Raw genomic sequence first — 144,179 nt, forward strand, 5'->3', positions numbered from 1 at the left:
TCACTGCTTTTCCTTAATTAACTGAGAGTGTAAATAAGCTGCCTAAAGTGACACGGGATGCCTGCTTTCTGTCCCAAAGAGCATAAGAAACTTCTGGCCCAATACATAAAGTTTCTTAAAAAGCCTTGTAAATTAGAGTACTGGTGCCATAGGCATTTAGTGTTACAGGCTGTTATATTTAAAACACGTAGTTTTAAGGCAGTAGCTTCCTGCTGTGAGAATGGGAGTCCTCTGGGTGAGCAATTTCAAGCTTACAGGAGAACTGAATCAGTTCTGGCAAGTTCAGCCTCAGAAAACAGTTACTCAAGCCTCTTCAACTCTCTATTTTGAGTGGATCTAGGCCTTAATGAGCATTTTCTTGTGGTGGTGTTTGAGCAATGTTGTTGTTGTTATAGAAACTTGTAGATATTTATTGCTGGTTTTGACATATTTGCAGTTTCCCAGTTACGGGATTGCTTGTTGCAGCTGCATACGGCAGTGTGTGTAAATTCTCGGTTACTAATAGCTCAAATTATCAGAAACCCCCACTTGTCATAATTTTCTAGTTTTTCCCACAGCTGTTGATGGCTTAAGTGAAAAGTGTGAACACTGAAAATCAGTTCTAAAGCTTTACGTGCCGAAGTCTGTCCAGTGCATAAAGGCTATGTGCTTTATCGCAGAAGCCCTGGAGCACAGCTGCCACCTCCTGCTAACCCAGCAGTCCCTGGGGACCCTGGCTGACTGATGGGAACCTTAGGAGACCATCAGTCACCTCTGAAGTCTCCTGGCCAGCTTCCCCGATTCTCCCAACCTTCCAGTTATTACAGGACCTCTCTCGTTCCTTGGGTAGTCAAGGTTTTACCACAGCATTTGTTTCTTGACCTTTGAACCTTACCTGTGGAGAGCCAAATTCTCCTCCCACCTACACTCCCTAAAGTCAAAGCTGTCCTGGATTTGAAATGGAAAGAACATCTGCAGAATATCTCCATTTGGTTTTTGGTGATGACAATACAGAAAAGGGAAAGATCAGGTAAGAATGTTCAGGAATTAATCAAAAGCATAAGATGTCTTCTTCATAGTTATTCAAAGGCTTAAGGCCATTCCTGAGCAATTTATCCACAATCATTTAGGTGATTACATTTTTGGCCCCCTCTGGTTGTCTTTCATCTATGTAGTTAATGGCATGGTACTGATTAAAGGAGTCTATCCTGTCATATATTACTCCTTGATGAGCTTATCTTCATGAAATAGAAACTTTTTCTAGAGAAAGCAACAACCATAAGAAAACGCTGTAGCACTGATGGTTTTGGTTTGTTCCCCTGGGCATGATGAATACTGAAATTGTTCATTGCCACTGCATGTGCTGTGTGGAAAAAAGAATGCAAAAGGAATTTTGACTGTGACCCTGGGAACGAAGCCACAAGTCATGTGCTCTTGAACATGTAAAGTGAGGACATTCTTGAAGAATAATCAAATCCATTAATGTTCATACAGCAATAGCTCTAATCAGAATTAGAGTCCTGAAAGGGCAAGGCCTCAGGCTCTGAGACAGAAAAACATCCCAAGTATTTGAGATTCAGGAGGAGATCTTGAAAGCTGCAATAATTTCTCTGGCATTTTGAAGGTGGGAATATGCCTCTGACTGTAACTTATTCTTCAGACAAAGGCTATCTTCATCAGTATTTACCAGCACTACAATAAGGCAGCTTACAACAGCACAAAGGACCAGTTCTCACGTACAAATTGCTTAAGATAAATCCAGATGGAGGGGGCGTCGGTGTAGCCTTGCAAAAGGCAGCTGTATCCCTTACCAATAGCAAGAGGCTTCGGGATTCACAGGCTCTTAAAAAGCTGTGGCTAACACTGTTGTTTTGCTTTCTTTTTATGAGCATAACAATGTGGCAGATGATGTTGCTGAAGAATCATGGCTAATTCCTTTTTTCATTAAGTCCTACCTAACTGAGGCAAGACCAGTCGTTTCAGGATAAACCAGGAGCAAACATAAGCTGTTCTGAGTGAAGCTTTGAAGGGTACTTTAGTCATCCTTTCACAGCAATCCAACCAGTACGATATTTCGCTAACATCCATTGAAGGAAATAGCTTAAAGTTTTCTTCCTTATCCTTCCTATAAGGAATAAATGGGTGTGGAAAACCCAGACTTCTGCCCTGGTTGAAGGGGGAAGACTCACCATGCCCCATACTTAATACTCCAGTTTCAGAGATACAGTACTGTTGTTTATCTCCTCCAGTGTCCCAGAAGAGATTGGTGGGTGGTCTACCCATTTACAGACCCATCAGCCATGTCCTTGCACAGCTCTCCAATCTTTTTTAGCTTCACTCAGCACCCTTTCGCCCTCCTCCTACAAATCATGTGCAAAAGGAGGCTACCACAAGACACTGAGCCAGTAGAACTACCATGGTAACATTCATTTTTCCTCTTATAAGGGAAATCTCTGCAAGCAAAGAGTGCTCTTTACATATTCACAGTTTTCTAGAGGAATAACAGTTTACATAATTGGATACCTCAATAGTTTTTATAAATGTTGACAGAAAGATTCTTCCCTTTACAGTAATATATATAATGGAGCACTTCTGGATTCAGCTACAGAAAAATGGATGGGTGCCGACACCCATTTTTCATTATTTGTCTTCATTCCAAAATGTGTCTGTGGCTGAGCCTGGCCCTATAGGATTGACTGAACAAATATGATACTGGCCATTACTCGGCAGTTAGGGTAGACCAGGACAAATCACATGAAGAATCTTGCCATTTCACTACAATTAAAACTTATTGGAACCAGAACCAGTGCTGTATTAATGAATCCAAATCTTTACTATTGTGGTGTTGGAACAGACAACTTCCAGAAGAGGAAATGGGAAGGCAGCCATCAACCTCAAGAAGACAGGAGAAGAAATCAGTTTTCTGGAGAATCCTAATGAGGACACTGAAACAGTGCTCTATCACTAGAAGATCTGCCAACAGACAAAAAAAAAAAAAGTGAGGGCAAGACAAAAGGAGAAGGAAGTTTCAGAAGCCTTTCCACCAGATCCCAAACATCATTTATTTTCTTGAACTAAGTGCAAGAGATGACTTTTTGCACAGGAACACTAAATTTTCCCTCCCCCACAAATGCATAGCATGAACCCCTGTTTAGCAACACTTCTTATTAATGCTCTTTTATGGATACTTTGCAAAGGGACAGGGAGACATGAATGACACACGTTGCAGCCATGAACAGCATCTGTGTTACAAATCGCTAGAAGTCTAAAAATCGGATAGCTATGAACAACCTAACTGCTGAATTATGTAACTATTTAAAGCCATTCGTAAATCAATTACTGATCATTTATTAAATCCTAAGGTATGTTTACATTACATACAAGCTGTATAGTTCCTATGGCTCAGCAGCCAAAAGTATTCATCTTAAAATTAGGGGGTAGGGAAGAAGAGGTAGAGAATCACTCCACGAAGTACCCACAACGTATGACATTAGCAAACAGCCGCTTTAATATTTGCGTGGCAGTAGCTTTCTTAGCTAGAAAATGGCACATCCCAAAGCAGAGGAAAAGAGACAACAGGTAATCCATACGGTCTGTTGGAAAATCATAAGACCCATGTGCTGGCAGGCTGTCAAGGGGAGAGAAGGGAGGAAGGGGAAAGGGCAAATTCTTGAGATGGAAAAAGGAAAACCCCATAACCTCCCATGGAAAGCTTCCCCTCAGGAACAAACAGCCGGTTGTATGTCCCAAAACTTAGTATGGGGTGAGAGGCTGTGTCTTAGGTAACAGGTCCCAGGCATGCTAGGATTTAGAGATAATCACCAACAGCTTGAGTTGCACCTGGATGAGAACAAGAAACTAGTGCAGAAACATGAGCACAAGCATTATCCTGTCTCAGAAGCCCACCTCGCAGATGGGAGTGCTCCGTAATAGCTGTCAATTCCTTGAAGATTGGCTTTAATTAGAGCCTAACCTTGCCATGAGAGGGATGGAGGGCCGTTACACACTCAGCAGGAGTGATCCCAGACTCCTGCCTAGCTGTAGACAAGGAAAGGCACTATTGCTTACTGCTGCTACTCCAGATTGCAAGGGCAGTGACAGACTTTAAAGAAAGCCAAGACTGCAAAACTTCATTATGGTGAGAAGAACGCTTACAACATAAGGCTAAGAATTCCTACAATCAGCCTGAGCTGGTCTATCCTAATGCCTTTCTGGCAAATCATAGGCATTTAAATTCTTTCCTCATTCATGGTCACAGAATTTTATCATGCAGTATAAAGACTACAGTAATGCCAGAGCCACTGGTGGTCACTTAGGTTATATCTGTACTAAAAAATTCAGGAGTACTTTCTGTTCCCAGTTCTGCACCCTAATTTTATCCCAGCTACCTCAGGGCAGGCTCATCCATGCACCAATCCTGCCTTCCACATCCTGGTTTCAATGCATGGGAGCCTTGTGCAAAGCCCATAAATGAGACATAACACCCTCCAGCAGGCTCCCTCTCCAAATAACAGCCATGGTAGCACCAGGAAGCATCCCCTAGCTTGCCTCAGCCTGTCAGTATGGACACAGCTGGTGGTGCTGCCCTATTCCACTAGTACTTCTCCAGAGCCAGAAGTTGTTCTGTTTTTATAGGGTATGTGAAGTGATTTCCCAATCTGCATTTTTGAAGCCCATGGAACACACAGTAAGGTTTAGGAATAAAACCACAGCTAAACACCAAATGCTCAAACTATCTACACTTCAGCTCGGAACATACTAACCTGCACCCTGCCCTGTGCCCTCCAAGATGATAAGTCAGCTTCTACTTCCAGAGGATCACAGCTCTACACATTCTTTCAAATGTCTTTCCAAGCAAAAAAGCATCACTGCTGCTTCACCCATGTTGAATCAGAGACAGTTGACACTCAGCTAGATCCTTATCTGGTCACAAAGTAATGGCCAAATTCAACTCGGGCACATAAAATTGATTTAGTATAACTGCGAGACCATAATTTTGTTCAGGGAAAATAAGAAGAATGGAGAATTTCTCTTATGAAAAGAAGATAAAGATCAAAATGTTAGTTTAATGAGATTGCAGTTTAAAGTCTTCCTCATAAGCCCACATGAAAAAAAATAACCCTACAAAGCCCCTCAGAAAAACAAATGGAACAAATGGAACTCTTTGCCTACTTCTCACATGTACAGATTGTGTGTAAACAAAAGTAGAGCTCCAGGTACCTTATAGATACAAACAGCAAACCTTGGGTGAAAGAACAATAAAATGAGGAGGGAATTAGTGACTCACTGTGAGTCTGATCCAGAACTGATTCACTAACATGGAAACTGCCCCCCAGGTATCATTAGTGGGGCTGGAACTGGATCTTCCTCATCTACAAAGACCAATTGGTCCTTTTACTAGCCGTTCACATTAAGATGGTGCAGTGAGATAGCTGAGCCCTAGACATATGTTTATCTCTGCTCCGGGGATGATTGTCTCCAGCAGAAGGATGAAGCAGACAGCTGTGGGGATAAGTTCTTAAACTTCTGCAGACAAATTAGTCTGCGCTTTCACCCTGAATTACTCCAGCCTATTTAGAAGACATACCCACTTTGGTTTCTCTCAGAAACGCACCATTTATTTTTTCTTCCTACTGTCTTCCAGTGGAAAGCAACTTATTTTATATTAAGGATGTACAGAGTTGCTCTGTGCGCATGGAAAATGCGTTGGAACCCAGCAGCTTCAGAGGAATGCAGGAGGAAGAAGATATTCTTTGCACTTAGTCTATCACAATGTAAATATCCTGAAGAAAACACGCATATCCAAAACCAAATTAAAGCATAAGCACATTTCAGAGAAAATGGAGAAACAGACAAAAATCGGCATACTCAGAGACAGATGCTTTGAGCACTCTGTTGAGGTTTTACCACAGCATTTGTCTGACAGTTACCCTGCAAATCAAAATTTATCCAGAGTTTTTGTGATTCCTTTCTCTACACTGTAATTGCATCCTAGAGATCACAAGACCCATGGCTGCATCAGCAGCAAACATTTGAGCTAATTAGGGAACACACTGGTAAAATGAAAGTTTTCTTGCATTATTCCACCCAAACATTTCAGAACACAAACCTTTTACAATGGTAACAAGTGATGGCTCAGCCATGTGTTTTCCATTCAGAATGTGTCCTCACTCTGTAGTCAAAACTATTAAGGAAAAAATAATACAACAGTTTCAATTTAAAACGTATCATTTTAAATGCATGCACTGATCGAGTTTCATTTTTTTATCCTTTCAAACTGTTGCAACTTTTCTGAGTCCCACACTAAGGAGCAAAGTACAGAAGGCGGCTTTGCTGTATATCGCTGCCACCTAGTGGACCTGTCTCTGAGACTGGGACTCCAACATTGCCATAAACTGAAATGGTAAAGCTCTGGTTGTACCCTTTATTTAATTTTTAGCGGAATGTTAAAGATTTTTTCAGCTCACAGTTTCTTCTGTACTGTATAGCTCTTCAAAGTTAAGAAGAAATTTCAGTTAATAGAGTGGTATATGTGTGATCATATCAGAGTAATCAGGTTATTTATTTACTTTGCATAACTACTATACCTATAAATTACCCATAGGAGAATGGGGTTGGTGGTAGTTGGGTGGTTGTGGGTTTTTTTGAGAGGATTTTTCTTCTGTGAAGGCCAAGTTATGTGCATTAGAAAATTAGTGCTGTTATTAAAACATAATTAACAATCACAGACTTATTAATTGCCTATGGCATTTGCATTAAATGAGCTTCAACAGCTTGTATGAAAGCAGTCATTACAGTCACTGCTGTTTCTTTCAGTTGCTTCTGATAAGCTTTCCATGAGGACTTGATTACGAAGACCTCCTGACAATGATGGCGTTTTAAGAAATATAAGGGCAAGAGGTGCCACAATGTTATTAAGAGTGGATATGTCTGAAGTGCAGAGAAGAGGTCACATTTGCTCAATGAAATGCCATAGTGGCATCGCTAGCCTGCTTTGAGTACCCACGTTAAGTCAGACCTCTGTGTCCCAGAACCGACAGTGTAGGTCTGAATAAACAAGGATTTGAGAGAGACCAGGATTTCAGAGGCAGCTATACAAGTAAACGGTAGATCCTGGGAGAAGGGGTAGAATCTGAGAAGCGGGCTGATAACATATAAGAGCAATAAATGTAATAGCCATAGCCTAATACCACAGCCCAGACTGTATCTTCAGTTCTTTTATGCTCTAGACTTCTGGGAAGTATTACACAGTCCCGTATACGGCTGAAAGTAATTTACAAGCCCATGGCAAGGGCCAAAATCAAGTAAACCTATATCAGGCAGAATGCTTCTAACAGGGAACCTCATAAAGGTATATTGGGGGGTGGAAGCCATTCAGCATATTACAAAGCCCATTCTCTGAGGAGGTCATTGAAGTCAAATAAATTTCATAGGTCTTTCCTATGCAATAATTTAGGAGCAGTTAATATGCCCCAGAATACCAATAACAGCTAGATGCAGAGGCCATTTATTAACATTTTATCAATAGGATCTTTATGAGATGCAGGCTCCTTCTTCAAGATCCACCCCATGCCAACAACTCAGAACATCAATACTGTGCAGAAACCCACCTCAGTGCAGCCATCCATTTCAGACAGCTGACTGAGCAATATGAAGTTAGCAAATGTCTTTGGGAGATACTCAACCTTCTGCCTCCATCTCAAGCCAAAACTAACTCCAGACTTGCTGGGAGAAGGAAAAGGCTGCCTTCCCCCAGCCACGAGAGGTTTTCATATGAAGTATGATAGCATCATGTTTCTTCTGAATAGTAACTCGGTTCAGCTTAATGCTCATTTCTACCTTGCCTGGGGTTCACCATTTCAGTAAAACAACGATGGTTTTTGTTCTACATACCCTGACCCAACAGAGCTTTCTGATGCTTCACTACACAGGATGCAAGCGGATCAAAAATTAGTTTAACAAAACACATAATCAGTTAATTGACTATACCCCCTGTAAGTAATATGGATTTTACTACTATTTCAACTGGGGTGGCTTTTCAACGAACTTGAGATAATATTATTTGAGTACACAAGAGAAAAATATTGCCACACAACTGAATACACAAAAGTCAAGCTCACTTGTTGAAAAATCTCCACTCGCAGCAGTGGAGCGTGAACGTCTAAAGGCCTCATACCATCAGCTGATGAGTGCTCCATTGTTCCAGGCTTAGAAAGGTCCAGGAGATTTCCTTTAAGGTCCATCTACATAACAAATATTCAGAGCAGCCATATTGGGGAGTGCTGCCAATCCCACCGCTTCAATAACCAGCTGAGAAAAATGGCATTCAGAAAGCACATAAATCATAATGGAAAATTCTGTTTAAAAAGTCAATAATGTGATTGATCCAGCTGGACAGAACGTTTGAGAAAATCAAACAAGATTTAGCCTGGAGATCTAAACTGCCACTCTTTTACACTAATCATTTATGGTTTCTCAGTTTTCATTTATAAGTGTTAAAACAGTTTTCTCAGTGTTCAGAAATTCTGCTTATAAATACACTAGGTTTTAAGTAATACTTTTCAGTTAAATGCAGCACTCTGCTTATAAAAACATCACCTCCACCCTATCCCCCCAGCGACTGCCAGTGAGCTGCTACATCTTGTTTCCTCCAAGCTACAATCATCCTCCACCCCTGCCTACCACACATTAGGAGCCAGATACAGATATCAAATATGGGGCATAATGGGCATTAAAGGAAGACCTCCCAGCTGCCGCCTGACAGTTTCATTGCATAACGGTGGCCTTTGCATGTCTTGGTCACAACACTGAAAAAAAAGCAGAACTATACGACTCCGGACTGCTGATAAAAAAAATGGAAAGAAAAAGTCCTATGATATATTTGGGGGGCAGGGTGGGGTCTTCACTTATTTGCATATATGGATGGCCTTATTAGGATTGCATTGATGCTTCCTAAAGGCATATTATTTTATTTCTTACTAGTCATTCTTGCCTTCCTTCTTGCTGAAAAGTGATAGTTCCCTTTGAAAGCAGAGATTTATACTGCAGTCTCTTCATTTAAACCTTATGTAAAGAAATAAAATCTTTATGTCCACACATATTTGAGCTCCTACCTTCATGCATTTATGGCGTGTTACATTTCCCAGCTTTCCCATATTTAATGTTTTACAGCCTGTTCTCCAGATTCAGGTAGTAAAAGGCTTGAAGGCCAGAAAGCAGGCAGCAGCTCACTATTTTAATTAGAAATGGACCAACACAGAAACCTCCAAACTGTTTAGTTGTACAGAGGTACTAGCAAAACCTCTTGCTAGAATAAGAGCAATCTGATCTATGACTTCTACCAAAATATTTTAGTTTAGACAGTTTAAAATCCTTTAAATTAATCCTTGTTGGGCCATGTGTTGTCTCATCAGTATTTAGAAATAGCACCATAGGAAGAAAAAAAAGAACGAGAAGGATCCATATGCTAAAGAGAAAAAGGTCAGGATAAGGAGAAATAACTATTCCTGCATTTTAAGAACACTTCACTCCCGCTCCCTCAGATCTGCATCTCCCAGCCAAGACGTGTGACATTTTCTGCGGGTGGCAGCACCGTTGAATTGGTATTTTAGCTTCCATCTGACAAGCATTTGACCATGCGTTTGGAAGAAGAAGTTGTTCATAAGAAGCAGTTGTCAAAAAGAAGTTATTAACAATATTTCACACTTTGTGAAGTCTGATCACTGCTTTACGTCCTTCTCCCTTTCACTCTCCATGTGCTCCACTCTCCCCTCCCTTCACACTGTATTTCCTAAGAGGCAAAACTGAAGATAGGAAAATATCGTCAGCTGGAGACCTCAAGACAACCACCCTATACTTTTCCCCTCCTCCAAAGGAGGACTAAATGTCACTCTGCCATACACTTCAGATGTTTGTCTAACCCAGAAGTGCCAGCTGGTCCCAGAACAACCTGCAAGGTCTATCACACAGCCACCTGAGGGCAAACCATGCAGGTACTTCCTGTGCCTTCTGGCAGGGATATCCTCCAACGGGTACATACATGGCTCACCAAATGACTGCCCCGCAGGTCCCCCAGCACAGCACAGTGTGCATATTGAAGAAAAACTGGGAAAGTGGGCACCACAACCTAGGTCTTGTCCATTAGTTAATAGCTCAGAAAGTGGGTAGGCAGGGGCTGACAGAAGCTGTATGAATTATTTTGGCAAGCTTCATCTGGCTTACAGCCTGCAGGCTACTCCTTAAAATACTTTGCTGAAGTTTTCCTTTAGTCGTTCCATGTAGATCACGCTTTCCAAACCTCTTATACCTATTGCTATTCTTGCAGTTCTCTCTTACTCTTTATTTTCCTTTTTTTAAAATCTTTTTTTTTTTAAATCATATCGTTAAAACAAGGTGCCCCAAAACATGGATGCAACAGTACTGCTGATGCCTCAAGTGCTCAGTCAACCATAGCAATTACTGTTCACAAGTTATTCTTTCAAATATTTCTGAGAACAAGGTTCCTCCTCTGCAGCAGCATGACACTACTGACAACTGCTCAGTCTGCAATCCCCTCTGCTTCCTAGATCTTCCTCTGTGCTACTGCTCACCAAAACATTACACATGCTTATGCAGCAGGTTTATGCATTAAACTACATTGCTGATGTAAATTCCTCAAGTTCATATGGAAAGCCAAGCATAAAGCTGGGATGAAATCTCAAATAGTCAAGATTCCAGGTGTGACTAGTAACAGTGGCTGTGTCTAAGCAGCAGCTCAGCTGTTCTTCACAGCGCACACTGCAGTCCTGAGCTTTTGCTATCCTGGGCTGTGGGACTGGTAGAGAGCAGGATACTTCATTCCCTAACCCTTCATCCAAGGCTCCTTTGTAATGGAAATCAGGGGACACAGACCACTGGGAAAAAGAGTCCCGATGTGCAATTATGATATAGGCCTGCTGTCCTCCAGGAAGATGGGTGTTCCGTGGCCCCCATCTTGGACATTACCAGCCAGGGTCCCATTAATGCTATCAGTAGAATCATCCAGGAAATAACAATAACAATAATGAAATAACACAGACTACAGTGCAGAGAACCCAAGCAGTGCTACATGTTCGCTTCCACGTTGTGCTTCATGATACGGTATTTGCGGACACACGAGGTTAAATAAAAAGCAATACAGTCAAAAACACCACCAAGATTACAATAACAACTGAGAAAGTTTCATTCTTCCACTCCAATTCCTACCTCCTCAGCTCACCCAGAATTTCCCTTGCCAGTATGAAACCAGCAGAGAGCAGGTGTTTCACAGCAATAACAGAAAGGCCTGCTCAAAAACCAAGACCAACCTAACGCAGAGTGGTGGAAAGGATGTGCTGCTGCAGGCACAAGCCCCCTTCATGGGCATAACATAACTTCTTGGGCTAGGGTACAGATCTATGAAAGTCAGATAACTCCCTAATGGGGGGGGGGGGGGGGGGGAGGAGGATAGAGATAGAGATGGTAAAGATGAATTGTTGATCTGAACTCTGCTACATGAACTCTATGCCTACACATGCATCTCCCAAAATCTTAAAACAAAACAAAAACACAAAAAACCCTATATTTAATTAGCCTTTGCCTAAAACAAGCTCTGCTCTCTCCCCAGTGTTTTGTACCATCCAAATATAATTACTTGCCCCAAGAACTAAGTCTAAGCTCTCAAGTCATTCTCCCTGATGACTCTTCAATCACACTGATTAGTCCTACATAAAATAGCAACAGCATAAACAAGTATCACAGGTGGAGCTACAGAACTAGAAAAGAACAGAAAATAGGCACAATAAAATGAAAAGATTATGACCAAATAAATCCTAATCTGACATCTTGTGCCTCTCTAATCTTTTAGCACAGACTGAAGGTACGAAGGTAAAATACTAAGAACCACCCACAGTTCAATATCTTGAAGGCTGACTGAAGTCTTTGTTCGGGTAACTCTTGGCCAGAACACCATTCCGTGCTCTCCGAGCCTAGCCTCTGATAGACAGATTAAATCTTATTTCCAAACAGTTATTTTAGGAGGATAGAGGGGTTTATCCTGTATGGACTTACTCTGATATAAATCCTTGCCTCTGATTGCAGTAAAAACTCTTTGTGACAACTTCTGACCAAGCAAAACTTCTGAAAGAAGTCTTTCAGAATTACAAGCCTCCTACCCCATACCCTGCTTCAACAAGTGTGAGTGGAAGAGAGCAGAATTGCTTCTGGTACAGGCAAACTGGCTTTGAGTACTCCATGTATTTTGGCTTTGGGTTTCTTTGCAAAATTCAAAAAAAAAAGTAAGTTTTCATGTAAATGCTTATATGTTTGGAGGCAAACAACTTCCCACAGCTTGAGGCAGGTCAGCTGTAGATTGGAGCAGGCTGACAGAGCATGTAAGAGGGCTACAACTAAGAAGTTTCCTCTAACTGAAACTCACATTGACTCCTGTACCATGAGTATTACAGAGATGCAAAAAGCCATTGAATCCAACAGACATGCTGCCTAGAAAGCACAGTGTTCTGGCATCCTTCACTAAAAGCAGTAAGCAAGTTGTGCTTTAGCGCTCCTTCCTCTGAAGAGGGAAGCACAGCACACATCCCCGCCTGTCAGGCAAGAAGTGAAACCCTTCTCTTTGAAAGCATGGATGCTCCAGGGAGCCTGATGGAAAATCTCTCCATCAAACCAGTCCCTGTGAGTTTCCAAGGAGTCCCAAACCTCAGTGGTCTGTCAGAAATGATGCCTAGTTATTGCTAAGCTTTTTAGAAGGATGCAGAGAGCCAGCTTTACGTCTTTGGCAACAATCAATGAACCACAGCAAAAGCTTGCCTTTTTTTATGGAGTATTTATATTAATATTGCCGCTGCTGTTTCTCTTCCAAAAGTTCAATTTGCAATGGTGTCTCAATCTCAGCTTAAAAAAAACCAACACAAAGAACATGTAAATCCATATCATGTGATGCACTAACTCATCACATGAAACCTCTCTCCACATGACAAGCTGTCTGAGACATACTGCTATACACAATAAAAACTGTGGGAAACTGGGATCCAGAGAAGTGCTTATGTAGTTTACAAAGCTGGAAACTCGGTCCTTTCAGCTGAGGTTTTACTCAGACTAATGTACCCGCAACTCAACACACAGACTTATGCATATTCCCCTGTATAAATTTCTACAACTAAGCTGCAATTACCATCTGTAACTACGTATGTTGGAACAAGCAAAGCAGATTTTTCACAGAGTACAGCTACTCTGTGCAGAGTCAAACTAGATTCTTGTAATCAAGAAATGCCAGACCTGCAAAGCCAGAAAGGAAAATGGTCTTCACAAGCTATTAGTTCACAAATTTATGTGAAATTAAGAATGGCAAATTTGTGCTCAGCTCACAGATATAGACTTTAGTAAACACTGCTTCAGCGGCACCTGCGTACGCAGGTGCCACTATTGCACACACACACACAAAGTGCCAGCCCTATGTATAACAATCAGACCACTGTTCGGCACACTGCAAGCCATCCGCAGGTACGAGAAGGCTGTACATTGTTAGGTCTAATATAACAACAGCAGAAGTTGCCAGGAAATTTGAGTTACAAGTACATTTTGACCAAAAAAGCAAAAAAAGAGGAAATATTCATTTCTAAGAGAAAACAGGCTTTCTGTTCTCCTGTATCTTTTACCAGCAAGTGTTGGATTTAGCAGCAAACATATTTACGTTCACACCCCACACTATTAAGAACGTTACCAAAACCTTTTCAGTCGTAGTATCGTATGACTGCCCTAAAACCTCCTGCCTATCCCATTATGTGCTACAGGAATCCACAAAGCTACAGTCTAAAGGTAGCGGTCCAAAAGCTGCTCTCACTGATTTCTGAATTTCCTCATAGCAGCTATACTGACAAAAGCAAAAACAGTGTGGCCCCACAATTCAAAAGGAGAACTCAAGCCTCTCTCGCCGAGTTTGTCACTGAAGTCCCCATAGAACAGCAGCTATCCTGGAATGGGAAATGTAGAATTCATATACAGAGGATGGTGAGATCACCGACATCAGTGTCTCCCGCTGAAATCGATGTTTTTCTTTGATTCTTCAAGAAAAGCAGGCCTTCCAACCATTACATTCATCCATTACATCAATCGGAAAAAACCTTTTAGAATTTCATATGAGACAATAAAACAGAAGTCCTTTAAAATTTAATATGAACTAATCCTTAGGAAAAGATAATCCATTAGAATTCTAAAACAATCGCCGTAAAAATCTGTAGAATTAAAAACTGAGCATCTGTTCTATACAACTTAATTGTCATACAGAATTGGAGAAGCAGCATATCTTTTCTTGTTCATTTTTATAGCTTGGTTCATAATTCATCTAGAAAGGTTATCATTTTCTATTAAACACCACAGCACTTTTTCATACAGGAGTCTTATTCTTTTCTCTCTGCTAATGTCTTATTTGAGGAGGGGAACGTAGTCTGCAGCCAAGTCTCCATTATTTGCTTTGGACACTCAGTTTTGCAGCTGAGCCCATAAGGTTTCTCCATATAATTATAAAGCATGTCTGAATATTTCAGTGGTGGGTGGACAATTACATATGTCAAAACTTTCCTTCCAGATAATAACAAAACTGCATGGATAGCAAAACTGTTATATGAACCTTCAAATTAAACACCCAACATCATATCAATTCTTCATCTGAAATACCCTGTTGGGCAGCACACATGGAAATTACCTTATGTGAAAGAAAGAGTTATTCAGCAGGGCATGTATTAACATTATCTGGCATAAAAATCTTGTTTTGGCATAGGTTTTAAGGTCAAGAAAGAATAAACAATGGCACAAGAAAACCTCCCAGCTGAATATGTTAATGTTAGTTAAAGAAAGGAAAAGGTGAAAAATCCCTCCAAGAACTTTTGTTCTTCAGATAACATAATTACCTGAACAAAATTCAAGTTCAGCCGTTAATTTAAAAGCATTATCTCAAGGATCATTAAAAAAGCGTCTTCCTGACTCAGTGTAATTTTCACTTCAATCACCTCCTGTGCCTACATTAGCTTTGAACCCTGTTTCCTGCTTTCTGTGGTTATATTACAATGCTACATACACTTACTTTCTGTCCATTTTTCCATAGTGACAGTAGTTCCCTCTGCTCCACGTAGAACAAAATTGACAATCACTGCCAAAAGTATATTTCAAAAATCCACTTGCACATAAGCAACAGGAAAACGTACTGACACCTCCCAAACTAAAGGTTCCTAACAAATTTAGATGGTTGTGGGGTAGGATGTCCGACGCCCTCCACAATAGCTTCCAGACAGCTCTTCCAAAATGTAATCTTTCTATTAAAGCTATAATAATTCTGTAAACATAAAGCAGTTTATGATCATTTCTGTATGTATCAAGATGGGTTTGGCATTGCAGTTTGCAAAAGAGAATTTCCTGTTTACAAGTTCATAATCTTTCCTAAATTCAAATGTATACTTGAGCAAAACCCCTGCACACGACTCCTCATCTTATTTCAAGTGAGAAAGTATTTTGATGAGCATTTTTGCTTTAAGTTAACTGTAATATTGTAACAGCTTGACCCCTTCATTTCTTAAAAGACTAGTAAGAAATAAAAGTATTGACAAATGAATAACAAAATTTGGCTATTACGACATAATATGCGGATATAAACAGCTTTCTAGATCTGAGAAGTCCCATTTAGTTCAATGAGGCAACTCTACTGCACAGTTGGCCGTGAGTGAATGCAGCAAACCCAAAGCCTTTTTTGTCATGTTTTCTCAACAGCTGCTAAGAATCATGCACATGAGTCTGACTTTTTGTTATATTTATAATAATCCGTACATTATTTTAGACAAAAGGCTCATGGAATTATGTGGAGACATTAATTTACCTTGTTTTCCTGTTTCTAACATATCCAAAACCCAGTCTTTTTTTCCTACTGGTATTTACCCACATGGTCATGGAAGAACATGCATTAGTTATGTTCTCACTACATAATCATGCAAGTCCAAAGTTAAAACGTGTAATATTCATGAACCCAAGTATTTATTTCTGTAAAGGAAAGGTGCCAAAGTCATAAGGAAAGAAATTAAGGTGAAAGGAACAAATATGCTATGAGTACGATTGTGTCACCCACTTACCACTTAAAACACTGACCTGGAGCTGTTCTTGAGAGCCACAGGAGAATGCTGTCCCGACATTATCGATTTCCAGGCTTCCAGGTTAAGATTGCCCAAATTCCTAGGTTTTTTGCCTGAAACCAGTCTAACTCTGCTGGCTTCAGCTTAATTATTTCTGACTTATAGCAGAATAAAGGATTTATTATCAGGTTTACAATAACATATAAGATGTAAACTAGCCACAAGACAATCACATACCCTTGGTCACTGGTGACCTCTTTTAGTATCATGCCGGAATCTAACGCTGCTGCATACATTATTCAGGTCCAAAGTCAGCATATTTAGAAAGGTGCTATATTTTCTTACAAGGATATTATATCACTTGAAACAGCTACCAGGTATGGAGCCTGTTATTTTGCCAGTTATGAATTTGTAGTCTTAGAAACCTATTTCATAAAACTGTTAAAAATTACAGTAACATTGGCCAAATGATGATAAGCTTGGTTTAATATTTATATTTTAAAGACTATAACAGCTCAGCCTAGAGGTGTTCCAGAAAACAGCCACAGGGCTAAAGGCTCAAATGAGTCATTTTTCTGTAATACAGAAGGGGTTTGGGGCATACTTTCAATAGTGCTTCTTATAACGGTCCTTTACTCAGAAAATTAAATAATTTTTGTATTTGCAAACTAATCACTTCGCTGAATAAGTAATTTTATATAAAATATAGCCAGTTGTGTGGGTACTAGGATAGAAGTAACAGCCACAAACCTGTTGCGACATGGCTGCATGAAAAGCAGTAAAGCTAGTCAAGGCATGGTAGGGCAGTAACTCAGATCTATTAGGACTGGGCTGACTTGTCTCACTTCTTCATATAAATAGACTTATGACTTTAAACCTAAGGTTTGTGGTCCCCTTGAATCTAAAATACTCAGTTACAAAACAGCTATTGCCAGTAGGCTTGAACTTGCTCCACAGGATCCATAACTCCACTAAGAAATACTTAAAGTCTGAAAATTGAAAACTGATGAAAAACCCCGTAATGATTGGGCTCTGGGTAGGACTAGTTGCTCGATACTTAGGGAGCAAAATCCCTCATCATTTAAATTAGGTATTTAACAACGATGAAGCCCCATTAGATCATCCACATCTCATTCTTATGTACCTTTAGACAGGATGCGCTGAGAGGAATCTGCTGTGGGAAGCACAGTTCAAATCCCATATGGAGGCAAGTAGAGCCACAGCCTGAGAATGGTAGGCAGAGCAATCCAATTTAATATCTTTTAAAATGCACACATGTTTGGCAATCAGATTGCACATTAACATTTTCAGGTGCAATTTCTTTTGCTTTGCAAATACCTTGGTAACTACAGTAAAATCTCCTGAGCATTTGGAATACGGCACATCTGAGCACAGGAAGCAGAGCTGTGAGAACCCATCTTCCTGACTGAGCTAATCCTGTGGTAACGTGCTCAGAGGCACAGAGGACGAAGCAACAAGGGGAACCTTGGCTGATGCTCTCTGCCAGTTTAATTGCAATGATGTAAATTGAGGATGTTCACCATTTCTATGCAAGATACGGTGCCTTCATTCCAGATGCTTGTGGAATGATCAGAAAGGATACTTTCTGCAGGTGTTCTTTTTCGCTTGACAAGCGTTCATTTTGCGAGGGGCTGGAGTAGTTAAAGATGCCATTCCTAACAAATGTTTGCTACTGTCAATCAAGCTGTTCTTTTTCCGAGATGCAGTAGCTGACTTACATGAGCGCTCTTAGCCCATTTCACTGCAGGGTACCACAGCCTGCATTAAACATCATCATCTGAGCAGTGGCAAGTCTTTTACACAACTACAGTCAGTGTCTGACAACAGCCAGAGTATTAACAAGGTCAAACAGGTCAAAACCTAGCTTACATGAAATCAATCAGGATTTAGAAAATAGAAATTAAGCCGTCACACCTCAAAAAGTTGTTCTAATAGATATACTATATTTATAAATATATAAATTCACTTATCTATTCGAGGGGATAAAGCTCCTTGCAAAACGTGGATATAACAACTGCTTTGCTTTAGGCTCTAAGTTGTGCTGTCATGGAAGAATCTAATTGTCAGAGCACTCACCATGTGGGAGACCCGAGTCATTCTCTTTTACGTCTGCCACCACCCATGTGAGTGATCTAACCACCAGACTCCAGAAAGGGCATTCTTCAGCCTTTTCATTGAATCACTGCCATGTTTTCCTGTAAAATATGAGACTCACTGGTCCAGAAAAAAATGCATACAAGAGACCATGTTTCTAAAGTCTAATAGTTATGTCACTTACTAAGAAAGGGACAGCCTGGGTTCTATTTCCAAGGCTTTGCCTGTATTTCACATCATCACATAAAATACATAAACACTACCTAATTCCTTCCACTACTTTTCCTTTAAAAGAAAAGCATGATCTTTGCTCAGTTCTTTGAGACAAAAGGTATTTTCAGAAACACTCAATGGATGTGCACCCACTCAAGTCACCAGGCTTCCTCCTGGGTGAGGCGCCTAAATCTCAGAGGGTGATTAGAACTGGACAGAATCTTCTGTACTTTTGGCTTCAGCACCTTTCTACTAACTCTCTTGAAGCACCTCCTCACTCAACATGTTCCCCTTCTGAGACACCTCCTTCACGGCATGCCTTCCCCTAGGACACCAAGGCGCTCAGCATCTGGATTCTGGCTTCCCCTTTGGGGCCACACGCTCAAAGGTTACAATCCTCACCTCTATAGCAGATCTCTGCTACCTAACAAAAAATCTCTTCTGCACTCTCCAGAAAACAAAACAAACATGCACATTTTTGAGCAGCCAGGCTCTGGAAGCCTACTTTCCTCTACACTTGCATATTCAGTCTTTTTCCCCTGCTTTTTGCTCCCTACAGCTTCCTTCCTCTTCCAGTCAGAGCTGCCAGCTACCTTACCAGATGGGCAAGCAGCAGTTGCTCATCATTGTAGCAGTGCTGACCAGCCAGGCAGCAAGGTGTACTTCTGTTATGACTGCTTCCACCAAGGGAAGGCAGGAAAGTCTGCCGTGTCTTGATGGAAGCACTCGTTTGGAGCCCTCATCATCACCAGCTACTGTTTTTCACCATACATCCAGAAATTTAAGACCTCTGAACCATTAACTCTTACCAAATTTAGCTGAATTAACCAGCAGATTCAGAAGTTATTGAAAAGTAATACATAAATCCACATATGGACAAAGATTTTAACTTTTAGAGAACCAGTCTTAATATTAAATGAGCAGGTTAGGCTGGGGTGGAGGAAGAGACGAATATGAGCTAAGCAAATATCTTGATGTTTCTAAAGACTAGATTCACCCACCATTTACACTATAACCCTCTTGAACACACGCTCAAGAAACCATCAACTCCACAGCCAGGTCTCTGCAGAGACAGAGACTGACTATGTTAGCAAACCAAACAGGGCCAGGGAATGAACCCAAGTCCTGACACATCACCGAGGCTGCTAAAATCTCAGCAGCGCTACGTGACACCACTTTGGTCTGAGGACCCGAGCACTCTGCAAGACTTTCCCAGTGGTACTTTGGATGCAGACACTCTCTTCTGTGAGGGTGACTAGCGGTACTGATGCAAGCCAGGCTGGGCCAGTTGGCTTCAGGTCCAGAAAACAATCCCCGAGGCTTTATATTTACTATACAGAAGTAGCCAGAGAAACCGAGACGACATCATATGTTAATGTTGGCCCAGCTTCTAGTTCACGCAGCGTGGATGGATAAGTCACAGGGAGAGCACAGCTCCGTCCACCACTGGAGCCCTTTGGCTCTTCCCAGGCAAGCTGCTCTGAGCCTGCATTACCGTGCGGACAGACAGCATTCCAGTTCCAGGAACTCAGTGTTCCCAGATCCGGAGCTGATGTGCTCACAGTAAAACATGCATTCAAAATATCCCTCTTAGACAATGATCTAATGTTTTTCCATAACACAGGGGCTGCTAAATCCATTCTTTTTTTTCATTCCTTCTGTGAAAAAGTGGGATTCAAAAAATTGTAAGACAACATTAATAGGGCCCCATAAACAGCAATTTCTTTTGCATACGGGAGTTGAAGTTCAATCAGTGCTCAGTGACTACAGTCATGAACAGGAGGAAAGGAGTAGTAACAGGAGTTAGTCAGAGATCCTTAGCCCTGGGCTTGAACCTTTTTCCTCCACCTTTCACAAACTGCACAGAGTTGGTGAAACAATAGACACAGAAGCACACGTGCACCCAAATATTTCCATCAATATCATTACACACACATTTATATGTATTAATGTGTTTACACTATAGGTGCACTTGTATCTACCCAATTTCTTAAACATAAGCTGAGTATAAATATGTCAGTACATATATGAGTATTTATTTAAGTTTGTTTAGACATATGCTCATATACACATACACAACACAGATAAAATATGTTAAATACTGGTTGGGGAGCCATTCATGACATACACCCTGAAATATTTCGGCAAAGGTGCCCTTAAGGATGAAACTGGAATAGTGATCTGCTAAGAAATGTACCTACCAGTGTTGGCCTGACGTTGTGTTTCCCTGTACTACACACATGTATGTAGCCACACAAAATCTCCCACAAAAGCCAACACAAGCTTTAGGCAAACTTTGATACAGAAGCACCCCTTTGTTAGCATTTCAGCAAAAATAAAGCATGTTTTGGGTCATGTCCATGAGTGACAGAATAACCATTCTAGCTAGTATAACAATTTCTATTCTAATTCCTCCTGGACTTTTACAAAAAAAAAAAAACCTTTCACAGACTAAGAAGTAGAACATAGGGTCAAGTAATCACCTTCTCCAGCACTAAATCATGCATTCAGAAATGAAAAGAATGCACCTTATTTCAAGACCTTCGAGCTTTACTCAACAGTATCCATTTTTTAAAGCTGACCTTTTCTTTAGGCTTCAAGCTCCTAATCCCAATATACTTCATATTTTATACTGACGAATTCAAGAGCATATTGGTTTTCTGGAAGTCTCCATCTCTAAACTCCATCTCACCTGATACCAAGTTGAATTGGAAACACTTCCCCCTCCCCCTTCTTGATCACACACAGTTTTGTACTTTGTAGCACACTTGCCATAAAGACACTGAAACAGATCCCCTTCCTTTCAAGTGAACGCCTAGCTTTAAAATTTGTGTCCACTCACTCACTCCTGCTATAAGGTCTATTCTCCTCTCCTCATACACCCTGGGCTACAGCTGTCACACACGAAGCAGCATTGGTATTAAAAGTCTTATCGTTAACGTCAGCAACAGCATTAACCATTAATGTTAAGACCAATACCTCTGGCTTCATTACTACCCAGCCCACCGTGCTGCAATTTAATTAGCATGATTTTTAACTCTCAGTTACATACAGTTCCACTGACTGTTAGCCTAAAAGGCAATACCTTTCCACATATCCTCTTATTTAATTACCATTGACTGAGAACGTCAGGTAGAGAACTATTCCTACAATCACTTTCCCACAAAATGCAGCCCAGACACTTGATCAACAAACTTTTCAGTGGTGACAATTTCTGTGAGACAGATGAGATCTACTGTTTTCTGTAACTCTGTGTTTACAGACTTTTGAAATACACCCTAACTGCCTCTTTCCAGTCTCTACAATAAGGCAATAAGCTAAATAGCAAAGTTCCTTAGGAAATTAAGTACTTCAAAAGTATGGCACTGTGATCATGCATATGCAACTTGCTGAAAACTAATAAACAGGGCTATATTCCTGTGTAAAAATAAATAAATAAATGGGCATAAAACAAAACCTCACAACCATTTTGAAATAAAACTGATGACAGCTGAGTCTACCGTATTTCATTTCCCAAGAAGCAGAGCATTCTTAGTTGAGACTTTTTATCAGAAAACTGTAAAGCCAGGCGAGAAGCAGCTGGGTATTTCAAAAAGGGAAGGAGAGAGCTTATAAATTAACCAGTTGGCACAGTCCTAACTATAGTATCACAAACAGTGCTGATATAATATTATTGCTGTAGGTTAATGTGATCCTTTATACAGCCTCTTTTTCTTCCACAGTAGCCCATTTTCAAGAAGTAAAATGGCTTCATTTGAATTGCAAATTCCGACACATATATAGTTTTATTCTTTTGGAGCAGGATGAGTGACAGTGGTATATTAGAGTTAACAAACCTTACCCACTTTTAAATACATTTCTGGTATTGAAAGCTAATAGAGCTGAAAACTGAATGGGTAAAAGGTCTGCTCTGGCATTCATTCCTTTATTGGAGCCTTGAAAGGACCGTATGGAGGGAACCCGATAGAAATTTCGTCTCACTGCTAAACAGAACTCAGTCCAAGGTAGAAAAATAAAAGATTAGGTCTGCCGTCTTTTATAACGTTTCATTCCTGGGGCCACTGCTTTCAAAGCTGAACTTAGGGGCTGCGCAGCCTGTTTGATTCAACTGGTCCCTCAGTTTAATGGACTACAGGCCTCACAAAATTGCTGAACTAAACCTTTTGAAAGATTCTGTGCCTTCTGTACACAAATCCATTAGTGTGGGTGGCAGTGACATAAGATTAAAAAAAAAAAACCTGCAGGAAAATGTGCAGTGTGGGGTAGATAATAGCCTTCTTCCAACAGTCCTGCACTTGCAAAGCCATTTTTACGTCTCCGATGGAACCTTACCCTACATACTGGTATAAACAATTACTGGTTTTCTTAGAATCTTTCTTTTCCTTTTCCTCCCCTACCTATATTGAAACACAGTTTATAGACGGAATTTGAACTGGAAATGTAGGAAGTGGTAGGGTTGCATGCTAGAGCAGAGAATCTTACTATCCTTTGCATATAAAAGATTTCGATAGGGTGTGGTGGACCAGTAGTTGGGCCAGTCAATCAAGTATTACACGGACAAGTATTACATGGACAACAAACCTGAGGCATACAGTAGACATGGAGGCATAGAACAGACAACACAAAAGTGACAGAGTGATGTCAGGCTGACTTGATTGGCTAATCTTTACCTAAATTTTTTCTTACTTTTTTTATTAAAGAAAACACTAAATCATAAGGGGATATGCAAGCACATATTTGTAAGAGGGAGGAATCAAATGTGTGGCATGTTCAAGAGGACAAATGGGACCTAGATAACAGCTGTGCTGAGATGCTCTGTAAGAGGAAAGTCTTTGCAATATATTTCCTGTGCCAAGCAGGAATTAAAGGCAGAAGTGTCCGCTATCACCCTCAACGTGCTTCCAAAATTTAAGGAAAAAGTTAGCGGTAGGACAATTGTACAAGTTGTACAAATATTCCCAGTTTACATTCTTCTATAATCAAGCTACTCGTCTGCTGAAAGTAGCAAGAAACAAAGCACTCCATACCATGGGCACACACAGTCTAATGTGGTGCATCCCAAAAGATGTTTCATGTTTTCCCAGTTAATCTTCCATTCAGCCATTGTACATACTTTGAAGTGCTCTGAAAAAAGAAAGCTTCAGATACGCCCTTCAGGCTGCAGCAGCTGCAACGCTGATGAGTGAGACAAAAGGGACCACTCTACAGCCATGAGACAGCAGAGACCTGCACCCATTTGAGCCTGATAACTCATTCTGCCGTTTGAGCTCCAGTGTTTAACAGACAATAGATTTACAATAAAAAGTGGGAGAAGCCATGCAATGAGAGACCTATAAAAAGAACAAATTGCATACAGGAGTATACATTAATTCAAGTATACCTTGACATCAGCTTAACTGAAGAGTGACTCCTCCCATGAAGTTCTGATATTCAATTCAATAGACTTCAGGTCTTGATCATAAACAAGGAAATCTTTTATATTAATTCTTTTTTCTGTAAGACCAACACTTGTAAAATTGTTTGAATTTAACCTTTTACAGTCCATATGAACTAGCATTTTTAATGCTCTCGTCTACTCCCAGCATGTGCACGCTAGATACATATAAGCCAAATACCTTCCTTGCCAAAGTAGGTCAGAAGACAGCCTTACTGCATTTAACAGGGTAAATATATTGTGTTATTACCTGGCCCATTCTACATTTATTCTACCAGCTGCTGTAATAATCACTGTCTTGGGAGCACATCTTCCTACACGAAGACCAAGAATGCTTTGTGAATGAATTTCCAAGGTAAGGTGAAGGTATATATTGAGTCATGGGTGGACACTTACGATTTCTTTACCATAGGCCTTCTAGCCTGAAGTAGAACAGTGGCTTTGTTGACTTCATCAACCTTAGAAGCGTGAGGAAAGCCAAGAAAAATATTTTATTTGCTACTGCAAATGCCGCAGAGACAATAGGTTTTTCATACGTAATTTCTTCTATGTATTGTCTCCATTTTGTAGTTTGTGGTTTTCCAAGAGATGACTGACAGATGTAGCAAGTACTTTTAGCTGCCAAAGCAAATGTCGGTCACTCCACTCATTAACCAGTCTTTGACTAAACAGATCCAGGATGCTAATGCAAGGTGCAATTCCACTCTACATAATGCATTGTAGGTTTTGCAACATCTGAAATAAAGACAGTCTGAGTGTACAAATCACTTTTTAAAAAATTGATTTTGAATATGTCTTCTTGGCAGCAGACATTGCAGAAGTTAGAGGCAGAAAAGGTCTTTCAAGAAATCTACTTCTTTTCTAATGTAAATCATTCCATCCTACACACTTGCCTCTAATATACTGTTGTCTCCAATTTATGTTTATGGAACAATTTGGATAATCTTCACAGAAAGATCTGTAATCTATATATTGGATCACATTTTTCCTCATAGTCTCCCTGACCTTTCCCATTTTCATTATTCAACTCTTTTAAAAAATATCCTAAACACAAATGCTTTCATTTCACTAGTTAGTATTTAAGATTGAACATAGATTGACATGGTTAAGCAAACAAGCATTATGGGGCCACACATACAAAGCTAGTCCTTTTGAATTACATAGGTCTAGCTGGGAAGAAACTAAAAGTAAAGCCAAAAACATGTGGAAACAGAAAGCACAAAATTTATCATGTTCCTCACTAAAATTGACATGTGGGTGGAAGTAGAGAGCAAGAAACCTCCAAGCCACATCTGATCCCAAAACCTGATGAGAACAACCACCTTTGAGTTTTCCTAGAGCTATGGAGAAAGAGGCTGTTATCTCTCTTCATGAAACTGGTAACTGCAAAAAAGAAAATATATTCATTTTGCATCAGCGGTGATTGTGCAATGGGTCTGGATTTTGATGGTCAAGGACTGGGAAAAAGAAGGAAAGCAGCTAACAAAGGAAAACCAAAATATTTTCATATATTCATTTATTTACCTACTAGGGCCGTGTAAAAGGAGTAAATACAACCTTCCAATTGATCTGATTACTTTCCACTTATCCAATTTGCCCCCCTTTTGCCTCCTAAGTAAGCAAAAGCAATTTGTCATGGTTACATGAAAAAAAGGAGCTATTTTTCACTGTTGATCAGACAGGTTTTATACAATCCGATTGTAATTCAGGTTATTCCATTACTACTGAAGGATATAGATAGTGGAACAATAGTAACAGAACCAGCTGATATAATGGAAGGATTTCCACACAGGAAAGATTTCTATCAACAAGCAAAACACCCAGCTCACTACTCACATTCATCTTATTACCTGCCAACAAAATTGCAGTGAAATCTGGAGAAATCAGGTTTTGAAGGCATGCTGTCAACATTGCTTCCATTCAAGCCAGAACCCTGGGAATCCTTTTTCTGTCATGTTTCATAAAAACAAATATTGAGGGAAATCAGAGATTTTTAACAAGTCTGCCTCAAAGCACTAAAAAATTGCATCTCATTTTGGCTACTCTAATTCCTAGGCTGACAAGTGTATCTGGTGAATTAATGCTGGATATGTGAACAACACCCTAGGTCTTTTCTATTGCTTCAGTGATGCAAAGCTTAATTAAATGGCTAAACTAGGCATATGGCTACTTTGCATCATTGTAGGAGCAGGAAACATCTGACATGCGCATTGCTTCTAAAAATTTCAAAGCATTGTAATTGTTGGAAGTTAGTTTTCCTAGATGCCGGTAGCAAATGGTTTGGGTTTTAGAAACGTGGAGAATATGACAGGTTTTTCATTATTTCTTGTAAATATCAATAGCTACAAGCAGAAGAATGAATATATACAGTGACTATTTTTTTTATTGTAGACCCATCAATAAGTCAGACTCAAACAACAGAAATATACTGAGCGAAAACCAACTATTTTAGATCAGTACCCGAGGCAGTTCACAACTCCAGCAGTTATCACTTTTTGAAATTAAATTCCAACTTTGAAAACTGATAGCAACCATTGTAAATAATGCTGCAATATCACCAAATATAAAAACAAATTAACAAAGCCTGAAAGCTTCAGAACAATACTTTTAAAGGTTGAACATCGTTCATCTGCATGATGAAGAACAAACTTTGTTTTTCAGTGCTGAAATTTTCAGAAAGTAATCACCAAGAGGCTAACCACCAACCCAGAGCAGTTCTTTAAGAAACTATGGCTGATCCTTCTAATCACTTGAAGTTGTAATCTAAAGGATCATGACCTTCTCTAATATATTAATTATTTAAATTTATTCACCAAACAGGTTTTATACAAGACACTTGGTCTACTGGCAATTTACAATCAAATCTCAACGAATATTAACTACTCAGAACTCAAGCTCTTTTGAACACTGAATTTGTATGCTTCACTTCTGTTATTTCTCTGAAGAGAGGTAATACTTAAAATCACATCTTCCATTCTGATTCACTTGCCTACAAACTTGAAATTCATGTTTATTGCTATTTTGGTGCAGTCATTTTAAATTATCCTTATCAGTGAATGTTCCAGCCCTCATGTTTGCTAAGAAAGTAACAGGAATCGAAAACAAAGGAGAATATGAAGAAGGAGCCTAAAATTTGAATGCCTATGTATCAAAAGTTGTCTAGTCACAGGAAGTATCATTTTTAACGTTTTGGAAACAACAGGCATATCCAGAGAGCTGGAAAGACACATTAATTCATCTAGGTGTTAAGTTCATGAGAAGGAGCCTGGATTCCACATTTTTAACATGGACTATAAAATTCAATCCAACATCCATCCCTTCCTTATTAACTTTTATTATTTTAATAACAAAAATCATACTGTTGCCATTTAGCTACCTACATTAGTGCTTCCGTGGAGCTTTCTATAGGCATAGGAAGGCAATGAGAAAAAGTCACTTGGGCTTTATACCACACAGTGCTAGTTTCTGCGAATTAGTATGATTACACAACTTGAACTATGCATAAGCTCACTCAGACAATGAAAAGGCTGTCAGTGGAATCACAGAGTGCTCTACTGTCATAGTTGACTATTTTGTGTTTTTCACTATATTTCATCTATCTTGGCACAAGTGATGGATCAAAGCTGATGTATATTCCAAAGCAGAGCAGAAGAGCCAAATACAAGTGCTTGGCCAAATTTGTCCATTCCCAAAGGATTTCATTCATCTCAGTACACATTTTTCCTAAATCTGTGTTATTTTTATAAGGCACGGAATACTTTTTTCCCCCCATTAATAATGTCATTTGAAAACTGAAATAACCGATTTCCTCTTCCCTCACAAAGCTTTATAAACCTAGGTCTTCCTTCAAGTACTACTATTACGAACATATCCAACTCAACTGTTTGGGTTACTGGTCCTTAAACACATTTTCTTAAACAAACAAATTACTGAGTCTGTCTACTTACCTTAACAACCTGTACTAATGAGCCCATGGCATAAGATAAACCGGATTACTACCTCAGCCACCAACTTTCTACATTCTGCAGCTGTCATTCTTACAGTATGGCAGGCATTACAGAAATATTTGGGAAGGGCTGAGCTAAGCATTTTAAGGAAAAAAAATATATATTTCAAAGAAAAATAGAGGAGATGGCAAATTATTTCTTTTAAACCTTTGAAATTAAATCAGTCAATATAAAGAAACAACAAATGGTGGTACATAAAATAATGGCAATAGGCATTCTCTGTTTAATCAACTAACTGTTAATTCCAGGGAATTCAACTCCCTCTAATACAGCGCTATTAGCAAGTAAAGCAGCCTGATAGAAGAAGATTCCTAGAATAAATAGTTGGTGCTAAGATCTCATATATTAAAAACACAAGCCCGTAATGTTTTTCAGGCAAGGACCACAGACAAGAAATCTACAGATTTCAGCATGGTTAGTACTTCAGCATTTATCTGTAATTATTTGCTTTCTATGACATTAGAACAAGAAATTAAAAGAACCATGGAAGCAGCATCCCTCTGCAGACGCTACGAAGTTTGTATCCCCTTTCAACATCACTGTACATTGCAACCACTAATTAAAAAACTTTTTTTTTTCTTTCAGAATTACACAGCAACTATTTGGCTTTAGCTAACTCTTGTCTGCCTTATAAGTGGTTGCTGCCATGTCCTCTCAGTAGGAAGTGATCCATGTGAGATGAAGGCTCCAATTCACATTTTTAAAATAACATTTCTCCCATTTAATGTGAAGTGATTCTCAATCATTTCATGTAGATGAAGGAGGAAGTTGAAACCTATTCCAGCTTTTTATTCTCTTTCCTATAATTAACATTTAACTATCCCAGCTGACATGCCTTACACGTAAAATTCAGAACAGTCTGACATGAACGAACAAGCCTACCTTATAAGAGAGTTGTATGTAATATGTAAGAAAAATAGTGCTAGCTTCCTCCCTGGAAAAGCAGAATCTGTACTACAGAGTAAGGAAAATTTTATTTCAGTGGAAATGAAAAGAAATAAATTTTATGTGGGAAAAGAGGAGATTTGTTCCTAAATTTACAGAGTACAGTATGACCAGTATAAGGCCACCCTGCACTGAAAAATAATAAAAACTTCAAGAATTAACATGTCTAGTTAGAACTATCTACATCTAAACATCTTAGAAAGGTGCCAGTGTGAAGCAGGATTTGGAATCAGAAAGAGCGTTGTAAGCATCAAGTGCAGTAACGCACCCAGGCAAAGGAGTAGAAATTCACCTGCAGCAGAAAAAAGTGGGGAAAAAGTTAAGGTGAAAACAAAACTAGGAGCCATAGAAGCAATTCCCCAAGGACACAACACAACCGAACATTCACAAGAGGCGTAAGAAGTAATTCACACCGTCACAAGAAGTACAGCCTGTTCTGTTCTTCGTCAGCTCTCACTGCCAAGACAGAGACACCATGGCCACCCACTCAGGGCTCTGCCCGTTTTACTGCAGCCCCTCCATCATCAGTAGTCCAGCTGTGACAAACGACGCTTGCCTGACATTCTGGGTAACGTACAGGCCAGGGACTCACTCAGGTGGTGCAAGTACGCACGCATCCAGCCATTCCCTGGAGGTACCGGCAGCAGCTGTTGGCTGGCGCACAGAGGTGAGCCGCCGCACCGCGCTCGGCATCGCTTTGCCGGGGCACCACTCCCTCCCTTGCTGTCCCGGGAGGAGCAGCTCCAGCTTTTAACTCGGATGCCTGAATTAGAAGCGATAAGGGTGGGCGCGTTATAGAAGCGAACAGTGTATTTGCCAAAAATACGCTCTGGAGTCAAGGGTAACTGTTCACAACTGTGAGCTGAACCAAGCTAACAGCCTCAGATTTGAAAATTATTAATTAAAAAAGGCAAACTCTTTCATTTCCACATTTCTAAAATGAAATATTATTTTATAATAAAATGACATTTTCTTCAAAATTGTAGCCAAGAATCCCTTTTTATGTAACTCCCAAACCAAAACTATAATCATAAAACAAATATTTAATTTTATTTTAAACTATGTATCTTTTCTCTCTTCTGCTGGGGGAAAAAAAAAAAAAAAAGAAATTATTTTTCCCTGTGTTTTTTATTTAGTTAAAAAAATTAAAAAAACAAAAACAAAACACCAGCCTTACATCGCTAACCACCTACTAACGAAAGGCATACAGTGTCTACTTCTAGGCACGTACTAGCCTTTTGACTTTCCAGCTGAAACACTTGGTCCTACAAATACGTACTGCGGTAATGGACACAACATATTTAAGACCTGCAAGTGGGTAGCAAGCACAGCAGAGGGCTACAGATTGCCTCCCAGACCAATTAAAGTGCAGCCTGACTTTTCACCGCTGCAGGTAATCTAGCAATTGAAATCAGAGAGATGTGTAGAAAACTAACTTTCCACAGGTGACTGCAGGAGGCAAAATCTAAGTTTAGGACACAGGAAAAATGACTAAAAAATGTTATCAATGTTTAAAAACTACTAGCCTCAGGATATTATCACATGCCAAAAGGTTAATGAGAAGCTTTAAGCAACCAGGGCATGAAAAAATGCTTTATGTTTGCCAGTGCTATCTCACTTTATCCCGCATTTAACGTGCTACAACTCATGAAAAATAAATACAACTCATGAAAAACAAATGCTGTTTTAAGTAATTAATTAATCTTATAGGTACAAACATACCTACTACACACATATAAGTACACACACACACGCGCTCATTGACCAGAAATTCCATATACTTCCTCAGAAAACATGCTTCATAGTTTTCTCATTTTTAACAAAATCAAGTTTTCATGTATTTATGCATGTGGTATTATCATGCTCTCCTCAGATTCTGAGTGGACTGAAGTGCTCAAAAACCTCGTAGAAAAATATTTGCAAGGATTGAGAAATAACCTCAGGAAGTCAGACTGACACTCTTGGAATGCAAAGATCAAGGGTTTATTTTCACTATTTTTATTATAAACAAAGAACCCACTACAATTGCAGTGGCATCACTGGGGGAGGTAGAGAGAGGAGATGAGGAACAGTTGGAAAGCTGGAAAAAATACAGATGATTATTTGAAAGCCCTAAGTATATTCCTCCTGTACTCCTCACATCACTATGGCAATTAATATACCCCAGGCTTTTCACCAAAAGCTTCATTTCTATCTGAATTAAGTAATAACATTACAAATTTTGAAGGCTGTTTAACATACCTCTATGTGAATTAAAATGTGAATTTCTAAACATTTCCATAAAAAAAAGCAACAAACCCAAAGACAAAACAAAACAAACCCACACAAATACAAAAAAAAAAAAAAACCCAAGAAAAAAATAAAGTAAGAGGAAGAACTAAAATAAGCTCTGTTTCCTGACCATACAAACCATCAGGAATTGTTTCATCTTAAACATTAAAAGCCGCAGCCATTGCTAGCATGTAGAGATGAGACATTGACACCTCTGCATGAGAGCTCATGCAAACTGTTTCTTGTTTATATGCCTATTTAGGAGTTCACAGCAGTCACCAAGATTATTTCACTTGATTTGATTCCTTCCCTTTTCTCTATGGCTCATTTACCAAGTCCCATACAAGGCTATTCACGTCCCTTGAGAAGAGCCAAAGTTAGCATTTGTACTTACAAAAGCTGCAGCCAGATAACACAAAGTGGAGCCCTTGCCACCACAAAGCCAGTTCTTTCGCAGCATTTCACCAATGGTCTCACCGAGGCCATCTTCTAAGGCAAAGGGGTAAAACAATTTTCCACGCTGCTTCCATGTTACTGCTTTTCCCACCTCTCTCAATCTATCAAAGACAAAATGGGGAATAGGGACAACTTGCCAGGGACAAACGGTGGTAAGGTCAGTGTCTCTGGTTCACAGAGCAGTCACTGTATCCTGGGTTTCGTGATACAGCCTTTCTTTTGCAAATAATAAAAAGAGTGAGAGTGCCTGAAGAAAGAAAGTACGGCTGGGTAAAACCAAACTATATTCCTAGCAATCTGTTGAAACACATGGGTTTTCTTCTCATGGACAAGAGCATGTGAAAATCATGTATGACTGACAATGATGAGCCACTGGTTTTGTTTTTCAGTTTTTGCTCAGTCAAGAGGCAAAGCGGCTCTCATCGTACTCCACAGCAAACGTGTAAAAGCAGTTTCCTTGGTTTCTACACAAAATAAAATAAAATACAATCAGCTCCAGATAGTTGTTCTCTGCTAAGTGAAAACTAAAACTTTCACTTTATTTTGTGTGACTTCCGGTAAGTTACTGTCAAACCATATATTTACTGCGGCTTTGTACAGGGTAGAGATTAACTGATATATGAATGAGCTATCCATTTCTGCTCCAAAACCTGTTGTTGTGGAAAAAGCCAATAAAGAATGGTTCAGTTAATGTAAAATATTCGCAGTTGTTTTGTATTAGGTTTTGTCATCGATCCTGCGATAATGCATTTGTACATTGCGGAACATATAACCAACACTGCTGAAGAACCACAGCAGAATTACATTTTGACACATGCCCACAGTTCACAGAACTAAGCAGGTGCTAGGGAACATTAGGAAAAGGATAGTTAAAAAAAAAAATTAAGTGTTTTATGAAAAAACAGATAGCCCACACAACAATGGCTTTCTTGTGTCCCTTCCCAGCTGCGAGCCAACCTTTTGGATGAATAAGCCCTACCAGAGAGAGGCTGGGCTAGGAGGCTGAGCTGCCCATGCTCACAGGGCTACCCTTGCCCCCCTGCTCTGCTTGTCTTTTCAAATGCTGGGGGAATGAGCCACTTGCTGAAGAGGACATTGCCTCTACCTGAGCCGCCGTCCCTTTCCTCAGCTCCTGCCTTGCCTTCCCCTGCAGAGCTGCCCCACTCCTGCCAGTCTTCTCCTGCTGGATTAACGTCCAGATCTTCCCGAGTATTCAGATGACCATGCTTGCTACTCTGAAATAATACAGACTCCTTAGCGGACTTATTATGGCACTGTATTTTCTGCAAAATCTGTGGAGACCAATAGTAATTTTTATCTTCCTGTTTTCAGGAAAAAACATTATTTATTCTACTGATAAAGCAAGGGCTTTTCTAAAAAGGTCAAGGAGAATATAACAGCTAGTTAATGGGGATTTACTATGACGGCAAGCTAAAGAGGATATGCTGCAGCAATCAAAATCAAACATTTCAGCCAGCAGTGCTTGAAAGTTTACAAATATTTTATTAGCTACAAAACCTGTCACTTACTGTGCCCCAAACACAATGGAAACACTGGAAAGCATTTATTCCAATGCAACCTTTTTTATTGGAGTTACAGAACAGACTAATTTTTCCAGTTAAATATTATAAGGAAAATATTATATCAGGGTTAGATTTTTAAATAAAAATCGTATTCCCTACATCATAGTAATACTGCCTCTTTTATTCTACCTTAAATATTAGAACTCGTAACTGTTCTAACTGAGAACTCTAACTAACCCTCCTGAGTGAGTGTTAAAACAGTTCAGTATTACTGTCTTAACTTCATGTGTAAAATATGAAATGAACTGGAATTGTCACACCGAACACTAAGCAACCTTCCAGAAAGCTGCCTAGCCTTTAATTTAACCTCTGTGCCAATCAGATCTCTGCACTCATATCACATACTAAAACAGGCAGTATATGCCATACTTACTAAAGAAAATTAAGGACCTACAACTACAACTAATAAAATATTCTTTCGCATTTTTTTTGGACGCAACCAAAGAACAGAGGCTTCTGGAACATCATCCAACGATAAATGGTAGGAATAGATATTTGAACCTGGTATGATTCATTTGCACATGTGATCTGGGAATGAAATCAAGTATTGATTGAAATCAACTCCCAGAACAAGTATTCTGGAACGAAATTAAAGACAGAGTCAATCTGAAGAACTTAAAAATAAGAGCAGGAAACAATAAATGGTATTTAATCTAGACAAAGGCAAGTAAATATAGTAGTGGAGAACCCAGAAATATTTTCTCAGAGACAGGAAAGGCAGGTAAAAGTCAGTAGCATTTAAAAAGAACTATAGCTAAGGACAAGGATATTGTTTTTCATGTGCCTCATCAGAACCAAACCAATCGGGCCTCCTACAGAATTACTGGACATTCAGTGGGCTGTTGTATTTAGGTCCTAATGTGCTCTGCTCTTAGCTTTCCTCCTTTCATTTGAGTGGCTTCCAGCACCATCTCCTTCTCCAGCCCCTCTGGCAGAGGTGCCCCCCCGTCTTGTTTAGAAGCAGGACTTCACAGATCAGGTTTCCTGGATTGAGGATGGGTTCTCCAAAAACTCCCACTAACTTATAAACACTTGGAACCTGAATTAGATGTTAGAATGAAGCTGACCGCGGAGCCATTCTGGAAGTTCAGCACTTCTTTCTGGTTTTCCCTTCCCTGCTACAAGCTACAAGGTTCAACCCCTTCCCTTGTACTGATAACTAGAGCCCAACATACATCTGGGGAGTTGACTCAACTTTCTAACAGGCAGAATACTAACCTGGGGGTGGGGGGAACAAACAATCCACAGAATAGTTGCCCATCGGTAAATTGAACGAATTTAAGGCGATGATCCAAATAGTGCCAGAGGCAGTACAAAATAAGTAGCAAAAATACGTGGGGAGGACTAAAGTGTCACACAGAACCTTCTCCTTTTACCACATCAAGGACTTAAACTGACTTGGCAATAGGACATAACTTCACCCCAAAGAGCTTTCTGATTTACTATTTAGCTCTCTAAGGACATAAGAGGTACAGGCTTGTAAGGGGTTTTAATGCAATACAATGACCTTTAATTTAAATAACACTAAACAGATTTTGGGAAGGTCAGGAGATAATTATGTGTCATTCTTGCCTGTTCTCCCTCATCACTCTGAGACCCATGTTAAACCAGAGTTTAAGGGAATGTACATTCCCCTTAAACGCAAGCCTCTCCTTTTCCGCCCTTCTGTCTCTTTTCTTATATACAGACCTGGCTAATTCTTCAGTCAAGTCAGTCCTGTATGTTTGCAGAGTAGAGATTTTTCCCCTCCTCCATCCTTTGCCTCTTCAAATTCCTGCTGGTCTCTCTCACCCCATTGCCAGGCTGACTTTCCAGATCTGCCCCTTCCTTACCAGTGTAGTAAGAGAGGTAGCCTTGTTTGTTCTACAGCTTCTTCCAAATATTGGGTTATATGGCTTATATACTCCTGTCGGCCCAGCTGACTCACTACACTTCTCCAAACTGCCACAGGGTCCCTTATTATTGATATCTCTATACTATCATTATATGGATGTTAGTCCAGACAACTACGGACAAGTCCCAGATGGTCACTGGCGATATCTGTGACCACTGACCTGAAAAATCACTGAACAAGGAAGCTGAACAAGGGGTTTTTGCTAAGCCCTACATAGCTCTTATTTGTATCTGGATGCTTTACTAGTGAAAGAAAAGTCAACATTATTACAGAGAATCAACCAAAAGTATTGACTCAATGAAGAGGTTGGTGTACAAAGACTGAACCACAAATGCAGAACTGTGTGCAGGTAGTCTGTACCTGAAAGTTGCCAACACATTGGTAGAAAGTTCTGAAACTTTCGGTCCACCCCTTTACTCCTGTCAGAAAGCAGTTGGATGGATGCTCCCATTTCATCCAAATTCAACAGCAAAGGAAAAATGATGGTCTGATTTCTTTTTAGAGACTAGCAAGACATCTCTCAATCAAGAATCCAAAGGCAATTTTTTGAAATATTGTGTTGGGTATAGAACAGGGTCTCAGGGAAATTCTCCTAGCTGGAACCCAGAAATGAAAGCAGAGAGATGTCTGAAGCAGACTTTATGGGATTAAATATTGTTACACATTATTTCTCTTGTTTATATTTCGTTGTCCCCATCAGCAGAATTTAGCAGAGAACTGTGTTCCTCCCTCCCCTTTCCCTAGTCTTGAAAACTTTGATCTGTTGCAGACATTTCTTACAACAACGTAACAAGATTGTTTCATTTTATACTTGACATTTTCTTCCATCTTTAGATACCATAGTAAATTCTTAAAGGCAAAATAGTACTCTACCGTAAATTATGGCAATGCTGAATTTAGTAAGGTGCTTGCTGGGAACTGCAACTTTGTAAATTCAGGCTGCAGCAGTGTAAGTTCTCTTGAAAATAGGTCTCTTCTGGCTGAACAATCATAAGCACTGAATTCTAGCATTTTCTGTTTAATCGGTTCTTTCTGTTACTCCTGAAATGAAAATTAGCTTCGTATTTTCTTTTTAAGCAAGAAGGAAATTATGCAAATAAAAACCATAAATAAAGTATGGGGTATATAAAACACTAAATATGCAGGGAAAGAATGAAAGGGTGATGAAAATTAATTAAGATGAAGACTTGGGGGGCAAACCAACGACGTAAGTTGTCCTACTGATTTCATTTCTGCAAAAGAGGAGTCTGGGGCATCCCATTAAACTACGCATATTCTATTCAGAGCATTTTGCTGGACTGCAACCTGATGTCAAGCTTCACCTGTTCCATAAGTGCCAGCTTCTGCCTCACTGTCTAAGTCCATTGTGCTCTGCTTTCTAGATCATAACTTCATGAACTACTTTTGGGTATTCTCCAGTAGATGTATTGCATTACAATCTGGTTTGTGATCCTCCCTTTCCCATTCAGTGCCACTGTGAGAACGGAAAGCCCACTGTCATCTTGTCCACTCCTCTCAGATGAGACTTACTCCTCCAGGAGACTTGGAAAAAACTCTGTTCAGCCATGGCTTTGCAACTCTTCCAAATATATGCTGAATGATTTTGGCTCTTTGCACAAAGTATGTTATCACAGTTAGCACATTGCACTAGAAGGACTGACTTCTATTTTTACTTTTCAAATTAACTTCTAATAGCTTTTCAGGAAAAAGTGAGGGCCAATTTTTTTAAATATTATCTCTAATATTGGATGCCTATATATAGATGCATGAAGCCAGACTTTCTGAAGCAACCGGAACACATTTAAGCACCTAAATAAAGGTCAGATTCCCAGAAACGATCTGCAGCTGGAAGCTCTCACCACACTCAACACACTAAGCTCTTGAGAGCCTAGTGATATATTTAGGCACCTAAACAAGAGCAGAGTTCTTCTAAAACTCTTGTCCCAATTGTGAATACTAACATCTCCTGAGTATCTACTCACTGGAGACTGGTTTCTGAAAAGTTGACCACCTACAACCCATTGACTGTGAATCCCTATCTTCTCTGAAAACCAAAGCCTTAGTTGCCTGGTCAGAGATCTGAAACAGAAAATTCATTTTTGCACTTTTTAATTTGAAAATATTCATCTCTGCTGCAGCAGCACAGGATTTAATTTAACATTTTTTAAGCACCCAGTGCTCCAAGGTAGAGATTACAAAGGATGCACAAAAACTTACTAATAACGCGCTCTAAAAATCAGCCATATTTTCAGGGCTGCAGAAGGGTACATTTAAGTTAAACCAGTTTTGTTAGAGGAAATACTACTATATTCTTGGAAAAAGAGTGAAGAGGAGGGCCTTCTACTGGGAATTTTCAGCTGGGTGTGATTATGAGTCCTTTTATACATACAATAAGTATTTCATGACTTTGAAACCATCTATTTTTTCAATTAAGACACTAATAAAAAAATAAGCAATGGATCACACAGGGTTGATCTTGAAAAGCATGAACATCAACCTCAGTTCCGTGTTGACACTTTATAGCTTATTTTCCAAATACTTTAGTTCCCACCCTCATAGAATTAACATTTTCTTCAATTGTCACTGCACCATAATGATGACAGTACAAAACACGGATTTCTTCATCACTCATGTAACATGAAGTTGTCCTCAACTTAGCTTGTGCTAAAATAACCCTAAAACTGAGAAGAATGTTTCACATCCACGCTACTCATTTCATACCCTAGCCCTGCAATGACTACTGTGAGAGTTCTGTATACTGGATTTTGAAAGCATAGTAGTGGTACAGTTTTAAATATATAATTTAAATTTTTAAGTTTAATAAAAAGGAAAAGCCTTAAGAGTTTCACACGGGAATGCACTATTTCAATCTCCTCACAGCATTCTGCAGCCCAAATTATTTTTTTGCCCACCCTCAGGAGAGGAAAAATAATAGAGCTTACAATAAAAATCTAACATACTAGTGAATCTTACACTACAATTTTTTAACTAAAGCAACTCAAAGCACTTAAAAAGAGCTGATGAATCTGTCTCTGAAATAACCTCAGTGCAAGATAGGAATATTACACTAGCTGTAAATTGAACTATATCATTTAAAATGCAGTAGGATATCCGGACTTGGAGACAGGCATTAGAACATTTTCTCACTACAATACCTTTGACGAAGAAAGAATAAAAAACGCAGGAAATTTTTAAGCAAGCCTCCTATAACTCTCTCAATATTCCAACCTACAAACTAAATTCCCTATGATTAATTTTTTTAATGTAGATTTTGAAGTCTGTCTTCATACTTCTGAATATGTTCATAATCCTGGCTATGCATGCCAAAACTCCTGAAATAAACACATTTTATGTACTTGAGTAATTTTTCTTTGTACATAGCTATGGTATTTCAGCCTGAGGAGTCTGCTGGGATAACTGTTTGTCAAGCATATACAGATTTTTTCCTTTGTGATGATGGGCAGTTTTCTTGGGGGCAGGTTTTGGGGCTTTTTTTGGGGAGGGAGGGAGGGAACAAATCAGATTGCTGATTTCAGGAATACTAAAAGGAACGTGCATCTGCATAAGAATGTCAACATTTTAATTTAGTCTCCCATTGCAAAATGTATATCCCTGTGATACCAAACTAATGAACAGACATATTTCAGCACAGTATAGTGGGCGACTGCATTTAGTGTAGCTGTAAATTTAAGCAGCACAACTGACATGAAGACATATACTCATTGGGTTTTAAACCACCAACGGACCATGCCTTTTAATGTCTTGCAGAGCAGCAGAGAATGCACAACCTGAAGAGAAGGGTGCCTCCCTGTGGCTAATGAATTCCAGAGAGACCAGGCAAACTACTGACCCTTCCTTCCAGTTTCTTTTTCCAGCAGCCACAGCACCGTCTCATGGGCAAAGGGATTATGAAACGTGAACCCAAACTAAGACCCTCCGTTTCCAGAACTGTTTGAGAACATAATTAAATATTTCCAGTACCATCATATGGACTCAAGCAGCTGTAGCATCAAACATTCCCCTGAACAAGCTCTCTTTCTCTTTATGCTGTGACAGGAAACTTCTAGAATAAAAACACCAAAAAAATCCCCAAAACATAAAAACCCAACAACCACCAAAGAACCCTCAATTTTTATCTAACTCTGGGACTGCAAATTTAAAAAGCTAAATAGAATGTAAACTTTAATTTGTTTTAATTAAATAGGATTACACCAAGCTTCACTCTTCGGGTCACCCTAACATAGATACAGGCGCATTTTTATAAAGTCAAAGATTTCACAACACAGAAAAAAGCTATTTTGTGCTGAGCTCCAGTTAACATCTATTCTTTCTTGTTGCTCCCTTTCCATTCTCTGCTTTTTGTTCTTCTAATCAGTTCCTCCTCTTCTGCTGAGTCCTACTCTTATAAGCCCTCCATAGTGCTTTTACTCTAAGTTCCATTTTCCTTCTTTTTCCACATCTCCTGAAGCATGCTACTTTTAAAAGTCTAAAGCTATCATGCAGTAATAGTTACCCTTCTTTCATTATTTTGTTAAAATCTAAGCAAGCCAGCCATATCTCTAGAAATAAATATATTGATTTTATCTGAATGGACTGTAACAGTAAATTCAATTATGTTACTCAAAATGAATCATTGCATACATGCCGTTCAAATGTTTTCAGATTTTCTTCTTATTTCAAAAATAAATATTCCTAAGAAAGACAATTCATTTTTTAAGAAAATTTTTTAGGCCTCTTTAGCTTGTTTTTCCAACCCCTTCCTTTCTTCAATGGTAGAGTGGAAAAATGAAAGAAGGGAAAGAAATGAAAGAAAATATCAGACACCAGCTGAACCAAAAGTTATGGGCAGTTCAGGCAGTTACAATAGTTTGGACAAAACATACCCTTTTTATTGGATTACTTATTATTCAGGTGGCTTATTATTTTTATAATTATTCATCAGCAACTCTATTTCAAGGTAACACCAAAACTGAATGTCTTTTTGGAATCTGTTTCTAGCTCAACCTGTCAAATATTTTCAAACACAACCCAAAAGACTCAGGCTTTAGAGAACAACCAACCCAGGACCACTGCACTGCCTAATGCTTTATAAGCCACAGCTTCACCCACCAGACATCACTGCAGCTGCTTCACTAAGTACCTTTTCCTATGGCAATACAGCACACTTGGATCCAAAGAGTGCATCTCGGCTTTTGGTCACTTAATGCTACACCACTTATTCGGATGGCCTAAGATTATATACTTCCTTTGAGGTTAATCTTCATTTTCTAAAAATTCTGTTCATTCAACAATTAGTACACACTCATGTGCTCTTGTTCATTTTGTGCAGGTCTTGATCTCTTATACTTTTCCAAAATATTTAGCTACCACTTTTTCAACACACTGAATAATAGAAGAATCAAAGATGAGGAATTTATCTTAGTTCCTATGAATTGACCACGAGAAAATTTTTCAGTTCTAGATGCGTGTTTCCTCTCTCAAGCTTTGTCTACTGTTATTATAAAATCAGGGCATGCCTCAAACTCTAATAGTGGTTTTTTTTGGACTACAGTTCTAAATAAATCATCTATTCATACGAAGTAGTAATATAAATATAAAATTTAAAATAATTTCTTCATTCTATCAAATCTAGATGTCAACAACAGTAGGGGTTTTCAAATCTTACAGGTTTTTACTCTCTTTACAGTAAGTTATCTTTGTGAATCCCTCATTGAGAAGAGAGTTGAGACTAAAATGCCTTAGCAAAACAGAATGAGAACAACAGAAGTTAAAGGAGGAAAAGATTTGCATTGAGTCATATAGTCTACCCCTGCAGATGTAGGATCGTTCCCTACAGAGCATTTTTAGTTAAAATGGAAAACTACAACTTTCCAATTGAGTCCAAAAGGGAAATGTTCAAGGGTTCTTACAGAGGAGATTGAGCTGCTTTGGTTTCCAACGGACATCACTTTACATTCCAGGGAGGGTTATAAATAAAAACAAACGGCATTTCAAATGTTGGAGAAAAAATACTGCAGGCCCATCAGGTGAAGCAGCTGCATTTGGGTGAGAAAGAGAGGAACGCTGAGCCAGCAGGGTAGATTTTAAGCTGCTGATGGGTAAATAGGTAGCCCTGCACTGAAACCCCTTACTGCTACCTCTGCCATGGAAAGGAGGATGGGAGCACGGCTCCAACCCAAGGCAGGCAGCGATGGCTGGGCAGGAGGACATTTTTCTCGCTAGCAAGGGGGTTCAAGACTACTTCTTTTTCCATTCGTAAAAGTCAAAATCTAGAAAATGCTGATGAATGAAAACGTCACTGCAAACAGAAGCATTGGTTTAGGTTAATACAAATTTTCATCAGCTCATTTTGAAAACCAGTGCTTCCAGTTTGAACTGGTATCTCCATTATCATAGGTTTGCAGGTCCAAAAGAAAAAAATAATTTCAACCCCCCATTATTGATTATTTTGATTCAGAAACAGATATAAGCATACTTTAAAACGCTTATTATACTTATTAATATACTTAATAAAATATACTTATATAAAGTATACTTACATACTAATACAATTCATAAAATGCATATTACTCATTAAAAATACTTATTACTTACAAGTATTTATAAAAATACTTATATATACTTAAAACTAACCTTTCTATGTAAACAGTTTAGATTTCAGTGAACTGCATTTCCCAGGGACAAAAATAAACTTTCCTTTCCAAGTCCTCTGAGCAGTTCTAGGGCGCATCTCTGTCAGCTCCCTGCTCTGTGCACGGGGGTGACTGGGGAAGTACTCTAATTCCCAGTTGGCACTGTACCTATATTGCCAGCATAGGCAACACACGAGCAAAGGCAGATTCACAAGCTGTACACACACTGAGCTGAGCACGGGCTCAGAGGCGGTCATTGCGAGCTCTCCAAAACATGCAGGGATGCGGCTGCTCCGAGAGTTATTTCCCTCAGGCATAGCCCAATAACCTTCATAGGGAAGGCCTGCTGGGAAGCAACCATAATGTTTACAGCAAGAGAGCAATACAGACCTAGCCTTAGATGTTAAATCAATTGTGTTCTGGTGGTGTACCCCCTAAATTTCTTTAACTCCTGTTATTCTCAGGGATTTAATTAGCCTTGAGGGAGGCAACAGCCAGTTTCTGAAAGAATTCTTCCTTCTGGGTGCTGAGCAAAAGGACAGGAAATATCCAGTAATGGTGTTGAAATAGGATAGAGATAACGTAAAAGGATAATAGAATGCAGAGAGATTAGGAATAAAAGATTAGGAATAAAGGTAGCATTGTGTTAATTGAAGGGTTTTTGTTATTTATTCTCACTGTGGTAAAGCCCAAAGTTCCTAGTGAGAGTCAGAGCTCTGCTCTATTAGGTGCTTTACAAACACAGAGAGGACCTGGACACAACTGTACAATTTTTCGGTTCAGTGAAAAATATTATCAAGGTCTGGCACTTCTCCATCATGGTCGAAATTTGCGTACTGTGTAATACTTCAACCTCGGAAAAGAATACTACTTCTTTTTTTAAATCAGAATTAAAAGCACTAGAATTTTAATTAGCTTAAGGGCCAATGAGTTGATGTATACCCAAATAAAAGTTGAACTCATAGGAAATAATCCTAAATAGTACTGTTTCCAGTGCTATCTAAAACCTTATTGCATATACTTGACTTCGCGTAAGTCTCTTCTCCCACTAGGTTAATCACTTGCTATTATTCTCTGGTGTTTATCCTACATATTCCCTTTATCATTCTTAATTGTATCAGATAACAATTAATATATTGTACATGATTGTACAATGGATTTAATGTATAAAATCACATATCATTGGAGTTTAATTATATAGCAAAAATGGTTTGTACTTCTAATTTCAGCATATGTATATAAAACGTCTCCCTAAGGACTTGAGTACCTATCATAATACCAGTTCTTCCCTTTGTGTAAAATGAGCACTTAAAATATTACAATAAAGGAAGAAAACAGCCATAGCTTAGAAAGGATAGTTTTGCAACTGAAGTGCAAAATTTGGATTTAAGAGATGTAGGATCACTGCCTCGTGGCAGAGAACTGCAGTGGCTTTTCCTGCACATTACTCTAACAGGAAATTAGATTGCAAGTTAAACAAATAATTCACTACAATAGTAAAATAAACTTTCAATATTTAATGAAAGTAATAAATAATAGATTGTAGCTGTCAACCTAAAACCGCACCAGTTTGAAAGGCAGAATAATACTTACTCAAACACTTTCAACTGTGCACACAGGCTAAGTGAAGGCTTTGGGGTTGTAAAATACACACAAAAAATAACCTCAGATTTTTGTTCCTCTATTCTAGAGTTCACTGTAGGCAGATGAAACCTATCATTGTTATCATTATGTTCTGAACTGGTCTAATTTGAAAATAATTTTGAAGTCAAGGTCTTATGATAGTTTATGACCTCCTTTTCTCCTTGTCTGAAATATTCTTGGATTGACTTAAAAGAGAAATACACATATGGTCTACTGGATTAAACAGGGAGGTAGGAAGGCCAAATTATTACCAAAATAATTTATATTTCCTTTTGCATTGGCTGATTATTACACAAGCATAAGCAAATGAGACTCTTCAAAATCTATAGTCAGCTATACTTTGGATTAAAGAACAGACTATGAAACCAGGGAATAGTAAGTATGACCAAAAACTGTGGATGAGGGGATGGAGATTAGAAAGATCCTCACATGCAACTGCAGTGCAATTCTTCCTACAGCACCTACTTCACCCTGTAAATTTGAAATCTGTACTCACATTATCAATAAAAACAGATCTTTTTCTTTAGCCTCTCTTAAAATAGACAGCAGCGAAGATAACTACCCAGCAGTCATTATGCTGTACTCCTGTACTTGAAGGCAACACTTCATTAAAGAGAAGTAGTGCTGTCCGTTTGATGACGAACTGATACCTAAATAAAAGATTTCTTCCTCAAATTTACGGGGAAATTCCTGTTCCCTAGAATGGCCTATGATATACCCAAGAAGCAGAACCATTTTAAAAGGTGCTTGTTCTGCAATAATCCTAGCAAAGCTGATCTTTCAAAAACAACCTATGGAAAATAAAGACATTACATATGACTTTAAAAAAAAAAAAAAATCCCCACAAAACTGGAGGGACTTTCTATTCTTCTGCATTCTTCAATCACCTCCAAGAAATGAAGACTATGATGAAGATTACAAACTAGTTCCTTATAGACAGGTCATTCTATAATTACCTACTAAAGGACTTCCTGCACTTTCACCTTGTAATAGCCAGTTTTGACTGGCTGGAGACAAGGAGCTAGTTTGATGCAATATTTCAGCTTCTGTGTTTCGAGGAATATTTGAAAGTTCATCCTAAGTAATCACCCTCATAAATGTAAAGAAAAGCAACTGAAATTGGTTCAGGGAAGGGTTTTCTTTCCTTAGTGGAAAGAAAACTTCTTCAGGAAGTGCTTTTGTCAATCCCAGTAAGACTTTGACAGTAACACATAACCTCCATACTTGACCCAGCAAGTCTGAACTGCATTTAATTGGTCTGTCCACAAAGCTATGAAAAATTTCTCTTTGTGTACTGTAAAATAAAATGTATATATTTCATACAGCTGGGAAACAATACTATTCAAGGCTGCTGGCAGCACAACAGAGCACTTTCCTTGTTAAACTCTCTGAAACCATCCCTTTTTTTCCAGCCCTGCTTTTAGGTGCACTGAAGAAGCCAAAAACATAAAAGTCAACAAGAGGAGAGCATAGTCACTGGAAAACTCAAAAGATATAAATCTTAGTAGAAGCACAACTTTTAGTGGAAATCCTGAGAACCTTTCAGATTTGTTGGGTTGGTTTGTGGAGCTGGCGAAGGACTTATCAGAAAAACCACTGACCAGCCTCCCGGAGATGAAATCCTCATGTATGTCCTGTCATTTTTTTTCTTGACTTACAGATCTTCCTCAGTACCGAGCTACTCCCCATAAATCCACATGACTAACAGCACATGGACTTTTACGAGATAAATCTCAGTACTACTACAAACCCAGTTTATTTTTAAAAAACTAAGCTTTTTAATATACGATGAAATAAACATTCAAAGATGAGGAATTTACACAGGAAAAGACAGAAGCTTTCTAATCTGTAACTCATGTGTCTGCCAGTGTGAGTACTCGTGACAGTTTTAACATGCTCTCAAAATACAGCCATTTTTATTGTTGGAAAATAGAACAGGTTAAGGCGTATCTACATTACAGAATAAGTCGGCCAACAAATCTATGCCAGGAGACTCCCTCGTTGAGAGACAACTTGCTGGAATAGCCACACCAATCACACAAAGATATAAACAAAGGTAACAACAGGACTTGTTTCACCACTGACATGTAGCTACCCAAGACATTTTGCTGGCAACTAGGTCTTAGTAACAAAGAGGGGGGAGGACACGATCTTCCCAGTTTCCAGTTAATATACCTAAAACTAGCATAATTTATAGCACAGGCTGAGCCGGAGCTGTATGAAAACAGAGTCACTGAGAACTTAGGAAAACTTTGTCTGGTTAAAAGGAGGAAAAGGGTTATTTAAAGGATGTGCATATTGATGATGAAAGTAGACTTTTCATTGATGCCATACCAATCCAACAATAAAACGTCTGATGTTGTAAACACCACCACCTTATAGGAGTGGAAACAACAGCACTGACGTCTTGGCAGGACTTCGCCAACTGACATCTATAGGTATGGACCTATACTCCCACAGCCTCCCAATAAAACAAGCTTACGTCACAGATGATGTCAACCAGGAGCAGCATGGCTTGCCCACCGCAGCTCCTCTGCAGCATGTGCAGTGCTACAATTTTCAGGGCTGCTATACTACCACATCTATGAACTGCATTCTGGTCAGGCAGCCCCCTGTAGCCTTACCTTCCTCTTCAGACTTTTTTGTTCTTCTTTTCATTAGGGATACATCGAATAACAGGAGTCAAAATCAAAGATGATGGGAAGGGGACATCAAGAAAGCATCGTTTCTTTCTGATTCCATGTGTGTCACCTCTGCAGCATGAAAAACTGATCCTAAACTGACCTCAGAATTTCCTGATTCCTTAATTCCAACTTCTTCTAGGTCCCCATCTGAAACCAAATGACAAATAAACCGGTAGATTAGGGATGACCTCTGTAGAAAATACATTTAGAAGTGATACATATCATGGGTAAATGAAATCTTGTTTTAGTCTTCCAGATAACTTTAGATGCTGTGATAATTAACTGGATAGTAAGGGCAATTGAAAGCATGTGTATCTGTGGTTGTAACAAGCACTTTGTGCTTAACTTTCTTTTTCTGCTATTCTTATAAACTTTTCAAGACAGTGGGTCTCCCACTATGTACCTGGAACAAGCCACACACGTTTGGGAAGTTGGTCTTGTAGTGCTATTGTAATGCAGAAAAAAATACAGAAATATTAATAATATTAATGTTTAAATGTATCACAAACACTCTTCACCTCTACAGTGGTGATATAAATAATTTACCAAATGTACCAGGAGCTTGCAGAACCTATTCTTTAAACGTCATCAAGGAAGGTAAGTAATTAGTCACTACGACTAGTCCAGAGAGTAGTCCTGCATGCAAGCACAGCCAAGATGCAAGACAATTCTGAATCTTTAAAATCACTTACAATTTTAAAGACACTGGCAGTAGAAAGGCAGAGGGAAAAATAAAAGTAAATCTCTCTTACTGCTCAGTGACCTGGACAACCTTCTGACACCGGTTTCCTTATTGTCTTTAACTTAAATACATAGAAATAAAATGCTAACAGTAATGATAAAACTACCAGGCTAGTTTTTCTTTAATTCTGAGTAGGAAAAGATCATTCCCTTAAGTACTGTTTTGGTAGGCATTGAACAGGTGCTAAAATCATCCCCTTGGACATTGTTTGGTGCTGCCCAGTGTTAAATGGTAAAGCACCAGTATTTATATGGTTTTATACTTGCAGGTATTGGTGTGAATTAAAGTCTTCTCTTTCAGACTTCTGTAACTGTATGATAGTTACACGATGCAGAAATACATGCTTCTGAACACTAATTAAAAACAAACCCTGAAAGTACATATTCCATTTGCTTTGGAGCATCAATTATAAAACCAGATGTTAGAGCCAGATGTCAAAGAATTATTTTTCATAAGCCACAGCTTATAGCCATGCAGCCTCCATTTATCATCTCAGATGGGAACACTTAATTTGATAGCAAACATTTTGGTTAATAGCCAGTTTCAATATTAGCACTTGGTTTTGAAATTTTAGATAAAGAGATGTGATAAAACTGTCTATAATGAAATTCTGTTATTGCAGTTCTGTACCTCAGCATTTACAAATCATGCCTATCTGTGCATAAACTGCAAAAGTTAGATACACATGTGAACGTCTGTAGGAGTATGTCTCACACAGGCATACATCTTTATACATGCAAACGTACATAAAATATATCTACAGATACGTACAGAAATTTATCTTAAGACAACTGAAGGCAAAAGGTCTTTGGTGGTCCTGCGTTTCTTGAAAGTTACAAATATTTATTGACTGCAGTGGATAGTTTTGGTAAAAAAAAAATTGCATCCTGTTATTTTTGCAACATGGACTAAAGAGAAATTTAGGTGTAGAACTCTCAGGGCAGCCTATATTTAGCAACAAAAATCTTTTCTTCATGTACGATTCTTGCATTTCTAGGTAGAGTCTATGCCAGATCTACAGCTGCTGTTAAGCTGGCACAGATCCATTGACTTCAACACTATATTCAAGTTTCTTTTCAATTTATGACAGAAAAAAATAATCAGTTCTGGAGCCAGGAATAGTGAGGAAGGGGTTGACGCTGGCATACCTTACAAATCTCCAAATAGATATCAATCTGCCCTGATTTTAGCCCTGAAGGGGAACAGTCCCACTGCAAGACTTCCTTTGAGAAGACCTGGATAATCATATCAAATTATGTGACAAATCTGTGAAAAGAGCAAATTCATTTTCATTTTGACTAAAGCCAGGATTTGATTCTCCAGTGAGAAGAGACAAGTACACTATTTTGACTATGATATTTCAGGTTTGAATTATTTTATCCAGATGGAAAAAAACACTTTTTTTGGCTGTGGATCACACATTTGCAAATCTAGAGGTTAATTTTAGAATAAAATCCTTAAGAAGAAAAATCAAGATGTTAATGTAGCCCTATGACAAACACATAATTAAATTGTGCTTTCTATTCTCATGAAGAATTAAGTAACAGGCATTTTGATGGTTCTTATTCACAAACCAAAGAATGTAACAAACTAATACATAAAGGGACTAAAGAGGAACGTTCAGTATCATGTATCAAATAACTCCCACAAATGGGAAATGAAGATGAATCATAACGCACCTGTAATTCTTCAATGGGAGGCATGGCCAGATCACAGACTGTAACTGCTAATAAGAAAACCAGAGTCTCTAAACTGCAGATTAACATAGGAATCATGGCCAACATCCTTCCTTTCCTGCTGACACAGGAGAAATGTGCATGTCTGCTGTACTTTGCTGCTAAAAAGGGCTTCAGAACATTTCTAAAAGAAAAAAAGCGCATCTGAAATTTTTTCTTTCTAGCCTTACCTACAGATAAGTGTTCACGGTTTCATTTTGAAGGAACCTCTAAGTGGAAAAATTACTTTTTAAAAAAAAAAAAAAAGATAAATAAATAAATAAAAACATGTGGGGGAGTATCCGCAGCTTGCCTGGTTTCCTGCTAGTTTCCTTAGTAAGCCAGAAATAGGAATCCCAAAGCTTCTTTCAGGTTCACAGCTCTAAGTCTGCATCACCACTTAGAGGACCCTGGAACCAAAGACCCAGGACTCAAGGTCCTCAACCTAGGACAGCTTTGTCATGCAGACGGCCTTGACGTTGGTCACATTAGGTCATAAAAAGTCACAGATCACTACAGAGAGTCTGAAGGCTATAAACATCCTGGCTGGGGCAATGAACATTTCTGTTAACACTTCCACAAAGTTCAGAGGCCCTTGAGGTGACCAGGCTCAAAGAGCCTTCCAGATTCCGGGCTGATGAAGATGGGAGCACTAAGGCTTCTACAGGAAAATAAATGTTTTCGTTGTTTTTATGATGGTTTCAGACGACTTCTTTTCCAGGATTTTTTTTCCCTGTCTCGGGGACTGGAAATTCCACCTTTCAGAAATTGCGGAACATCAGTCTTATGAGTGCTGGGCAGCATGCAAGCAAAACAAAATCAAACATATTATTTGAGAAAGTTAGTAGATCAGAACTTACTCTTGACTTTTCTTTCCAATTCTGAAGGAAAACCAGTGTTGAAACATCAGAGTTATTCATACCCTGAAAATACTGATTTTTCAATATCCTGTAGTAGTTAAGTCAGAACAAGGCTTTTAGGCAAATCTCAGTTCCTTTCTTGATTTTGGATGCTTGTATCCAAATACAACGTGAAGAGACTGAATTCAGTACTGAATTTTCAAATATGTACAAAAATAAGGTTCTGACACAGAAAAAACCCTGTATACAGTAAATGTAACTTTTGGCTTCAGTTGTTACGGTCTGGCAAGAGGCTTTCAGTGCTCTTATACCTGTTAGTGTCATAAGAGCTGTGCATTGCAATTTAATTAACATGTTAACAAATGCCTACCAAATGTAGAGGCAATGAGAGAGTAATACTCTACCTTTTCACATATATTGTGCATGCTGAACAGCCCTAACATTCAGATCATTAGCCACAAGAAGTTGTTTTTCCAGTCACCGACATCCATGTTTTTACTTCAGCAGCCATAACACTTCGAATGTCTAAATGACTTTGCTTTCCCAGAGTGTCTGGGAAATGGTTTTGCTAATCTCAGTCTACAAACTCATTACCAAACTGAATTCCAGCATCTTTTCTAGTGTCTAGCCAGAATATCAAGTTTCAGGCACCTTTCACTACTCCTTATTTATGTAATTCTTTATTAAACCTGCATTTTACAGCCATTTTTTACAACTTGGACATATTAAGTTACAAGGTTCTGGATAATTGGAAAAGATTCAGCAACAGCTCCAGAGGTACCAAAGATTTGGGATGGAAGTGTAAAATCATTCACAGAGCAGTGATATACACAATGCTGGCAGCAGAACAATCTGATGTTGATGCAATTCACGTGGCTGCTGCTGTGTGCTTTCCATTTTACACAGGAAGGTACATTACATTCCTTCCCATCTCATGTTAGTCCAGGAATTTATTTCTAAAGAATAGCTGTTTCAAGAGTAATATCAAATTACCACAGCAAGATGACCAACACAGCAGCTAATCTGTATTTATGAAGTACTGCAGACGTTTGAAACACTGTGCAGACATCAACTCACTAAACCTTCACCATCCTTCCCAATGCAGGCAGGCAGAAGGGAATACAGTACAAGCACAGTCATGTTGTGGCAGGCAAAGGAGTGCACCAGGTACAAGAAAACAGGGACAGGCTTTTCTCAAGGGGCAAGGGAGGATGAGAGGACAACGGACCCAAGTTGCAAAATGGCAAAGGGGAAACTACTAGGAGGTATCGGGGCGGGGGGGAAAACCACAGAAAGGTGGTCACGCACTGGAACAAGTAGCCTTGCTATGAAATCTCCATCCTTGGAGCTACTCAAGACTCCCCTGGAAAAGGCCCCAGGCAACTGCAACTGACTTCTAAGTTGCATTTAACTACAAAGTCAGCTCTGCTTTGGCTGGGCTTGGACCACACAACTTCCTGGGGACCCCTCCAGACTAAATTATTCAATAATTTGATCTCATGTTCCATCTCACATTCAGGATTCCACAATTTGGACATAGATAAAGGAAGTCTCTGCTGTGGAAAGAGGAACCACCTTTTCTGTAGCAGGCAACAGAAGCAGGGCATCAGGCTGTAGTTTCAGCAGCACACCCAATTTTTTTTTTCCCCTTTTAATGTTTGCTTTCTCCTCTACTACCTTAAAGAAAGAAAGCATGCACTAAAGTCACAAATACTATTACTAGTTTTGTCTCCTCAAACCACGTTTTTCTGGAAAATGTTATGACATGCTGACCTTTTAATGGACTTCTGAAGGGCAATCACCTCGCTGCAAACTGAAGAAACTCTGCAGCTGGAGGTATGCCTGATCCAGGAAGCCTGTCAGAGTCTACCCCAAGTTCATCACAGCAGGTATAGTATTAAAAAAGTTGCTAACTTTTGAAAATAGACTTTTGCCAATTAGATGGTCGTCCTGTGCATCAGCCTTAAGCTGAGGAGTTCTGCATTTTCTTTTTGCTCCTTCAAAATGTTATTTCGATAGAAATTTTTAAAAATTTCAAATTACCTACTGAAAAACTAAAAAAGCTCAAATATCCTGAAGAATACAATCTACAACAATGAAACTGATTTCAGTTTCACTGCTGCAGTAAAATTAACAATTCCAGTCAAGCATTCTCCCTAGTTCACCAGAAAGCTAAAATTGCATTTAATCTGAAAAAAGTTTTAATCTTATCAGCTAATCTCACTGAACTAAGTAGTCACAGTTTCTATCACACCAAGGTCTATTTAAGTCTCACGAAGAAGAAAAATTCCTAAATTTTTAAAGATTAAAATAAACGCATAACTTTTTTTCCCATCCTTCCCAGCTTCTAGAAGAAATTGTACAATTAGTTCCAAGATATTTTGGGTTGTTTTATTTTGGTTCTAATGGTGTTGCATGTGCGATTGTTCAAGTGAAACTTACAGTAAGAAAATTAAATCACATACAGTAATGCAATGTCAGAAGCTGTAGAGTGAAATAAAAATTCCATAAATTCTCACTTACACAGAGATGGGAATTCAGAAAATTATTTCTATGTCTAATTATCATAAACAGCTGCATGAAAAGCTGTTAATAAGTGACCAAAAGAATATATAGGTATGTCATTTAATTTTATTTCAGCCTGGAAATGGGCCCTTGGAACGAAGGAAGCACATAACTAATTGATTTATAGACTCTTAATTTGTTTATTTCGGTTAGAACATACACATTCCATACCCTGCTGAAAGCCCTGGCAGAGAAATTAAATGTGAAACACCTGATGTTTCTTTCTGGAGTATTCTATTATTGTTCTTTTTATTACTGTTTTTTTCTAGTGGATACATGAAATATGCAAAAGTTCCTGTTGTTGTAATACAGATATATCAACAGAAGAGTCTGGCCTTTGCCTGACTCCGTTGCAAAGAAAAATAAAACAAAATTTCACCTATTGTCAGAGTTACACATGGCTGTATTTTTTCAAAACTACATTTACTACAGACTATGTATGTGAGAATTCAGGTCAAATAACATTCGGCTCGTCCACTTTTCTTTCTGCCACACAGGCCCTCTTTATTTGCTCCTGCCACTTCCCAAGCTTTCTTGACACTTGGAGCAGTATCACTAAGGAGCTGAAGGGAATATCCCAACCTGAAACATGCTCTGTCACAAAAATTGGCACTGATCTGAAAACCACTTCATGAGTAATTAAAAATATATAACCTGCAATTTTAAATAATCTGGTTTCAAAAGCAAACATCTTGAGTAGACGACTTCACATCGGATACTGGATTAAATACTTACTCAAACTGTTAGTATTTTAAAGACAAAACCTTAGTAGAGGTATATTTGTATACTGCATGCATAACATACAACAACCAGCTCTCTACATTAGGTCAAAAAACAAGCTCGCTGACAACTATTTACTGACATTTTAAGTTGAATAAAAAGAAAAACTGAAAAGTTTTTGTTTCTTCACACTAGGAGGGCTCGTTTTGCACTAATATAATTCTGTTTAGTTATGTTTTACTTCATTTTTACCACAAGGTGCTTTTTTAAAAACTCAAAAATTGCCAGCACTTTGCCTGTGTCATATTTTTCTTCCACTGTGAAGTAAAAAAATATATCTGGTATAGAAAATATTTTCCAAAGCAACCAAAGCCATATCCATCCTACGTAAAGCCAAGTGAACTCAGCAGCGCGACACGAAGTATGGCCGACTCTCGGTGAGTGAAGTTTTGCTGTGGTATATTATCTGTACCAAACTATTCACTTCGATGGAGTTAATCCCAGTTCATGTCTATGTAATTGAGAACAGAAAGTGGCTTGTCTAAGTTTCCCTAACCATACAACTCCATTAACTCTGGGAGACTTTTTTATATTGAAACTATTTATGCAATAGACAACTACTAAAAGTCTACCACCTTTATTTGCTGCTCACTAGGTCACTGCTGACCAATTACCTGAAGTATTACAGTTTTAAAGGCTTTTGGTATCTTTTATTTTCCTAAAATAAGTTTTCAGAATTCCACAGTTTAGGAGCAAAACCTTCAGATTATTTTTTTTTCTCATTCTTACCTTTGTAGGTTTGGGTGAATAAAATCTGCTTTATATGTAATCCCAAATGTACTTCAGGTCTGCTTGCATTTTGCAGGAAATGGAAAAACGTGGGCTTGGAAGAACATGCTTATGTTTCGAAGCTTATACAACAAAACGTAATGGTATGCCACATCATTCACAAGCTAACCCTGCTCCAAGGCTGGCCTCACTATCTGTCTAAAGACTAGAGAGCAAACAATCCTTTTAAATTGCAGTCCAACTGTAAATACAGGTCGGTCTTGGTGCAGTCTGCCAGAGCAGTTTTTGCCCTGCAAGGGTGTATGTACGAACGTACATAAAACTCAAAAGGAAAAGCACTAGAAACAACACTGGGAAATTTCAATAAGCCTAGAGATAATCACATAAACATTTTTTTAACATCTAAGTTCCAAAGTCTTACAAAACTAAGAACTACCCCGTTCAGTTTCTGCATAATCCTTGTTTCAGACTAATTTTAATGTTGAGAGTCTAAATTAGAGTCTAATCATTAATCTGGATCTCTCAAGAAATAGTAAGGTCCCCACAGGTTAGAAGATGCAGACCCTGGGAGGAATGGTTCCAGAAGGTTCCCATATCCCTTTGTGGACTATTGTGACTGAAGACAAAAATCTAGGGTGGTTTGCACCTATGCCATAGAACAGAAGGGACGATCAAACCGTCTAGTCTAACTTCCTTATATCGTAGATCCTGAATTTCACCCAGATACAAACACTGAATTTAGCATTTTGTCACCAACAATAGGGAAGCTAGTGTGTTGTGTACAACGCCGAGTACTGCCAGCAAAAGGAGGAAGCTGATTAGCTGAATAGGGAATGAACAGCTTTGTCTTTCAGGAAGAATACTATCCTGAATAATACTTAAAATTGGTTCAGAAGCACTGTTTGATGCTGTAGGTAATAATCTGATTTTCTTTTAAGGAGGCTGACCCAAGCAATATACCTGATTTATCATGGTACACCTCTTACCTTGATTTTTTAAAAATTAATCAATCCACTGAATTCTTAGAATTGACCGAGGAACCTATTAGGACTGGTTAGCATGAGTTAGCACTCAATTGTTTAATGATTTTAATAAAAGTATTAGAACTGTGCTTAAACTTTTAGTTTTACAGGTTTGTGTTTTTCACAAGGTACAGAAAGAGCAAGTAAAATTCTGTCTTAACAAAATGCATATAAAACTCTCAAGCAGACCACAACCAAAGCAAATGCCCAGACCGAGCATAGAGTGCCCCAGCTTTAAGAGAGTGAAGGCAGAGGTGTCTCACCCTGAACCCTGCTGGTCCCACAACATTCACAGTTAGGATGTCCCAAAAGAGCAAAATGAGGCACTTGAAGCTGCCAGTAACCAATCCTCTCCCAGTGTCCAACAACACCTTCTATAAATCACAGCCTCTCATAATAATGGTTCTGAGCATTTGTTCTAAGCAGAGATGTCATTAACCATGAGCTTTTCCAAAATTTCAGAGCAACCATGGAAAACCAGACTAATTTCTCCTTCAACGCTGGGCTTTCATCACATACCTGTCACCCGATCTTGACTTCCCTACACAGTTCGGATATGCCTCCCTGTCCTTTAGGGGACCAACACCCTTTCTGTTGTGGTTACATTTCAAATGCTGGCATGAAGGGCATGCCAGGAGCTGCTGGCTGAGAGGAGCTTGGAAGCAAACCTGGAGAGAGGTGGAGAAAGTGCGTTGGGCTCACGCATGACTTTTCCACTCACTTTCATAAAAGTTTTAGGTCAGCCCAGACAGTATGGTAACTCCCAAATGACAGATGATCCATTTTCATTACCCTCACATTTCCATTGCAAATATAAACCATATTGGACTTGTTGAAAAAAAAAAAAGAGCACCACACAAAACCAAACAAGATGTAGCACGTTTCAGAGTATTCTTTTTTACAGCTTTATTGTTATTCTAGAAGGAATTAATATAAAAGGTAGCCAGCATGACATCTGCATTAATATATACATGCAGCACCTAAGGTTTTACTCTTTAATTAAAAAGAAAGGACTTTATGTCATTTGTATAGAGTGAGGTAAAGGACATTTTTCCTGCCTGTATAAGCTTTGGTATACCAGTTTCCTCCCCAAAGAGCACATAATAGCTACATTTAAGTAAATCAGGTCAACATTACCTTAACATAAAATAAAGGAGGACAACTAGCCTTCCTGTCCCACTGCAGTCCAATTTTTCTTTATAGCTATTTAAAACCTATTATAGGTTAACATTAACATTCAGACTGCTTCCTGCACTGTCTGATTTTGCTAGATGATAAACTTAATAGCATTTAGTGACAGACAGCAACTGAGAAGTTGGGGGAAGGGGACATTTCATCTCCAACAGCAGCCTACAACATTTATGGCAGTTTAATAACAACATCAATAAAAATGCAGATCTACTGTAAAATGCCTGTGGTGGCAATTACTCTAGTTTGTTTACTTTGGCTACAGCCACCAGAAAGCAGGATCTACCCTGCTTACTAAGCACACCTCTTCTTTTCCAGTCATTCATATCCCACGTCTGGACAGGGAGAAGAATAACTAGGGGCGGGGATCACAAAACATAGAGGACAGATACCATACTGCACCTGGCACAGACCACATTTCTTTAGCACACAGACATTCATTCCACTGTTGTGGCAGGATGCATTAACATTAGCATTCAGTGATCTGCACGCAAAATATAACCCTGGAAAAGACATTACCTCACAAGAAAAAAATCTTGCACTTTATTCATTTTTCAAGAGTGAATTAAGCCTGTTTTGGTTAAATGTGAATATCAGTAGTTTTGAAACCCAAATCTGATGCATGTATCACTCTATATTGCCTCAGAGGTTCTGTTTAAAATCTTTCTGCTGGAAGCAGGTAGCAAAAGTCACCAGAGAGACTTACAATGATTTGTCAAGAGGTTTCTGATTTGCTCAGTTGGTACATTTCGTCCTCAGGAGTAGTGTGGCTTCTAGAGACAGCAACTCTGCAGTTGGGCTCCGGGTTGCTTTGGAAATGTCGTCGTTACCCAGAGGCAGTATTTATACTATGAAAGACCATGTAAGCTATTTTTACAACACTCAGTTTCTAAATACACTCACACTTAGGTGATACCCGACTCTTACGTTTCAGGAAAAAATAAAACAGACATGAAAAGGGGAACTTCTCTGTTAAACATGACAACTGAAAAAACAGCTGTCTTCAGCTTTCCTCTTTGTAAGATGTGCTCCCTCAATCATGCAGAAAGAACACTGGGCTATTTGGACACAGCCTAGAAAGACCAAGCTGGGTTTATGCAATGAATCCTTTGTTATTAGGTGCAAAGGAACTTTACACAATATTTCAGTGAACACCAGCCCAAACAAAAATCCCACTTAGACGGGCTTGACCTATACCCAGACTTTCCATGGTTTCATCCTTTGGGCCTTAATACCAGCAACAACAAAGTCTTGTTTCGCAAAAACTTTTCACATTTATGATTGTGTTTCATTACTAGGCAAGCTCAACTAGCTATGCCAGTATTTTTTCACCACGTATGTCTGCCTACTACATGTATAAAGCCAGTGCCCATGCTCCTGTCTGATGCTATGCTATATATGAATGTATGACATTATTTTCATTTCAATAGCACCTGTTCAGGACAGATACTTTATTTAAGAAGGAATCCTTAAGTCATACGAAGATAGGGAGTTCAGAACTTTTCACATAAATTGTTCTTTATTAAAAATATTTTTGATAGCAACAGCCAGGGTATTTTGCATTCATGAAGTTTAGGAAAAGCACAACTTGCACTCCACATTAGAAATTCACAGCTGGTTACCCCTGTTTCTCTTGGAAGGCTAGAAGCAGCTTGAGGACGACTTGATGGTGACAAGAAGTAAGTGAGCAAAAGCCTGATTATTTGAAAGACAGATTAATTTTATTTTATGTTTCTTTATGTTAGAGAGTGTTTTGGGAACAAATGATGTAATATGACACAATAGAAGAATATAAATGGTGCTAAGATGATTCTAAGCTGGCTGTGGGCCTTCCTGTCCTCAAGTCTATTTGGTACAGGCTAAAATGCAGGGAATATAACACGAAGAAGCCTCAACACTAAAAAATTATGGACTCTGGGATTTGCTCTGGCTGACAGTTTCCGTATGGACAGGGAAAACCAGGAGAATTCAAAAAATATCTATGTGCCTCCCTGGCCAGATTCAGCTACTTTACTTGTGATGTAGGGAAGTGTCACAGAAAACACTGCTACCTCCTTACCAAAGAAGCCAGCCAGCCAAGTATCAATCTGCACTCACTAATGGAGTAGCACAAAGCAACCCAGTCCTTTCATATTTCATCATCTTCCTTCTAATTCAAACAGCTAGGAATATAGCTTTTCCTTTATGTGTCTAACAAAAAAAAAAAAAAAAAAAAAAAGGTTCAGTAGCTATTTTAAAGCTTCCAAAAAGATCTCCAGCAAAATAAATGCCCATCACAATTCCAGGTATCTGTTTATCTTTGCAACTTACCCTGAACATTTTGTCCAACTCTGAGACCTCAAGATGGGCCCACGAGATGTGAAGGGAGAAAGCTGGGCAGCCCTGCCAAGAGAGAGGCTAGGCTTTGTCTAGCAGACCTCCTCCAAGCACACAGCTAGCTCTACAGCTCATCCAGCTACAACATGCCTAGTTCATCTATGCTCCATGACATGAGAAAATAATTAAATGCATACATAATGGCAGGAAAGGAGGCAGAAGTCAACTGTGCGAGTTTCATTCTCAACATGTGAGACTCAAAATGTCTGAATAAAGGGTTTACAAAGAACATCAGGGAATGCCAACAGCCTAAGGGCCATGAAAATTTATGTAATCAGCGAAGACATGTACCACATATGCCCCTCCTGCTTCCCACCCTCAATGCACACATCAGTTCCAGAACACAGTGGCATCACAGAACACTGCAAACGCTCAGGAGTACAGCTGGGTCTGCTGCCTCTATGATAACCCCTTGGAAAAAGATACAGCTTGAGCATAAACTAGAGAAAACCTTGGAATCTAGTCTAAATCAGGATCTAGATAAGTCTGCAGCCAGCCTGAAAATATGGAAAGGTAAACGTGTTGTAAAAGCTCCTTTCTACTCCATCTCCCTTGAATTCAGCAAGAACTAAGTCCCAAACCTCACAGCTGGAAGAAAATATGGTTGGTTGGAGAAGGAAGACTTAAAGTCATGTTGGAAGTCAATCCTTGAATGCTGAGCCACGGCCGAGTGCAATACCAAAAGCACACATGCAGGTGGCATGTAGAAAAACCATATAAAATGGCCACCAGGGCAGAAGCACGCTACCTGCCAGCTAACGTGAGATGACTGAATGTTGGCTGAACGCAAAGCCACAGATGGTTTTACTGACTGCGACAGACAGCCAGCATCAGCTGCGATAGTCTGGCAGGGGAAACCTGGATGAAGGACAAGGTAAAAAGGGGGCAAATATTCTACTCCTTCTCAAAATAAGTTGCTGTTTTCTTTTCAGTTTCAGACTCTTTGGACCTAATTAAATTTGAAGAAGGAAATGAGGAGTAAGCAAAATTCTTGGACAAAGGGCTATTTTTTCAGCTCTACTGGGACTGCAAGCAATGCACGAAAGGCAGCATCAAGTGCTAAAGTAAAAGAGTGTGTACTGTAACAGCACCAAAAAAAGTACAAACAAGAGAGAGGATGTATCTATTTTAGGAACCTAATTGTTTTCTAGAAAACACACAAACCCCAGTATTTTTCTAATCTTGTTCTTTCATAGTCAGTGCTTGGCACCATGTAAATTCCTCCAATCAGAGAAATCAAAGATTTCATCTGATAGTATAAATATTTGTTGCACACCATTTTTTAGCGTTCTTAATGTTTATATAAAGATTTCTTACTCAGCACTGGTCCTGCGAAGAATTAGGGAGCCATGCCCTTAACTACCTTGTGCAGGCCATCTGCAACACAGCTCACAGCAGAGGAGAGGAACTTCTGGAAGCAACTAGTTAATTACCACCTCCAAACCTTGGCAGTAGCCTGACAGCAGCTTGCCATGGAGAGACCGACTGACTGTTACTGGTCTTTAACTGAAGAGACCAATTCATCTGTAGATTAAAATAAGCAGACCATTTTACATTTACAGAATTCATGCCCATCCAGGGAAAGACAGATGTACAGCATCAGTTCCTCCAGGCAAACCTCCTAACTGACTGTTAGTCTGCAAGTTATTTAACAAATCACGAGAGCCAAAGCAGCATCTTCCTTCAGAAATAAACTTGCTAAAGATCTGTAGTATGATTCTTTCATATGCATGTTAAACAGAAATAAAAAGATACTTTACTACAACCTTGTCGTCATTTCTGGCAAGAACTAATGCAAAATCGTTAAAGACCTTTTCAAGTTCCACCTCAAAATTTGCCTGGAATTAATTCTGCTTATCCATACATTCATTACACCACCCACTGCCATGCTCAAGTGCCATGCACAAACTTGAGTAACTTTCTACTGGCAATAACAACAGAAAGATGCCAGGCTAGATTCTTCTGTGAATGGTTCAAATGACTTCCACCTACGTCAGGCCAGGCACAAACTGACAAATTCACCTCCCAGGAGTAGAACTGGGACCTGGAGTCTGCATTTTAACAACTGGAACGGAATGTGGGAAATGAGTAGAAGAGGCTGTGACACCCTAAGGCAGTGGCATCGCACTTGGAAAAAGATGTTATGGGAAAGCTAAGACAGAGAGATGTACTTTGTAACCGATAACATTTGATGTACCATCACACCCAGGACGTGGCAACACTGAGACCTGAAACTATTTTTGATCCTCAGCAGTAGGTAAACTACTGTGATGGGTCTGTCTTGTCAGAAACAAGCCTCCGTATCTCAGTCTCACCACAATGAGCTCTGAGTTTCCTGAGGAACACAGCTTTGAAAGGCCTCTACACATGGACACTGACATAACAGTTTTTCCTACAGTATTACCAAATATTGCTTGTGTATTCACTTGCCCAGGTACAAATGCTGAACCGATCAAGCACAGAGGTCACAAATGAGCCAAATTATCAGATGCAACCTACACCTTATTCCTGAATGTAATTACACATAATTTAGCAAAGTGTCTTCCAGGAACAGGTAAGATCTGCTGGAACAAATAAGTAAGTGTCTGTGGGAAACAGCATAGCATTTTTCAAAAAAGCCATTAAAAAAAAAACCCAAACAAATAACTAAAAAACCACACCACCCTCACCACTCCCCCAAAACTCACAAATTAAGAAAAACCATCACCAAAACCAAAGCATAGCTTTCACATAGCCTCATGCCTTTACCAATAATAATTCTATAAAAATTCTGGAGTATTGTCACGACTTAGCCCCAGTCAGCAGCTAAGCACCATGCAGCACCTTGCTCACTCCCCCCACGGTGGGATGGGGGAGACAATCAGAAGGGTAAGAGTGAGAAAACTCAGGGGTTGAGATAAGAACAGTTTGATAGGTAAAGCAAAACAGTAATAGTAATAACAACAGCAATAATATAATTAAAGTATCAAGAAAAAGCCACATGCAGAAGCAAAGCAAAAGAAGGAATTTGTTCACCCCTTCCCACGGGCAGGCAGGGGTTCAGCCATCCCCAGGAAAGCAGGGCTCCGTCACACGTAACGGTGACTTGGGAAGACAAGTGCCATCGCTCCGAACATCCCCCCTTCCTCCTTCTTCCCCCAGTTCACATACTGGGCACGACGTCATATGGTGTGGAATATCCCTTTGGTCGGTTTGGATCAGCTGCCTTGGCTGTGCCCCTGGCAGAGCATGGGAAGCTGGAAGAGTCCTTGACTAGCACAGGCACTACTTAGGGACACTTAGCCGCTACTTAACAACAACTAAAACATCAATGGGCCATCAGCACTATTCTCCTACCAAATCCAAAACACACCACACCACTTCTCTACAGTGAAGAGAATTAACTCTATCCCAGCCAAAACCAGGACAAGTATGCATTTCAAGAGTTTGATGGAAAAACATTACATGTGCAAAATGTAAAGATACAACCTTTTCTTTGCCTCATACTGCCTTCTAAAAGAGCCCTTGGTGACATTCAAGGGTCATAACTTGCCTGCTGAGACAGGCTGGGGTGGGCCGCCGCTTAAAGCTGCTACTATACCAAGTCTATAAAAAGATCACTGTTATACATCTGTATATCTCATTTTTGCCATGGATTTTTCATGTATCGACTGTCCGTTGATGATAAAGGGTTCACTGTCTTCTGGTACAAATACCAACAGGTTTCCTCTAAAATCATAAAACACATTAGATGAATTATTCCTTTCATACTTTCGGTTTCAGCTCTCAATTGGGAAAAGTGCCCTGCACCAGTTCTTCCTTGTGTCAAATCTTGAGTAACACCACCCTCTTACTAGTATAGCATACCGTCTTGATATCAATTCATACTAGACCAAACATGCTGACATTACAGCACAACAAACACAGACGTCTAATCGATACCTGTTAAAGCACAGCCTGAAAATGTGAAAGTCTCTAGTAACAAAGAATTCTCTGCTGAGTGCTCAAGCAAGAAATTCTTACATCTTCTCCAACATTGCACTTATGAACTAGGTAGAACCAACTCTGAAGTTTAGATATTTAATACACATGCAGAAATTCAATACACAGAAAAAAGAACACACACACAAATTAAAAGAGTAGATGCCTGTGTTGAACAGCTCAAAAATACATAGTTTTGAGCTGTGCCTTGATCATATATATAAACTGACCACAATTTGAAGAAGTAGAAGAGGATTACTCACTGAAAGAATATGGAATTGTCTTTAAAAGACATTTTGAAAGCAACCATTTTGTTTATCCACAAGACCAACCATTATATTTACTTATTGATAGCTCAGAAGTGAGGCTAGCATGGTATTGGACAGTATAAGAATAGCTTATGTCAGATGGAAGTTGCCCCTCTAAACTCTCTGACAGCGGCCAACAGCAGACACATGGAGAAGAAGAGACAGAAACAGAGAGGGGTACCTCCTTGATACCCTCCCAGCCCCAGCAACACTCAATTCTCAGACTTCCTGAACTTCATGTAATTCTGTTTTTAATAGATCCGAGTGAGATTTGCTTTATCGAAGCCATGTAAACTTATGGTCAGAAGATGATATGGATGCCAGAAGTTCTAGAGTTTAAATTTCTCACTGTGTGGAGAAATACCTGATTCAGTTAGTTTTAAATCTGCTGCCTGTTAACTTCATCTGATCTTGTAAAAGCCTGCCTGGGGAGGAGAACATCAGTGGAATTTTTGTGGAACCTACATACGAATCAGAGCAGATAACTGCACATTTTCAATGCTATAGGGACCCCTGCAAATAAAATACAACTTTCTTAGGTTATTTAACTGATTCAGAGCTCTGCCTCAGCTGATAATAGTTGAAGAATTTTATTTTCTAGTGTCATTTAGTGGCCCATGTAAAAAAAAAAACCACACAGAAAAAACACAACGGGGGGGGGGGGGGGTGGGGAACCAACCAACAAACCAGAAACACCCACCCACTTTTGTCTTTTTCCAAGTTTAAATTCTTAATCTACAGATTTTAAAAAATAACCAAAAGTCTAATTGTCACTTGCACTGACCACCTCAATAGAAAAATCTACAGCTCTGTGGATCTAGTGAGTCAGTTATCCTTTAAAATTTTTCAATTAGAATCAATACACGCAAGCTAGAATTTTTGCAAGCTGGAATTAATGGCTGGGGCAAGGTATCTTTACTGAATAAGGAGCAAATTATGCCTCTTTCTCTGTAAACGCAGGCTGCCAGAACAGGCACCCTTGGGAGAGCATCTCTGGAGGCTGCCATGTCCCACACGGCCGCCCACTGACCCCTGGAGCCCCAGCTGCTGAGCAAAACCCAACAGCTAGGACACGCTATGGACGTGATGACAGTTTCTGTAATTTGTTACAAGATTAGTCATTTGTCCATGTTGACTTTGTAGGAAATGGTGGAAAAAATATTGTTTAGTCCTTTCAACCAGAAATGTGTACTAAATAAATTCTGAATGCTGGCCAGCTCTAATTTTTATTTAATATATTCCAGGAGCCTCCTCCCCTTTCCTGGTATGAGATGAGAGCAGATTAGTATCAGATGGCTTTTCAGGCACATAGTGACTTCCCAGGGACAAGCCAGAAGATGCAAACATGCTCTCCCAAGTGCCAGAACAGTCCTCTCACTATAGGACCATTTTCCCTGTCTGCTATGAGCTATTTAGGATATCACAGTTTGATATAGTATTAGAGTTAAAGGAGAATAGAGTAGATTTCTAAAGCTGTAGTATTTTCCTAGAAGAAGCCGACTTCTAAGGGCCACCCACATCACAGGTGTGAATCAGAATTAAGTGCCTTGCAGTGTGGAAGGTCTCATCAGACTATACTCCCTGATTACTTGGGCTTCATTCTCTGCTAGATCCTGGATAAGTATTTAAGGAATCGAAGGGACATAAGTGCTCCCTATTCCTTCACAAGGCTTTTTTTATCCCTGTCTTCCCTCAAAAAAAAAGTTAAGACATCTCTCAATATTCTGCTGTAGGCACCTGTAGACTTTCTAGTTCTTCTCATATACCACCTCTCAAATATGATCTTGCAGTATAGGTATTTTAGTGCTCTTTTGCATATCCATCTGTTATAAATCACCAGAAAATTGAAAGGAAATGTGAAGTATGTCTACTTTTGATGAAAGTAAACTGAATTTGCATCTGGTACAACAGGTGTAGGTGAAAGCTAACATCAGTGTTTTACAGTATTTATCAGTTTTTCAATAACTCCACTAAAATTTTTGACTGAATAAGGCTTTGCACAGAACTGAGTAAAAGTAATAATACTTACAAAACTGATTTAATGTTTGAAGAATTTAAATATTGTAAAGAAATAAACTAGTAAAAAAAAAAAGGCATCAACACACCAAATAAAACTCAGCACAAGGAACCTCAACAAAAGTACAAATCAATTCCCATTCCCATAAGAGCACATCAGAGATATCTTCGGCTCTCCCATGACCCTGACTATTTCTAAAGGACACAAGTGTGAAAATGAGATTTTTACTGGATTAATTTTAACACAATATCACCGCTTAATGGAAACCTCATTGATCACTTTCCAAACGTGGTCTATAACTCCTCTCACATATTTGCAGAAATCCGGACACAGCGTCCATAACAAATAGCACATAAGCAGTATTCACTTTGCAAAAAGCTCAGTCTAAATACAAATTCCTGGTTCTCTGGAAGCAGAGCGCTGTCTAAACAATCCCTTCAAAATAGGGACAACATAGCAGCGACTTTGGTTATTGCCACATTTCCTCTCAAGCAATTATCTCAGGACACAAATAACAATAACTATGAAGACCTTGCCTGAAGACAAGAAGCAATATGCAACATCATATGTAACAGTGCCATCTGGTGACCACTACTAAAAGAAGTCAACTTCCTCATTTTCTGATTAAAAAAAGTTCAAGAATTCTTCCCACACCGCTTTTTTTCTCTCCAGTCCCAGTTGCCTAAGCAGTTTCATCTTTCAGAAGTTGCAAATCCATCTAGAAGGGACCCACCACCAAAGCAGGGAAAGAGTAACTACGGCGATGGCTGGGTCGGCAGCTACAGTAATGGTTTCTCTTCCCAGCCTTAGATTTCCAGTGGAGAAAGGACACTCAAGTGGCTCCAAGCAAAAGAGCACTCAGCTTAACTACAGCACTTAGGCTTTGCTTAGAGGATCACATTAAAAGAGCAGCAAAACCACATCCCAGTTATATAATTTGTTCTTTTGTCAAGAGATACTACAGAAAACATGTAGAGTGCATTTCAAAGTGCTTCTTAGATGAAAAATTACCCCTTTTTGGAGCACGCCTTAGATACTATGATGATGAATTTCATCCCATATCATTTACTAGTCAAAACAAAAATTCGTTATCAAGATTCCTGCACAATTACCTTAGCTTACAAAATTCAAGATGTTTTATGCTTTCATACACCATCACTGACAACAGCCAGATAATAAAAACCATGTTCCAGCTCTCCAGTGACTGTTTTTCATGTGAGCCATAAATAGAGAATATTAAACGGAAAGAAAACAACTGAAGATGATATAAACCTAGAGAAACCTGCAGGGTAATGAGGGCAATATCTATTGTTTTGACTACAAAATCTACTAAACTACACGTTGCGCACAAACAGGGAAACAGACGTTAAATGAAAAAAAAAAAACCTCCAGTGTTGGTTCGCTTTTTCCAAAGAAAGTTTCACTTCTTAAAACTGAGAGATGTGTGATTTCTCATCCATCTCATAGGACTAGCTTTGATCTTTCCTATTAACTAGACAGCTTCTTTGCTTGCAACTTTTCTATAACTTTCTCACCAAAAGTAGAGTTAGTTTCCTGAAATGACGGCTTCAAACAACTTTGCAACCACTCAATGCACTCCACAAAGTACCCACATGGCTGTGTGCCCAGGACTTCCATTTCTGCACAGCTCAGGCCCCTTTCAGAAAAAACATACGCTGAAGCCTGTCAAAGTTTAATCTGAGTCAAAGCACAATTGCGCACTCATCAAGTATCTAAAGACACATTACAGGCATATAAGGTACACAGCTACTTAAAAAATTCTGAAAGTAATTATTATGTGGAAAATTTCTGATACATTCATTTGACCTTATTTTAAGTTGATACATTTAAATGTAAGTTGCATCAAAATTTCAATGTACAGGTTGGCCACTACAAAGTTTATCATTGAAAGTGTTTCTGAAAAACCTCTGAAATCCTGAAAATTTTGTTTGAGTTTAAAATAGTTTTACCAAAATATACACTACACCCAGACTGAACTACTTAGCTAACCACAACAGGCAAAAGGCATAAAGCAATGGAGAATTTTTAATATCACCTATGGGCCCGAGAAACAGAAATGCAGGACACCATCTGGAACGATGGCAATCTTGAAACTGTCTGAACCTGGGGTTTGGATAAACCCCTTAGTGCAAGTGAAGGCAGATGAAAACCATGGATCTAACACCAGCTCAAATTCTGAACTTGTCCAAAACTGTGACATTCAGAGCCGTATCCCAGCCACAATTTTAAGTTCAATAATCTACAATAAAAAGATGATTTTACACTAAGAAAACCTACTCTTCGTTACAAAAACATGAGTGTGTCATTGCTTAAATCATAGCATGAATCACCATATTCTTCAGCTATGGCTCCCACCTTTTACCTCTCCTAATGTTTGTTCCCAACCAACTTCCACAAGCTTCCCTCCCATCGTCGTCACCACCACACACATATACAGACAACCCAGTTGTCCCCTAGTAAATATATATGTGTATATATTTAAACAACATCATGAGAGAGGCCAGGCCACATGGACTGCTTCAACAGCACTGGGGCTTGTTTCCCATTTTCTCACTTCCATGTAAAGTTTAGTATCATGATGGTTTCCATTTTTAGACAGCAATTTTCTGAACTGTTATTCAGATCTGAATCATCTGTAAATAAAGATGCCTTTAGCTTGGCATCAGCTATTTCTCTGCAGCCCTAGACTTTGTTCTTGCCCTAATGACTTCTCACTCATAATTTTCCCCAGATTCTGATAATACTAAATTTAGATCACAACAGATATTTTTTATTATATTCTCTGGCATCTTTGCACCACAACCATTGCCTTATACAAGCTGCACTGAGTGCCATTCCTTTATTCCCATAGCTGTTTTTCCAAGAGTGCTCTCACATCTAATTATGTGAGCTGATACATAGAAAAAAAAAATATTTTTTCAGTTTTTATTTAACAGTATGAGTAAACTTTACCTCCATTCATTTACTTTTTTTTAAAGTAACTGAAATTAAATCTTTTATTATTCATTTTTATACAAGGCTACAAACTTAAATACAACAGATCCCTGTTTTAGACTGGAAAAAAATCAGGGAAAAATATCTACAAGACATTAAGCCAAAAGTCTAGAAAACTTAGGAACTTTAATAATGCAGGATCTTTAAAAATAAATGTAACCAGATATCAAGAAAACTTAGAACTTACCTGATATTCTCTCCTCACAGTGACTGCAGTGTGAACTTAAAACTATTTCCTAAGAGGTAGGTAGTCTCAGGAGATAAGCAGACAGCCCAAACCTTTTTACCTGGAGAGATGAGAAATTGAATTAAAAGGTCCAGCTTTTAAACACAGGAGATAGGAGGGAACATTCATGTGCTGGCCAGGGTAGGAAATTACCATAAAGCTGGTTAGATGGCTTCAATAAAATTAGGTAAACCTGAAACGTTTAAATAATTAGTAAAACTAACAAACATTTACATTTTCCTTCAGCTGTTGTACTGCAAGTTTTTTCTACTTGACTTCTCAACAGACACAAGGTGAACACAAGATCCATCCCCCAGGTGCTGGCACAAGGTTGTGTGCCCTCTCCTACTTCATACCCTGGTGGGGTTTCTTTTGCACAGAACAGGCACTACGGACAGCAAGCTCCAGTCCTGCCCCAGATTACATGAATGCAGAACCAATGTTCACGCACACACTAGAGAAAGCACCTGCCTCACACATTAGACAATGCTGAAATTATATCAGCAGCATATGGCCCTGTTTGCTTTTTAATGATTTATATGTGTAATATTTTTGCAATGCTATTGCTCGATTTTCCACATGCTCTTTTATTAGCAACATCAAAGCTGATTTCCTATATGTTTCCTATAAATGCTTTGTACAGTTCTTGTTCTTGGCTTTTTCATTTATGTTTGTCTTGTGTTGTTCTACTGACAGTAAGGCAAAGCAAAAATTATTTGAAGAGAGCAATAAAAACCTGTTTCTTTTAAAGTCTGAGTATCTTAAAAATAATATGGAAATAAGAGAACTTCCGAAAACAAAAATACTCCATATGCAAACGCAGTGACCTTCTGGAGTTTTGTCCCATGTTTTGCCCTGTATTAAATTCTTCACAAATTATGAAAAGCTTAACCAAAACATCATTTCTCTTTTCTGTAATTAAGTCAGATGCAAAGAGCACTCAAGTCAAGGGTTCTTTTTATTATTATTATTCAAAAGGCTCTGTATTAGACTATAAGTAATAGCCTGCTTTGACTTGTTTTACTTTTCTATTGTTTTGTACATTCAGGCTATTCAGCAATTAACAGTTCTTTGATAATGACAGTTGTCCTTTTCCTCTTTTAGGAATGACTGATAGTTAGTATTTCCCTCTTAGCGTCTTTGTACCATGCCCCCAGCCAGTCCACTTGCCTTATCTCCTTATTGTCAATAACTTCACCGATTTTACCAGTTAGTGTGACCCCCTAACACAGGTTTATTTTATGGTCCGTTAACCAATTGGCTTCAGAAAACAGATTAAATAGTACCTTCAGATTATTCATGGGTCAATAATCCCATTTGCTTCTTAAAACTTTTTATCGCAACTATCACCTCATTAACTGAGCACCTCTTTAAAAAATGATGAGCTGCAAGACAGTTAACTTAGCCGAACTCCCAAACCACTCAAACGTGAACGTTTAAACACCCTAATTCTGTCAAATTTCTGAGAAAACTGGTTTTAGTAACAATCTTAGTCTTTTTCTGTTCTAAAATAGGAAGAGTAGCACAAGGTAATACAATAAACAATCCACCTGACTGGGAGGAGAAGGAGGAAAGCCAGGGCCATCTCAGATTTTCCAGTGATTACATTTTGTGACAGACCTCATCTCCACTTACCTGCCCAAGATATCAGCATGTAGACTAAACTTAGCTGTATGGGCAGCCCCTGCAGAGAGCAATGAAAGAACAGCACCTTCAGAGTGTGATTCGTTCCAGCTCTGTACACGCCTATGATGCTCTTGGAAGGTTATATTCAGGTGAGATGCATCCTCCTCTTTGCTGTGTTTTTGTAGCTGGCAGTCAATAATGTCGTGTCTGGCACTGTATAGCTATTCTTTGAAATCCCGCTTACAGTAGTAAAAGAAATCAATCATGTATCCCAGTCCAATAGCCCATCCTTGCCTGCAAAACGTTTCCTTTTCTCTATGAACACACCATAATCAGTGTAATGGCTACACGTTCACTCCATTTCTAAGTAAATGTTTTATTCCAGTAATTCTCAGCCCATGGAAACACAGCGTTTCAGAACATAACTCGACGCTTGATAGACACAATAAATCTTTCTCTGTCTTTTCTTTTGCCAGTATTCTCATCAGTGTGTTTTTGATCAGACCTAAGTAACAGCACTTTTATGATTTTTTTCCTGAACTGGTTTATTTCCATTGTAATTAAGCTTTTTTCCTCTTTGAGGTCCTAAGACTCCCACTATTCAGTAAAATTGATGGTACCCACGATTTTTGAGACTGATATTGATCTCAAGGATTTCCATTTATTTTCCAGATGTTTTTTACCAAATTGCTACCTAATCGGGCTATGTTTTTATATCCAACAAAATATTTTCTTTAAAGGGAGCCACTTCAACAAGAAGCATTGGCAGGTACTTCGCAATTTCTATTTTTGTCTGTAATCTGTGCTGTGTTAGTCAAAATAATAAAACAATGACTCTCTTATAGCAGCAGACCTGAGGTGTCTACAAAGGCAAAAGCTTAGAAACATTCTCTTAAGAGTTTTCATTTCTTGGCAACCAGTACATTTCACACTCTGGGCCTGACTTATATAAGATTTCAAGACTCTCAGAAAGTTGCAGAAGGAGGTTATCATTTAATTGGTGTCCAAACATCATCCTCAAGATTTGCACATAAAAAAACCTGATAAAATTTCATATCTTGGCCCCTCCTCAAGGTCTGTGGATCCATGCAGGGGCTAGAGTCATGGACAAGCACAGAGAAGAAATATTTTAGGATATCAGTAAAGGGACCCAGTGATTTCCCTAAGCCTCATCCCATAAACAACTTCTGCAAAAGATGATGATTAGCCTAAGGATCACGTAGTTTAAACAGACTGATCACTTTTAAAGGATAAATTAGCTGGGCCTGTGGTATAGATGTAAAAGCAAAGGCAACCTCACAAAAGCAAAAGGTGTATCTTTCCATCATGATGAGTTCTGTTATCCCCTCACACCCCAAGAGCAATATTTACATCAAACACAGTTTTCTTCAGGCAACATTTTTCAATAAACAATTTACCTATGACTGAAATGAATACTTAACCCATCATCTCTTATGTCATTCTAGGATCCTCCTTTGAAAGACCTGGTAGAGACATCCCTAGATCACAAAACAAATAAGCCTGGTAGAGAAACAACTTGTTGTAAGGCCTTATTATATAACTTCTAAGACTTCAGATGTCAGAGCACATTCTCCGACATGTTCAGCAGCTGAGGTTCTCAGCTAGTGGCATTACAGCTAGCAAAACAATATTGAACAGAACAACTGGTCAAAATCACATTTATTGCTGTACCTTTCTGTTCTAATGCTTAAAACGTGCTGTGATCGCCAGTTACCAGTTTCTGAAATCGGGCAGTTATCTGATACCAGCAGCTCAGCATCACTCCTTTTGCATTTGTATCCCTTGGAAACATGCTACAGTAAAAGGAATTACTTTTCGGCTTGGTCTAACCAGACAATTTATGTAAGATTCAGACTTTTAAAAAATTATGTAACACTGAACCAACATCAAATTCTGTTAAGATGGGAGGCTGAAGAACAAACACTTCAACCTCGCCAAGTCCTCCTGGGTCTTATGGGAGTGATAATCACTGATGACCTACAAGACACAAGCCTACTTCAACCACATCAACCCTTCATCGTATTGCTGTCTATGGGGCTAAAACCTACTGGTAGACTCAATGAAGTAATTGCTCCTCCAAGGATTATTTAAGCTTAGCTTTGACTAGAGAAAAGCTCAGGATTACAACTCATCACCTGCAACTGACATTTTCCAGTGCAGCACAAACCCCTGTGGCCAGGAGTCCTGCTTCTTATCCAATCTATTCTCAAATTCTTGTCATGGCTGCCCACCCCAATCCTGACTCTTCCCCTGCTTCAGCAACTAGACATGACTGCTATCCTGCCACATTCTCATATCAGTTTGCTTCTCGTACTCTCTCTCTTTCGCCCCACCAATACCCTTTGCCACATTGCCTTTAGGCACACTGTTTTGGCCTTCAGGACGGCCTTCAGCCAGAACAGAATTTACCAGTTTTGCAAATATTAACCAAGGAAAAATTTGACCCTGGAGTATTTACATACACAAAGACCTGCTCTGCAGCATTAAGGTTTAAGAGGTTTCTTCTGACTCCTGTAACACTTCAAACAACTATTTGTCTGGAATCCAGTATCTTAACCATAAACACACATGGGGAAAAGTCTGAACTCCAGTGTTATCCCAATTACTTTTGATTATTAATCACTTTTGATTATTAATCACAGATTAGCTTTTGAGCTTCAGCCTTGCCAAGAGCTACAGACAAGCCTTCATCTGAATCTGACTGAGCAGCTGAGAGTAGAGCTGGGTAGGAGGCAGCTAAAATGGCTGCTGCTTTGCTCATCTCTCAGCCAGAGGAAGTGGCTCGGTCTGCTGATGCTTTCTGGCAAGTGTCATGTCAGACAACTTAAAATGTCTACTTAAAAAGCTTTATTTAGTTGTATTTTTACTACCTTAAGACTGGCACCACCTTTTATTAACTTGGTGTGATGTTTACAAGATTGTTCTAGCAGATTAGTTAACAGTGTGGAGGTATGTTACAGTAATATTTTCCCAAGTGTTTCTTATTTTATACCTTAGGCTATAATTCTAGTTTTATTAAGAGCCACTCCCCTTCAAAAAAAAAAAATATCTGTATATCAATGTTTAAGTTGTTCCAACACTGAAACCACAGAGTTGAACTGAAAGACAAATGTAATAGTAATAAAGCTGACTCCTTCACACAACGAAACATGATCTATGGGATAATGTGAATTAGAAGTGATCCGTTGTGTGAGAAGAAGAGATGTATTTTAAATTAAGACTGCGCTCATGTTTCTGCATCAAAAGCTTCTTTTAAATAGCGTGAACAGGAAGTTCTTATCTTGCTTGAACCACCTTCAGAGATTTGAAACAGTTTTCAAATCACCAAACCAAGCTCTTTCAGGTGTTACACAAAAGCAGGACTCCCTACTCTAATGACAGCACGCAGGACATGGGATCTGAGAGCACCAGCACAGGGGCTCAGACCCATGCTCAAGCCCTCAGCCTCTCAGGTTACAAAAGAGTTTGCTAATTACAGCCTTTTATAGCAGTTTCTTCTCCAGCTGCACTTGCACTTTTACATACCTAAGCAAATGATCAGGAACTCACATTTGTGTCTACCAAATCCCAAAACTGGACTATACTGTCAAATTCTGGATTTGACCAGGACCTGTACTCTGGAGCCAAGAAACTTTTCCAGCTGTATGTTTCATTGAAACTGGTATGCTTCCACCAAAAGTTTAAGTTTTGACAAATTGGCAGTTTTTGATGTTAAAGTGACTTTGTCAGAAAAATTCCCAATAAGCTTGAGCCCTAATTCTGAATAATACAGCCAACCTTTCCAAAATACCACAAAGATTCTTCTGCTTAATGAACTGCTAATTGCTACTTAAAAGGGACAATACATGTTTAAAACCACAAACTTGACGGAAATATCGGAAAATGTAGATTATGCTGACATGCCTCAGAATTATGAGATCTTGACAATGCTCTCAACACAGGGATAAGAAAGACTAGATTAAATCACTAGAGACTAAATTGGAACAAGAAAAAAAAAAATGAAAGAAAAACATTTTCAATAGTATGGACACCTGAATATTTTGTAGGTACGCTAATACTCTGTGTCACAAAAAATAAAATCACAAATGCTTAATAGATTGTTTTTAACAGTTTTCAGATATCTCAAGAGGAAAGAAAATGGCAAGGGTAATGTGACAATGCTGCAGCCTAAAATAAGAATTTTTCATGACCTAAAGAACCATGAAAGAGGGGCAAATACTAGATAATAATTTGGGTAACTGAAAGAGCTCATTATCTTTTCATTTTGCTAATCATAAACTCCCTGATCTCTACTAAATCATAAGGGAGAGCATATAAAATGCCTGTCCTATACCATACATAACAAATGGTAGATTCTTAAAGCAATCTTTAGCACCCCAAGGGGTCTCAATTTTTATGGATACTGCACACCTTGCCTTAGTCGCCCTGTGAGGTGTGGGCTCTCAGCTACAGTAAACCCTGGTCATGATTTTACCTACTGTATTTCCCAGGATCAAAACCTCATCTATGCAGACCTCAGTGCTCTCCTCCCCCTAGTATGTCATCAAGAATGTGTTGTATTTTCCTCTGAAACACCTCAGGTGCCAAACACAACCTAAATGGCAGTTTGAGGAAACTGTCTCAGAGGGGATGCTGAACGTGTGCAAACATGTGCTCTGTTTTTCTAAGGGCACCAGCCAGATCCGCGCTGATGCATCAAGTGCAGGAAAATATTTGGCACCCACCCCTAGCCCCAGAATATATCCCCTTGTAGGTAGTGGAAAAATGTTCCATTTTTAGTTATTCAATTATTTTGGGCCTATGCATAAATGAAGCATTCTCTGTCTTGTGCAAAGACCAGTAAGTCTATCCACTTGGACGGTGCTTCTAGGTATAGCGAGGCCCAGAAGCTTGCACTTTTCCTGCTTATATTTTAGCCCTTATTTAAACTGAGCAGTATTTGCCTACAAGGACAAATCTCAGGACAAGTGGGGGTCTCTGCATTTCAGGTGCAGGCCCTGACTGTAGCTCTGTAGATAAATCCAGCCCATCCTCAGCAGTCACCTGCAATTACAGTGAGTTTTGATTGTGGGGGCGTTTTCAAGTGCCTTCCTGTAACTTCAGACTCATATCTCATTTTTATGCTTAAAATTTTTTATTATTTGGGAATCACTCAGAGGCAAAGTACCTGACAAATGTTTACTTAACTAGTTTTATGCAACAGATGCCTTGCTACTAGTGAGTCATTTCCACTCGTTTAAGTAACAATTTCTGAAAAGGTATCCTTTGTCTCCAGGAGAAACCCAGTGAAAACAGGCACTCAAACACCTTAATCTTAGTCCTTGGACCAAACAACGTGGACAATTTACTGGACTGTGCAGTGGCTCCCATAACGGAAAACAAAATTTAGGGGAAAAGGACACTGAATATCTGAATTTTGCCTTGATATGGAAGCAGAATAAAGTAGTGGAAACTGGGAAGTACTCTGGGTTCATTAAGATAAAAGATGAGATGGAAGAAGTTTGTTCTAATTAACAGGGGGGTGGGGGGTGGGGGCTGTCCCCCAGAAATGTGTGAAACTGAAGTATTAATGAAATAAATAAACTGGATCAAAGACAGCAGAGTAGCAAAACCCTCAAAGCAGAAAAAGAAAGAAAAAGTACAGACTGAAAGAATGAGTTTCCTATAAAAGAGAGAGGTAAGAGCACAGTTCAGTCAAAGCTAACAGGAAAGACCAAGAGTTCTCAGACAGGATTAAGAGCCAGAGAGGTTGAAGGAAGAAATGTGCCATGGCCAGACCTCACCGTTCAATTCCAGCTTTAACACTCACACTGGTATCTTTGGCAGCATTGTCAATTGTATTTTAGTCATGCCTAGAGGTCCCAACCATCTCAAAGCCCTTCTGCACTCATCTACAACATTTCAGAAAAATGTTTATACATATATTTGTACTTTAAAACTTGAATTCAATTAGACTAAACATGTTTTATTTAACTCATTTCCAGTAAAAACAAAATATATATGTCTCAAAATTTGGGTTTTTTTCCTAAGTGCTGAGAATCTTCCAGCATTCAGACATCTCCATAATGAACTTCAATAAAAGATTAAAAGGCTACTTTGTAAATGCTTGAAACAAATATAAGCAGAGGAGAGACAATTTCCTTTATTTCTTTTTTAAACAATGCGGCAAAGCATAAGGCCTTCCAAAAAAATAAAAGAATGTCTATGGCCTCCCTTCTTCTTGCCGTAACATTCTTGATGTTAAGAAAGAAAAACTTTAGCTCGGTACAGGCACATTTCGGTATCTTGTGCTGAAGAGCCACACAACCATAGAAGTACTGACTTGTTAGGGGTCTTCTGACAGAAAGATTGAAATGGCTGCTGTACTGGATAACACACAGAAGCAAGATTTAAGATATGTGGAAATATACCATGATGTAAATAACAAAGTACCTAAGAATTAGGAAACCAAAAATTTGACCATGTTCCACTCCCTCTAGGTCACACTGAAGTGAGGAAGACACATTTTGACTCGCAGAGACTAAGCTACTCCAGCAGACACAACCCCGAGCAGGTTTCTATTGCAAACAATAACTTAATAGAAGACGACAAAACACGGAGAGCAGAAGTGTCTCCCCTCATGCCAGGCAGCATCTAGATTTATAGCGCAGAGTCGCTGTCACAGAATTCTTAGCACCAGAATAGCAGAAAGCTTCTGATAAAAGAGAGAAAAAGTGAAAGCAGTACCCTCCCTTCACTTACCCACTGTGGAGCACAGAGGATCACATGCTTAAAACCTAGCTTTTCCCCATCTCCACAAGACAATGCAGGTCACCTGTAGCATTCAAAGAAATACAAATTAATTATGAGGAACTAGGCCAGATGATAATAAAATAAAAGCAGGAATTAAGTATCTCCTATTGCCAATATTAAATCTTCCTAAAAATTGGGACACGTTAACAAGCAATTAGTTATTTTGGTGAAATTATTCTAAATTGTCATCCCGTGCTTCTTAAGGGTTACTCTGGGCATGCCTGAACTACCGAAAATAGTTCAAGTTTTGCCGACAGCTGAGTAGGCCTTACCACATACTTACACTAGGAAAACTAAAGTAACTTAATTCTTCTGCTTAAACACCCTTAACCTTTGTAGTGTAACTCTGCCCAAAAAGTGGAATACGTAGCGGTAAAATTACCTGCAATTCATTACTATGCTATGGTTTTCACTCCTGCTGCCCCATCAGCATTACACCTTTGCTCCCAGGGTGTGATATGCATGTTCACTTTCACTGATAGAAATGAAGTCCTAACTGAGAGGAAATGAAGACACTATGAGTGACATTTTCATTAAGACACATGTAAATGCATGTGTCTATGGAAAAATGCAGTCTTCCTTCACAGCAGATGCGGCTAGTCAGCTGTACCACAATTTCTATCATCTTTCTCGTACTTCACCTAGCCCCTTCCTCCCCTGAACCCCCACAGATTCAACTGCATCCCATGAAGTTTAAAAAAAAAACAGTGGCCAAACCACCCCTTTTCTCACTTTCATCTCCGTACAAGGTCTTATATCCACATTCAAATAAAATTATTTGGTAGCAGTTGAGGAACAAACCACGGTGGTGTTTTCCCCTGTTTTCAGCTAGTGTTGCTAGCAGCTTTATTAAGCTGTTTCTAATGTATTTTATAGATTTAAAAAAAATTTTCAAAAAATGCAACTGACATCAAGAAATGGAAACATAATATGGATAAGTTTTGGTCTCTGTGATGTATTTTAGATTAAAAATCACTGTGCATACGTCAATTAAATGTGACTAGCACTCTTTAGGTTGGAAACAAGTTTTCCTAGGAATAGGCAATGGGAGAGAGGAAAAAGTGAACCCTGGCCAACAAAAAATTGGCTTTCTTAAGAACTATCAATAAGAAATCTGATGAGAAGGGCATTTGTCTACCCAACTGGGTAAATATGAAGTGTTTCCACCATTAAATTTTTCATACAGTAAAACACTAAAGCATAAACCAGTATCAGAAAAATACTCTGGAGCCAGCACATCTCTGGTCCAAAACTAGTTGGTAAAAATAACTTAATAATCATACTTGTTACAAATATATTTATGTTCTACTTCAGAACTATTTTTAAAATCCTCCAGAAAGGCAAACGGCCATACAAAGAGTTTGCTGCATGAAATGCCAACTGAAACAAGCATGGAATAATGTTGTGAAATTACATTATCTGACAAGTTTCGAAAGCTTCCTCAGGTGCTTATTTAAGCCATAAAAGCTGTAGGGAAATAAAGACAGGATGACATTTCAGTCAGCTTACCATAACATTTTTCTAGTGAAATTGCATAGCAACGTATTCATGCTGAAAAAAATGTCAGCAGTAAAAACAAATGCCAATAAGCTAAATGCTTCTGTGGAAAAAAAAGAACACCAAAAACGCAGCAACTAATAAGGTAACATCAGCACATTACAAAGGCATGGCAGTCTTAAAAGCAGTTCACAACATCAAATATATGCATTCAAAATAGCATAAAGCACCTTAACTGCACGCTACAATGAGAAAACAAGGCAGTTTATACCATACGCTGTGTGAAATGTGCATCTCAGATGGTTCTGCCAATACATACAACTTGGAGGAAATCACCAAACTTTTCATTATTCTGTGAACAAGCAGACAACAAGAATACCTCTGTGTCAGAGCTTTTCATAGACGATATAAATATTCCTCAATACATCTTAACTTAGTCATCAGTTCTAACACTGGAATAGGACACACCATTCTGTCCAGCATGATGTCTGGTCTGAAAAACAAGCCAGAAAGCAAGAATTTGTTGCTAAAAAAGGTCATTGTCATACCTAACAAATTCTTTCAGTGACAGAAATATCATGACAAAGCACCCCCTTCCCCATGACCCAATTCATCTGGAAGTTAATCCAGATCAAGCTACACATGGAAAGAGATGCTTAAGGTGAGATCAGATGGGTGACCAAAGAGAGAAATCTGTAGGAGTATGCTGTAGGAATTTAACTGAGAAAAATGTTATTATTCTTAATACCACAAGGGGAATAGAAAAGACAATGTTATTCAAAAGGTATAAAGTACCAAATCATGACGTTTTAGTCATCTGTTTTCCACAGGTTAGTAACTGTCATCCATATATTCTTTTCACACCCAAAAGTGCCGCTGAGGTTACACCAAAAGGACTGTCAGATCAAGATCTAGATGCTAAATGATTCACAGTTGGAAAAATACAAGTACAATAAGCACTTAACCATCTGAAATTTTATTCTTCCATGCTCCTTGAAACACGCAACGCTTTTCCAAATCTACTTCCCAAACCTTTCTTTACCCATTATACCATTTCCCAGGAGAAGCATCTGTTGCCTTGACTAAGAAAAAAAATAAGACTACAAAGAAACCAGCAAAAGATGAAAGTTAACCATCTTTAATGGTTACATCTCCGGACACACATGAATAGCAATATGATCCTCCTGATGCAGTTGTTCTCTGCACGGTCTTCATAGTCACCTTTAGTTCATTTTTATATCATGTCCCAGCAGCGTCTGCTCCTTAAAGTCAGCACAAATAGATTAGCACCACTTATGTGACGCTCACAGCAGTAGTCAGGTCTTAGGTTGCAAGTTGCCAAGCTCTAAAGGAAACTCTACCTGAAAAACTTAGCACGTTTCTGAATACATAATCGTAATGTTTTCATCCAAATTATTCCTTCAAGAGGGGCACGTGATACAACCATTCTAGCAAAAAGCATTTTCATGTGTTCTTACAAGCACCTGTTTGTTCTTAACCAATAGTTTCAAGTATTTTCCAGTTAGAGCAAAAGCGTATTTTACTTGTTAACAACAAAGGAAGCACAGTGTATAGGAAGTATTTTATTTTCATTCTATTAATCAGTTATCACAAGCAATGGTGTATAAAGCACAAGACTAAAAGATTAATTCTAACTCTCCAAAACTGAGACTACTTGGAGGAAAGAAATAGAAGAAAGAAATTTTCCTCATTCTATTACACACAGAAAGACAAACACAAGCTTCTCACTAGAGCTTAACGAGGCTTTACAACAAAATCAGCTTCAGAAATTTCTGCCCACATACGTTCATTCACCAGCCACGTACTGCAGTTAGTTACTTCAGCTGTGCCGATCTAAGCTGATGAAATCTGCCCATAAACATTTTGAATAAAGGGACAGAAGGAATATTTATCCTGGCTAACAATGCAGGCGCACAGAACAGCTGAAGAGGCACATCCAACAAGATGGCAAAGCGCTACACAGGAGCATATATATGTGTCTGAGGGTAAAGGCACGGAAGAAAAACTCTTAAACCAGTGTCACAAATACAGTTACTGTCTTGTTATTTCACTGACAAAATGTAAGAACCAAAGTCTCCAAAAACACACTTTCATAAAAAATGGTCCTTCTTGCAGTGGATGAGTTACACAAGGGAAGTGCACACCCACCTCTGTCAAGGACTGAGTAATTGGTTATTTAACAGCATAGCCATTCTGGACTGGCCTGCAAAAGTTTACCCACGATACTGTAACGTCTAAACAAAGAAGCTGAAGTCTACCTTTGCATGACTGTATTAATACAAGTCATGTACTGAATCACACTCTCCAAGTGACATCTGTTGTACGACTTGAACAGAACTCCATTCAGCAACAAACTAAAACAGCTAAGGCTTGAAGGCCCACAAGTCAGTTTGAATCCCATCTGGATCTAAACCCATTCCCATGGAAGGCAGTGGACAATAGACTGAGCCAAGGCAGTCTTCAGATCAAAACACAGGAGTTGGTGAGTCCCCATCCAACACCATTGTCTTGCCTTGGTCATGATACAGTAGAGTTACTTGAGATAGGAACGAGGAGAACAGATGAAAGAGGACATTTGGAGAAAGAATAAAGGAAATTAAAAAAAACCAAAACTTCCTGCTCTGAAGGGATATAAACAGTGTCAAAACCACAAATGCCTCATACAGATAGTAGAGCTATGCTCCAAATCTTCTGTTTCTAATAATTCTAAGGACCTAAAGGCCTTAATTACAATACCCCTGCAATTATATGCAACCCTTAGAGAAAAAGTCACACCTCTTAATGGAAAAAAACTATTCGCTTTCTGCCAGCCCTCATGACATCAGCACTAAAGTGGATAAGCACCAGCCTGTGCCACCTCTCCTTGGCAGACATTTGTGTTCTCACACTCCCTCAGATAGAAGTGATGACATGAAGGCTAAATCTGAGTTATGGGGCAATTCAGGAAGAATACCAGGTTCTTTGAAAAAAACATGTAAAGTGGCAAGTAGATCCTGATTTTTTTCAAGCCCCCATCTCAGGATCCCCAGCTTATTTCCAGTAAATAAAAACTCTGAAAATTGAGAATTTCAGTAAAGAGCTCTAAAGCATTCTCATTTAATATGATTTTTCTGAAGTGAACATTCAACATGTCTTCAGAAAAAAAACCAGAGTATTTAAATGCTACACAAAAATCTTATTTTGTGAAAACATGTAGTATGCAATGTTTAATAGAGTTTTGCTTACTCTTGTACCTTTCAAAAGACATCAATAATGAATGAATGTCATGATTCACCAGCTCAAAGTCTGCCCTGACTACTAATAAATCTCTAAACAGTGATGACCATTCCCTACTCAAAGGAACTTTAGCAAACAGACTGTATAACGGTCTAAAAATTCAAATAAAATATTAATTGTAAATTTAAAAAGGTCCTTAGTTAAAAGAGAACAGATGTATAGCTAAATGGAATTACAGATCTAGTACTGCCAAAAATTCCTCACCTCTCATCCACTTCTCTACCCACATGAAAATGTCTCCTATTTGCAGAGGGAAAAAAATTACAGATATTATCAGATCATTATTTTTTTAAAAACTTGGAAGGAAGGAGTGCAAGCCTGCATCTATATTATTGTTTTGGCTTGCAACAGTATCATGGTTTATGAGTGAATCCCCCTATCATCCACACTTGCATAGTACTCACCAGAGTACTTCTGGAGAGCTTGAGCTAGCTTCCCTTCTAATGAAACCAGACTGAAAGCCCCACTCTGGCAGCGGTACCACACATGTGCCCGACAATGTTTTCCTGGGGACAAAGCTTAACCCTCAAAATCACATATCAGGGAAATGCAGAGGCCTCAGCGTCAGTTCCTTCAATGAACTTTACCATTCCTCATGCACCAAATTACTTGCTAATGTACACATGGCTGGACCCACCACATGTCTGCAGAGACCCAGCAAGGGTATGAAGCTTCCTGACTTCTGCCAGTAGATCCCATAAACATAAGAGCTGTCTATTTATTAGAACTTTTAATGGAGGGTAAGAGGGAGCTAGCAAAGGAAGACAAGAAATTGAAAAAAAAAAAAAAACCACACACAAAATTATTGTACTCTTTTAACTGAATGCATGATTAGATGCTGCAAATTAATGTTCTACCTCTGTTTCAGGAAAGTCTCCAGTTCAGACACAGGGAGCACTAGAAAAAGATTGATTTCTATACACTTACTGTTTCACACAGCTTCTTTGGGAAATGATTTAGCATAGTTTATAGATTAACTAAATCCCCACTGGAGTAGTAAGGCTGTTTCAAGGCGCAAATAATGTTTCTTTCCTAACAAAGTGAAAATAAAATATGTACGTATGTATTGAACTTTCACGTTATTTGGCTGTCATATGGCTTCATGACAGTTGCAGACCACATGAACCACATCAAATCTTGGTCCTTTGTGGAATACATAGCAATGAAAATGGAAACTTGTTTTCTTTTCTTCCGATCATATAGCCAACATTTGCCTTCTTCGAAAAGTAAACTTTTTTAATTGCTAAATACCATTTTCAAGAGTCATTTCAGTACTTGAGAGTTTATGTGATAGCACTAATGACTTCAGTTAGAATTTCCCACGAGCGATTCAAACACAATTTACCCTTAGGAAACCAAAGGGGGAAAACAGTAATTAAATGTCAAGCACCAGAAATAAATATTTGCTGAAGTCAAGGAAAAGCAATTCCATGGTAACAAAATTTATTACATACAAAGTCAATGAAGGCTCCAATGATATCCTTGTTTGAAAAAAAGGCTTTTCTCCTAACATAAAAGCCACCAGATTAAGTGAAATTCTCTCAGAGCAGTTCATTGCTCAAACTACACGAGGATCAGGATTTGATAAAAGTAACGCAGAGAACTACATTAAGTCTCCATCCCACACTGGTGACACACAAAACAGACAGCTAATGACATACCTTTTTCTACATGATTTCAGTTCTACTCTTTCCCAAGAAGGATCACAATTCCAACCGGAAGCTGCTGAGTCTCAATTTATAATCAAGATTACTAGACTGTAGCTAAAAGCTGGAAATACAAAACTCATGGAAGTAGTCTCTCAGAGACTTTCTAAGAGCACACACCCAGTATTTTAATTATAAGAAACGATAAAAGGCAAAACCTGACATCTCCACTATCCTCTTATTCCCATACCCTTGTCAAAGTTTCTGAGCAGAACATGCCTATATAAAGCTTTAAACAATGGTGAAACTCCCAGTAAAATTCCCATTATTTTCTAGAGCATATGAATATCCCATTTATAGACCCCCTTTTTCTCATTTAACAAATTCATTTCCCTTCTCCAGATATCAAGACTATCTAGAACAAGCTTGGTTATAGCATTCCAGTGGTAGAAATATTAAACCTTCAAAACATAAGCCAAAAACCAACTTGCAGAGAAATTTTAAATGAAAACGTTTACCCCACCTCATAATCTGAAAGAAGTAACACAGTGCACTCTCTGAAGCATTATTTTAGCTTACGTCTATGGTAAACTAGGACTTAAGGAGATTTCTTCATAGCACACTTATGTCCTAATCTTATTTATGGCAGAACCTGGAACTTTCAGTAAAATATTCATCTTTTCCAGTTGTACTTTCTTTGGTTTTCTTCTGAAGATTCTTGCTGCTGCATGTGGTTTTGCTGTTACCTTTCAGACACAACTGCATTTATCATGACTTAAGGGTCATTCCCTCTCTCATTTTTTTTCCACCTACAATTTCAGGTTAAAGTTTTAGCTGTTTCACCCTCTTGCCACTGAGCGCACATTTACAGAGATACAGATGCTTCAAAGACAACTGGACTGTTTGTGCCTTAGCGTAAAAACCATATGAAACCAAGGCCAGCCTTCGTGCACTTTGAAATGTATATTCTAAAATCCAGTGTTTTTAACAACAAAATTTATCACTCATAAAAAAACATGGACTAATATCACAGACATTTAAATTCCAATGTGACTATGTAGAGGAAATTTTCAGTGTTTTGCTATTATATTTCCAGTCACAGAAAACCTACATTTTAATTCCAGGCTGACTAAGAACCCAAAACAAACTCAGACTGGTAATAAGCCTTTTTCTCTTAGCCAACAATATCTTAACCAAACTTTCCATTTCCTTTGTTTACAAAGCTCCTTCTAACTCCCATGTTACATTCGGCACAGATTCCAAGAGCGCCATTCATCTAGGAAATTACTGCTAAATGGGGTAGAAAAACATTATGATGTGCAACAACACTGTCACTGACCACAGGTCCCCATGCTTTCTTCTGTATTGCGTGTACACAAGTGACAGAGCTGATTTTGAAGAGATACGGGTCTGCAAACCCGCCTCATTTTGACCTTTTCTTTGTTGCTTTCTCTGCAAACACCTACATTTTGTCCTTCTTCAGGCATGCTAGAAAACAGTCTTTAAAAAAACTAATGCAAAATAATATGTGTTTGTGAAGAGTGCTAAAACAGTGAAAATGCCAGAAGGCAACAAGAGCATATCCCCAGAGAAGGTTCTGTAGTAAAGCCTCAACTGCCAATAAATCTCAGGCCTTATCTGAAGGAGCTGCCTTGGAGGCACAAGTGGATAGTTGTCTCCATGCCCATTCATTGCTTGTTAAAGCTGCCAATTTTTCCTCTTAACACAAAGGACCACAAATCCAGTATTTGCTAGTGGTTTGTTGTTGTTTTTCTTTTTTTAAACTCAGCTATGCAAAGCAGCAGAAAAATTCAATACACATTCCAGATTAAAAGTGCAAAACCTAAATCCAAACCAGTTTCTTTTTACCGAATACAGGACATAGCATACTTTTATTCTTACCACTCCAAACGATAAACACCGCAAGAATCCTACCAGTGATCACTGGATGTGCTGGGGAGCTTCCTGCTCTCTCCCAGCCTGCAGGACTGCTACCCAGGGAACACCACAACCACTATTAAAGCCATCTGTGTCAAGTCATAGGACAATTCAGAGGTAAATCACGTAGCCTGGATCTGTTCGCCATGGCTTTTACACGGATGTCAAATGTGCCTATTTGTAATGGGGCACAAACCATTAAAAAGTGAAGCAAAACCCACAGAACTGTTTGGCTTCTCGTGCACTGCAACAGACATACCAGATTTCAAGTCTAAAAATTGCTGTTTGGAAGATATTTTTTTAATTGTCAAAATGCTACCATCTGTTCTAGGTTTACAGAGAAAGCCAGAAAGGGCTGTTGCCCCCAGCAATACTACCAATTTATTTGAGAAATCAGTGGGAAAATTTTAATTGTACATCTGAGGTCTTTCCAACCTGCCCTAGCTGTCGTCCCCTTGTCCGTATGTCTGAACATCGGTGCCACATCGAAAGATGACACTCCTTGTGAAATTCTGTCTCAAGCTTCTTCTCAGTGCAAAGAAGCACCACTTCTCACATGGTTTACAGGGCTTCTTGCGGGTTGGAAAACTACTGCAAGAAATTTTGTTTTTTGTTAGAAATTATTAGAAATTGAAAGCTGGAAGGAAAAAAAATACCCCACGTCCCTGGCCTGGTCATACAACTAGGAGTCCTAAGAGCTTTAAAGAAAACCAAGGTCATGACTGGGATCCTTTCAGGAGACACTAGCAGCACATCTTTTTTAACTCACCACCAGCCTGAACTTAAAACACTCCAGCCAGCCCTACAGAAAACAGAATTGAAGTTAATCAACTTCATGTGAAAAAGAAACAGGAAAAGCTGTGGTTGTCCCAAGGAGGGAGTGCCTCTTCAAGCTTGGAAACGCATTTTGACCTGCTGTGTCCTATTTTGGAGCTATGGCACAAGGTACAATCTAACACTGAGTGGGAGAAGGGTAAATGCGGTTATAAAAAACCAGACAGGATGAGACCTAAGTGAGGGGACAGAGTATGCCACGGCTGAATAAAACTGAATTCTTACCCTTTGAATAGTTGAGACTGGTAGTTGTCAAAAATGAGATACTGACCTAGATGGAATTAGCCTGCCATCGTGGCAGTCCCAACTTTCTTATATTTCTAAAAGGAAAGGCATGTTGTATTTCTTTCTATAAATCCTAAACGCTATTTCAAATATTAGGCCTTTCCCTGTAGATAAGAGAGTAAGTGTTAGGAAGTAGCTGTCTCTAAATAAAAAGCTAAAAATTGAAGGAAATATCTTTGCCAAAATATAATAGCAACCTCTGAACTCTTTCTTTAATTTCATATCTGGCTTCTGTTTAATCAAAACAATCTCTTCCCCCCATTAAAAGCCACTTTGGCTTAGATCTCCAGAAAACCCCAAGTGCAAGGTCGGAACTGGAGCTGTTACTTGAAAAAAGTGCCATTTCACAAACATAGGGGCTACACTGTCACCACAGTATGGCATTCGTCATATTAAATTTCATTAATCTGTGAGGTAATAAAACTCTATATGCTGCCTTTTGCTCAGGAATTAAAAGTCTTCGTGCCAAACCATAGAGCTTTTCCTGTCTTTCAAAAAGTAGCAACCCAGCAGCAAGATTACCTCTTTGCTATAAGCAGCAAACAAATATGGTTTATGGCTGTAACTTCTTTTCAAAGTTTTTTCACAGGGGAACAAGTTTTTGTAAAGGTATTGGTTAGTGGTGCTTTAGAGTGGGATTAATAAGTAACCTATCAAAAGCAAGATGTAAAGTGTTGTTTTAATTCCTTCCACATGGGCAATATTTGCACCCAGAGCAAGACGCTGTGGTTCTGTCAATGAGATCAGTTCTTACCCATTTTTCACAAGTGTTTTGGTGGGCTGGAGGGGGAACCTTTAATGCGATCACAGGAAGAAGGAGGCACGTACATAGAGCAGGGGTAGGCACTGCCAACATCCAGAGAAGTTTCGGATTTAATTAAGCACCGCTTGATGTTCCTACTGTTTCAGGGCTTCACGCCTCAACTAAACAGCGAGGCATGGAGTTTTCTAATTAAAGCCTAGAAAGAAGAAAAAGCATTACTACAGTATATAATTTTACCTTCAGAGAAATGCCAGATTTTCATACCTTCTTCATAACGGATTTTCATACTTTTGTTTAGGGCTAGGTGGAATAAACATTTCTGACTTTGGAGACATTTCACCCAGAACAAAGTTCCCCATGTTTCTAAAGGATATCATTAAGAAACTCATCCTGAGGTCTGCACAGTGCAAGTAAGGAACTTCAATTTAGCTTCACCAAAATCCAGAAGTTTTAGTGAAGTTCCCTAAAGCAGCTGCAGTCTGCGTCTGCTTCATAAGCCGAAGGACCTATAACTTATACTTGAGACATTTCACTCCTTATGAGTGCACTCACTCTAGAATGTCAAAATACATCTTTTTGATGAAAACTCCAACATGGAGCACTGAGCTGAGTTACACTGTGGCTTAATGCTCCAATAACCTTTTGCCTTGATAGGATCAGTAAACAACACTGAATATTAAACACTGTGCGTGAAAAATAAGTGTCCATTTCAGGAGTAATTTTTACAGACCAAGACAATATTTCAATATAATTGTATTCTGCTCTAGAATTCCTTGTTCTGTGTCAGTTTTGAGTTCTTCTATTCCATTCATGGAGCAAAATTCCACGTGGATGTACTCTGCACTTTTTTGAGGGAAGCAAATATATTTTTAATTAATTTAGCAAATTATTCACATTTCTGAGGCAGAAATAACCTCTGTATTAATACTAAGTTCAGTAGCCCTTTCACGGCAGCTGTTAACACCTCTTTTCACTGCCAGAAACTTCCGGGTGGTGACTTGGAACAGAATCTTTCCATTTCACAGCAAGATAAGCAGTTCTAATTCTTTTCTGTTGGAGCAAGACAACAGTATTTTAGGCCGGGGGGGGGAACCAAAAGAGAAAAAAAAGAAAAAAGACAAATATCAAAATTATGAAGTGCAAAACTCTTTAGCTGAAAACCAATACATTCTTTTTCTAAAACCAAGGAAGAAAATTAAGTTGAATGAGAGCCCACAGAGTAAAAAGAAACAGACAAAACCATGTGAGAAAATCAGGGTGGAGAAGCAAGAGTGTGAGTAAGCACCAGGAGCTGAAGGAATCAGTAATAGGGTTATGATCCAGGGGGGAGAGATACAAATCTATACAAATCATATGCCATAATTCAACTACAGCTCCAGATGGACAAAAATGAAAGACAGGAAGATATCAAAGTGGAAAAAGGAGGGGGAAAGAGAAAGAGAGAGAGAACCACAGAGATTATTTTACTTTAAACATCATATAGTTTATTAAAAAAACTAAATGATAGTCTGCAGCTAAAGAATTGTCAGCTGCAAAGTTCATCTGCTATGGCTCAGCTTTGCCCTTGTGTATTTTAGCAATTTTAATTAAAATCTTACATAATTCTAAGTAAATTTTTGCTAATATGTTTCTGCTCCAATATCAGGCAATGAAACATGGTCTTACTCAGACCTCTAAAACAATCAGTAAGTTCCATAAAGTGCGTGCTGTCAAAAGGCCAAAGCCATAAAACTCATGATTCTCTTATACAATGTGAACAGAGCATTAGCAAATATACTGTAGGGAATAATCCTGTGCTGGCAAGGAGATAGACAAGATGACTTAATGGGCCTTTCCGATCAATTTCTATGATGTTATCAGTGCAGTACTTGACCTTTCCTCATTAATTATGTCTGCCGCCACATGGGCAGTTTAAAGAGCTTTCAATGTTTTTAAATATCCAAGGAGGTGAAAGATGGCTGTATGATTAGGCCATCTGACCTTACCCCTTGCTGCAGGACAAAAAAAGGTTGTCCTCCTATTCCTTCCACACCTACAAAATTAAACATGAAGATTAATTTGGGGACCATCTACATCTCCATGCTCAAGCATATAGGACTTGCCTCTGAAAAGGGCTGCAAGAATCTGGGCCAAAATCGTTCCCCTATCCCAATGAGCACAGGTTTCTTGAGCTGAGGAGCCACAGCAAATCAAGGCGGTTGTTCCTGTGCAAAGGAAAACAGAACACGTTGGTAGAACACAGCACATGTAAGGGTTAGAGGATGTCTCTCCTCTCCAGTCCATTGAATTATTTCACACATTTATGCAAGCCAGAAGGATACTTTCTCAAGACTATTAGTCCTGTACAATTGTAACATCTACAAGCAATTTCTCATTTATAGTATTTGCTACATTTAGACTTTCCCATGGGTGCGTACCTCCGCCATTGCCTGAACATCTGCAGGATATGAAAGATGAACAGTTGTACAGATACTCATGGGACAGTTCTCATCAAAGGGGCTCACGTGGCTGTCTTGATTTCTCACTTTCTTCTGTCACACTGAATCAGCAGAGAATGCAACTTCCAATGGGCATGAACCACAGACCAGAAATACCACATACTGAACAGCTGAGCCGATTTATTCCTGATGGAATTTGTTCAGGTGGAAACATTTCACTGTTGAGATCACATCCACCTGTCCATAGCACATAGCTAGACTAAACCCAACAGAATGAAACATACACGTCTGTTCACTGGGATCATACAAAAGGAGTAAAGAAGAAAATGTGTCGAGTTCTCATCTTTGATAGTTCACCTAGAGCCATAACCACTCACTTCTCCATTCTGTTTGGAATTGTCTCCTTCCATTATGATAAATTTTCCCCTAATAGCCTCTATCATGGAATTATTTTGCCCTCACACTCCATGATTCAATTCCCCCACATCCTGAAAGGAAAACAGCTGTCTACGCCCAAACTATTTACTGATCCAGCAGAACTACTGTAAGCAAGTCCGAAATTCTTGTTGTTGTTTAATTTGGAGACCTAGGGAAGACTATGGAGTAAAGCATCCTCAACTTGAGCCTCCAGGGGCACAATACTGATTCCTTCTAACCACAGTGAGTTACAAAACATCTGACATGTGCAGTTCTTGGTGGATCAGCTGCCTTGCCAAGTAAGCAAAAGAGGAGATTAAATTAAATAATAGAACGCAATATATGAAATATCCTCCACTGTTCCAGGGTCTTTTTCCTCACTGGTTGCAAGTGAAGGCAGAAAGATGATCCCCACCACAGAGCTGGGTATGCAGCTGGCAGGTACTCAAGCCTATATTTAAAAGCATATTGGGGGGGGGGGGGGGGGGGGGGGGGACACAGAGAAGAGGGGGAAAGGGAGGGTTGCTCAGATGGGTGGGCTATTTTGGGCCACAAAATGACTTTGTAATCTAGAAAGAGTGTTTTTTTTTCCTGGGGAAATGGGAGGTGGGGGGAGAGGGATGGAGGAAGGGAAAAGTTTTAGTTTCTTCAAAGTAGTTAAAAAAATGAAAAAAAACCTAACCAAACTTAAAATATGGGAAATCTAAAGACAAGGAATCTTGGTCTGATAGTCTCTCCCTTAGCAGTGCATGGACAAGCTCTGTCACTGCAAACATAAACAGTAGGTGAGCAGAACGGACAGGAGTAAAATGGCTTTTCCACCTGAAAAAGTGTGTCTGCTCAGTATACATTTTAAGCATTTCCACCACAGACCTATTGAGGGTCCGACAGTTGACTAATTAGAACAAAAATTATTCTACATAAGAAAGCACCCCCATCAGTCTTCTAAGACCTGATAAATCCCTAGCAAATGTGTTAGTTAAGAAGGAGTAGGCCAACTGAAAGTGAGGATGGTATTTCACTTCTCAATATATTGCTAGGGTAGGAATTTTTTTCTTTGTAACTGAAGTTCACTGTTGATGCCTTCTTACTTATGTGACATATTAAAAAACATACTTTATTTCCTGCCTTTAATAAAGATTACTCCTCTGACAATACCATTTTTTCACTTGTTTAACCTCCTTTTTGGAAAGTTACTTAAAGTGCATAAAGATTACTTAAAATATGATTCAGTTGATAACTTTCTCATAACTGTTACTGTATTTCCCCAAGAGACAGGTGAGGGGAATGTTAAACTTAATGTAGTATACTGTATGGCAAAATGAACAGCATAATAATTAAGAAAGCCTTTACATTGTAGGAGAATCTTAAAATGGCCTCAAAAGGACTGGAAGAATGCCAGAAACCCTTCTAGTAAACAAGGTTGTCTCCAATAAAAGGTTGCCTAAAATTTGCCAAATGAGTCACAAGCCCATTCCCGCTTCTTTAAAACCAAGTGAGAATGAAAAACTGGGAAAGAAAAATTACAGTTAGGGGCAAAGAATCAGAACAGCTTTTAAACATGAGAAATATGTTACAGTTACCTGATTGCCAGGCAGATCTGCATATACCAGTGGCCTTTAGTCCCAGCTGTACCGTCTTTCTGAACCATTTCCTTCACTTCCCCCTTCCTTTGATTTCTCATCTGTAAATAACATCACTGAATTATTTTACCTCCTTGACAGGATGTCATTAAGATTAATTAATTCATGTCTGGAAAGCATTAGAAAGACAGAAAGCATTATGAAAGCACCAGCTAGCATCCGAGAGGTACAGAAAGGCAAAAGACACTTGTTATCATCGATCGAAGAGTCAGCACAGTCATATTATAAAAAACAACATGTTGGAATTTCAAGGGAAAGAATAAGCAAGAACAGAGGAGGGAAACCCTGCAAAGGATTGATTCTTAGTTTACAGAGACTCTGGCCATTGGCTTGCATTCTCATTAGAGCTGGAAGAATCAGAAGTTCTGCCAGATACACAATGTAATATAAAAAGTATTTTAAAATAGAAATCTTCCTTTCCACAAAATGCATTTTCCAAACCTCTTATTGTGCTCTTCTCACTTACTTATTACAGCTCTCTGTCCTGCTTGCTTATAAAAATGTACTGGTTTTCTTTTTACCTTTCTTCTTAGTCTGGCCATCACAATTCATTCTCGTCTATCTCTTGTATTACTATGTCCCATATCAAGATTAAATCCAGATGAGATTTCCTGCCAAAACAGAAATAAATTCCTTCATGGATTGGACCCGTCTGCTCAGAGATGTAATAGGACAAAACCAATAATCCTGTAATTTCACTTTTGCTCTAGAAAATACAGTCCTTCCCTTCAAGAATCTTTCTTTATCTTCAAACTGGATTTCAAAAGGATGGGAATTTCACACTCTGCCTTTATTCACCAAAAGTACAGCACTTGAAGGGGAGATAATCGCAGATAAAGACGACTGAGGGGCAATTTCCCCTAACAGTAAGTGGGAGGCCAAGTTTCAGTTGGAGGACAGGCATGTGGAAAGGACTATAGCAACACAATAGCAGGACTGATGCTCCAGGGGCTCACTCTCTCAGTGATCCAAAGGCAGACATACCAGCATATGTACACAAGCACTGCAAATTTTGCAAGTTCACGGCCAGTCTTGCGGCTTTTCATGTTTTCCTGAATTCTCCAAACTGCTGTTCAGTCACATGATTTCCATATCAGACAGTGAAATTTCTCACTCATGCCAACATGGTAAATGATTTTGAAATGTGAATTCCAGCCAACCAAAAAGGGTAAGGGAACTAAGTTTAGTATCTTTAATGCAGTGTTTTTCCTGGTTATATGGCATACACAGATACGTATACACATACACAAACCTGCACACAAACAAACGAGTCTCACAGAAAAAGATTTTTTTTTCTTTCTTCCCCCAAGTACATCATGATGAAAAGAGAACAGCCAAGAAACAACATCTTCCACTTTTCACTGCAGCCTCAGTCTAGTTTAATGAAACACAGAAATGTCCAATACTCTCAGACTGCATATGCTTTTAGTAATTAGTAGGCAGAGAGATGCATTTCAAGGCAATGAAGAAAAGGAGAGCTAGAAATTGATCTCATAAAAATCAGCCAGTGTATTTGGATGTTCTGCCACCTCATCAAGGAAGAGGGGTTATGGATATTTTATGTAAAGAAATGAAAAAGCAGTAGGAAAATTCTGGGAAATTTGTCCCAGAAATACTCTAAACAAAGCATATTATTTTGGTTTTTTTCTTTTTACTAATGCCATAAGGAAAAAACAGCTGGCCTTCATGGCTATATACTCAGATTTCCAACAGCAAATAGGCACTGGCAAATGAAAAGCATCTTTGCACAACTTGATTGTTAAAAGCTTTCAAGGGGTATCCTTTGAATTTTTTCCACTAGTGTAAGAGTACAAGCAAAAATAAAGTGAGTACTCCTGTCTATGCATATATATTAATTTTTCTCAAACACACTTTAAATCCGCTTAAAATATACAGCATTTATTACATACCCATGACTGATTAAAAAAAATTATACATTACTAAATTCAGAACTTTATCAACATCTAAACACATTATTATAATTGGATACTTTTGCCAGGAAAATGTATAATCTGACAAAAACTAGACTACTTTTAAAAGATTTGTTTCCTTGACCTCACTGACATCAGTTATGCTCCTATGCTTCCCCTTGTTTTCCTAAAACCACCCCACAGTTCTTGTCAACCCTTGCCTGACTTTACCTGATGTGTATTTAACTAAGCTATGGTCAACAAAATCACCGTGTCTCCTTCCTTTAAGTATTGATAAATTCAATTTGTATAATTTCTGCAGACTTCTCTGTGCTCCTAGATTGTAACGATTATCAACAAATCAAGGCTGAAATAATTCCAAATGTCTTGCTAAGTCACGTGCCTGAGTTGCACTTGAAAAGGCAGGCGTTACTGCATAATTTTACTGGCTTCTGCACTGGGATCAAATGCCCACCTGCATCGTGTTCTCCGTGGGAATTAGCCCATTCAGGGCCTTCCCAAATATAGAGCAGAAATTCACTGGATATTTTTATTCTTCATAACAGCTAATCTTATTTGCTCTGCTTAGTAGTCAGCTGTTCTTCTTTGAATGAAGAACACCTCACTGGATGCAATCTTAAGCTTGGGCTAATCAGCCCAGCTTCACTGAATTAAAACAGCCTATTTCAGAACATTGCTCTTCTCATTCAGACAAGATGAGTAATTCCACTTTTAAGCAAACCAGTAGCACTCACTAGGATTCCTTTCAGCACGAGTTTTAAAGCAAATCAATATACTGACAATACAGCACAAAGCAACACACTTTGGGGAAAATGTGTGCTCACTTGTACGAATAGATGTACTAGGCACAGCTACAGCGGTGTTCTGTTGTTTTCCCACCAGTATAGCTATGGTAGAAGTAAAGAAAGAGCCACGATCTTCAAGGAGAAAGCAACAAACACGACCAAGCCACAGCCTTCCAGCACTAGCTCCAGAGGCACAATTATCCCAGAGGAGAAAAATCTGGAATTCATAAAAAGCATTAGCTACCAAATATGTGACCACAGAAATTGCCAACACCAACTATTTGACCACAGAATCCAGGATACTTTAACCACAGCCGTTCCCAATTTAAAGCCAGAAATATTAATGCAATATATCTAAAATAGTCCAATATATCACATGGCAAATCCCAGCAAGGAAAGGACTGCTTCACTTGCCTTCCCCCACCTGGGAGCGGGTGGGCTGGGTAAGGCGCTGGCTGCCAGCGCATTCCTGGGGACTGGCAGCACGGGCTGTCTCGCTGGGACTGAGCTCTGGCCAGCTGGCAGGAACTGCAGCCCACTTTCCGCTTCCCTCTCTTCTGAGTTCCTTTAGCTTTTTAGGAAATTATTCTGAAGTCCTTCCCTCCACCCAGATTAATCCTTGGCAGACAGGGGCCGGGGGAAAAAAAACCAACACCGGAAGGAATATAAAAAACACTGCTCTTATGACGTGGCATTTTTAAACATTCACAGCAAGAGATTGAAAAATCTGCCTTCAAACAGAACAATCAGACATCAGACGTGAAAGTCTATTTCATCTTATATAATGGTTGAGGTAATGGGACAAACCTATTTCCTTTTAAATCCCATAAAGCAGCATATTTAGGCCAGTTATCTCAACGTTCTTAAACATATATGCATTTTTTAATAAAACAGAAGAGAGCCACCTGCATTGGGCAGCCATCTCCAACTACAGACAACCATATAAGAATCCAGAAAAGACTGATCACCTACTGGTTCCTCACCTCTTCTCCTCAATACACACCAGAGGCCAGAGGCAGGAGCACACAGCATGCAGAGCAGACGAAATATGTGAAATACCAACATCAAGTGTCACAGGAGGATAAAAACCAATGAGGAACTGCAAGCACCCTAGTGTTGGGCTAGTCTGGGTGCAAAATTCACCCGTGTCTGGCTTTCAAAGAGCGCCTGCTAGAGTTGCTGATCCATTTTATTAATCAGGGAATAACCGAAGGCAAGGAATTGTTACGAGGCTGCCAGGACAGTCCCAGCACCCTTGTTCTCCCAAGGCCCTCATGCTACCAGCTGGAGCATCACACTCCCATATTTTTCTACTAAGCTCCAGCAATTGAAGGAAGCAAACGAAGAACAGTGAGCACTATCAGCATGTCCCAGCTTTAATCCCAGGTTTTAAAATGAATTAATTCTGATATATGAAGCTTTATACTTTGGTACAGACAAAACGGGTTTGTTTTTTTTTTTCAGTAAAGCAAGTCTTCCTGCACTGTAGCTGTAGATAAATTATCCCAGCTGAGAAAGTCAAAGAGGGGAGACAAGCTTTACTGATCACAGTTCAATACCTATGAATAATGCCAGCCTTGTCTCTACCACCTTGTGGCAATTTAATTTCCGAAAATATCTATCTGCCCATGTAGTTTAACCACAGATGTAACAATATCTGCAAAAACAACACTGACTTTGAATGCATTTGCAGGAGCCGCCTTTGAAATTCTGCTATTTTCCAGCTATGCAGTGAATTAGTTGCTTTCATATTCCTCTCTTGACAGGCAAAACAGATTTCTTAAGATGCGTTAGTTCAATTTAGTTAATATAAAAGACCTGAAAATCCCCATTAGGATGTGAACACACGAGTACCTCCCTTTGCTGGCTGCCACCATTAAAATGAATGAACAAGTACCTGTTTTTTAAAGCAGTCCTGTTAAAAACTGAAAATACAAAATCACTTTTTATGGTGGTTTTTACGTTGACTGCAGGGATGAAATACATACTGATTCTTTAGCCCCATATCAGTAGTGGATGAGTAGTTTATTAATGTAACATATATAGTCTTTTTTGTCTTCAACAGCTGCTTGTCAGATCTGAGAGGAGCACCACAGGAGCCTGTCAGAAGGTGCCTGACAGCGTATGTCGAAGCACTTGAGATTTGGGGGAGGTTTTGGTTCATTCAGGCAGAGGAAGCTGACTGGGAAATGGCAACACAGGAATCTGAGGAGAAGTGCACTCCATGCAAAAAAATGGAATGCAAAAGACATACATTTTTCAACAGAGTACAGTGAGAAGGCAATAACACAGAACTGTGTGCTGCCAGTGTAAGCCTGCAGAGACAAGCACGTAACAGCTGGCTCTGGTAACAGACCAGGCATCACAACTGGGATTAAACACTCCAGTAGACGCTATTAAATGACCCAGAGCTAACCCTTGACAAGGCACGTGGAACTTGCCGTGCAAAATAAGCTGGTTTCTGGAAGAGAGATGTTCCTCTGCCATTACAGACGTTATTGAAAATCCAAAATGCTCTCAGAAAATCAAATGAGGTAAGAAGACACACAGATTTCAAAGTCAGAACTACAAAAAATACTGTAGCCAACTTCACCAACTGTGAAAGTCCTCAGAATCTGCAGAAAAAAATGCAAGAACTAGGAAGAGTTTCACCTTTTGGCTACAAAGTTAGCGAGGGCCTGCTGAACCCAGAGTTGACAAATGTGACAACCCCCACCATTATTCCAAAACAATTATTTAGAGAAGACAGGATCTCAGAGAAAGGGTAATGAACTATCAGTTAGAAAACAATACAGGCCATTTTTCATTTTACATTGGAGACAAGTGTAGAAGATAACATGATGGTATATTAAAAAAAAAAAAAAAGATGCTCTTACCCTCTAAGAAAAATTGTAGGCAATGGAAGATGAAATGGGCAAAGACTTAGGACTCCCGTTAGGGAAGAGTATGTGTATCAGCCAATAAGACATGGAAAAGATGTAGTGCATAGCCATCTCAAAGACAGAAGTAGCAACTGCTGCACTGAAACAGGTGCTACCTCTTATCAACATGACAAACTCTCCGGGAAAGGGGGACAGCAAAGAAATTCTGAAAAAAAGCTGGCTACTTTTGCAAGGACTCAGAAAATCCTTGGAATGCAAAATACAGTTCAAAAAGTCTTCCTTGTTCATATCAGAGTGACCCTGATCTTAAGAAAAAGGTAGGCATATTATTCTGAGAATCCTATACTGAGCAGAGATATCAACAGAATGGGTATATTTGCAAGGCACAGTCACAGAAAAACAGTTATTTTGTTTCTAAAGAGATAATCAAATAAAAATGTACAAGAATTTGCTTCCTAACATGCCAGCATCTTCAAGATAAGGCTGATGCAGAATTATTTTATATAATTAAAAAATCTGCAAGTTTTTACTGCAAAAAAGAAAATCAAAACTTGTCATCAGTTCTTTCCTAGAAGAACTTGTCATGCCTCTTTCCCAGACTGCCACTTGGGTTCTGTACAGCTTCCACATCACTTCACCAGGAAATATAACAGTTGCAAGGGGAATAATTTCTACACAGGACACATTTATGATTTGAGAGAAAGTGATGCAAAGGTACAAGTAAAAGTTATATCAACACTCTGAGTCCCTGCTTCCTTCGAGCTCCCCTACTTATTCCTTACCTCTGCAACACTTCTCCCTGACAGTTACAAACAAGTTTGGGCTAAAGTGAAAAATCCCCATCCCCAGTGAGTAATGAAAGTGAATGCAGCAAAGGGATACAGGCTGGCAGTAGCAAACCTCAGGAGATTACCAGTATACCTACTCCAGACAGTCAAGGAAAAAATATGTATGTCCTCTGAAGCAGCAAACTGCATAAGGACTTTTTACTTCCCAGTCCAGATTCGAATGTAGCAAGAGTATCAGATTTGCAGTTGGAGAAAAGGCTGGGTTCTGGTAGTCTAGTACTAGCACTAGTCACACAGTAAAATTTTCTACAGTGAAAATAAAGGTATCACAGTTTGTCTTTCAATTCTGTTCTTTGTTAAATACTCGCAGCCAGAGAACTGAGCATGCTTTCGCTTACGTGCTAGAAAAAATATATATAGTTTTGCTGCTATAATAGAGGAGTTGGAGGAGGTGAAATTCTCTAGGACCTCTGAAACATAGCAGTTGTTCTAACTAAAAAAGGTTAATGAAAGCAAAATGTTTTTAAGTATAAAAGCTTCAGATTTATTGTCTTCATGCTGTGTGCCAGCTAACTTTATCATGCAGTCATGTAAGTATGAAATAACGATTTGCAGTTGCACCTTCTCAGATGATGAGGCAAAGGATCATGGCAGGAACACAAGCAACTTTTGCTGAAAACAGAGCCTCTACTTAATTGGCAAAGGATGAGCAAAACCTTTATAATGGAGTCATCCAAAGAAAAACTCTCAGCCTTTAAAGCAATATGACAAAGTAATAGTTTTTCCTCTCACAGCATTCCTATCAAAAAAATCCCCCAAACTTGATTACCGAATAATAATTAATCCCAGGATCCCACCTGATGAGAGCGCCAAAATTTGCTCAAACTTTTCCTATCCAAAATTAACTGCAGAACAAGCAGTGCTGAAGTCCAGTTGTCCAGGATTTTTTATTGTTAAAACATACTGTAAGTATTGTTTAATTCTCCCACTTTCTGAATAGCTGGCTAAGGCAATGGAAATCCCCCGTCATGTTTATCTATTCCTGGATCCCTGTTATTAGTCCTTGCAAATGCAAACCAGCATTATCACATTCTAAACACCTAAGCAAACTATCAGCGTCCCAGGAAAGCAACACACATGTTCCAGTCTCCTGTGAAAAAATTACCATAATACAAAGCGCATGAGTCGCCTTCCCCACGCCCCCAGCTATTCACTTTTAACAGAGAGTCCTATGGAAAAGCCATTTTGGAATATCAATTAGAAAAAAAAAGTAACATTGCTGAGCTGACATTTGGTTTCTACACAGCTGGAGGGAGGAAAACATTCACCTGTGCACAGTCAAAAAATGAAGAGCATATGTGTTGCAGTATTTTTATGTTTAGAAGGGGAGTTCAAGGAGAGGCGGGCTTAGAAAGGGAGTACATTTAAAGAAAAGTAAGGAAGAGCAGTGGCTTTGAAAGAGGAAAATTTCTTTTTTCTTAGAAGAAAGAACAATTCCCCATGACTGCATATTACACATATTGAGACTAAGTAGTGGATTCTGCAAGGTGTTAAGTGCTCTGGCTTGCTTCCAACAAACCACTTAATCACATACTTAACTTTAACTACACCCACAGTCCTGTAGGACATCAATTAAGCTGATCCTAAAAAGACTACTTGAAAATGCTTGAAATCACATGCTTGTAACTCCTGTTGGATTGGAGCAAATCAACAGCCTTTAAAGCCTCCTGTTATTGACAGGTTAAAGCAAGAGCTGTTAGAGCTAGAGCTGAGGAAAATTTAATCTGAAAATGGTCTGCCTTCAAAACCAGGTTTCATGAAAGTTTTGTGTTCCTCATTAATATTAAAAATTCCAAAAACGTAGGTCTCCCATGTACTTCTGTTACTAAGCACAACAGGAAAAACTAATAGCCCATTCTCTCTTCCCCTCTCCTCCTTCCCCAGTTCTTCATTTTCCTTTTTTCTTTTTTTCATTCTATAATTCTGGCTTTTAGTCCACAGGTTTGAGGAATTACAAAGTGGCAAGAAGATAAAGTGACAGGACAAAACTTTGTTAATTCTACGGCAGGAAAAAAGGAAAAAGAAAAAATGAGGAAGGCATTAAACTGAAACCATCTAAACAGCCTATATAAAGGCCTGAAATAAAAAAAAAAGTATTTGTGGCCTGACTAAATGAAATAGTTTTGCTTTAGGCGTGAGCACGTGTGAGACTAATTTTCTGATTTTTGAAGCTGCCTTTGCAATCAAAATTGACACTAGATTGAAATAAAATAGCACTCTGAAGTACCAACAGTCCACAGTAAACATCAGTAGCAAAAGAATTGCAAATGCAGGTGCAACCAGGGAGCCAAGTTTATCCGACTCTCAGCCCAAAGAATCTTGCTTCCGCGAACCAGTGGCCCTTTCTCCTAAAACTGTGCTTTATGTTGCTGCAAGACAGCTGGCACAAAACCACCCCCTAAAAGTTGATATGCTGGCTCCTCAACTTTTTTTGCTACATCCAGATGAGGTAGGGGGATCTGCACAGGTATGATCCCACCACAGAGTCGATGCACACACCATACCAGCCAATGCTCCAGGAGCAACAGAGTCCTCAGAACCTCCTAACATGCTCCCCACACCAGGCAAAAGGTCTGCTGGGTCTATGGGTGAATTTTGAACTACGTGTTATTATCAGTTCAGAGTCTAAAAAGACAACAAAGAATGAGTAGAGTTGGAGGTCAGTTGGAGCTCAAGAATTTAAGGGGTCTACCTGTAGGAAGTACAACGGGGGAAGAAAAATTTCTTTTCATTCTGTTCTAGTTCTCACTTTCTGCCAGGTATTTCTCTTCTGCACAAGTTGCATGCTATCAGGCGTTTAAACGCTATTTACCGTGGCCTACATCCTGGAGAATTCTGTGTGGCTTTTTCCCCTGCAAACACTGTCATGACTAAAACATCGCCAGGACGCAGAGAGTAACCGGGCTCAGATGGCAGATGACATTCTAAATTAGAGTGAAAGGGGAAAACGTAACTCCAGTGCTTTCACAGTCACAAACGACTCTAGGTGTAAAGGTCTAGCAGATGATGTTGTGTGACATTACAATCCCGATGTGGAATTTAACAAGCTCAGCAGCTATTTCTGTCAATGCAGATTCAACCTCCCTGAGAAGCCCAACATTAGCGCCAGACACTGCTTGCTCCCCGTGTCGAATAGGGAAGACACAGGCATCACTTCCCAGAACATGGAGCTGTCCTGCCCCAACCTCTCCCAATATCTTTGTCAGTTTCAACACTACTTTGGAAATTTAGGAAGCCTCTGCACGTCTGTGGTAAAAGCACTGGATTCAGCTTTATGCATACACAAAAAAAAAAAACCCACGCAAAACAGTCTGAATAATGTTATGTGGCTCTGGGTACAGTGAATAGACAGCATTTAATCAGAAAAGCGTGAAAAAGCAATACACTTTTAATGCAAACAGGCATAATTAATATAAGCTAGAATAATTTGAGCACAACACTAAATAATGTAGCTTTCTACATTAGGGATAGCTGAATCTTTTTCACACAGACTTGGTTTCTTGGCATATACCACTAAATGTTGTATAAACTTTCCTGAAGAAACAAAAAAAACCTTAGAGTTGTTTCTTCTTAAGCTGCTTCCCTGAGCCACCTATTTCCAGGAGAAATTCTGCATCAGATGCAAAAGAAACAATACTTTTAGGGTCCTGTGTTAAAGCAAAAGCATTTTATGCCTACTTTCAGCATACTGTCTGCAAATGTTTTCCAGTTGAAGCATTCTCTGTTAAGAAATGTTTTGAGTAGACAGACCCAGCCATGTAATAAGACCGAAAACATTTGAGAACCAAAAATATTTAAGTTTATGTGCTTTCCACTATTTTGAAAATCTTTTTTTGAAACCTGTTCTTAATTATAGCTGCACCATTTCCTCATATTGGTACCAATTTCAAGATGACAACTTCAAATTACTGCAAAGATCCGCTTAATTTTTTTGCTTATATTTTTACTATCAAATCCTGATATCAAATTATTACCTGTTCTTACTGTTTAAAAAAATAATTAAAAATCCAACCTTCCTAATTGCAGATGAAAACTTAAAAATATAATGTGATTGCCAACTAAAAGTGTGAAATCATATTAGGGAAAACAAACTAGTAAGAAAAATAATCTAACCCTAAGCCAGCCCTCTGACACCTGGGACAAAAAATTATTTCTTTTTTTTTTAAATACTGTATAGGACTGGCAATTCTGAGCTGTATCAACAGAGAAGTTACAAAAGGATAGGGTATAAAATTCTAGCATTACATTTACTGTCTTGCCAGCTTTTAGTGGTTACATAAAACCTTTTATATTGGTGCAGCGTATCAAAGTACAAGAGAACGAAACAATTTTTCTTGTGTATTTTAAGTCTGCACTGAATTCTGATTTTCTATCAAGCTATGAAGCTTGATAGTTTCCTGGAGTCCTATGTAACTTACTGAGCTTGTTCTTTGCTGTGGTTTTGGGTTTTCTTTGTTTGTTTTTTTGTTTTTCATAAAATCTTCTCAATAGTAATTTCAACACAGGCAGCCGATAAAGAACAAAGTTTCAGGGGCAAAAAAAGGAGGATAATAGCTAGCCTTGGCTGTTTTCCACAACCACATCTGTACGTGAATTCCTGCACCTGCACTGTTTGATTCAACTATCAAAAGCCATATTGTGTGCAATTCTAAGTAGCTGAATTTTTTCTATCTAACCGAGCATGGTCACAGAGAAGCTGAAGGACCGAGCACTGGACTTTCAGTATTTGTTGTTATCACTTGCAGATCTACACAGCCATGATGCACATTCGCTTTACCCACCACAGTAGTACTGAAGCTTTTCAGGAGTACCTTTCATCCATCTATAAAGCACCAAAAGTTGTCATCTCGGTGACGAAACATTTTGATTACAATTGTAAAAGCCAATAGTTGTATCATATTTATGACTACGTAAACCTCAGCCATTTCATAGTAGAAATGTTAAATATCAGTGCAAAGGTCTAGACCATCACACTGCTGTCTTTCTGACACCCATTTAGAAATGTCATCCCTTCTCTCACTGCTTAGTTGTTAACCAATGTGGAGAAATGCAAAAGCAAGGCTGGAAAAGAAAAGCAAGGCTAGAATATTTTCTGGAATACTGCCCTTTTTTCAAATTATGTTACATCATTTACAGGTTTAATCTCTTCCTGGCTGGAAGGGAGAGTTTAAAGCTCTGTCTCAAACTATTAATATGCTACATCCCTGCAATGCTACCTGCTCATTAGCTCACTAAAACCAGGATCCTTAATCTGGGGAACGTTCCCAGCAAGAGACTGGGAGGGTTTAGAAGGAACAAACCCCCTCATTCCCCAGCCTGCAGGCTGATCCCAAAGCAGCATTGCAGCAGCCTGTACCGCAGTCCTGACGGCCGCGTACCCACTGCTTCCACTGAGAGTGTTGTAGAGTAGACAGAAAAAACACATCAATCAGGTCTGCTGGCACAATCCTAGCTCCTCCTTGTCCAACACCTACTCTGGCCCCCTGGCTGTCTTGACCAATTTAACATAGGTAAACTCTGCAGAGAGATATATCGGTGCATGCAGAGGATTGCTGAACCTGTGTATGGATCAGGGAGCAGCTCCTGCATAACACTGTATAAGACAGGCTGTAGTAAAAGTCTTTCAAGCCTGACTAAGTAAGTTTATATGAACCCATACACAGAAAAAGTTTAAAAGGATGTATCCAGCAGCAAAACAGAAGCAACTACTGGACTCTCTCCTATGCCTTCCTATCCATCTAGACTATAGACATGGATTAAACTATCCACTGTCTTCTTTCCAATACTTATGCCTCCACAAGAAACATGAGGTTCATACTGCTCTCTTCCACAAAGCTCATGCATTATCCTCCTTGAAAAATCCATTTATGACAACCCTACTGTTTTTATGATTCATTCCTTGTATTCAGTTCTTGTTCTGTCAGATAGTTTTAACCAAGTCAAGCGGTCAACTGGTGAGCCGTGCTTATTTAGGATGCAAAAGCCACTCCTCTGTAATAAATTAAAATGGCTGTCAAGATTATTTCTGACACTATCAGTTGTTCATCAGAATGTACAAATGGTGCTGTTTAATTTCATCATCTATGAGAGAATGACAGTTTTGATGATGTGTTGAGCACTCAAATCCCCAGCCGTAAGAGCTGCACCGAAAGCATATCCATTCACCTACACTTGCACGGAGAAGTAAGGCATAGCACTTCCAGAAAGCTCATTATCTAAGCTCATTATCTAGACTCTAGTCTTTGCTCAGTTGAGGCAAACGTCAGTTCCAAATCCCAGACAGCATGCTCATCAAATATGACCTATACTGCACCAGTTTTCCAAGGACTTTTAAATCAACCCTCCTCCCCATAGTGGTCTGAGAAAGGCTAGTGCACAGCACAAATAAACATCAGTCAACTCTGGAATTACTGCCACAGAGCACTGCATGGATGGCATATTTTCTGTGTTGCTTGCAAAGCAGCAGGCATCTCCCTTTGTTGCGGATGCAGATTGTTTCCAATCTCTCAGCATGTCTTTCTCAGCCACTTGCTCCTGAAACTTAAAAGGAAAACAGTGCACACTTAATTTGAAAAATGCTTTGCAGACTTCATAGCAGAAGGGGTTGAGTAGGTTGGAGGGGGTAAAAGAAACTGTTTCACAGCATTATTGAGGCCATGTGTGACGGCCTAAATGAAACCTTCAGACAATTCTGTCACAAGTTATTTTCACTTCTTACAATTTGCACAACCAAGTGGGTGGCCATATGACTATCCCTTCTCCTTGTTTTTCAACAAATGAAATGAGGTGGATTTTAATTTTTTTAATAGTTTAGCTCATAGCAGTTATGCCTTTATTGTTTTCAGAATGGCTATATGCAACTGAACAAGTTTCCTCGTTAAACACAAGGGCAGACGATGATCATGCTGATGAGGCTCCTTGTATTAGTGGATTACTTCTACATATCAGGCTATATTTATCTTTCATTCTGCTAAGAAAAGGGTCACGCACTGTCTTACACATCATGAAACCAGAGCATAAATGCAGAGCCAAAACACCAGCCTTTGTCTAAGATATTCAAGCAAAAATAAACAGGATCTGAAGACATATGACGGTAAAAATAATAATCAAGTCTCATTCCTCTTTCCTTTTCACACTCAAGCAAAGGTTGAGATTGAGATAAATATAAATAAGGGTTTTTTCCCCCCATACTTGAAGCATAGTATACGGCAAAGCCAGGGCTGTTTTCACAGTTTACGCAGACTAAGTAGAAAGGTTACCCAACAAAAGTCTTGGTCTTGATGGCATATGCAGTGATGGGACTGTACTCCAAATAGGAGATTTGGGGAAAAGAGCCTCAGGGAGACATAAAAGAGTTTCACATCTCCAGTCTCTCTCACATCTCAATCTGTTAAATGGGGTTTTCCTTCTGCCTTCTAACAGTATTATCTTTTTCATTTCTGAGCACGTCGAAGGTGCAGAAGCACGTATTTAAGTAGACAGTCAAGCTCTCCCTGAAAAGCAGGAGTGGACCTTCATAATATTATTGTTTCATTGCTTTACTCAGCATTTCTGAGTGAGTAGAGGACACCTTTTTTTCCTCATTCCAAAGCAGCTAGCCTACACTGAAAAGCAGTTGTTTAGAAGTAAAGCAATAAATCTATATACATTTTAAATATCTGCTATAAAAAATTTCCAACAATGGAAAGTGGAAAGACAGTTCTTTCAAACTGTTCAGCATATCTATGAGATATTAAGTTGGAGTTCTGGTAAAACAATCACTTATCCTATTCCCCATTTAACTAAAAGCTAGTTAAGCTGCACTCTGGGATCAGTATTGAGAATGCCATTCTTCAGAAAGGGGTCAATTCATGAAACACAGTTCTGTCCCAGGATATTAGAAAGGTTTTGGGTTGTAGTGTTACTCCCAGGGAGACTGCCTTCTGGAAATCGATGCTCTAGCATGGCAATTGTTTTACCTCAAAAACACAGTCTTTCCTGAGTGAGCAATAAATATATGTGTGTATACGTACGTCAGGGAAGAAAGAAGTTGAGTTGTTGCTTCTCTTTCTCTACCCTGGTTCCACATTTTCCATCCTTTTATCCAAATTCCAGCCTCTTTTCATGGTTCTCAGTCCTCACCTCTTAAGTTCTTTACCAAGGCTATGCCACGCTTACCTTCCTTGCAGAATGTAACTCCCACCCCAAGCACCCACCCTGCACATGATTCCTTTTTGTGTCCTAGTCTTGTTCCTTACCTTGACATAACATCTTCAACGCCCTATACACCCTTCATTTAATCTTTATTTCCTAAATGGTGACCCATTCTATCACCTCTACCTGTAACTGAATTTCTTAAACTTTTCCCAAGACCATAGTCCTTTGTAGTTCTTAAAATATTGTAACCAACCTATAACAGTGATTTATTTTTTTTTCCCCTCCAGTACAGACCTTGTTTTCCAAGATTTCCCACTGTTTAAAATAGGTTGTGCTCTTTTAAATCAGTGCATTACACTGAAAAAAATAGCTGTTTTCTGAAAGGCATTGCCGGTTAAATCATCTTGAGCCCTCAATGCAAAAAAAAAAAAAAAAAAAATCAAGTCACACAATTTGACTGCTCCCTCATTCTCTTAATTTGCCATCAGCCTCTACAACACATTTTTGACCTAATATTGCTACCTCCATCAGAGAAGAAAACGTATATTTACATACATATGTATGCATATAATTGTACATGTATATATGTTCAAATATATAAAAACAAATAAAATCAATGTTGTCAGTAATTTTTCCTAAAATTAAAGGAGCCAAAAATCAGTTTGTCATTCATTTCCAAGTCAGAGTCCTGACATGTAATTTTGATTTCAGAGGTACTTAATTAGAAAAGCTGAGGCCTAAGAGGTGGTTTCGCTATACATCTATGTATCAAAGAAGAGAATCTAATTCATTATCAAAATCAAATAGACAGTCATTAATAAAATACCCTCAACTTTTTCATCCATAAACCTGAGTTTTATGGATAATGACAGAGTCCTCTGCATCCAGTAAATACATCTGATTGTGTTCTAATTCTTAGCAATACCAAAGTTAAAGAGCAACACAGCAGTACCTCCACTGTGTTTGAGGAAACTCACATCTGATGTGAAAGGCGTAGGCCAGAGCTACCAGGACTGTCAGGAGAACAGGAAACTTATTCTTAATGCTGGGATAAGAATTTAGTTTGTCTGCCTTTTCCAAGAAAGGCTGAAATAGCATTATATACGAATACCACCGCAGAGGTAGATCAACAAGGGCAGAGAACTACCGCAGCCAAAGATCAACGTTGATGTAAAAGCAAACACAGGTAGGCCATGAACACATTTGGCTGGAAATGAGACTACACCACTTGAGAATAGTCTACTGACAGGGAACAGCCTGTTACTGGCTGCATCACCTCCCCAGGGGCCAAACCTCTCAGAACCTGGAATCTGCTCCTCAGCCCCCATCCCTCTTTCACCCAGACATGCAGTCCCCTGGCACACATCCCTGCTCCTGCTCTGACCATACAATGCAGGTTTCATCCAAGTAAAGAGGAGCACACAGCAAGGTCTCCCCTCACAGTCTGTCTGCCCTCAGGGCACGGACAGAGCGCGAACAGCAGGACCTGGACTATTGGCACAGGCTGCTCACTGCAGCTACCCAGAGTCAGGACAACAGGAGTGCTTTCAAATCATCTGCAGGAATTTCCCAAAGGGAATCATACGTCTCTCATGTCATCAGATAGGATCTGATGGGCCAAAAGCATGTCTTCCCATCCTCAAACTACTCTGTGTTTTCTAAAATCTCTCCTTTATTTTATCTTTCTTATTAAAATGGGAAAAACCTGCCATTATTCAGGAACATTCTCTGGTTGAAACACAACTTGGCAAAGCTCGTGAAGGATAATGATTGATGTTTCTGAACAATCACCTCTAAAAGTTATGAGCTCAGGATGTTAGTGAGACCAGGTATGTTTCCTATGCGAAATTTTAACAGGTTAACTTTTACCACTACCAATAAAGTCAGAGGTTCAGATAAGGCTAATTCTAAGAAGAACTAACACTTCTGATTTCAAGATGTCCTCGGAATTTGTCCGACTCCTTGGCATAGCTGGAATCTATTAAATTTTTAAACCTGAAACCTCAGCTGATTCTAATTTATGAAGACTTCAGAAGTTTGGTATTTGTGCTTGCTTTGTATTTGGTTACTATCAGTATGAAGCAGTTGTTGACCCTCTTTGTCTGAAGCATATTTAAATTAGGAATATATTTTTTTAAAGTATCTCTCTATTACTTAGATGTATGAAGTAGACATGTATGGAGATAATCACAGTTCATGGAGCACAATTCTTACAATAAAATTTGTATTTTACTGTTTCATTTATCATTTCATATCTGATTCTGTTTTCTAAGAGAGTACTGTGAGACCAGGTAAGGACTGCAAAGGATGCCAAAAATCAGCAGTTCTTGCATAAATTAGGAGTACTTACTTATATCATAATGAACCGTTACATTTGCAAAAACCTCACCCAAAAACACTAAAGAGCAAAATACCCTAAGTTACCCCTGACGTGCTACCTGTTAAAAAATAACTGATGTACTGCTACTGCCTGGTACTTGGAAGGAAGGCTTATTCTTGTCTTGACAGGTTGATTGGTTACATGTGCTTACCTATCTTCTCCCCACTCCAGGACAGTTCCCATTGTCCCAGGTCTGCATTTAGCAAAGCCAACAGTACTTCTGCCGCTGCTTTTAGGAAGACCCAAATTGAGCCTTTATATTTTAACATAACCAGATGATGTCTACTTAGCATGAAATGCAGTTACTATCCAAGATCTTTACGTTCCAAGCAATTGCTTAGCATAATAAATTTTAAAGCCATTGGTTTTAAGTGTTTGGAAATCATCTGCTAGCAAGTTCACTACATTTATATTTTTGTTGTCTATGCAGAGCTAAGGAATCTCCATTTATGAAAGGCTCTATTCTACAAGCTTGTTAAAAGTTAATATCCACCAATACACCACCTCTTTATTTCACTAGCTCTTTACAGTCATTTACCAAAGAAAATAAGTACCAGGTTTTTTAAGAGACAGAAACACTTTCTTACATAAGACTCAATCTTTTTTCCTCTGAAACACTCACACAGGTGTGAGCCACAAGAAGCGATGTAAGTAGAAACGAGATCAACAACAAAAAAATGGATTTACTTTGACCAATTCTCCGGTTTCCACACTTTGGATTCGTCACATACTAAAACAGGTGCCCAAAGTGAGTGGAATGAACATTTATCAGAAGGAAAGGGTATGTGGTTAACTTTTCAATAGGTGAGGTAAATGGAAATTATTTCCTCCTCAGAGACAGTTCACTACATCATTATTCATATTGTACAGGACTTTATATTAGAAAATGCATTGACAGAGTCGGATACTACTCAAAGCAGGTATACCTCATATATCACAATTTGACCTGTAGTCTATTTTTCATTCTTTCTTCAGTGGACAGCAATTTAATAAAACAATGATGTAATATATAAAGTGGCAGCTTTTATGTAGAAAGACACAACTCAGGATTCACAGGAAGCCTACCTACCAGCAAATACGTGCATATAAACCCCTTTCAACCTTAAGGCTCAGGCCCTGCAGCACGCACAGAAGCCTACAGGAGACAAAGTGCATGGCATCATGGCTATAGTTTGGTCTAAAATCTGTACACCTTATTCTGGATTCTATGTAGAAATTATTCTCCTGTTTGCCTTTTGTCCTCTACATGGAGCAATCTCCTGCCTCTTCCTTTCCTTAATAACCCCAAACCAATGTAGCGCAAAAGAGAAAAATTCCCAAAGCAGATAGATCACAGAAGTAATAGCTCATTAAGACCTAACCCTTCCTAGGAAATCAGCAAGTAGTAGATGATGATCATAAGCACCTGGGTAACTCTACCACCTTCTCAAGAGAGAAGTTGCTTAGGTAAGTACATTGCTCATCACTTCCATTCTGCTTTGACTCAATAAACCAGCTATTCCTGGCAAGGAGCAGGGAGGGGATCTAATTTAAATATGACTACCCTTTTACATTTTACTTGATCATTACATCAGAACAGGCACTTTACTTTTGTTTCACATTACCCCAGTGGACCATGTCACAAAATAAAATGAAGTCAAATGAGAAATAAATAGCATAAATTTATATACCAACAAATCATGCTATATTTCAACAAATGTATGAGAGATTTGGGAGTTTCCTTCACCCTGAGCAGCTGTAACTATAAAAGATCAATGATGCAACATTCATTAATAAAACTTCCTTAGGAACCTCTTCTTATGGACAGATTCAGCATCTGCAAGAGACACCCATGACACACACATTTTGCTGTTCTTCCCTTTTTCCAGTCACATTTGATATATACTGAAAGTATGTTATTGAATAGGTATGAATACCCCATGCTTCCAAACTCTTTCTCCTAAGTAAAACACACATATATGTATGTTATAAACAATCCAATATAATATAGTAAAGTATGGCATAGATATTGCAGCAAAGACAATTCATTACATTACATATCTCCTCTGGAGAACTCGGCTTAAAAGTAACTTGGGAAACAAAAAATAATTGGACAGGACTTTCTACAGTGACATGAAGGAATTTCTCATTGCCCCATTTACAGTATCTGTGGCAAGAAATAGGAGCGGGTCCTCTTTAAGGACCCAACATTTTAAGCTGTATTCAGTGTAGCATATAAACTGAGCAATTTACAATGGGCAACAATTCATCTGGCTGGTTCACACTTCAGATAAATATCTGTAAAATCGAGATCAACATAATACGCCAAGGGGCAGTGATATAGCCAAAAGCCAAGAAGTTAAAGAAAATTGGAAAAGGACACAGCGTTCCTCAGCCTGGCTAACCTAGATAACATCTTCCAGACATTAGCATGAAATTAAACAGAGAGAGGCTGAATTACTTCCAGTGTACAGATATTGCCCTGGTGAAACATGACAGGTGATCTACAACATAAAAAATGCACTTAACTGTAAAAACTAGAAAGTGAAGCTAAAAACGAGAAAAATAAAAGCTGTTCTTGGATATGTAGTAAAAGACACACTGACATAATAAAGTGGAGGAGAAGGAGCAGAAAAGCACCCATCCAATCCAAAAGCTGCACCATTACAGTACAAAGAAATCAACTACTTTTTTTTTAAGGGAGGAAAACCAAAAACAAACAAGCATGAATGAGCTCAAAAACATTCAAAACAATATTATTTATTAGAAAATCATCTGCTGCAGTGCCTGAAGCAAAAGTTTTGCAGTTGATTCTATCATTCCTCCAAACTCAGGGACTCGACTACTTTAGTCAGAACTTCTTTTAAACTACTTCTTTGCCTTATGGTCCTTCAGCTCCACCAATGCCGAAGTTTGCTGCCACAGTCAGTACGTTAAGCACTGTGGTATTACCATCCACTCTGCATAAGAAAAGAGCTCCAGATGATGAAGGAAGAGTTGTGGCAGTTGCCTGATGTCCGAGAAGGATGTTCTCAGCTGAGTGAGTGGCACAAACTCTGCCATTATTCACACAGGAATGAAGAGGAAAATGGCAGAAATTAACTTTAATAATAGGGAGTGACAAGGAGAAATATTAGGCTGTGCATACATTCAATCCAAACAACAGCAATTTTGGAATGGCTTAAAATTTACATTTACTCATTATTAAAGGGTATGCGCTGTATTTATGGCTCTCAGCAAACCCTGTGTCCAAAAGGGACACAAGAGATGACTAAAAATTAGTTGGATTTTTTCCTTCTCCTGTAGCAGTGCCAGTAGGAGAGGTAATAAAGGCAGTTCCCTAGCCTTCAGGCATTGTGGAATACATACTCAAGCAGTCAAACTTCAGTTATTTAATTCAGGGCCTAAGATATGAAGCTAAGCTGCTTTTAATAAAACATGGTGAGAGATGAGCTCTTAACGTTAGTATTGGCCTCCTCCCTTTTCCCACTGAGCACATAGACAGTGTGGACAACTTGAACATCCTCTGTAATACAGATTCAGGACTCAAGTATAAATCCACACCAAGAAGTCACAGTGCCAACTACCCTTCATTATTTTGCATCACACTGGCAGGAATAAAAATAAATAAAACCTATTTAATTTATCATTACAGGTGAAAACGCCTCTAAGTTGTCATGGTTTAACCCCAGCCAGCAGCCACGTACCACACAGCCGTTTACTCACTCCCCCCGGTGGGATGGGAGAGAAAAATCAGAAGAGTAAAACTGAGAAAACTCGTGGGTTGAGATCCAACAGTTTAACAGGTAAAGCACAAGCCACACACACAAGCAAAGCAAAAAGAATTAATTTACTGCTTCCCATGGCCAGGCAGGTGCTCAGCCATCTCCAGGAAATCAGGGCTCCGTCACATGTAACGGTTATGGAGGAAGACAAACACCACCACTCTAAACAAAGCCCCCTTCCTCCTACTACCCCCAGCTTTAAATACTGACCATGATGTCATATGGTACATGCAATATCCCCTGGGTCAGCTGTTACAGCCAAGTCCCCTCCCAGCTTCTCATGCCCCCCCAGCCTGCTTGCTGGTGGGGTGGGGTGAGGGACAGAAAAGGCCTTGGTTCTGTGTAAGCCCTGCTCAGCGGGAACTCAAACATCCCTGTGTTATCAACACGGTTTCCAGCACAAATCCAAAACATCACCCCATACTAGCTACTGTGAAGGAAATTAACTCCAAACCAGCTAACCCAGCACAAAGTACATCAGAAGAGCAGTTGTATTTTTTAAAGTCATTCTCTGTCTAGAAGTAAAACAGTGGCTGGTGTAAGGCAAACAAGGGAAACAGAAAAATGCAGAAAAGAAACCGAGGAATCCGAAGCCAAATTTTCAACAGTTACATAAAATCATACCACTCGGTGACATTTTACAGAACTGCAGTCACATGCTGAAATGCAATTGAATACGAGCTGTGCAATATGTAACTGCCCAACAGTTAGCTGCTACAGCCAAATATGCTCACACTCTTAGCCCAAAATATGTTACAACTCCAACTGAATGGGACTGTAAACCAGAAGAGCGTTGACTTTTTTTCTTTTTTTTTTTTTTTTTTTTTTGGCAAGTTCACAGTTCTTAGACATAAGAATTTATGTTACTCTTATTTATGCTATTTTCACTACTACCCATAAAGTTTACTATAGTAGCCATCCAAGAATCCAGGATTACTACCATATTAACAATAGAGAGTATGGTTGAAGGTTCATTGTACTGGATAAGGTACCAACAGAGAACTAAAGACAATCCTCCCCCTCCCAGAAAAGGTAACAAAAAAAACAATGTGTGAAAACATATTTCAGACATTTTTAAAAAAGTATTTAAGTATAAATATGTTGCAAAGTATTCAGAATGCATGTACAATACAACACACTTCAGTTCGGACTGATTCAGTTTTACTACATGCTTCTTACCTGTATGTTCAAAATTGTGCTTAAATTGGAAAGAAGATATTAGAGAGTAAAAATAGGAATAAAAAAACAGTAATGGAAGAGGGCAGAGAAAGAAAACAGAGCATGAATAAACCCAGTTCATCTGAGGGCAAAAGGCAAGGACAAAAGGACAAAGTTTTTTCCCAAACTGGATATACATTAACTGCTCCACTGATAGCCTTCTGAAATAGGCATACCACTTTGCAGACAGAAGTCAGCCCACAAAATCATTTTGCTTATAAAATCCAAAATTAAAAATCTGCTTTAGAGTACATCTCATTCTTTGGTTAAGGAGACTTGATGCCAACAAGAATATGATCACATAAAGCCTACACCAGAAACGATGAAGACAGAATAACTGTTTTGAAGATCAATTTATCCTGAGAAACTTACACAACCATGGAAAAGTGCAGGGTTTTTATTTAGAAAATAAAAACCCCTGTCTGTGCTACTAATAAATTAAATTCTTCTGCCTTGACACCACCTCCTGAGAAAATCAAAAATGAAAATCATACAGGAAAAAATAGTGTTGTATGTAATCTATTTACTCAGACACAATACAAATGTCTGATTTATTCTCTGGATTTACTGTCTTAAGGAGAATGGATTGATTATTCTCCCACTCAAAAGACTACGGCATTAATCCTGTTGAGTTGAGTCAGAGAAAAATCAAGCTTTCCATGAGTTCCAACTTCATTTACTTTTCTTGTAGTATTCTGTTTCAAGGACAAATAAAAAGAAAAGCATCAGACATACAAGCTCCTCCACATGTTTTTGATTTGGCACAAAACGGTGTATTTCACCAAGAGAAAATTTCACTTCTACCTGTATGAATTTAATACTTTCTTTTCAGTGCACTGAAATTGAAGTCAGTGATTCTAACCACTGTTAAATGTGCTGGAATAGAGAGAGGGACTCTTGTGGAGTGAAGTAATCACATAAAATGTTTGGTGCTCTCCTCCACTTCTAAAGCCAGAATCCCTTTGAAGAAGTCCTAAGGAAGACCAAATCCTGAAGGTTGCTTATTTACACAAAGAGGCTGTTCTGAATCACCTTTAACTTTGTATCAGAACTGTCTCTAAGGTTTTAGAGACGCTCAAAATACACAAACTATACAATACAGAAGAAATACTTAGTCTTTTGTTGTAAAGAAATGAAGAAGGAAGACAACCCAGACAATGGGACCTGAACCTGAAGCTCACAAGCTTTGGAACCTGAATAAGGAACTCTTATCAGAAGACTATTTTCCCAACTGTGTGAGCAAAAGGAAATACCATCTGTGGTATTGACGGCTAGTCAAAATGAGTTCCTGTACACTGTAGTTTTGTCAAGGGTTCCTCTCAAGGTCAGAGACCGTCCACATTACACCTGCACAAACAGTGATGCTTTGGCAATTCTTGTATATCTGACCTATAAAAGTCTCTTCCAGATCTGCTATGATGGGGTTTCTCTAGTTCTCAGTCCATAAGCAAAGTCCACAAACACACCCCCGCCACCTCCATGGTTCCCTAATATGAGAAGATGGAGGATGACAAAAAGCTTTTTTTTTTTTTTAACAAAGGAGAACTCCCTTTCTCACTTGCCTAGTACCCATGCCAAAGGAGATTTTCCTCCTTCAGTTAAGATATTCAGTATTCCATAACATTAAAAGCTTTTGGACAGATTCAGCTAGATTTGAAAAATCACAGAACCACAGGTTGGAAGGGACCTCAGGGATCATCTAGTCCAAAAAATGTATAGCTCTGAGCTTACCTCAATATACTTTGAGAAAAAAGAAAACTTTTCAGTGGTGAGCATTGCTATAGGTGAAGAAGTAATTTACAAATAGATACAAACACAAAATTCATAAATACAAATACTTAAAACCCAGGATAAGCATCTACAAGCAAAAGCTCTTGGCCTCGTCCACCCTTTTTGAAAGGCAACAGTGATCTACAGATGGAAAAAAACCTGCATTTTTTTAAAAGATGGTTTGAAAGTATATGCACACATCTGTCAGTGACTGCAGAACCAATACGTAGAAAGTGCTCCTACACAGATCTTTTGCAGAAGGATCACTCTGGAAAACAGCTGGGGAAGACATATAGGAGTGATATGAAAGTATATTTCATTTACTTTATTTTTTCCAGATGACCCAGTAGCAGAACCTCAGCATGTACCAGTCTGAGAATTTTGGAATGGTTTAGATGGTAACGTATCAGTGAATATAGCTGACAGTAAATGTTGATGGGGTGCACTGCTTTCAGTGCTACGTCTGGAAGAGGAAGGACTTCACACTGTAATAAAAGAAGAATGGGAATCTTAAATAATCAAAGGTACAGAAGAGGCTGACTTGGCTGTATTTTTTTGTGGCAGCCCATTTCTGAACTGTTTGAGCAGGCAGATCTAAGGTTATTTTACTGACATTCTCGAGTGCTCATTATGTCGCTCAAACAGCTGCTATCTCTTAGCACAACTCTATTAACCTTAGTTTGATGACAATGATTCTAATGTTAGGGTTAGGTCAATGAAATAGGCTTGGGAATTCCTCCTGCTTTACCACACAAATATCCTGTGTTGTTGTTCTGTCTCTCCAAGCTTCAGTCTGCACATTTCTCAATCCTAATCTGTGTCCACCTTATCCATATGGAACCATTTACTCATGGTGGACTCAGGAGTCTCAGTCTGAGCTCACATGGTGTTACACAAATGTAAACCCATCAAGGCTTGTGAAGTAATTTACCAAGTTATTCCCAATTCACACAAATAAAAGTGAAAATAGGATCAGGTCAAAGATGACAGTAAACTCTTATATAAAACAATAATTTGAAAAGTTCACACAGAATCACAGGTTGGAAGGGACCTGAAATTAAAAAGTTGCCTCAGTTTGAATCAAGGTAAAACTTTTCTCCCTATGGACATAAACACTTCTGGAGAAATGGGAGAAATATCCACCTTTACTGTATCTAGATTAATCCCAGAATCCTTGCAAATACACTGCTGAACAGTATCATGGAAGCATAGTCTGTGCTTTATTTGTGCTCCTTCTTGCAGAGAACTCAAAATAATTTCAATTTAAGAATAAACGGTTTTGGTTAAAATGTTAAAATTATGCTATTTTAGTTGGAAAAGTCAAAAAAAGGCAATAAAGTATATGAATGAAAACTTAGCACAGCACTTTCAAACTTGAATGCCTGAGGGACAACATGTAATAAGATCTTTAAGAGTTAGAGGTGTTAGTATCTCTCTAAGAATTTGGGTCCCAATTTTGCACACTAAGAGACTGAAATTTTTGTAAATAATACATATGTCACTAGCAACAAATACAAAAGAAATTCAAAAATATACTGGAGCTACAGCACGACCAAGGTATTAAGGAGAAAGTGCAGCTTTTCTTAGCCTCAAATGGCACATTTTTCCAGTGCTGCAAGAGCAAATGATCATCTTAACATTTTGATTAGCCACAGCACATTTTCCCTTGAACGGCAAGCAAACATACTGATACTTCAAGCCTTTATGACTATGGTTCTAAATTTCCATAAATATTTTGCACAACCTTTCACTGAAGCACTGCCCTCTCCACTCACTGGAATGTTACACTCACTGTATTGTCTATACGTATCTAGGGTCATCTGTATATACATTACATAGCACAAAATAACTGTGTGAATCTATTTGTTTCATTCAGGTTAGAGGAGGCCCCTAAGCAAGTCAACTGGGACCATCACAGGTAAAAGAGGCAGCAGGCAGAGTCACATATAGTTGACATCCTAAGGTATTATCGCAAAACCCATCTCATATTCTCAAAACCTACAGATTAAAGGAAGATCTGGAGAAGCTCAGCACTTCCTGAGGTCAAGACCTTTCTCCCCAAGTTGTTCTAAATGTCAATGACCTTCTGCCAATTTATTAATATGGATTCCCACAAGCACGCTCCCTGCATGTCAGCAGCCCATGGGTATACACGGGTCCTACAGAAAGAAAAAAAAAAGACTGAAGAACATTTTCATTTCTTTCCCACTTGAAAATTTTTTCTTATAAAGGACAAAAACAAATACACATGAAATATAACTTGAAAATAAGGCTCCTGGAAATTGCGTGTGCCTTACCTACACAACAAAAACACATTGCTGTAAGCTAGAGTGTAAAAGCATAAATAGTTCTTCTGGTTTAACATCAGGTTCGCTTCAACAGGGAACAGGTTTCAGCTCAATCAGATCAAGAACATGGACAAATGTATACTTGAGGCCCTAGCTTTAAATTCTTTACTTCCAGCTCCTCATTACCTCAGCTGCATGTTATCAGCCTCCTCCCAGGGATGGTAATGGACCCTCTGAGTTTCAGTGAAAAGTGAGGCAGAGTAGTTTAAACTGACAGGTGATAAATTAACCCATTTTACTCTGCACTGAAGCAAATGAGGAATGTTTACACATGCAATTCCAACATCTCAAGTAAGATGACTGTAAGTCCCAGATGAGGGGCAATAATAAACAGCTGGATAGCATATTAAAGTTAGGTTATCCTCACTCCACACCTTTACTGTATTCACAGAAAAGTTTACATTTTATAAACTAAATCACATTAAACTTCAATTTATGTTAACTCAACAGGTTTAGGTTTTGGGGTGGGTTTTTTCCCCTTACGTAACCTACATTGAGTATAATATGCTTAATGGCCAAATGTGATATCCACCTCCTCTTGTGTGGCAAGAAGAGAAATAAAAATATATTTTTTCTTAAAAATTTGAACAGATTTTTTACACGGATAGTCTCTTGAAAGTCTTTTTTTCAGATATCTAACACAAAATTTGAAATCCATAAAGAAAGAGATAGAGTAATCATGTCATTAAGTTTTGCAAGGTACCTTTATCCAGCAAGAGAAACCTAATTCTCTACAGAAAAATTACTCACTTCAAAGTCAAAAAACGATCCCAATTGTTTTGTGCAACTAGGAGGGAAAGGGCTTTCAGGAGTCCCCTGCAGCATACCATGTAAAAATAGTGGTGGGAGCCACTGCCTATAAGACATCCTGAGCGCAAAAATCAATCATCTGCAAAGCACACGCTTAGATGTTCTCTGGGTTTATTGCTCTGACTTTGGCTGGAAAGTTGATAAAGATTCTGGAAACTGCAAACACAAACCTATTTTTTACTAAAAGTTTTGGCAGCAGGATGGGTGCGTGCTTTACAGTAAGAGAAGGGTGGGGGAAACAGAGTGCTGAAAAACCTCCAGTCACAGCACAGAGTTCCAGCACATCTGCTGGAGCAGCGAGCACTGTGATTTCTGAGAGGCTTGTGGTTAACCTCATGGCACGGAATGAATTATTCCCCAATTCCGTCCTTCATTAAACCACCCATTCTCTGAAATGTGTCGACGAAGCCGACACATGGCCAGCTACTAATCACCAAGATGATGGTCCATCCCCAAGATGCACTCTCTCTTTAGCCAGAACAAAACAGAGCTGTTCATCCCATATAATTTTAAGTTGTTTATATTGTGTTCTGGCCTAGAGGTATGAACAACTACCATGATTTAATTTAAACAGCCTGTATATACACATATTAATATTGGATGTCATGCAACATGCCTTGTAAGTGCAAGTAGTTTTCAGGCCCTCACAACTGCAATTGCAAATATAAAATAAGATGCAAAGACTAAGATGCACTGTTTAAAATATTCTCAATTTTGAAGTACAGCTCACAGTATATTTGCAAAACAAAACAGGCTTCATATACCATCTAGGCACCTCTCAAGAAGTTTCTACAAGAAATCTTTAGGACAGAAATGACTGGAAGGCTGAAATATTTCAATATAAAGGCTTTTGTGCCTCCTGTGTGGTTCATCCCTCCTGTGTGGTTCACTCATTACATTAGTGATCAAAAGCAATTGCTATTATATGACACTTTAAATGGCAGAAATACAGAGAGAGAAAGAAAAATAAACATCATTGGAATTTTATTGAACTATATTTAACAAACAAAAATGTGATGCTGGGCTACCATTTAAATTAAGCTTTTCCCAGATGGCCAGCTATTAAATTTCTCTTGCTTTTAAAGTATTCACATTGAGAGGTCTGATTTGCTGGAGCACCGTGTTAAGAATTGCAACAGGTATTAAAAGGAGCTGGGCTCTCAACAAATGAAAGTAGTGCTATAAAACATTAAACTCTGTGAGAAATCAGACTACAGGCAACTAATTAGGCACCTAACATCAGCCACTTTAGGCACGAGAATCTCTATGCCTCCTTTCCCTAGAGCAGATAACATCACCGTATTATCTCACAGGGAGAACAGAATAGGAATAGAAACACCGTGGTAATGAGGGAGCTGGAAAACCCCACAAGGAAACTGCTAAAACTATACTCAGAGCAAGACTTGAATAGTATAAAGTAAATAAGGCATGTGAATTACATGGAATAAAAACACAACATAAGCTTGGTTAACAGGATATTCAGTGAGCAAAGGCTATCCTTGCAGTGTATTTGGAAACTGAGGTAACACTTTAAAATCGAATAGGGTAACCCTATTACCAGCAGGCTAGCTGGAGGCTCCAGGCAATCTCTGGATCCAGACCTATTTCAGTTATGGTTTAACCATTTTATAAGAAACTCAGTTAAGTGCTCTTTCTTTTCTCATGCATCATAATTTTATTCTTGAGTATGAATAAAGTAGTGCTGTGTTGCTGCTGATTTGAGGAAAAAATTGCTATTGTCTGAAGGTGGGGGGTAACCTGAGCATCGCAAAAACAACAGAAAATTGGCAATGGAGAAGGGATTTTAAAAGAAAAAAGAGCAAAGATAAAGTAGCTATCTGTGGCAGCAGTTTTCAGTTCAACAAGAGAGGGGAAGATTTTGCAAAATGCATTAAGACACTCGGTCAATACCTTTATACAAGAGGCTGTTACCCTCATATTGATGGTGGGGGGAACTGAACACATTTGCAGGACTTAAAGATTTATGCTACATACAAAAAAGTGGGTGAGATGAAATACAAAAGGTATAACAGCTTCTAAAAAAAATTATGTGCCTACTTCATATTTTTTTAAACAGAGCAACAGAAGTTTCATTCCTCTCAGAAGCCAACTAAAAACTATCTCTCAATTTTTGAGAAGACCAACAAGCCATTACTTGCTGGGTTTGGGGTGGTGGGTAGTGGTGGGTTTTTTAAGCAAGATTCTCCCCTTTTTTTCCTTTTGTTTCCCCTCTACCCCCCGCCTAAATAAAACATCCAAAGGCTAAGAGAAAAGCCCTTCAATGTTTTACACTAAGGATGTATGACACTAGAGGGAGCTACTACGAGCTGCCAAAATTTAAATCTGAAACGGTTTATTACAAAAGGAAGTTCCAAGCAACCTTAAATGACATATAAGCAACACTCAGGTCATCTATCATAAGGAAGAAGGTATCACTCCTACAGCACAGCTTGGCTGAGCTCTCACTCAAGCATTCCTCCAGCCTCCTCCTTTATGTCTTCTTCCCAGACTTTTTACGAACAAGTGAGCCTAAATTGCTGCAATATAACTAATGGGCTCGGTTTCCTCACTTTTTCCAGTGTATAACCTAAAGCATTATAAATGAAGAGATGTTTCAAAGGGACTAAACTTAACACCATTCTGAAAACTTAGGCCTCTTCAGCTTTTTTAAATTTTATATAAAAAAAAAAACCCCAAACATATATATATATCACTGCTCACATTTAAAAATTTGTCCTGCATGCACTATATCACCGTTGCCTACGGTCATGGCTTTAAATGCCTCTTGGTATCACTCCTCCTCTCCTCTCAGCCAATAAATGCAATATATTTCACCATCTCTGCCAGTCCTGTATTGCCTCTCTGCTCTATCTCAAATTTCAAGTTGCCAAAAAGAAGCTGTTTCTTCCACCAGCTTCACAAATACTAATCCTCACTAATCAGATCTCCTCTTCACTTGCTTTACATTTATTACACAAGTCATCGGGGTAAAGGAAAGGCTGGTCAGGAGAAATGGGGCAGCATTATATTTAAAGAAAGCAGTAATAAAAACAAGACGTGCGCCTAAATGAACCTGAATGTCATTATTATTGTAACCCTGACCCCTCCTTTCCCTGTTCTTTCCTGCCCCCCACACATGTTCACATACGCTTTTCCTCTCATTCATTGACTCCTGTGTGAAATAGGATCATTTGCTCCTAAGGACGGGGCCATTTCTTTTACACAGTCTGTCAAATGCTCAGTGCAAGTACCATACAAGTAAAGAACGAGTCCAACAGCCATTCAGATACCTGGATAAAATTAGTCTAATTCCCAGTAGGCAGGTAATGCTCCTTAACTAATACTTCAGTGGACATGGCCAAAACATTTTTCTTACCTTGTATTTTGAGATGATCTTTCAAATAGAGACAGAGGTAGAGGAAACAGCCTGATGAAGTGTGAATAAAATTGTAATATTGCTTCTGCTCATTCCATATCCATTTTACAGTGTATATAGTAATACATTATAAATTATAGTTCATAATTTACAATATGCTAAAGCTGTCAGCTTTCATAAGCGCTATAACACATGAAGAAAAACTCTTCTTACTTGACTGCTCTAAGACATGTCAAAATCACCCACTCATTTTAAAGACAATAAATAAATGATATTAGTAAATAGCCATGTTATTGCTGGCACTCATTTCACAAAAAAGAAGACGGGTTCTTAAAAGCCAATTGGCTCAATGTAGTTAAAAACCCAGTAAATTAACAACTCCAAATAATCTTTTAAAAAAAATTGAACCCAAAATTCACACATTAAAATTTGTTTTGTTATTATGAAACACATCATCCTTATGCTTGTGGTATTACTCAGAAAACAATGCAAACCATGCTGGGATGCCTTCGCTAGGAATAAATAAGCTACTGAACTAAGACACTAAGTCATATAATTCCCCTAGAAAATACAGACATATTTCAGCACACACAATTTTTCAGTGGGGTTATTTAGTTCGAGCAGAGCTCTGCTGATATACCTTTATCTCATCCTCTGAGAACTGGGTCAGGCCTAAAAACCACTGCACAGCACCCAGTGAACATGGCTTTCTTTCCTTCTATCTCCTTTAATATTAATTTTTCAGCAGTTACTTTTTTTTCATAAGTTGCATCAAAAGAAGGGCTTCAGCTTCATAGAGTTTCTTTGGTAAAATCTTCTCAAAAGTTTTTGGGGTTTTTTTTGGTTTTTTTTGTTTGTTTGTTTTTTTTTTTTACAACATGTGTTAGGGTGGTATTGCTGAGTGTCCTTCAGCAGGATTAAACTGACTGGGATGAGAGAGGGAAAGAGTGCAGATACAGGACAGTGGCCACAAAAAGATGATCCAGAACTGCCACCTTTATATTTTTGCATTGCATTCAGTAACCAAGATACACCCCACTCAGCTAGAAACAGTGCTAACAGGGAAAGAGAAGATTAAGTATGGAGAGGAATATATTACATAAGACTTTCCACTGCACACAGAAATAGATGCTTTGGGCACAAACTATAACACGTTTCTCTGTCGTAGTGAGTTTCTTCAGAGAGATCTCACGCCTACCCACCACATCTCACCAAAGACTGAAACAATAACCTACTCCTTTCTGTAGCCTCCATCATTCATATATATGCATACTGACGAAGCATCTGCGAAGCTGTGACAAAGGGTGCTCCAATCCGTTTGCATACTATTTGGCATTATTTGTTTGGTGTGCTAGACACGTCGGCGAAAAGAACACCTGTGGCAGGCTGGAACTCCCTCAGAGGCAGGGAAGCATCTTCAGATGAAAGATTCTTCTGGAGGGCAAGATGAAGGAATAGCCTATAGTATATGGGTGGTGACCAAGGCACTTCTGCAAAGAGCAGGGAGCTGAAATCCAGGCCCTGGGGATAAGAGAAATTCAAGATTTTTTCCTTAACATCTTAAAGAGGACTAATTAGAGTTCATTATAGCTCAGATAGCCATGAAACATTGCTGGACTGAGAGCAAGAAGATAACTATCCTCCTGCAAGGATAGAATGGCAGGGAGGAGATCTGGTTTCAGTCCTTTTCATCTTTATTTTGCCCTACCCTGTAGGCCCAAAGTTTTCAATTTCTGAAGTTTCTTGTTCTACCTTTCTAGAACTCAGAGATTCAAAGTCCAGCTGGTAGATTTGTCTCTGGGAAAAGGCATAAGGTCCTTCACATATCATCCTTCTACATGGTAACCTGCAGAGTGGCTGAGGAGCCAAGAGAGCGCTAAGACATTAAGCCCAACTCTATCAGACATTGAAGGGCAAAGAGTGTTGAGTAGCTGTCACTGTCAGCAAATTCAGTAACTGCAAATCACAGAATCACAGGTTGGAAGGAACCTTAGGGATCATCTAGTCCAACCTATCTAGGAAGAATGATCCCAAAGAGTTACCATGATTTTTGGTATCCAAAATATAGTAGATTAACCAATCCCTGGTATTGATTGACCCATATTTTGACCCATATCAGAGATCCAGACAAATTGGCTAATATTGCTTTGAAGAAGAAAGATGATAAATATTTTACAAAAAAGCCAGCAATACAGGGGGTGGCTCTTTGTTAACTTCATTTAAAACCAAACTAGACATTACCTTTACCTTAAGTTCTGGCTTTCAGATACATCTATTACCATAAGGAAACACAACATTTTCCAAATAATTTGCCAATACTTAAAACATTTAGCAGCATTTTCTGAGACCTCATAAAAAGAAGTGGACTAAGTTATATCTGACCAATGCACGTACTGTCCATTTCATAAGAAAAAAAAAAGATGTTTATCACTTACACGTGCATTAAAATGTACAACACGTGTGTCTCCTCAAGCAATAAATGGCTTCCTTTCAGTGCTGACATGAAATGCTCGTATTTGCAGAGGGCCAAGACATACAATCATGAGGAGAGCTGTGCTGCAACAGCATAACTAAAATTAAGTACTAATACAGGTGGCTACAACAAATGTAGATTCATGGTCTGTAGCGTACTCATGTAGCACCATTGGACAAGACACCACAAAAACTGGGCAGTATCAACACTGATATCATCACATCAAAACACAGAGTCAAAGTATGGTTATTCTTCAGAATGCAGAAGAAGATTTCAGGGATCCAATAACCTGGCACAGACCTTTAGAGTCGACAGAATCTGGAGAAACTCCAGCCTGAGAAGAGCTATTTCAACTTTGTTTCTATTTAAAGCACAGTGTGCTAAGAAGCTTTAGCAAACCCTAGAAATGAACAGTATCCAAATATCCTGCATTTCCAATGACTTACATCGGTCCAAACACATGCAGAAGCGTTAAATTCCACACAACAGTGTGGCTCATCATACTTCATTCCCTGAAATACCAAACCAGCTTTAGAAGAGGATAATTCTAGGTAGAGTAGTAAAAGCCAAAGACATTAAAACAAAACCACAACAAAAAAAAAAAAAAGAAAAGAAGGGGGGTGGGGGTTAGGATGGGGACACAGACGGAAATTGCAACATTATTTTTTCAAGTATTAATCTGTCTTCAATATTCCAGTCTGCCAATGCATCCTTCCTACTGACTGCCTCTTCTGCAGCATCACTGACCTCTCCTAACTACATAATTACATTTACATACTTCTTTCAAAATGAGGTGGTCAGCTTGCTGCTCCCCTCATGTTCTTAGGAGTTTGTGAAGCATTACAACAGGTAAGAAGCTGCTATGAAATAAAATACTGAGGAGTAACGGATATAACAATAGGTGCAATTTGGTCACTAAGATGAAATTATCATGGATAGGATTGCAAAAGTCTTCTATGGATGTAGATTAAGTGGAAGAAGAAAAAAAGCCAAGAAAACATCCACTTAAAGCAGAAGTTTCCAAACATGGTACAGGTGCCACCAATTATACATATAAACCTGTTGTAAACAAAAGGAACATCTTTTGAAAGGGGCAAAAAAAAATATATACTGTAGCAGTACAGCTTGCTTATTTCCACGCTTTTGTGGTATGACAGCACGCATGGCAGGGGTTGGAGCAATTCCCACGCCAGATCGTATTTCCAAGCCATTAGTTGCAGTGACACAACTGTTGGTCAATACCTGGTTCAGAGAGATGTAAAAACTTATAAAGCTCTGCTCTGGAATAGGAAAGGGTTTTCACAGTGGACTGATATGAGACAAAGAAAACATTAAAAAAGGGATCAAAAATAGCTGGACCTTATTTTCTCCAGCAGCTAGTAGCCTCAGGACAAAGCTATCATGCATACAAATGGGCTTGACCAAACGTACTCTGCTTGTATGAGTTTAACAACATTTTCTGCCTAAAGTGACTTTAAAATCTTTGGTGTTTTGTACTTAAAGAGGGCAAATAAGGCAAACCAAAGCAGTCTGCAGCCACCTGATAAATGCCTCGAGCATTCTGCATTGCTATGTCCAATGTAATAACTAATCAATCCCTGAGCACAGCTATATCTTCAGGTAAGCTACGCATTATTATCACATTCCCAGCCCCGCCATGCGCCCCAGCTCTTTCTTTTTACAAAACCTTCTCCTCCTCTTCTCTTCCCCACCATGACTTTTTGTCCTCAGAGTTGTAGCAGAACAAACACCAGCGAGATTGCCGGAACTGTATCAAAGTACAAGGAATTGCAGAACTATTTTCACATGGAAGAGGTTCTTTTATCTGGCTCAGAAAACCAGTTCCACAGTTTTGCTGCTGCAGCTGAGGACACTGGGTGCTGCAAAGCAAAGGTAGCATAGAGATGGGTTGAGCTAGTACTATCACTGAATTTTCTGCACAAATCCATAGCCAATGGCAAAAGGTCAGGGAAATGGGAACATCAGCAAGCAGTTAGTAAGCTCTACGGAATTTACCAAGCAGGTGAGGAGCAGACAACGAGTATGGCATTTGTGCCTTTCATTACATTGTTTTTTCTAATGATTTTTGAGAGCTCCATGTTTAGTGCTGCCAGACTTTTCAACAATGAGTGAAGAATGAATTTTTATCATCCTCTACATATCCATGGGTGGGCTAATTTTCAACTGATAGCAATAAACAATTTTCATTGTACAGAGTCTGTACAGGTTACTTTTCACTGCTGAAGTAGTCATTTAACAAATTAGGACGTGGAATCCAGGACTGACAGGATAAAGAGTCTTGTGGCAGTACCAGGGAGTCAAAAGAAATTCAGAAGATGGGTGTCAACAAAGTGCTTACATTAAGCAGTTCTTGACTAGCTCACTCATACATACTTACGCTACAGCTAGACTCAAGGTAGGATTCATAAAGCTGCCCCTAAAATAGGCTGGACAGGGACAAAGGGGACTTAAAGGCTGTGCTCGTTGTCAGGCTACAACTGATTTCAACTGACCTTGGAGGTTTGTTACTTGTTAGGCTTTGTCCTCACATAGTTAATATTCCTCTCAAGAAACTGCAGGAACAAGCACTGACACCTTATATGGTCAGAGCAACAAGTCAGATGCTACAACAAAAATCTGTTTACAGTTCCAGAATCCATTTTCACCAGATTTCAATTTCAAAAAAACCCTAATTCTAATGTGATTATGTTCCACTCCATGGTACAAGAGGCTACAAGGAAATAATATCAGCCAAATTCTCTGTTTAGTAGAAACCTCTTTCCTAAAGTGAGATGAAATAAACATGCAATAGCTTCAGAATTACTTGCTAGGCAACAAATGCTGCATTGCTATCTCTTTCTCTATGGTGCTAATTACTCCACATTTAGGGAAAAAAAGAATATCTTTATTCTTCAGCCCCCCAAAGGGGACCAAAATATGAGCAGTACATTTCTATCCCACACACTTCATGTACTTTATCTACAAGAAAGATGAAGAGTTAATTGCTTGTGGACGTTACTGAAACCTGCCTACATATTCAGTACCCAAAAAAGGTGGGTAGATCTCACATTCACTTTGAGGAGAATGAACTGGAGTAAGAGGTCTTTTTGTAAAACAAACTTGAGTTAACTTCTTGGCTACGTTGCAATTCACTGAGGCAACTACATCTCAGTTAGTATCTCCCAGTGCTTTTATTCTGAGAAATTTATTAGTAAGAAGAGGGTTACAGGATTGGATCTTTTTGAGATGCACCAATTAGTATCCCAATAAATAGTATATCAACACAAAGTTGACAGAGATATTGAAAAAGGTGACATTATCATTTACATGCATTTAATAATCAGTTCACAAGAGAGGAAGGGTCATGGAGTAAATAAGCTCCTTTCTACCAGTTTAGTTTCCTCCTCCTTTCACATGTAGTCCTATAGCTAAGCAGATAAAGTATTGCCATTGGTAGAACAGACGTACTGACTTTGCAAGGCCTCAGGACTGGAAGCTTGTCCTGGCGCCATACCTGGAGTTATGTATTAGCTTGTTTAGTTGTCACAACAACTCTTCTCATGATCAGGTACCTATATCTAATTCTCATATGGTATAAATAATTTTATATATATATACACCACACGCAGTATATACTCTGTGTATGAACATGTTTCTATATATACACACTTTGTGTATATATGTATGAATATATATATCCACACACCCACAGAGAAGGTGCAGTGTAGAATACCAGCATGAGACAGTAGTCAAAAGGGGCATGGGCTGACACTGGCAAAAAAAAAAAAAAAAAAGAAAAATTAGTGACAAGTGGATCCTAGAGTAAGGAAAAAACAAGTCTATCATTCATATCACATTTTCTAGTCAAGAACTTGGGACACTGATGACTTGGTGCAACCCCTCCCACCCTCCCCTAATTTCTGGTTAAGGAAGACTTAGGTCCAGAAGGGCAATGAAAGAGTGAACAAAGCAGCAGAGAAAAGCGGTAGATACAAGGAAGAGTATGTATAATAGTTTTAACTCTATTACTGCTGATAATACCTTTCCTGCAGTAGTATTTTTTTCTCCATAATCATTAGCTATGGAAAAAAGAGTCTCTGATTAGACTGCTATGGTTCCAACTACAGCAAAATTCCTGGCTTTTCGTCATAAAAGGTTTGTTTCCTTTTTTTCCCTCCTATAACAAAATGGAGTATAACACACATACCATATAACACTGGACTAATTTAGGTGTTGTCTAAGGTTGGGGGGGCACGCGGGGGGGTGCTTTGGTTTATTTCTGTTTCTTACTAAGACCCGAGAGACAGGTCAAAGAATAACTTGTCTGATCCAGAGAACCTTGGAGAGCTCCACACAGATTCTTTCTTGACCCCCTAAAATATTTTAGGGTACTCCTATCAGATGCTCCAAAGGTACAGAAATAGCCCAAAGGCTTGGGTTGAATTTCTTAATCATCTTACTAGTCCCTGGCTCTGTACAAAAAGAAAAATAAAAAAAATAGAAAGGCAATTACTTGTAGAACACTTTCACAGTTTTAATCTCACTTGTTTCAGGCACACTGTGGCTATTGTAATACATTTGTGTACGTCTACATGGATTTCCAAAATTATTGGTCTCCTATTTGCTTCTCAGCTCAGAAGGCTGTGTCATTTGGACTTAACTTACAAACACCAAGGTAAATCCAGAAACAGTGAAGTCTGCCGGCATCCAATTAATTGTTACAGATTGTTCTACATTATATGCACATGCATTCATAGGTATGTGTATCTAGACATGCTGAGTTCTAGCTAACAGTAATTTTTAAATTGTTATATCCATCCAAAATACAGATGTGAAAATGTCTGACATCTGTAGTAACACTGAAGATAATATTACATTAAAAATATTGCTCTTTTTTTTCTTTCCAAATTGGAAGTGTTATAAAGAAACTCAAAAGGGAAACACTCTGTATTCCTTTAGAAGATCTAACTTTTTCTTCTGCTTCAATTTCAACCTCTTTCTAGGCTGTGTCTTTAAATACCACGCTCTCATCAGCTGGCTATGGCCACTGTCTTCACATGGTGTCTGGAAGAAATAATTGAATCGAATTCTATTCTTTAAAGCTAGCCTTCCCTCTTTTCAAAGGCAAAAATGCTTCAATAGCAACTCTAAATGCCAACAGCAACTTTACTTCTCTGTGAACTATGAAAGTGAGTCTGGTTACACACACGTTAACCAACAGGCCCATTCATGGAACCAGAGTAACTTAAGATGGAAGGGGCCAATGGAGGTCACATAGTCCATCTCCCAGCCCAAAACACAGCCAAATTCAGTGGTGCATCAGATCACTTAGGACCTACTACATACTCTGCATTGACCTTGAAATCAAGGACTTCACTTGGTCTAAGATGTTATTGCTGGTAACAGTGTAGAGGAGAAAACGGTATGTGAGAAATGCACAGACAACCAAGAGTAAAAGCAGTCTAAGCACTTGTGTGCAGAGCTACTCAGATGTAGTAATCAGCTTTGGCTATACAATTTGGCATACACTACCAACAGCTAACATGGGGCCATAATTTCACTGAGAATAATTACTGTTTAAGCAAAATTTACTTCAGAAACTACAGCATCAATACTGAGTAATAATTCATATAAATTAACTTACAGAAGAGTATCTTACTTTCACAGTTCACTAAGCTGTAAGCTTGAAATCAGCCCCGTCAAAATAAACATTAGGAAGCCTACTATATGGCAGTGGACAAAAATATAAATTATCTGCATTCTGCTCTTAGTAAAAGTAACTAATTCTGCCATTAGTATTCAGCAGAACCAAGATCACCTAGAAATACTTTATACTGATAACATAAGGGCTACACATCACGTTCTTGTTGGACTGGGCTTCGCTGTTAGAATTTTTCTCTGACTCTACCCAAAAAATAAGAACTGCACTATTTTTTTTTTTTAGTTGACCATACCATACATTTTTTGATTCTGTATTTCTGCTTACCTCCATAAAAAGACATGAAAATTAGTTGTAGGCTTAACAAAAATCTATAAGAACTAGATCATAAGGTAAAGAGGAGAGGGTTTTTTTTTTTTAAATTTCTATCTAGCTGTTGCTAATATACATCAGGACAGTATCATTACTAAGTGATAAAGCTAAAGATGACAGAGAAATTAAATTGAAACTCATGCTTCCCCTAGAGGTTGGATCCATATTCCACTCCCTTCATTTCAGCTCTGCAACAAAATACAAGCAAAAACAGAAGACATCAACCAGTAATACGGAAAAGATTTCAATAAGGAAAAAAGATAAATACAGGAGAGTCATCCATTTGGAAATAAAATATATTTCATGCTTATAAAGGATCACCCTGTCTTTTACATGATGTCAGGCGCAGTAAAACTGAGCAGATGTTTATACAAGAATATCAAGTGGTACTCCCTCAGGCCAGGCCAGCTTGAAATCTTCCGATCTTTTTTTTTTCCTCGGTGTTTTAGTTTTAATATTATCTATGCATGTTCTTTATGGCAGGGTGGAGGGAAGGAGAAAGGAGACAGATTTGTGCCTCTGCCTTTCTGGAGGAGAAGATAGATTTTATTTTTTGTTTTAATCCAACTCGTCATGCACTGTGACGTCTTCCCTCTCTCTCAAATACAGCTCCTGCTGAGTTATTAAACCAAGGTGTAGCAAAGGTCACAACCTCCTTAACTGTGATTTCTCTCTGAAGTAAGACATTCGCTGAAGGATACCAACAGAAGTAATAGAACAAATGACACACTGGAAATCATAAGATATAAAGTCAAGAAGAGGAAAAGATTCATTAATTCAGCTGGTTTCAATTCAAATTTGATTTAATTCAAATAAGACAGTCCTCTTTGGCCCAACCTCCCAATGAATCTGTATCAAAATTCTTTAGAAAGGACCTACCACTATTTGACAAAATATTCACCACTGTCCATAGCAACTGACTCTATTTATGCCTGTATGTATACCTACACATTAGACTGCCAAGAAAGTGCAGAGATTTAAAAAAAATGCTGATAACCAGAACTGACTTCATACTACAATGTATTTGTTTTCCTTTTATTTGGCCATTGAGATTTCTTTCCAATGGTGAATAATGGTGAATAATAACTGGAATTACAATACTTCACATTAGTTTCCTGTGCAAGTGGAACCCTTAGCAATCATAAAAAACTCTGAAAAGAATTCATGGAAGGCCTAAGGCTAACATAAGATCAAACCTCAATGTGCCATCTGGTAAATAGGTTTGGGTTTTTTTTTTCTGCTACGTAAGATGAGTAAGTACATGTGCAGGAATCTGCTGAGGTTTTTCTCCATCTTTGGTTGGTGTTTTTGCTGGCTCTTTTGTTGTTGTTAGTTTGGGGTTTTTTGGGTGAGTTTTTTGGGTTATTTTTCTGTTTTAGGTTGTTTTGTTTGTTTTAAAATGTGTGTGACCAAAGAATCCCCTTTAGTTGTGGTGGATGACTCTGTTGCTTCTTTACCTCTTTCAGCTTCCAACAATGGTTTTTCTCATTTGTTTTGTGGTGTGGACACAACAACATTAAATATTTATGTAGGGCATCTGACCCAGCCCTCCAGCCCTGTAATTCTTCTTTTTCACTTAGGACCCATTGCACCTCTTGCCATCCCTCTGGCCTTTGGAAGTACCAGATAGCCAGGGAAGGATAAGGCTTGTAAGGGTCATCATCAGCCACACAAGACTTTTTGTTATGAAAAGTTGGAAAAACAGTGCTTGGTATGTGTCAGGTTTAATTTGTATTTGTCATTATAATAATCTATAGGATAATTCATACTAGGCTATGAATTTGTGCTTTGCTAGATAATTTCTAGGATAACTTTCTCTTACTTTACATTTTCCCTCACCTATAAATAATGAACTGAAACATGCTGGAGATTTCTCCACTTACATGTCTGTTTTAAGTCATTCCCTTGGTGGATGTCTACTTCCAGAAGATTAAGGCTCATCTTTTCATATAATCTTTTGCAGATGAAATAAAAAATTTCCTTGGGAATAAGGACATGTTTCTGCATAATGGGTTACTGGAGGCCAGCTACCAAGTTTGCATAATTTTCTACAAATATTTCTAAAACACAATGTAATTAGAGAGACATCTTATTGTGTATTGTCAATTATGGCACAAGCAGTAGTATTTTAATTTAATGGCCAAAAAAGAGATTAATAGATATTAAAGATCTAAAGAGGCGTTTTGGAAAAATAAGGATATTCACCTCTGTCATTCTGGCCCAATGTATGACACCATTCTAACTCCCTCATCAGTTTTAGTTCCACATAAACTATACTTCCAGTCCTAAACTATTGCACATACAGACATAGCTACCAATTTTCAGTCAACAAAAAATTCACAACACTTTGGTAAGCAAAGTGATCCTTCTATTTACCAAAATTTGCAGTGTTCTACCATGAAAGCATGCACTTGCGCATATATATTCATTTTAAATATATAATGAAAGACAAATATGTCTATTTTTACAAGGGCCACTGTAGTATCATGTACGTATGCTCCACAAAGTTTCTACTTGCATCGTTCATGCCGCATGCTGCACACGGTTTCCATTCTGTTCCCTTCAATGCTTTTGGAATCAATTGAAGTCAAAACATCCTGGAAGAGAAGTTCAGGTTTTGCACCCCTGGTTTCAATTATTTTTAAATCTGACGCACAAACACAGCTTTTTGAGATATGTGAGTGGAGTGCCAAATAAGGATCTTTTGATTTTTTTGAAATACATGTGGTTGAAATCTGAGACCTGCCTGCTGCCAAGCCACAGTATTTGGAATCGAGTACTGGCACAAGAAAATAAGCCATTGTTCAGAGTATAATTTTAAGAGGAACTATCCTGCAAAAAGGAAAACGTAAATTCCCATACTTTAGCTCATGGTTATAGGACAATCCCATAATCCTTTGCTAAACACTTGAAAGTCAAAATACAGATTCTAGCAATGTTTATCCAGGCTCTCAGAAGTAACCTTTTGATATCAACTACACTAGAGCCTTCTTAAATTTTTTACATCATAAAAAGAACCAAAACTGAGATGGAATAGTCCAGCTCATCAATGTTTTTTCTAGTCTTGTGCTGTATGTGTTAATCTTGTCTGGTTTTACATACAGCTCTTTTAGTATTTTTGCCATTGACTGTAGCAGCAAAAATAATAACAGGCTCCTACTCAGATAAAAGTACCTTGAGGAAAATACTGAATCGTTAGGTAAGGTTGAGCAATTTCACATCCCTGATTTCAGATGCCAAAAGAGCGTGTTTGCTATATGTATAAACACTTAAACATTTATTTGCAGCCACTGTAAGGGAGCTGGGCCTTTAGCCACTGCTATTGCCAGCTTTGACTGCGTAAAAAAAAAAGAATTAAAAAGCTAAAACCTTTTCCTATATTAGCAAGTGCTCAGAAATTATTTTGTTTACAGGTAGCTCTTCCTGGGATGATGGATGAGCAAGGGAGCCATGAACAAGATAAAGTATAAGAAGAGAGAGAGAAATCTGCCATGTAGTTTTGGTGAGGGCTAAGGTCACATGGGAAAACACACTGTTACATACCATGGAAATTCACATACAAAAAGGATCAAGGTTGAAAAATTAAACAAAAAAGAGAAGGCTGCCCTCCTGAAGATAAAACTAAGTAACTTATTCTAATCTCAGGCAGAGAAAGAAAGGAAGAATACCAAAAAAAGGAAGCAAATCATCTTTCAGTTCATTAAACAGAAAAACGTGCAATAGTTTTTCTGACATGGTTTCTTCCAAAGAAAGAACTAACACAGTAAATGACAAAAAGTGTAACAGCAAACCTAACTGTATCTCCACTAGCCTGGGATTTTAACAGTAAACGTGCTCCTTCCAGAGCTCATGTCAGAGTGACACACTAACTTATAATGGTTAAACTGGGCTTAGAGAAAAAGAAAATTAGTCTATCTCATACTTATGTTTCAAGACACTCTTAACCGCAGGCTCAAGTTTCATTTTTCTCACTCTATCTTTTGTGAACACACATGCTAGGTTAAACTCTTTTTTATCAGTTTGCCATCCAGGTTTCACTGTAAAGTCAGATCCTAGTTAGACCCACATCTACTCTTGATTAGAAGCATCATGTTTAGGAATCATGCTATTTTATTGTGCTCAGAGAAGAGCAATGACATCACTGAAATTTAAGGTGTGTACGTTCAGAGAACATGCCTGCTTGAACAAGCCAAGAAAGAAAAACTCCCAAATTAAATACCCAAAGTTGCCTCCTGAAAGATTCTCTCAGTTTAGGCACCTACTCTAGAAACCTTAGAAAACGTGTCACTGTACTTAAAGACAGGGATGTTCCACTCTGACAGCAGTTACTGGCCAATACGGCAACTAACATCTTGTCTTGACTCCAAATTACAAAACAAACATCACATTAAGCATTATGGAGTTGCCCTGGAAGAATCCCTAGCTCAGCAACCACAAACAACAGACCAAAACTGCAGTTTCAGCCTGCCTCAACCATCAAGATTAAGGTTACCACCAAAGAAATCTCCATTTCATTGCACACAATCTGGGTGCATCTTGACAACATTAAGACTCCAGCCACAGTCATGCTCTGATCAGTGTTATCTTAGCTAAAAGAACTCCATATACCACACATTAGTCTTTTGTGATTTAGACAGGGAGATGTAAACCGAAAGGCCTTCTAAGATACTAGGCGGACAAGTAGTTCAGAGAAAGTTACATCATTTCTCAGAAAAAAAAAATTCTTAAGGGAAAGACTTACGAATTGCACCTTCAATATACAAGATAAAGGGGCCAAGAGTTTCCTTCTGTGCATCAGAAAGCAGAGTACGGACAGGAACAGTGAGCCTGCTCCAGCTAAGGCTCTGTCATGGGAGACATAGCAGTGGAATTAGGAATTACTCTCTGAAGAGTCTGTGGGACAACCTGCACAGGTAAAGCAGCCTCTCTGCAAGGAGCTCAGGCTGGCATGTAAAGCACGTGCAAGTACAGAAAAAAACGTATCTCAACATTAGAGTACTCGTACACCTGCACCATTGACTTTTCGGCCCAAGTTTGCTGTCCATGTTAAAGACCTAACTTTAGCCACACTGGGAGTAAGATAACAGAACATCATAAGAAAAAAAATGTTTTTTAGGTTTGCCTTACAGTCAGGACAGTGGTTGACAAACACCAACATACTCCTCCCTGTCCATGGCACAGATTGATTTTACTTAGCTTCACAAACTGCCTTCAGGCATTTACATAAATGGAAACTCCTCCAACGTTTATGCTGTCCTCAAGAGGTTTTCATCAGATTGCTTTGTTTCATAAATAATTGACTTCCTTTTTCTGCCCATCTTTTATTTGGATTAACACTCAGTACGTGCTATGTCATGTTTAGAGTCACGTAGTGTCAGTATGTACTGACATAGTGTGGACAAAGCCCGCCCCAGATCATCATTAGCAAAATGGGGGTGGGGGTGTTATGCCTGCATGTGTATGTACGCAGTTGTTTGCACTGAAAAGAGAGTTAAACTTGCAGCGATGCCTGTCATCTGGCTTCAAGCCTTTGTTATGTCAATACTCTGAAATAATCTCAACAAAAATATTTTCTTTCGATGCAACAGAAGCATTAATGTATGATAGATACATTTGGAAGTTATTTATCACTCTAAGGATTCTCTAAATAGAAAATATGTGAAACAAAGACTACACACAAGGTCTACAAACTGACTTCCTTGGTCTCTGAGTTACTGAAAAATCTCAGGACATTCTCAGAGCAAATGACGCCCAAGAAGCAGTCGATAAGAAGGTATAAAGATTATGCTGTGTTCAAGCAGAATCTTCGGACATGTGTTTGTTCAGAATTACCTTCATCCAGACACCCCTCTTCCCTTCAGTCATTGTGCCTGCTTGGTCTTTTAACTAGAAGGTTTTCTTTCAACGTGTGGCATATGGAGCAACTATATAAAATAATAGCTGCGAAAGCTAAGGGGGACACTAACACAAGCCACCAGGCAGCTGGGCCAGTAGAGGATGTGAACTAGCAGAAAGGTACTGCCACAAGCAGTTGATGATTGTTTCTACCGTTCTTCAAGCAATACTAAGAAAGGTATAGCGATCCTGCAACATCTGGAGGCCTTCAATTAGCCTCCTTTAATTAACAACCTCATTACATTTTCTAAAATGTCAACATGCCAGTGGTTTAAAGCAGCTAAGCAAGCATCTGATGCTACTCACAGTGAGAAGCGATCTCTTCAACAGGTGCATAGTCTCTGTATATGTGCCTTTGTTTATCGACTCCATTTTATTATTAGAAACATGCAGATTTGGGTCAATTTGGGTCGTCCTCTTCAATTATGGAAAGTGCCCATCATACTGCAAGAGAAACAGGTGGGTCTGTGCTTAGCTTGCCTACCCTCTTCACAGAGTCCATCTTGACCCAATGCTTCTACTGCCTGGAAGTAAATCCCACCTTCCCAACATATTGATCATGAAAAAGATTTGAAGTCTTTGAGAACTTTTAAATAAAAATTCTTTCTCATGATGGATGAGATCCACTGTGTAAATTCCAAGGAGAAAGGCTGTTCCTAGCAAGATTGCCATTAAAAACCTGGAAATCTCTTTCCTTTTCAGGTATAATCACAATGGCATTCACAAACTGGATTTATGAGATTAAGTACTTCTATTAGCATCAGTACCATTGAACACGAAACTGAGCAAGATTCTGACTACAAACTCTATGACCACTGGCCAAATACAGTAATACTTCATCACCTCATAAATAGAAAAAATTCAAATTTTAAAAATCCTGCTGGCAAAAAAATCCATTATTCAAGATACAGTAGAGTATGAGCACAAAAAGGTACCCTTAGGTACAGTGTTCTTTACTGAAATTGCTGCACTACTTTTTTAGCTACAATTAAACCATCACCAACAAATTGATGGGACATGGTGCAATCAAACTGAGGCCCAACGTGCTCAATTGTTCCTGTTTGCACTGTTAATAAATGCATTTACAAAATAATGCTTTCCATCTCTCCACTTAAATGTTTTCCATGTGGTGAGAATGTTCAGGTCTGATTCTGAACTCACATGCAGTAATACAAGGCAAATTTAAAATTAATAAGGCCATTCTGTGGATTAAAATGTCAAGGGTGACCTGTCAGTTCTGTTGACAAAGGATTTGTGGTTTCCTACAGGAAAAAAAAACATGCATTCCTCACTTGATAGGCAGCTAGATCCCAGAGATATATATCTCTCCCAGTACTTCATCCTGTACTGAAGGCTATCTATATTGTTATATTTTTGTTATATTTAAACATTACTACTAGAATCGGGTTAAATATTTGTTGTCTCAATAAGGGCTGGCTATGTAGCAGCAGCCAGTAACACCACACACTTCTTAAGAGCACTGGATACTGAAGAGTTTCAAAGTAATTACTAATTTGTGATTAAGCTTCACATCATTCTAAGCATAGCAAATATTATCATTCCCACATTACGGACTGGGAAACACGGGCACATATTCTATGTGAAATGTCCTACATCAGAAAGCACGTCGGTGACAAAGCTGGAAAGAGAACTTGACTCTTAAGCACTTAAGCTAGTAGATGAGGGAAATAGTTTGCCAGCCTCCCACACACACTCATAAATGGAGTTTTGCTGTTGATCTATTCAGTTATTTGGCACTGAAAACATTTGCAAATTTAACAGCTACAGCCATAACTTCATTAAGCAAAACATTTCATAAGTATGACAATTTCTTTATAAGGAAACTACTCTCCCGGTAACCCGACCTGCTGCCCTAACACCAGTGATGTAATCCAGGGCAGAGGCTCTGAGTAGCATCTGGTAAAACATGATGATTCAGTGGAATCTGGTAAAACAAGAACTGGAAGGGCCGAATATATCTTTGAAGGAATTCCACTGAAGCTTGAAAAGGAGGGAAGCCAGCACAATGATGCCAACAAGATTACGTCAGGGATTAATCTAGCCTGAGATCTACTTCACCTTCCCCTCTAACTACTCCACTTAGATCCATCAACTGGCTCCACAGCACCATTCCTCTTGAATTAGAGCAGCCTCCCTGACTTTAAGGTTTCACTCACCTCTGCTCCTGACAACTTCATCTCAATTCCCATGACTGTCTGGCTCAAACATTGTGCTAGCTCCCCTCCCCTTTTCTTCCTTCTCCCTCCTGTCTCATACAGCTACAATTTCATAGTCGCAGGCCACAAGCCACCTGCATAAACCATATGCCAGGGAGACAGTTGCTCTTTCTTCATGCTCAATTTTCTGTTCCCATGCACGGGCTGTGCTAATGAGCTTGGTAACCCATCACATCACCCCGGGTCTCCCCAGGTAAGCCTCTACAAGAAACTTTGCAGGTCCCTCCCGGTGATCTCTGCATTCACATCCCTTCTGGACCTTACTGCAGGGAGAAATACAGAGGTTAGCAGACACTCTTTCCACTGGAACTTCTCTAAAGCTTAAAAAAAAAAAAAAGATAAAAGGAAAAACGTTCAATTTACTGAGCATTTTCACAGCCAGTCTCTGCATTTCTTGATCAAAAAATGCTAAAAGTTTTGCAGTGGGCTTTATTGTGGGGGCACAGCTGGGGAGGAGGTTTGGGGTTTTTTTCGTTCCTAAAATGTTCATGTTTATGCAATCAAAATTAGTTTTCTCTGTTTTTTTGGTTTGGTGTTTTTTAAGGGAAAACCCTTAAACTTCATTGGGAAAAAGGAAAATATTCCAACCTAGTTCTAATAAAAAGACACCAATTCCTTCCTTCCCCCAGCCTCCATCCCTCCACTGCCAGCACTGGGCAGAGCACTTGCTTGGAAGCCAGAGAAGAATCAAAAATAAAGCCATTAAAAAAGTGAGCTAAAATCTTCCCAGTAAAACTTCCAGATAGAAGAGTAAAAAAAGTCATTAAGTAAAACAAATCTAGAATAACTGGTACACTGGGTACTGGACAGAGCACAAGATACGATGTGTCTTTTTTTGTCTGGGGTTAACGTCATCTTTATTTCTTCACTCCATGATCCAAAAGAGACTGAATGGATATTTGGGAGGGATCATGAGATCAAACAATCACGTTAAATTGATATTTTGAGCTTGCAGTTCTAAAATATCCTGCACTTACGGTTTCAGAGAAAACCCTCAAAATTCCTTCCACTGAGGCTACAGACAGCCTGGAGCTACTAATCAGAATGGAGTTACCTTCTTTTTCCCCTAAGGGGTTGAAATTAAAACAATTATCAGGCTTGGCAACAAATTGAGCCAATAAAAATTCACAGAACTGTTGTGCTGCAGTAAGGGAATTGGATTTTTTCATAGCCTGGACTATCTCTTTATTCAAGCTAGTGTTTTCATGAGTGCCTGACCTGTCAAGTCAACATTATCTGATCTCACTCCCACAAAACAAAGGAAAGGGGAACCGAAGGGAAAGCTCCTCCCATTCCTGGATAGTATTCCCTAAAATTCTTAATCCAGGAGGAGATAAGGAAAGAGGATCTTCTCCTGGAGACCTTGTTTAACCACAGTTCCCCCATCAGTCACAGATGCTCACGCACTTGCACACACATACTTATATTCCCCATGACAAGTGGCAATTATAGCAATTGCTGGCTTGGAAAGTAAACGGGGAAATGTTTAGTCTATTTTTAGCAGTCTTTAATGCAATTTAGCAGCTGCAAACAAACAGAGAGCGCCAGCAACATACAAGCAGCCTTCTGGAGACCACAGTTTGGGAACCTCTGTGCTACTGGATCACATCTAGCACACACACCCCATGGCTGTGCTTCTATTCAGAGACCGTGATCTCAGTGCAGGAGCAGGAAAGACAAATTAATAAACTAATACACCAGTAATACCAATATACTTGCAAGGAAAAGACCTAGAGATCTCTAGGATCAGGCAGAAAAATACCAAGATGACAGAAGAAAGTGTCCTGCAAAGAGCAGACCTGTAGACTTGTAGGCTCTGTGCCTACTTACTCCAGTAACTCCTCTTTTCCCCCTTCTCACATTCAGCGTGCCCCCAGGACACAGTCAGCATCTCCCCCAGGCTCCACCTGGGTGCTGGGCGAGGAGGCAGCATGTGGTTGTTAGCTCCCAAGGTGCAAAGATTTGTATCGAGGGAACAGAAACGTGCACAGAGAGAAGATAACTACAAAGTCACACAGTCACCTTTGTGTGAGGACAAAAAGGGGGGTCCAAGATGGACTTTTCCGCTTTGCCTGAGCACTGGTTTCTACAATACCAGTAGGAACTTCCTCCCTTTGACCTCCATCTTTATCTTTATCCACAGATTAAAAATATATTGGCAGATAATTACTACACAGGCAGCCACAATGTAACCTTGTCAACATCACTTCCTAGGAAAGGTGGCTATGCCCAAGGAAAGTTTAGAGGAAAAGAGGGAAGAATAAAACATCAGAAGAGGCAGAGGTAAGACACTATCAAGAAAATGGAGATAATATTTATCTGCAATTGGCAGTCTCTCAAGAGGCTGACAAAGGAGATGGCCCATCCTGTACTCTACACTGTCTTTGTAAGGAAGGCAATTACTTGAAATACTTCTCCCCAAGAAATAAGTTAGTGAACAAGGAAGCTCTGTAAGAAGATCAATCCTAAAACAAAACATCTATTTGGAATCCCATATTTCATAAAAATCTAAGGCACAAGAGCCACAGGGAGGTATCCAACTGATTGAGGTTTGCCTCTTGGAAGTAGGAAAAAGAGTGTGTGTGGACAGACAGGCCCCGAATGTTTCCAAGGCATTATTGATGTATACTGCTTTTCTCAAAGAGCCACTACAGAGAAAAATCAAAAAAACGCTTTCTGAGAAATAACCTCTGGTCAAGTAGAACTAAACTCTCTCCTGGTACAAACTAGGAAAATTCCAGTGAATGGAGCTGCTTGCTTTTATGCTGGTAGAAACACGTGTCGATTGAACTGGCAGAAGCTGAAGTAGCCCATCATATTTTACAACAGAAAGGACACTGCAGTGAAAGTAAAATAATTAACTTGAAAAATAATAAAAGAAAATAAAATTCAGTTTTACCATGCATTTGTGCATGTATGATATTAAAAAAATGGCCAAAATTTGCCTGCTTAGCATTAAAAATACAAACTTTCCTTTTAATATATGAATGACAACGTGTTTCACTACTGCCAGACACATCAGGTTATGTTCACTCAGTGTCCTACACTGTAAAGATTAGATCCACTGGTGTTTATTTTAATAGCAACACTACCATTTAGCAGGAGGGTCAAAAAGGCTTTTTGCTGTAAAACACTATGTTAGTGATGTGGCCAAGCTGACAAATTCTCAGCAAAATTGCAATTTTAAGCGTTATCAGTACAAACTGAAATCTTAAGTCCCTTTACTTATTATCAGAGAGCAAAGCATTGGTTGTATGAAGCAGTTAATTAAGGACAGACATCACACCTACACCATGCTCTTATTTGTTGATTTTATCCCAGTGAAGACAACCTTCCTAAAATTACAGAAGGCACTGACAAATACAGAAGTAACCCTTAGGTCACAACTCAAAAGCTTTTGTTGGTGTAATACAACTTCTATTCCCCTCCTTTCGGCGGCTGAGGCCCGTGCTGGCTGTCTAGCAGGCAAGAAAACAGACATCTGTGAAATGGGCTTAGGGTGTTCAGTTGCCACAGAGATGGCAACATGTTACTGCAAAATCTCAGCTTCTTGGGCCAGAAGCACCACCACTGATGCTGCAGGTAGCACAGGTACCAGCAGCAATGACTCTTCCAGTGCTATTGCAAGAGCATTCCTCAAGTTAAAAAAAAAAAAATAAAACAAAAAAAACCAACCCCCACTAGTAGTTTGTCCTTCCTCCAAATTGCCTTATTCATTCCTAATGATTTTAAAGTACTTTGCACTTTCTTTAACATGACATTTTCTGAATTAAGACAATTTCAAAACAGATGCTTAGGTTAAAAAGCATCTGATATTAAAAACTTAGGATTTTTTTTTCCTTCAGCACTAGACTGCTCTCTTGCGGGAAGCAAGTTTATAAGTATCATCTGGTTGCAGAATGTTGCTTCAGGGCTGGAGCACTGGAAGCATTTAGCAATTTTTTTTTTTGTCTATGCACTAGAAAACCTCAAGAGAATTCCAGGACTTCAGAACTTGCTGGATGTCAGCAAAAGTTATCAGAAATATGTAATATGAAAAAGTCTATATTGAAAATATCCAAACTATTTGCTATAATGAAGACATCTTTATACAAATCTATTCTGTAAAGCATACTGGTCTGACTGGACCTTTCTTTTATTGCCCTGCAGTATCATAAATTGTCTTTTTGGTAGTAAATGAAAAATTGTTTTCCCTCTATTACAGATTCTAGTTGTTGGCATTTACGCTATTGTATTTACTCTACAGAATAAAACAAAGAAGTTGACTTGCATTTATACGTAGTTGTGTATATATTTTTAGAGGTCAGCTAAAAGTTCAAAATCATATCCCTCAAGCACTGTAAGCAACAAAATTAATTCTGCTAATTAGCCATTAAATGTGGCTGTGTGCTTGAAAAGTAGGGAGATGGAAAAAAAAAGATAGTTCTATGCTCCAGAAAATGTAATGTAACTGGAAATGTCAAGATTATTAGGGAACTAATGGATGCACCAATAAAAACATTCATAGGCCACAGTACCCTTATGCTCAACTTTAAAATCCAATGTCAAAAGGTCAATAATTAATATCTTTTTTCCAGTATTAATGCCTTTAAGTTAAACCACATTTTCTCACCTGATTGGAGGTAGTGCCAGAGTCCATTCCTGTGAGCTGATCCCTAAAAATCCAGTTTGGGACTCATGCAGAGCACCTAGGTCTGCTGTTTGCAAAATGTGTCAGATCACTCCATAAAAAGAAACAGACTGAAGAGTTCTGGTAACTGCCTGACACGTTAATTTAAAAGATTTATGGCTTTTATATAAAGGTAGGATTAGCACAATGTATAAAAATTCCAATTGCTGACAGAACATTTACAAAAGAAAAAAACCCGAATGCTTTCAATAATTGGGAAAAAAAAATTGTAACATTTCTCCCACCCTACATGTTTTTTTTCCCCCTGAAATGCTCCATATCTTTCATCGCAGCACCTTTACAAGCAAAGCCTGCTCTCCTGTCTATTACATACCTTCACTCTCCAGGGAAAACTATCCCAGAACTAGATCTTGTAACTAATGTGGGGCAAGTTCAAATGAAAAACCAAAAAATCATGTTCTGATTTCCCAGCCTTCTGTTTACTTGCTTGTCTTAGCTAGTCCCTGGTTCTCGTGCATTGTTCAGTTCTTTGTGCCAATTACAGAATATTTTTTAAAGAAAAGCTCAGTAAGAATTCAAGACTACTAATGTATACTAATTTGGTCTGATGTATATGAACACATTACAGATTTACGTATAATTAATCACAGATTCCAAATATAATATGCCCCATTCTTCTACTTACTAGCTCTCACATTATTTTAATTAGAAATAGGTTCACATTCTCAGATGCAGCCCAAGCAGAGCCTTGAGGCAGTCATATGCTTAAAGACAAGAACCTAGTTGCAGGCTTAGGTGAAAGCAGATTTAATAATTCTACATTTCTTATTACCAAAGATCTCCCAAAGCTTGATCAAAGGAAATGACAAGCCCACTACACCTTCACCCAACATGAGCACTAACAGAAATCCACAGCAACTTCTGGTAGCCATAAAAAGGTCTTTCTTAAAGAATTTACAGCTGGCCTATAATTTCCATCAAGAAATCTAAATTATAGAAGAATCAAATAGGTAATGTGGGTTAACACTGGACAAAGTATACATTGAAAATAGCCGTCTGAGTGTGAAACAGACTTTCATTAAAATTGGCCATGTTTTCATATTTATTTTCCACAAATGATGAGTCATATTAATTTGTTGCTATTGTAAATTCACTAAAAGATAATTTAATTATAAATAGCTTTGACTGTCAAATGGCATATGTGACTGCAATGGACACTGCTCCATTTTGCAGCACAGCTTACCCAATCAAGAAATAAAACGAGTTCTGTGACTGCAGTGAACAAAGATCCATTTTCCAATGCACCATATTGCTATAGCTCAAATCCAGAGCTATTACAATATTGGCCATCTTCACACAGAAAAAGCATTGGCATTTTAGGTACTTTCTCACTTAGATTTGCTCTGAACAGTTAGCTGATACAGTGGCGAACAGAGCAGTGGCCCTAAGTAGCCTGTCAATGCCATGGCATGCTGTATTAAAAAAAAAAATTAAAAACCATCTCACAGCTTAAAATGGGGTTAAGAGAAGTGTAACATTTGTGTAAAAAATTCTGCTACTGTAGAAAAGTCCATATACAAACTTACAGAAACTCACAAATGAGAAATTGTTTGATGCGGGAATTTCACAGGTATTTTCAAAACATGAAGGTATGTGAGATACTTTGGCTTTTGTACAAAAACCACAGAGTACAGTGAAAGTAGTTGCACATTCATTACAAACTATCTTTGTTCTACTTCACACAGCATGACCGGCAGTTTGAATTATATTATGAAGATAGCAGATGGCCACAGTGTCCTGAAAAGTTCCATTTACTCTTGATCGCCTTCCACAATAGCTCAAGCTTTGAATTCCTCCTCAAGGTTACTCCTTACAGACTAGAACGGAAATCCACTGAAATCATCAGCACTTGAATCACCATGGCTTATTCCGAGTAAGCACAGACACTTGGCCAACAGCTCAGATAAAGAACGCTGAA

The 144,179-nt window shown here is 38.8% G+C and overlaps 1 long non-coding RNA gene across 1 annotated transcript; it reads right to left on the bottom strand.

The window, feature by feature from the left end:
- Positions 1–88,068: 88,068 nt before the first annotated feature.
- On the bottom strand, positions 88,069–91,294 carry LOC142056901 (uncharacterized). The gene is made up of 3 exons (XR_012660460.1): positions 91,209–91,294; positions 90,628–90,728; positions 88,069–88,393 (listed from the first exon to the last, which is right to left on the bottom strand). It is a non-coding gene; the product is annotated as an uncharacterized LOC142056901 (long non-coding RNA).
- Positions 91,295–144,179: the final 52,885 nt, after the last annotated feature.

The sequence above is a fragment of the Phalacrocorax aristotelis genome, chromosome 4, assembly GCF_949628215.1.
Source record: "Phalacrocorax aristotelis chromosome 4, bGulAri2.1, whole genome shotgun sequence".
NCBI lineage: Eukaryota > Metazoa > Chordata > Aves > Suliformes > Phalacrocoracidae > Phalacrocorax > Phalacrocorax aristotelis.